Genomic DNA, 144,179 nt, shown 5'->3' with positions numbered 1-144,179 from the left:
ACACTGTTCGATATCATCAATCTGTGATGTTCAACGCATTCCAGGAAAGAAGGATTTACTTGTTTGGTGTCTCCACTTTCCCTCAACCTGCCTTGTTTACTTCTACTTCAGGTAGTGATTTCCCAGAATGCCTTTCACAAACCCCAGAGAGCACGCCTGGACTTGGTAATTGAAGAAATTGGTATCTCTTCCTCCTCTATGATGGATTTCTCCCTGTATGATTGTTGAACGCTGGTGCAAAATGGTGAGTCTGGAAAGAAGCCCTTTCTCTTTGATTCTGAGGGACTGACATTTACCGTTTACACTTTAGACAGCTGGAAATTTCTCTGCTATTAAACTCCACTGTAGCTGCACTGCAAATACCTTGACATGGCATCTTGTGATCTACATTTGGCTTGTTAATTACATTGGGAATAAGAAAAACTGCAAGGTACATCACCAATAGTTGTTTTTTTAGTGTGTTTTTCAGTGTTTAAGTGCTTTAGGGTGGAGAGCACTTGACTGTCCCAGTGAAGACTGTAGTTGCATCGGACAGATCCCTAGTGTTCGTATGTGTGTATCGATGTAACTTCTCCGCCCGGCAACTGCTTCCTCAGGCTGTCGTTGTAAAAAAACAAATGTGTTCTCAGTTAACTTGCCTGGAAAAAGGGTGGATTTGGAGAGCCGTCCTCAATAAATAAGAAGATGGGTTTGTCTCTCTGCTAACTGCGTTTCATATACCTTTTTATCTTTATGTATAGAATTAGTTGGCTGCGTCCTTTATCAGACAAAGAGGTATAGTCTTAAAATGGACATTTTGGGTTAGGGTTGCCATAGTATAATCCTTTCCTTCATTTCTTTTGATGCCAAGCCACAATGTACACAGAAGCAAAAAGATTAATAGATTTTCAATTTGGCTTAAGCAGTGGTTTGTATAATTGGATTTGAATTCCAATTGACCTCAGCCTTGATACAAATCTAACCCTAACCCTAACCTTAACAGAGGTTAGGGTTGATTAGGGATTGATTAGGAGTCCTATTGACTACCAAACGCACACGTTAACCTCTAACCCGTGTTTGCACAGCCTCATCCCTCTCTACCTTGGATTTCTTTGTTTCTATCCCTCATATATGTCTCTAGGTTTCTGTCTGTCTCGCTTTGTCTCCCTCTCAACACACTCTTTTTTCCTCCCTTTGCTTAAACTCGCTCTCTCATCTCTCCCCATCCCTCATCCATCATGTGACCCATCTTCTATTCTCTCCTCTCCTCCCCGCTCTCTCACCGTCCTTTTATCTCTCTCCCAACCTCGCTCTGTCTTTTCTATTTTCGTCTGTTTACTCACCCCATTCAGGCTGCCCAGGTCCTTGACTTTGTGTTCGTCGCTGCCGGCCTCGTAGTTGATGACTGCGTGCTGCTTATCCACGCTGCGGGACTGCAAACAAAAACACACACAAGCATGTAAGCTCAAAACCAGCAGTCACACTCGTTATTTCAATGTGATTATTGAGATTTCGTCATTAAGTTCAGATGCTGTCTGTCCACATCTACTCTAATAATGTCTGTTATGTGGCTGTGGCTACTTAAATCTGTTTTCATGTTAGTTTGTCATTTCTTCACACACTTATACTGCATCCAGACTATGTAGAATGTGAGCCTGACCGTGGACTGCAGAATAAACTGCTTCTTACACTAGATTACAAACCATTGGAGAGCAGTATGTGACATTGGAGTAAATTGCGGTATGTTAAACCTTTGTGGTGGAATGAATATCCAATGTCAAGAAAGCAATTGTAACAGTAAGATACAATGTCAGCGTACTATCTATGTGGATAAACATGATGCTATGTGATATCAATTTACAGCATACTGGCATTGCTCATTTCAATGTCTCTGTGAATCCATTTCAGTGACAAAGTGCACATAAAGTACAAGCACACCTTCGCATATATGCACATGTGGACACACACACACACACACACACACACACACAAACATATATTCTCTGCAGAGGTCTCTTCAATAGTCTAACTGACCTTGAGTTGCATTCTATGTAATCGTCTACAGGCAAATTTTGGATAATGCTTTGCTTCTTCTGTCTTATATTGTATAATGTAGCACCTCTCTCTCTCTCTCTCTCTCTCTCTCTCTCTCTCTCTCTCACACACACACACACACACACACACAAAGGAGAATGGTGGAGCAAAGAGGGACTGGGGGTGAAAGTATTGATTTTCTCTGGTCTCCAGATTTGAGCCCATCAGCTGTTTTGAGGATAAATTGCTTCCAACAAAGACCCTGTGACCTTCTTTGTGGTGGAAAAGTCAGCGGCGAAAGGGTAAGACAGAATATATTGGGGTTTTCTGGTAAATATCCTTTTCATGTTAAACTGTCACAGAGTTTTCATATATATCTAGAAGTATGAATTGCCTCACAGTTGAGCAATTTTGCTGCTTGTCAGCGCCTCGGTCTCCAAACGTCTGTCAGAATGTCCTCCAAATAAGACACATCAATAAAAAATGCATGGAACGGGGTGAGACCTTGTCCTAGAAATGCTTGTTTTTATTTTTTTATTTTTTTTATTTTGGTGAGTCAAGGGTCTGTTGAAGCTGTCTGCAGCTGCTTTCCTGATGTCAAATTTAAGGTGGATTATGTGAAAGGAATTCCTCAGCGATTAGTTCATCATTTGGATGGAATTAATGGTATTTCAATTTTCAGCCTTGATATGACCAATCCTGACCAATCACAGCGGTAATATTTGACACTATATTTGAATGCAAAAATGGTACTTGGCCCACAAACTGACAAACCCATTAACAGTGTTTGAGTGTTGTGAAATCGAACAGCCTTGTCAGAGTAAATCCCAGCCAGACTCATGAATCACACTTTTTTTAAAAAGTGGGAGTGATGAGCAATGAATTTGATGAAAACCAAAAAATGAACAAGTTGAAGGGCCGGATCCAGGCAAGATGAGACTATTGTGTTGCAGTCAGTCAAGGCTGATTCTCAATTTCTAGGAATCGAGTCTAGTAGTTGATTCTCAAATACACATATGAATCCTTACTATTACCCAGCCACTCCCCTTGTCTAAACAAAGAGCAAATACACCAGGAAGGAGGACTGCCCACTCTTGAAATTAAAAATACTATTTATACATAATGGCTGAAGTAAGACAGATGTTTGTTTTTTTTCCCAGTGCGGTTGGATAAAACCACAGGAAGCTACTCCAGGTCGGTGTTGAGAGCCAACCGTCCTCCAGATTATCTTAGAAAGATTAGGCTAGATCAAACAGGATAGAATCAGATTAGTCCAAGAACTGAGCGGTCTGTTGTACCTCACACCGCAGGACCGACCAGACACATACTGTCACACCACTGAACCTGTGCACAACCAACTTAACATACAAATGTGAAGTAGTTTTAAAAATCATTGCAGAAAAATTTGAAGCTTTACACTGCATAACTGCAAAGTGAGTGAGTTTAAGTATCAGGCAAGGTAAACACATTTGAATTGGAAACGAACTAAACTAACTTTTGCCAACATGAGTTTGTAGGATTTAACACCCATGGATCCTGTGTGAGGGGAGGGAGAAAAAGAAAGAGGAGAAAGAGGAAGAGATAAAGAGGGAGACAAACTTGATTCATCAACGGGACACACACACACTCACACACACACACACACACACACTGCAGAGGAGTTGAGCTGTGAGACAGCGGATATGATGCAGAGGCAGAAAGAGCTGCAACACCCTCTCTGACTTTTTTTTATCCAGTCACTCGCTATCCAGAGATGAGAAAGCCGAACTCTGATTCAGGCTGACAACATGGAATCATTCTGTATTCACTGCATTCCTTTCCAAAAATCTTGAGTTGTAGGTTTTAGTAACGGCTGCTTTTTTAAAATAAATAAATAAAAATCCATTCCGATCACGATGGCATAGTTTGTAAACAGCAGAATTGTCAAACCATTGATTGGTATGTAATGTAATGGAAAAAAACAATAAACTGGTGTACAAAGCACTCACTCAAGCCACTCATGTAACACTGTGATAATTCTCTGTCACACAATCTCTTTTCAGTTCGATATCCTCATCAATTTTGAGTGTGTGTCTGTGTGTCTGTGTGTGTGTGTGTGTTCAATTCAGTGCATGAAACAAGCAGCATCTCTAACAGCTAGCCATGTGATGAGGCCATGGCTTGTTAGAACCGTCACATGGTTGAAACTGTCAGCAGCTAAACAAAGTGTCCGCTCTAAGAACACACACACACACACACACACACACAGAGAGAGAGAGAGAGAGAGAGAGAGAGAGAGAGAGAGACAGCAAAATGTCCTCACTTTGGAGGATTTTCCTCATTTGTCTGTCCTTGCAAAGACATCACAAGGGTACAAGAATACACACACACACACACACACACACACACACACACACACACACACACACACACACACACAAGCAAGAGGTAGACCCTGAGGTCATCAGACACATTAGAGAAAGTGTTTGTAAAGTAAAACAGATCCTTCACAACTCTGCATACTTCAGTAAAGTGAGAGCCTTATTACTCCCCTTCTGAAGCTCCTTCCAAGCTACAATTCCTCGTCAAAGAAAAGGGTGTGTGAGGTTTTAGTTCAGTTGATGAAGTAATACAAAATTAGCATCAACAGACTGAAAAGCTAACTGTGAAGTGTTTTCATAAATAAGACTAGTATTTTTCAAGTTTCATTTACGCACACCCGAGGTTTATGTGACATTAGTATGGGTGTGCAAAGAAGCTGTCAGTGTCATGTCTATTTAGAGTGTTTAAGTCACAAAACAGACTTAACATAATTAGAAATAAACTTGGAAAAAAATCTAACTGAATATCATCCTGAAGATAGATCATTTTTCTCTTTCTAATGATAAAATCAAAACAATAGTTGTTGTTTTTTTTGTACAACAGAAAATCACATCACACTTTCCAACTACAAAGTAATAACAGCACTATGGCAGTGTGGGTTATGTATCTGTCCCAAGCAATATGCAGCCCTACACATAATACATCATAAAAATCTAGGTCTAGTTTTAGAGTCATGGATTAAGTATAGTCTTGAACTACATTTTTTGATCGAGCTCTCCAGTTGAAAATATTTTCAGCATAGCATCTCTGAAATTTCTTTAGCTCAAAATCCAGACATGCAGACAAAAACAGCAGTCTGCTCATTGCTACAGTACAATTTATAACACGTTATGCAGGCTTAACATCACTGAATGTCCTGAGTGTCTTCTTGCCAGTAAGATTATGAGACAGACACTGGTATCAATAATAGAATTACTCTATATGAGCTTTAGAGAACTGTCACTCAGCATGTATTGTTAAAACAGGGAACGCTGCAGCCACGCTCTTCCCACTGGAACCCAGCAAGTCAGATAGGATCTAACTCAAGAGGTATCTGCCCCACTTTCTATTAATAGTACAACGATCACTGGTACGCACGTGCATACACATTCACTTTGTGTATGTATGCACAGTTGCACACGTACACACAACACCTCAGTACACACACACAAACACAGACACACACACATATTTATATTTATATACACACAGGTTGCGTTACTGCAAGAGCTGTACTCAGTCGACAGTGATGCCCTGATTATAGTGCAAAATGGTAAGTCTAGGAAGAAGCACTTGCTCTTTGATTCTGAGGGACTGACACCAAAACCTGATATGTAATGTTAATGTTTTGGATCGTTGAAAGTATTTCTCCTATCAAACTCCAATGTAGCTGCGCTAGAAATATTTTGACATGACGTTTGGCCAGTTAAGAACAATACACTACCAAGTGTTGGACAAGCGATAATGAGTGGGTTACAGCCACCATCACGCAAAACAAGAAAAAAAACTCCAATATCAAACTCCTTCCTATGCCTTTGCTCCTGTGGTGTTTTCCTATGGATCATGTTAGCACACACACAGGTAAGAAAGCACCTTTAATACCTGTGTGATCTGTACCACTGTAGCTAACTCTTCCTCTTAAGCAAACAAAAGCACACAAGCAGAGACGGAATCTTTATGTTAATGAGATTACTGGGCATTAAATCCCGTTCTATCATCGCTAATCATGTGAGACTAATTCCGTTTATTACTGTCTCATTGTCTCACATGGGAACTGACTCATGAGAAAGTGTCATCATTACAACCAGATGATCCAGAGCAATGTCAGGCTGCGTACATGTGTTAAGACAGGTTGGTGTGTGTGTTTGCATTTGTGTGTGTACTATAAACACTGTGCATATGTCTTGTTACATTTGTATGAGTACACCTGTTGCCTGTGTATGTTTTCATCAGTCTTAAGCATCCTCACCTGTAGCATGAGCTCACAGTCGTCCCGGCCGACAAAGATCATTTCCCGGGGGAGTCGGTGGCGAGTTCCCCCGCTGCTCACCAGGAACCAAGAGGTCACACTCATCTCTGCTCCCTGCTGCTGCCTCCAGTACACACCTACTGGGGAAAATAGTAGTAACTACTAAGCAACTATTAAGCAGTTCAAGTAAATACTGTGTTTATGTTCATTTAGCTGCGGTGGATCCCACAGCTGGGAAATTGCTGCCACAGCTAGAAAAAATGTAATTCATCATCCGGCCCTAATGTTAAGCTCTCCCCTCAAAAAGTTACAATGGCAATTACAGCACATTTGTCCACATATCATGATATAAATATCCAAATAAGAGCCATTCTTCAACTGCAGCACCAACTGGAACAAATCAAAATGGAACGGACCCAGGAGGGAACTGGGTCTCAGAAGTAAAATTACTCTCAATACCACATCTATAAAAAAACACTTCTACAGAAACGCTGAAATAGTTAGAAGTATTTTGAACAGTGTCCATGCACACAGTGTCAATAGCCAATTAAATAAAGGCATTTTAATGATTCAGCAGAGAGATTTGCCTTGTTGTGACACAGAATAGCTGGATACAATTTCAATACTTGCAAACTTACTTAAAAAAAAAAGTTGAAGAGCACTTGGTTTATTTTATCTTACAGACAATGTAGCTAATTTTGAGGCTGTCTGAGTTTCCTGGCAAGACAATCCGACCTGAGGTCAGTTGTTTCCAATATTAGAAAATGAATTGCAGTATATTTTTACCCAGTTCTACTACACACCTCTGGTCCAGGTAGCTCACTGCTGATAGACCACTGACAGCACAGCACAGCTAGGCCATCCTGAGAGAGGAGAAGGAAGACAAGAAGGAGATTTTTAGTTTCTATCACATTTTTCATTTGCACTCAAGAAAGCGAGCTAAGACACTAAATGAGCGTTTCTTTACTTCATGATATAATGAGCACAGAGGAAAGACAAGGACAGAAATAAAGCAAGGGCATGTGAGGCAAAAGACAGAAGAAAGCAAGAGAAGAGAGAAAACAGAGACAGAGACAGAAAGTGTAAACAGAGAATGGGTAGAGAACGTAGAATCAAAACACTCCTCCTTGCCTCATTTTGTTTTTTGCTGGTAGCGAGAGAATGAGTGGGTGGGCAGTCTCGCAGTGTGATGTCTGACTCTGTCTAAGCCTGGGAATGAGCGGTAGGCTAGCCAGCGAGCTACATCCTCTCTTTCTCTCTTCCTCGCTCCGCCTGCCCTGATCATTGCCAGATGCTAGAGGAGGAAGTGATGTAGGAATGTTGGCTGGCCTCCCCAGTAGGACGTTTATTTTCCCTCCCCGCTCTCTCCTCCTTCAGATGATCGAGAAAGGAGGTCAAACTCAGCCACTCCAACTTTCTAACTGTCCTGGTCTGGAAGAACAGTATTAAGCAGAACTGACTGACAGGCAGGCTTTCTGGTTGGCTGACTGGCTATATAGCTGGCTGGCAGATTGGTTTGATGACTGGCAGTCTGACTGAGCAACTGGCTATAAAGTCCAAAGCTCTGTTTCCTAATTGAATATGTTTCACACAGAGTCACAAGACAGTAACAAAACAGTAGAGTGGAGCCTCTCCAAATTTACCATATCTGAGTGGGAAAGTACCCAAAATACAAGTTCTTTGTTTCTTATAGAATCGACTTTACAAGATTGTTGCATTTACTTACACCAAAGGGTTTTTACGTTTCTACTGAGGTTTATACAGTTTTAATACTCATGATCATTATATTTTTTTACGTTTTACACAGGTTTCAAAGTGGATCTTTTGATGCTAATTTCAGGAGGCCTTAAAATAACAGGAGCTCTGTGTCGTTTGTAGAAAGTGCCAAGTAAGGCCCATCAGAGAGGGAATTAAAGATTATTGAGCTAAGCTCTTACTCCCTTGACCTCATAAGTACTAAGTATACCAACTCAATAATCCCTTGGGTAAAATTTTAATCAACCGCACACCTCTGACGGTTGCTTGCACGACGCTGTAGAGAATGTGACTGCACCAAAAGCAACAGCTGTCTCTGATGCAAAAGGGATCAGCTTCTCATCCCTGTTTCGTTTCAGAATCTTCAAAGATTTCGTAGGTTGTGTGCGACAATATAAGAGGAAAAGTTTAGGCAGTAATAAAGTCAGAAATAGTTTGCTGCAAAACGCTGTCATAGGTGACAGCAATTTTACCAGTGTGAGCCGGTATGACTACACCACCTGTCACAGAAACTTTGACAACTCCATTAAGTAGCAGACGAACAGATCTTTTATATCCCTGTTGCTACAGATACTGTGTTTGGATGCTATGGAGCAGCACACTACCACACAGAGAGTAGAGCAGAGCTAACCTGCATAGAAGTGCAACAACAGCACTGCCATTACACTATAATTATCTGTGGTTTCTCCTCCCCTCTGTAACCAAGGCATCAGAAGGCTAACTGGCTCATTAACCGCTGCACACTCACCACAGAATGCACGGTTAAAGACAGTGTGGTTAGGAGCATACCAGCCTGTGTGGTGTCATTAAAGCCCTCTCACTATCACACACATTAAAGTCTTACATAAGCAGTAAGATATAGTCCTAATATCATATGACCATCCTTACTATCTCACTGTATCTCACTGTGATTTATTAAACAGGTTTTGCAACTGCTGACAACTTACAACGACAGACCTACAGCAATGAACGCTACACGTCAGAGTTTGTTTATTAGGGTCTCCTAGTGGGTGGGAGGTAAAGTAGAGGAGATCAAAAAGAAACGACATGAGGCACACAGACAGGCCTGCTAACCATGTAGCGGGGAATGAAAAGGTGGGTAAACTACAAACTCCAGTTAGGCAAACAACCACCAACACAAATAAAAGCCAATTCTACTTACAGAAAAGCATCAATTTATGTGTTTTTTCTTAAAAGACCCTATATCAGTTTCATACTATGTTGTACACTACAAATGTACCAGCCAGAAAAGGTGGATAAACTGAATTTAAGTGGGTTTACCCTTCACTACACCCCTGCACACAGCATTAGGTTGGGACATACCGTAAGTACATAATCAGAAACATAATTCTGTCGGATACATAAATTGCACAACACGGTACCAAAATCCTCTAACATCACATCCAACATAGCATTTCTGTCTGGCTAAAGTCCATGAGCAAGACAATGGCTGTATTCACATGCCCAGAGTAACCCGACTATAGAGGTTTTGCAGTTGCATCACAAATCTCCCAGCAACCACGTCTGGCGCCATCATGGAGGTCCAGTGGAGAACGGGCAAATAATATCGAAACATATAACAACCGGGCAAGAAAAAAGAGAGATATCGGAAAAAGACTGTGGTGGTGTGAGTGTAGGTCAGTTCATTTAATGTTATATGTCAAAGTGAACGATCTGATAAGGTAGATTTGTTTAGAAATATAGGTTACTGGGACACAGGACACTGTCTTTTCCCTACTCCAAAACACTGAGCTGTAGCTTGAGAAGAGTCAGCTTAGTTAACCTCAACAAATAGCTGGTTTTTGGTATTTTTAGTTAGCTAATTAGCCAGCAGGCTAATTTAGCAAAGCAATTGATGTTAATAAAGTAACAGTATGATGTTGACTGCACAGCTCCAAATCTGTGAGGTGCTGGTCAAATGCAGGAAAAAAACATCAACAAGAAACAAGAAATAAATGTTTGCAGCACAATCAGACCAACTTATTCAGATACTGAAATGTTTTTATTCAGATTTAATGCAACCAATGTTAATGTTAATGTGACTACAAGAGTGTGTGAATACCAGTGCTAACATTTCCCTCTACTAGATACGTTAGCTGGTGCACAAATAAGATGTTTCTTATTTGTGTTGTTAAGAGTTGCTGTTGCTAAGGCAAAATCGATCAGATGTTATCAGTGGGGAAATTATCTGTTCTACATCAAAAACAGCACAGAAATTAACCACGTCTTTTCACTTGAAGTTGTACATTTAGAAACACAACCAGTGGGGCGTCCTGGTGGCTCAGTGGTCTAGCCGTGCACCATGTGAAAGCAGCATCCTGGGTTTGAATCTAGCCCAGGATCTTTGTCACGTGTCATCCCCCTCTCTCTCCCACTCTTTCCTGTCTCTCTCAACTTTGAACTCAGTCATATAAAGGCGAAAATGCTGTTCTCAGCCCGCTATTGGCTATAGTCTTATTCGGGTTAAGATGTTAACATGCAACTTTGATGTAATGTGACTGAATATCCTTGTTGCCATGAAGAAACCAATTAACAGAATATTCCTGTCCCACCCACAGACAGAACAGTCTGCAAGCAAAAAGGTATGAAAAGGTGAGGCGGCCTTGTAGCATCTCCCTCTTTGACTGAGCAATAACAGGTTCATTCTAATACATGGGATATAAATAATGATCCCAATAGTAATCTGTACAATGTTTTTTGTTGACATCAAAATACAACCTGTCTGAATTTTTGCAGCAGAAGCAAAAACGAAAAGTGAAAGGAGTAAGATGTTTACATACCACAGGAACCCATTTACGGCAATAAGCCAGGCATCTTAACCGGGTTTCTCATAATCAGTTTACCGAGGTTATTCTGAGTTTACGTGCTTCAAATAGAGAATAGCAAGAATAGAGAATAACAAGAAAGTTGTCTATGAGTCAACTTATGTGCAAAAATAAGATGGAAAAGTAATACAAAATGCGTTTTTGCTGCTGAATATTTTATGTCATTGGTGATAGACAAAATTCATACTGACAACAGAGTATACTGACAGCAGCAATAGATCTACCTCATCTCCATTCCACTCTCCCAGCAACATCCTTGTTGGGGGTGACAGGAGGAATAATGACTTCATGGTTTTGGCAGGAATTCTCCCCACCCCCTTACACACTTACACACATACACACACACACACACACACACACACACACACACAGAATGAGTGAAAGAGCGGGATTATTCTAAAATGACTGTGAATGCTTTGTATGGAGGAGATGGCACGAGAGAGGCAGGAAGCATGCACAGCGCTTCCTGCGGCGGACAGAGCGCGCTCATCTTTGAATCCACTGGAAGTCTGTACAGCCGGTGTTGATTCACTGACTGTCTGATATGAATGGAAAACAGTGTGTCATCTACAGTAAGACACAGCCCAAAGGAATTGAATCACAGCCTAATGAGGAATATACCATTTAAGATTTGCTAATACTCAGTGATAAAACATTCTATCAGAGGGATAAATCTTTAGCAAATTAGTATTTCTAAATTTAAAGCTTTACAGTCAGTACAATAAGCTGTTCAGAAATTAAAAATAACTGGAATGAATTCAAGACAGTGCTGGATAATCAGAATTATCAGCTTTAATCCCTCTTACAGCTATAACGTTTCCATTCTCCATCAAAATGTTATGTAAGCAGTCTTCTCTCATTCCAGCGATTCAAATCTCTTCCCTCCACTCTGAACCGGCCAATCACAGACATCGCCTGAAAGGGCACGGGATGTGATGTCAGCGAGTGCCGGTTCACTTACTGGTGTAGGTCTAATCTGTTTCCCTGCTGGCTGCAACACATGGCTACCGCTCTCCACGTAGCACCGGTCTGGAGTGTGTACGTGTGTGTGTGTGAGTGTGTGTGTGTGTGTGTGTGTGTGTGTCCCTGGATGATGCAACAGCTGGGTAACGGTCCGCTCTGTTTCTCTTCCCTCTCTCTCTAACCTCTCTTACCGTCACATCACTGCCATCGTGACCCTAGATAGCCGACTCACACCACATCACACACTCTGACAGCTGCTGTGTGTAGCCGACACACACACACACACACACACACACACGGATGGACACAAACACACAGACATGCTAAGTAAACCCAAGCCAAGTGAGAAAGAAAGAGTGGGAGAGAGAGAGAGAGAGAGAGAGAGAGAGAGAGAGAGAGAGAGACAGGCACAGAGACACAACTCATACTCTCATCACACTCATTTCCACATGGTCCCATGATGCAGAGCCAAGCTTAGCCCTACTAAGGGTGTGGCTGTCTGCCTACATTGTAAAAATGCAGCTTAGTGTCAAACTAACCAACTGCAGTGGATGCTAGCTCCAAAAAACTCATAAAGTAAATGCCATGCTTTAGCTGAGTGACTCCCTCAGCTGTATGGGAAGTGGGAAGTTAATGAGAAAATACCTCAACACTGACACACCCTGTGTGGAGCTTAAAGGAATAACCAGCAGTATTTTCATATGTATATGAATGTCCATTTTGCTACACTCTATCGCTGATTGATATAACACAACAGTGATTCAACCTGTAGCCAGTTCATGAAAGCTTTTACATTTGCTGATGTTGAGTAAGTCTTTCTCAGGAAAAATCCTCTGGCGGACACAAAGCGATGCGCTTCCAACGTTTCCAGCAGGAGCAACAGCAGTTCGTTTGGAATAAATAGGAGAAGAACTGGATAGTTAGCATGGGCAGCAATAGCCACCATGACTGAACAGACAAGGAGGATGTAGGAGGGTAGACATTACTTTAGAGCTATGAGTAAAATCAACAAAAAGCACAGTAGAAAAGCACGTGGAATGAGACAAGACAAATAGCAAAGCAGTAGCCTATTCCGTTAAAAAATGCTGATGTAAGGTCAGCCAGGACATTTGGATCAAAGTCAATAAGTAATAGACAAGGGAGTCTGGATCGGTCTTGAAACTCTTTGAGAACAAAACAGGGTCCGAGCCCCGGGGGCTGCAAAGAACAAAAAACGGGTAGCAGATGCAAGACGAGACAGCCAGGCAACCTCTGGACAGACAGACAGACAGACAAAGGCTTTTTCTAGTCCCCAATGACTGAGTCTACTGTAGATTTAGAGGCATGAGAGTATACAGTAGAGGAGGTGAACAGGCTATTACTCCTCTCTCAAGCTCTCACAATGGACAAAAGGAGAGACTAGGCTTTAATGCAGATCATGAACTATCCTGCACTTGTAACAAGTTCAAAGAAGCCAAATTTTGTCAGTTACATGGGCCACATCTTGTTGCTCATTGAGCTGCGGACATTATCTTGTTTTAAAATCTGTCTTTCTATGTAAGTCACCCATTTCATGAGTCTACTTGTGCAACATCTATCACTTTCAACCATTAAACTAAACCGCTGAACAGTGCCGTCTGAACTTGTGAGGTTTCTGGTTTCATGGATTTCACAGGTTAGGTTGTATCTCACTAAGATTACACCGTGTAATGATGTTTTGAGTCTGTGTGTGTGTGATATCGTTCTTGCATGTGGCTCATGTGCGTGCAAGTGAGCATATGAGTGTGAACGCTAACTTCGCGGCACTTAGGCTCTTCACATGACAACTACAGGCAGTTGCTCTACATTTTAAAGGGACAGTCGACGAAAGAAGATATTTCATAGCAAATAAAACCAAAATAATACGGTATATTTGAGGTGTTGCTGGTCTAAAATAAAGCGTGCACACAGAGGAACAGGCTATGGCTGCACCGTGGATGTCATTCTGTAAGTGTATGATTCCATTTGACATTCAAATCAAGTTGGCCTACTTTACCTCTTCTCATAAATGAAGAATAGCCAGCAAAGAGCGCAGCGCTCATGATCCACAATAGAGTCTGTTTGAGGGATTTCCTTTGCCTTAGGAAAAGAAAACCCTGTCCAAAACCTTTCCTTGTCCAATCACCCAAACCCTACAAGTTAGCATAGTCATTTGTCCTGGAAAACCTCGACTACAGTTGGAGGTTGAAATCCATGATGAGCATGTCTGTTCTGTGGTTTGTCATTGTGAGGCTCATTAACTGACCTGAAGCTGAATGTAGTTTGACGTTGTGTATCCTCCAGCTTCCAAACACTACTTAGACGAATGAGCGGAGAGATCATTTTGATGGCAAGCCATCCACACACACACACACACACACGCACACACACACACACACACACACTTATCTGCATGCAAACTGGTGCACAATAGGGGTGCAATGATGGCTTAAATGATAATTGTGGATATTTGTGAAATAGTGTGATCATGAGTATTAGTCCTGATGATTTGAGGAAGATAATTATTTTACTGCACTTTTTGTATCTTATATCAACATCTTTACTCTTTTTAACTACAAAAAGTGTCCTAAATTAAATGAAACAAAACACAATGGATATATGCACATACATGCAGAAACAGACCAATGCAAATACACACATGTGAGCACACACACTCACTCTCAAACATACACACACACACACACACACACACAAATGGCTATGTCTTGTCCCTCCACATAGTCACACTAAGCCTAACCTAACTGACTTATAGCTTCGTTCTATCTAAATTTGTTTAACGTCTCTACTCCCTCATCATTATCATCCACAGTCAGATTATGGTCAACGCTGCGCCTCTGTCTTGATACTGTGTTTAAAATAGCAGGTCCTGCTACTAAATATGAACCCAGGATGACTTTAAATCTGGTCCGTATCCTAATCTGGTTAACATTATTATGAGGAGTCAGATAGAGTTCATTCAAGTGATCAACTATTATCTGGATCTCTCATTCATTTTTCTATTAAACAACAGTTAATGTTAAAATGCATCGAATGAGAAAGAAAGACAGGCTAGTGTTTCTTAAAACATGAGTCGGATAAAATGGGTCATGGATCCCCACAATAACACAAGTACCAGCGTGTCAGGGTCAGCAATCTGGGTCCTGGAAGTGTGAGAGCAAATGTCCTAAATCTGGGTCTTGGACTGAAAAAGTAAGAAAAAAATATATTTACGCTATTGAACTATACATTTTGAATAGTTTGCGTTTTAAGGAGCCTAATAAAGACAATAAACAGTGACATTCATCTCTTATGAAAGGATCATAGCACCATGCAGGGAGACAATAAATCATTAGGGTGTCATTATACTACATCAGGTCTGCAGAAAATTGAGCGCGTGTGCATGTGTGTGCGTGTGTGTGTGTGTGTGTGTGTATGGCTTTACATGTGTTAACGCGTCTGCGAGTGTATACACACACTTATACATGCAGCATGTGGAAAAGAAAACTGTCCGATGCAGCAGAAAAGACCATATGGTGCTGAGAGGCGGCCACATGCATCACATGAGCAGTTGGCGAGAGGAACAAACAAACAAACACCTCCATTTAGCCAGCATCCGTCCTGCCTGCTCCATTGTTAATACCATAACAACACAACACACCACTGGCCTTAAGAAATAAACCCACCACATGCTCAGTGACCCCCATGTTCCACATGACCTAGAGACCTACATTTGGAAAAACACTTGAGGGATGTCTACTGTTTAGTTTGCTGTTGAGAACTGAGGCGTTATATTAAAACAAATCGCTTGCCCTTCAGCTCTCTCTGAGAAAAAGAAGATATTATTTTTGTGAAGGCTGATAGGGGAAATCCAGCGCTATGTAGATGCTCTTGTGCAGATACAGAACAAAAAAACAGCTTATTAATAATCCTAAAGAATTAATGAAGCGTATGCCCTGAGGCGCTGTCTGTCTCAGCGCGTGTGGATAATTTTACACATCATGTGTATCTGAAAAATTATATTGAAACACAGTAATTTCAGGAGATATAGTTTCCCCAATGGGGCTTGGGACCAGAAGAATATAAGTGATAAGCTGATACAACGATCAGACTTCGATTAACCGTCAAAATGTAACACAAGAAGCATCCAATTAGTATTACTTGAGTAAGAAAAAATGTGTGTTTTAGCTCTCCTGTTAGTCAAATCCTAGTTACACCCTTTAGAGCCGTTGAAACATAAGCAGTGATGTAATGTCCAATTAAAACGAAACTATGACCTCCAGCTGGTGATCATCATCATAAGACATCACAACCACCTACAGTTTATAAACAAAAATCAATTATACTTTCAGAAAAACATGAATTTATGTTTATTTTCCACATAAGACTCTATCTTTATACACCTTACATCAGTTTGATAGTTACTATGATGTATACTATGAATTTAGGTACTAAAGTTAAATTTATGTCTGTCTACATGTCTATAAACGTGGGTCAACTCAGTTCCTGCAAATAAAAAGGTGGCTAAACTGGGTTAAGGTGAGTTTACCCTCCACTGCATCCTCAAATAAGGCTGTTTCATCCTTTAAATAATTATATAATCCACCTGCAGAAAGCCAAGGCGCACGTCAGCCTGTCAGATGTAAGTTTGAGCTCTGACGCCCCTGCTCGGCCCCTGCTGAGCAGATAATGACCGACTCGTGGCCCTTTAACAGTAACATTAGTATTTGGCCAACCCTGCCACGTTGATGATGGCACCAACATTTATGCTGCCCGCAGCAATAGACTCAGCAGCAGATAAAAATAGTGAACTCTCTCACACTGAAATCCACACTGGCACTTAGGAGGAGGGAAAAAAACAAAAACGTTAGCATAACAAGACAATCGGGGGGCCGGCAGTGAGAGATGGGAGTGGAAACGAAGCAAATATAAGATCAATATCCGCAGTGGAAACAAACCGAAAATACTGGAAACTCAAAGGGGGAATAAGTTACACCCCAAAACAGATGTGAAGGTCATTGTGTATGATTTTATATTTTGAGAAGTTATACATGGAAAAAAAAAACACAGATTTGTGGATAGACACACCCATGATGTTCCATAACAAGGGAGAGGCAGATGATGACGATGTTGACGGATTGCTTCAACTTTTTTTTTCTCGTTTTGTGCTCTTCCTCTCTCTCTTTTCCTACTGCAGCCTTTTTCTGTCAACCTCTCTGTCTCTCTCTCTCTCTCCCTCTTTCTCTCTCTCTCTGCTTTTTTGCTTCAAACAGGAGCTTTACCAGGCAAAGCCATATCTAACTCTCATAACCCTTTTAAATGTTTCTGCTCTGGCCGATTACAGAAGTGAGATTCGATCCTATTTTTAGCCACAGACGCCCTGGTACAACAACATAGGAACTTAGGAAAACATCTACCCTCAGCACAGACCAGAATAGAATAGAATAGAATAGAATAGAATAGAATAGAATAGAATAGAATAGAGTGAGTTTCAAACTAGGTTCTTCTCAGTCACAAACAACACTCTCTGATCACTGAAGTAAAGCTAACTCACTTCCTAAGCTTCCTACTATACACAATGGCCATGGGCAGGCCGCACAAAAAAAATCCCCAGGAGAAAATAGGTTATTATTATTGAAGGAAACCTCACTATATATAAACCTCGCTTGGTGGCTACTACTGTAAGGTTAGGGTCAGATTTATGATGCTAAACAGAGAGCGCTTGAAAGTCATTAAAGCCAAAGAGGATAGAAAAGTAAACTGATTCTACTTACAGTGTCGTTTCTTAAATATTGACTGATCAGCACTGATGACTGATGAGTTTGGACATTACTAGTAAACTATGACACGACATTGGGATTCCCTGTGTTCCCATCTGCACTGCAGCTGTGTTAGAGGACACATATGGAGGAAGGCTTGGGGTGGAGGTTAGTTAGGACATTTGCTGCTGCGCACTTTCCTCTCCAATAGTGCGGCAGCAACCGTCCTGTGACACTGACACAGTTTTTAAAAATGCAACCGCCTGTAGAGCCAGCCGGCCTGCCAGCGGCCACATTTGCAGCAGAGAGGAAAGGAAGCAGGGAGAGAGAGAAAAGGCGAGGAGAGGGGGAAAAGGGAGAGAGGGAGGGAGAAGGAAGGGAAGGGAAGGGAAGGGAAGGGAAGGGAAGGAAAGGACAGGAGAAAAGCTGGACTGGATGATATTATCCGCACATTCTATGGCTCAAACCCAAAAAACTTTGAATTCTTACAGCTGAAGGAGGAGGCGGAGACAAACAAAACTGATGTGTAGCCTATGGCGATCCAGCTTTCCAAGAACACATCAGTCCCACACCATACTAGAGCAACCCACTGTGGTATAAACCTAGACCAGAAATGTGTCTGAGTCTAGTTTTTACTGGTATCTGACACGTTTACACTTCAATAAGGGACATAAATGAGATTAATAAACACATTTAGGTCACTGCTGCTAGAATGGGAATCTCCAATCCAAATGTTTTCAACACAGATGTGTAACTTGGATGGCCATTTCCCCATCTGCATCTGATTCTAACATGTGGACTAAGTTTATAACAATTCATTACTTGATAATTGCACAAATGTGAATTTTGCATAGACCACAATCTCGCCTAAGGGCTTCATTCATTTATTCAAATAAAGGCATCTTAACTGAAATCTTTGTTCATGCACGGCGAGATAAACCGATGTTAAAACTAAGACATCGCGATGCATTTAAAGCTTTAGCTTTACTCCCCAAAGTTACACATCTTATGTGATGATGACAGCAAAAATCCAACTCAACACAAAGAAGAACGGATGCGATGTAGGCCAGCTACATCTGCCGTCCGAAAACAAAGCCTCCACACAGAAGAAGAGGGGGGGTCTAGCATCGGGGAAACACACTGCAACCACAATACAGCGAAATATTACTCACATAACCTTCAGACAATATAAATAGACTCAAGCAATCAAACAGGACCCCGAAGCAAGTGGGTTTCAAATGAGATAAACACAAAGCATTCAATGTGACCGGCTTGACTGATGTGCATCCTGTCTGGATAGCCTCGGTGTGGCTACATGAGGATGCAACTAATAAAAAAAAACGCAGATCGGTAACAGAAAAGACAACAGTAACCTTCAGTAAGTGGGCAGCCGGTGTTGGAACAGAGGTAACAAAGTGGCGAGGCTGTGTCGCTTTACAAATAAAGGCGGAGTGGGCTAGTCATGCTGCTGCTGACAATAGTGTGCAGCTCGGTCTGTCTACAGCCATTTAGCCAACGGGGTGGCGGTCCAGGCTGTTTATCCTTTAAAAGCAGTAGGCGTTTACAAACCGTGGCAAGTCTATTAAATTTGTATACATCCATTTCAATCCATAGTTTATGTCGTTAATGTGAGAAGCTCCAAAAACTGTCGAGTCACCTCTTTATCGGGCTTTAATCGCATGTCTTGTATCAGCAGCATAACCCCCTACCCAAAGTGAAATTAATAGATGGGGAGCAGAAAAGCAGAAAACAGACCCTATCCCTTTTCCCCCTTGCCTTGGCTGTAAACTTAGAGTGGGTGTGTAACGCCCCAACTCTATATTTTACTGTTTACTAAAAAAAAATGTAGTCAACATGTATTCCTCACTTACCCTTTTCTTTGCTGTGTGTTGTTATTGAAGCGGTGTGGAGCCCAGCCCTGCCGCTGCAGCTCTGTCGGCCCTCGCTCCCTCGGTTGCTCAGCAATAACGCTATTCCTTCCAAATAGCGGAGAGTGGACTCACATCCTGAAAGAGCTGTCAAGTTAGCTGGAATAAATCCCACGACTTCCTGTCAGGACTTTCAAAATAACCGCCCCCACCCCCTTTTTTGGGTGAACAGGCTGCAACGTGAGCAATAGCAAGTAGGAGGTAGTTCATGGAAGTATTATATGAAGTATTATATTTTTGAGCCCATAGAATTTGAACTGAAGTTCTGTGATTGAGCCTGTTGGTAGGAATAGCCACCTCTTGTATCTAGGCAACCATATACAAAATGAATCATGTGATGATAGATTTAGGAAGAATAATTAATTTCCCTGAATCTGTGAGAGAGGAGAGCACATGGAGATAGTGGTAATAAGAGAGCCTGGTCAAAAAAAAAAATGATTTTTGCTATTTTAAGTGATTTCATCAAAGGTGTCATGATTCATGTATCTCAAGTAGGCTTCATTATAATTTAAGGCTTTCTAAGTACAATATGAGATTGCAAATTTAGCATAACTGTGGGCCTGAGTTGCTGAATGAAGCAGTTTTGCCAAATAAATTTTTAATGTGTTGTAGCCTACTTTTAAAACTGCATTAGCTACAGAAACCATTTTAATTTCCATGGATGCCAAACAGCCTTAAGGGTATTGTTTGAAATAAATACACATTTATTTTGGAATAGTAGCACAAAATGAAACTAAATGAAAATAAATAATATTAAAGTGGAATCTGTAATAAATAGAATTTTTCCCAGTGTCCTTTTCACTGTGCACATTTATACCTGCACAAGATGTCATGAACACAGGGCTGCCAAAAATACACAAAAAAGACCTTAGAAGGATGTCTGCTATCTTTTCCCTTTTAATCCATATTACTGGCACAACTGAATGGGGCCTCCAGGTCCTGGTGTCAAGTCAACCAGAATAAGCCACCACTGAAATGTGTGCATATATAATAGGCTGCCAAAAATATGCACCACTCAAATAGCCTACAGATCACACACCAGGTAACTTGGAAGGACATCAACTACCTGAAAAGTAGGATTCAACCGCAGTGGCAGAATTGTTTCTAAACAGTTGATTAGTAGGCTACACACAGTTACATGTTTTTGTTATGGAGATGTGACTCAAAAATCAGGCAGAGTCGAAACAGCAGGTCGAGGTGAGTTTAATTCAGTCAAGGCACATGCGGATCTCCACTGAATTAAAAGGGATAGAGAGAAGAACAAAGCGAGCTGAACATGGTTTGCTGTCTACTAACATGGTCATGATGAATGATGACTGAACTGTTCTAAATATGTCTAAGGTATAGAGTGTGACAGCTTAATCTGGGCAGTTCATGGTAAAGAGACTAGCCTATGCTTGGAATGATGGAAATATAGAAATAGAAATAGATTTTTTGGACAAGATTATGGCATGACAGATACACAGAGCTGAGTGTCCTACAGATAACAAAGTAGCTCACAGCTGCAGCAGCCTACACATACTGACTCACACAATTTCTCATACATTTTTTACCCCCAAATTTTTATATTTTCATTTTGAAGGCAGAGCCCTGATTTCCAGTGTTTTTGCGGCCTGTCTCTGTCCAGCTTGACGCAGTTCATCCTCGGCGCCTGCGTCTACACTTCCAACTCGACCAGAAGCCCAGTCAGCCGGGACCGGGTGGGCGGGTTTCCTGGACTCACTGCTGGTCACGTTTCAGGGGCTTTTTCATTATCAGCGGGGCTGCGCAGCTTTTAGTAGATGACAATAGTATATGTGAAGGACTATAACACAGTCACTGAAAATGAACACCCTGTGGAATTCTGGTGACTGAGGCGCAGCTCAGATGAAAGATGCTCGGGAACCAGACAACCGCAGAAACGTTCAAATGGGGACGTTTGTAAAAAAAAAAAAAAAACATGCATCATTTAATTACATTGTTATAGCTGAAGACGTTTTTACCTGGACCTTCAAATTTACAGTTTAGAGGTTTTAGACACCTGTATTCAGAGTATGCTACTGTCATTATGCATTCAACTTAAGCCATAGTAAAGAAAAAATAAATAAATTCAAGATAATCTCTGATAACGAACGGCACAATTAAACTACATCCGAGTTTTATGTACAGCGTCTGGGAGCAATTTGGTCCAACAGTGCATCCCGTTTGCAGCATTCACAACAGACGACTGGGCGAGACTAGTTTGGTGAGAGAAAACCACACCATGTTTTACACAAAGCGAGATTTAAACGGTATTTCATGAGTTGCCCATATTTCAGTGTCTGACTGTGGGTGTTTTCAAATACAGCCCATTATATTCCCACCCCTAAAATAAGAAAAAAAACACTCTAGATTATTTTTTAACACCCAAAACATTTTCAAATTTCAAAATGGTTCAGTCCTGTTTTGTCTGGCAGGATGACGCGCCCTGTCAGCGGGGACGCACTCGGTTTAAATCTGCGGAAGTACCGGAAAGGCGGAGCGTTAGTTTATTTATTTTTGAACATCCTCGAGTGTGCAGGGTTATAATATTTTTGGTGGTTTGCATTAGTTTTTCATTTTGATTGTATTTGCAAATCGAAGTCCATTTTAGTTTTAGTTTAATTTTGTTTTCAGACGATTGTTTGCTGGTTTTTAAAAAGGTTATATTTTTCAGAAAGGTTTAGTTGTAACTTTTATTTGTATTTGAGTTAAGCTTGAGTGTACTGACTGTTATGGATAAGAAGATATGCCCTGAATCTGTAGGAGTCCAGAGTTACAAAAGGAAGGCACAAGTAGGCATAGTTGGAGAATTACCTAAAGTGTTTCATATTTTGTATCAATTAGTAGATGTGGCTTTCACTCATCCCTAGTTGTCTTCTCCTACTCTATACTTTGTGTAGGTTTTTTTTTACGTGTGTATGATTGTGTTATTTTATGATGGCTTTTATGGGCTTGTCTTGTCAAAGTTGTTATGTCTTTCATGTCTTTTCTTTTTTCCCCTTGTTGTGAAGCACTTTGTAAACTCTGTGCTTTACAAAGTCGCTATATAAATAAAGCTTTACTTACTTACTTATTCCTCTCTTAATATGTCTTTAACCAAAGAAAGACTTAACCTGAAAGTAATAGGCTATTTGAATATTTTCGATTTTATTTCAGTTTATTTTGGAGGCAGCAATATTTTGCGAGTTGAGTTTAATTTTGTAAAGGCCTACAGTTAATTTTTATTCTTATTTCAAGCCATTTTTACTCTTATTTCAGGTGTTTTTGTCTTAGTTTCAGTGATAACCTCGCTTCTGAGTTAGAAGCTCCGCCTCCGGCAGACCACATGAACCAAATCGAGCAGCCCTGGCAGCGCGAGAGGCGTTGTAGCTGGAATGTGAAGCTCCGTGATCCGCTGCTGCTGCTGGCGAATGGACAGAAACATGGACGATCCGCGGGATGTTCAAACTTTCAGGCGAAACGCGAGCTCCAGATCCTCGCTGTCGTCCGGGTCCGCGCTGGCGATGGAGATCAAGAGGAAGAAAATACGGCAGAGTACCGTCTTCCTGCAAACCGAGGTAAAGCCAGAGAGTAACAGGTGTTTAAATTCTCCACACTGGTTGACTGACAGTTATGCGGGGGGCGGGGAGTGCAAAGTGCAATCATAATATTTGGTTTTTAGTTCTAGCAATAACAAACTGTATACTGCATTGTTTGCTGCCGTTAAAGTCGTTAATAAAAGCATAATTTAGGCTATAATCTCAGATAATTAGTAAATAATGAATTGGATTTCCTAATTCTCTCTCTCTTTCTCTCTTTCTCTCTCTCTTTCACACACACACACACACACACACCCTTTCAGTTCCCTGGGACAATGCTAATGGGCCAACAATCTGATAGGGGAGTTGCCCCTCTATTCAGTTCCTGAAACCAGAACCATGTTTCCCTCTGCACTTGTTTGAATGTTGCTGTGTTGCTCTGCGTGTCCAAATAATGTCGCTCTCTTTGCTCTAACCCCACTCAAACTAATGTCCTTGCAGGCCAAAAGCATGAGAAGATGCCCAAGTCTTCTGAATGACACGCTTCAGATAGTAGAGGATATGAATTTGTTGTACATACGACAGATTTCTAAGAAACTACAGGTAGTCACAGCGGAGAGTTTAATGTGGAGAATGATGATGTCTGTATCCTCAAAATAAATATGAACGTACCTCTAATCAATAACCCACTGAGACCTTCTGAATTCAACAGTTGGTACTTTGCATTTAGTATGTTATGACTTTAGTCTGATTCAGTAATTTATCAACAGAGATCACTATTTATTATATTTATCGGCTGTCTTTAGTCCAGCTCATATCAGACATCATCAGACTCCCTTTAGGCCACAAATGTCTTAGCTAGAATTACCATTTTACAGCTTTGTCCACAGTTATGTTCCCTAGTTCTTCACAGCATCCATATTGCATTTCATCATATTGCATCACCACCATCCAAATTGCATGTGGTTTATATAAGATCATGCGCTCACTGTCAGTCATTGTACTCCTCTTCTCCCATCTAGCTCATGTTAATCCTTATGAAACCACCTGATCAGTGTGTTTTCCTCAGTCATGGTTTGTCTAATAATAATAATAATCAGTGTTTCACTTCATTCCCTCGCTGCAGGGATCATCAGACACGTCACCTCACCCTCTACCTCAAAAAGTTGCTCTTGAGTGTTGACAAGAAATTGGCTTCACTGCTCCAAGCCTAACCTTAAAGGTGCTGTGTGTAACATTTTTAAACATCAGTATCATAATCAAATTAATTGCAGTACCTTGGTATAATAACTGTAAACAAATGAGACTGTGGTTGAGACGATTGGTAGCCTCGTTCTCATGCCAGTGGAATAATTTACTGCTAGTGTTTCTCAAATCTAAGACAACATTTCCCGTAAACCCTGTTAAACTCTCATAAACCCAATAATCTTCTTGCATCATATTTCCCATAAAATCCAACTCCCATAAAATCCAACGGGTAGAGGTTGTCAGTCTTCTCAGCAGTGGTCATGTTTGTTTACTGTAATTACACTAATGTTTCAAAAATGAATGTGGTAATGACTTATTGATGTTAAAATGCTATATGCAGCACCTTTAAAAGTGGAAGGGAATTTTTGTGGCTATGAACAACATTCAAGGGCAACTTCACTCTAATTCTCTAATTAGTTTTTCTAGCTTTTTGAGATGGATCCAGTCGGTCATTGTGTGTGTGTGTGTGTCTGTTATGTCGTGTCTCACCAAAAAAAAGGACACCAACATCCAGGAGAAGCTGGACTTTGAGATGCGAATGCGTGACGGGGCCTACAAGCTGCTGCTAGCCTGCACCAAGAGAGAACAGGTCCTCAACGCCTCCAAGAACCTGCTGACCTGCAACACCAGGATCAAGGCTTACCTCACGCAGCTCCAGAAGAAGAAGGAGGAGCAGGATATGATGATGGGAGCAGCCAGGAGGTAAGAGGGAGGACGGTTACACTCGACTCAATTTGGTCATTTCCACGTCTTGAAAAAGTTCTGAAATTGCACAAAATGTCTGAAAAGATATTGAGAACAAAAATACTGACATAATACTACACTTTATATATAAATGTCATTTCACGTTTTCACAGTTTGCTGTTTTTGTTATTGTGATTTGTCTAGAAAACACTGGAATTTTGAAATGGAAGATATATAGGAACTCTGTGGTTAAATGGACGGAGTGAGCATGATTGGGAGAGAGGGACAGTTTGAGTCTCTGAAGTGTTGTTTTGGTTGCAATGAAGTGGATCTATTGATACAGAATTTACAGTACATTGTGAGGGTAAATTCCAAATTTTATTCCAGATTTTCAGATCCAGATTCAGATGAGCGTGTGCCCTGTAGTGGGAAAGTTGCAATTTGCGGTAAGCTTGTTCTCACTTTGTCCAAAATCATTCAGTACTTGACACCTACTCTTACAAAATGATATATAACACAAAGTTAAGACAAATTCTGATACTTTTTAAACATGATTGTTTTTTTTAAATCAAAATGGATATGTAGCATTTTGGAAATGAATTGTTCATTAATTGTTACTTAATAGTGTTGTTATTGAAATAGTTTTCTCCTCCTCTCTTCTGCTGATGTAGGGCTGCGTATTCCTTTGATGTGGAAGGATTCAGACCACTTTAACAACCGAGGGAGTGAGTTTATCCTTTCATCCTAACTCTGTTTTGCCTCACTTCATGTTATATTGTGGATGCTTGCTGTATTGCCCCGTAGATGTACTACCAGATACATTCACTGTGTGTGTGTGTTAGGCTCTCGTCGGGTGGCGGTCTTCTGTCTGATGCGGATCGGCTCGGAGGTGTTTGACACTGAGATGGTGGTGGTGGACAGATCAGTCACTGACATCTGCTTTGAGGGAGTCACCATCTTGTAAGTAATAATTGTATGTACAATAAATAGAGTTTTGTCGAGAACTTTTGCTGGAGTAAGATTTCTCTGTACTTCATTTGTACTGTGAACAGCAGAATTAGTATTTGAATGAAGGTTTTGCCTCCCAGCACTGACTCATCTATTTCTGCTGTGTGTTACTGGCCATAATTGGTGTGCAATGAAAGGTTAATGTATGATTCATGAATTTTTTGTCTTTTCTTTTGGCCCTTTGTTCCTTGATGAATAATGGTTTATGGATACTTTTTGTTTTTATGAGTCCCAATTTAAATGTCTGTGTCCCCACTCACAGCAATGAGGCAGTTCCTCAGTTTGAGCTGAAGGTGGAGCTGTGGAGCTGTGCTCTGGAGGAAGAGATCACGCTGGTGAACACGCCAAAGAAACTGGCCAAGAAGCTGCGCAGCTCCTTCGGCAAAGCCAGCGGGAAGAAGCTCTGCCCTCTGCTGGACACTCCAGACCCCGACACCTTCCTGCAGTGCAACCCAATACCCTCGTATGTAGTGTGTTGCCCTGTAAAACCTTTTACAGACTCTTGGCTCCCTGTTTGATATTTTCACAGTTGGGAACTAACTTGATTATGACTTATTACTGGAACAACAGCTGTAGCCGGGGGATCACAAAACAGGTTTTCAAACAAATCACATCAACAGAGTATAGAAATAAGGGTTCGACTAATATGGATTTTGAAGGCCGATACTGATGTTTTTGGACTGGGGGTCGCCAATAGCCGATATTTTGTGCTAAAATTTTGTGCCAATATTCAATATCTTTAAAGTTAACCATTTTCATGCTAAAAAATACAAGTATTCAGTGTTTCCCACATTCTTGTCAGGGTGAAAAACCCTCTGAAACAGCAGTTAGACCATCATGAAACTCTAAAATGTTCCATTGAAATCCAGACTAATGACATTTTTGGTGATCCACCCCGCCTTCTCAATGGAAGGAGAAACTCAGGGATACATCAGGCCTTTGAATCAAGAATTAATTTAACAATGACATTAATAAAATGTGCAAAGAAACTAAAAATTAATTGCAGGTTTTGTAGGCTGTTTTATGTAGCTGTGGTCAAGGAGGAACCGATATATTGGCTCGATATATCGGTCTAACCCTAATGGAAATGCCTTAGTACATTGGCACAACTTATTGTGTGTGTGTGTGTGTGTGTGTGTCCCCACCTGTCCCAGTGGAGCCAAGTACAGCTTGCTGGCCTACACCACACTGTGTCTGCCCCAGGCTGAAGGCAGCTTCCAGTCTCACTCCCTCGTTGTCCTCCAAGACGGTAAGAGCTGGAAAAGCACAGAAGTGTAATATCTAGGGATGTAAAGGGATTGTGCTTAGCTCCTGGTTTGATTCAGTACCAGGTTAACAATACACTATTTTCACAGCGTTAGAATTAGAAGTAAAAAATGAAACAAAGGTACCTATGATAGAAGTTCAGCCTAGACTACTCTTCTTCCTTTGTGTGAAAGATTAAATGGAGAAGGTGTTCAGTGGGTTTTTGTTATCCAGCTCTGATTTTTCAGATCAAATTTTGGTTTTAGTTTTAGTTCCTATCGCAATACATTGTTTTGTTCCACAGTGCATATTGTGAGATTTTGTATTACAATTACATAATACATTACCAAGGAAGCTATATGACAGAAACTTATATCTGTTCTATGTATTTGTCTGTGAATGTTGTTTAACGCTGTACCTTTATACCTGAAAAAGATGCTTTATTGTTTAGTTTTACCCTTTTCACACAAACCTTACAGTGTGGTTTATGGTGTGTTTTGACCTTCACAGCTGACTGGTCCTCCTGGCTGCCACTTTATGGCAACCTCTGCTGCCGGTTGGTGGCCCAGCCCGCCTGTATGACACAGACCATGATGACCGGCTACCTGAGCCAGAAGGTAGAGTGACTGCTGTTAGCATTAGCATTAGCAAGCCCCAAAGCTGGTTCCTAGTCTAATTCACAAGTAATTTACATAAAACAAATGTATGAAAAACATACATTTACACATACCATCCTTAAACGAGTCATTAAAAGTATTAAGTCATTAAAAAGTATAAAAATGACTTAAATACAGTTACTAGAGTTAAATAAATACAGTTAATACAGTTAGTTACTACTTATCATTTGCACCATGCAGTGACAGGTTGCTTTGTGCTGCATGTCTACTCTTAAATTAATAGATAACAGGGTTAGCAGTACAATCTGTAAAACATTTTTTTTATTGTATCTGCTTTACTAAACACAGCAGTAATTTGCTGTTCTTTTTTACACTCCCAATTTATGGTAGTGTTCCATCAGAAATAGGCTGATTTTTGCCAGCTTTGTTTCCTTATATTTATTTTTTTATTTTTTTAAACTTAACTTCTATTCCAGATAGGATTAAAAATAACTTTCTGACAACTGCATTTATTACCCTGGTAATAAATAAATGTCGTCTGGTATTTGCATTTTCAGCAGTGTGTGGAGGGAGTGTACCGCTGCTGTAGTCTGTACTGTGTGCTGAGTGCCGGCTCTTTGTCCTGTTACTTCACACCTGAAGAAATTGATGCTAAAGTGGAGCCCACCATGAACATACCCATCAACAAGGTAAGACAGAACAGTAAACATTTTGTCACAGCTATAGAACTGCTAATTTAAAAGAAGATTCAAAACTCAATGCTGCACGCATTCACATTTTCATTGTGTCATGCTCGGATTATTCTGTTGAGCTTGTGGATGATATATTACATATTTGAAAATGTCAAACCACATCAGCAACAAAATAAAACCCACCACATATTACAGAATCATAACCTGTGTTGGGGAAAGTTACTTTTAATGGTAATTAGCTACTCTACTTTTGTTACTCACCTTAAAAAGTAACTAGTTATTGTTCTGTTTTAAAACAATAAGCCAATCTCATTAATATCAAGCATACTTGCATTGCGTTTTTTCAATCTCTAGCATTTTGTCTGCTTGTTTTTATACTTTTAAAAAAAAAAATGTGCTAACAAAAATTTTACTGTGAAAAAAACAAAAGCAGTGACATTAGAACTAAACAAAATTAATTGACAGATTACAAAAATTGGAAAACTAACTCATTAAGTTACTAGTTATCTCAAAAAAGTAATCTGAGTACTCATTACCCCAACACTGATCATTACAGCAATCATAAAAAACAAATTATATCACATTATTTATTGTTCATTAAAATTGTTACTTTTCTCATTGAGGTCTTGTTTAAATCTGACATTTTGCTGCCTAATTCGGTTTTTGCTACAATTTCAGCGATGTGCCTTTAGTACAAGATCTCATGTAGAGCTTCAGTTGGTATACTGTCAACCTTGTTTTCAGGTTATGTCAAGTTATCTGTGCTATTTCTGCAGGAGACGCGGATCCGTGTGATGGAGAAGGAGTCAGCAGGCCGGAGGAGCAGCAGTCTGTCCATCATCAACCCTTCATCAGGAGGAACGCAGACCATCGTCTTCACCACAGACACCAGGGAGGAGCTGGAGGACTGGCTGGACGCCTTCTACCAACACTTATATGACCAGAGTGAGCGTGTGTGTGTGTGTGTGTAAACATATGGCACAAGGGTGTGTATATATTTAAAAAAAGGGAACATAGGGTATGTGGGTGTACAGAGCAGGTATGTGTTTGTATGTGTATCTTACTGTACAGACAAAGTGTGTGTGTGTGTGTGTGTGTGTGTGTGTGTGTGTGAGCATGTGTGTGTGTGTGTGTGTGAAGAAAAGTGTCTGGACATCTTTTTTGCTAAACTCCCATTAGCAAAAACAGATAGCAGACCCTTTATCTGTATCTCTCATGCCTGTCTTTGTGTGTGTGACCAGGCCAGTGGCTGCACTGCTGTGACCAGCTAATGAAGATGGAGCTTGCATCGCCACGGAAACCACCACTCTTCCTCGCCAAGCAGGCCGACTCTGTTTACAACGACCTCAGTGAGTACAGTATTTGGAGTGAGTGGCTGAAGTGAGTCAGAAAGAGCGTGATAATTTGCTAACTGACTGTTTGATGTCTGATATGAAAGGTTGCATTCCACAGCGCTATATATTTATTTACTACTACTACTTGAAATTCATCAGGCAATATTTGAAAAACAGAAATGATTCTGTCCTCAAAAAATGAACTATTTTATAGGCAAATGTCTTCAGAACTTCAATACTAACTCATAATGTGCTTAACTTTCATGCCAGCAGTCAATATGGGAGAGTGGGTGTCATTTAAAAAAAATGGTGGATATCTCATTTTGGAACAAAACTCTTCATATTTTACAGGATTTGTATTTATTATGTATCTATTTATGGAAGTTATTATTCCAAAGCGCAAAAATCCAAATGAGCCGCTTGAATGAAACACTGAGATAACAAATATATTCTATTAACTGTGCACAATAGTTCCAATTTCAGTGTTGACTGAAATCCTTTTACGGGCAAATTAGACTGTTGGAATGTGTGTGAATGTGTATTATTGTGATAGTTCGAATACATTTTCAGATGAGTAATTCACTGTATTTTAATAATACATCTCACAAATCCATGCTACCTCCATACCTGAGGTGTACAGATTATTCTACTGTATACAAACAACCAAAAAGAAAACTTTTGAAATTGAAATATGATTTGACTTTTACCTAATCTTGGATGTTGCTTATCACATTTGTTTTAATGGTTTATATTTAAATGGCTGGCCACATAATGATTATCTCACCTTTATTTCAATGTGAATTTCTTTATTTTGTTTTACTCTCAGGTATAAATTCTCCTGGCAAGTTTGAGGGCATCACAGACATTATTCACAGCAAGATTGAGGAGACGGACGGCCGCTTTCTCATTGGTCAGGAGGAGGAGAGGGAGGCGCCTAACTGGTCCACTCTGTTTGACGGGTCCCATTCAATGGTAGTGCAGAAAAATATTCTGTCACCGAGTAAATGCTCCACCCCATGTTCAAGCCCCAACGCCAACACAAGCTGTGTGTCCAACAGCAACAAGAAGCGGCGTGCCCCTCCCCCTCCCTCTGACAGACAGCCTTATGCCCCTCCCCCTCTCTCTGACAGACAGCCTTATGCCCCTCCCCCTCCCTCTGATAGACAGCCTTATGCCCCTCCCTCTCACTCTGATAGACAGCCTTATGCCCCTCCCCCTCTCTCTGACAGACAGCCTTATGCCCCTCCCCCTCCCTCTGATAGACAGCCTTATGCCCCTCCCTCTCACTCTGATAGACAGCCTTATGCCCCTCCCACCCGCCCAGCCAGACCTCCCCTCCCCGCTTCTCTCCATCCTCCTCCTCCTCTCTCATACCAGGAGAAGGAGAACACCGGCACTTCGCGCCCGGCCGCAAAGTCCAAAACCGGCAGGCCATCTTTGGATGCCAAATTCTCTGCTATTATCCAGCAGCTTCAGAGGAACAACGCCGGAGGAGCGGGCGCCCTCAGCCGAAAAAACGCTCCACTGGGGCACCTCGACGTGCAACCGGCCTACAGTCAGCCTCAGCCCCCTTTCCAGGAGCTGGAGTACCAGAACCACCACACCCAGACCCCCGAGGCCTCGGCCCGACACGGGTACTTCAGACCCGGTCTTGGTCTTGGTCCAGTTCCTGCCCCCAGGAGCAAACTGAGGAAGTCCTTCAGAGAGAAGATCAACCCCAAAGCCTGGTGACCTAGAGCCAGATTTAACCCTCTAACCCCGCCTGACCACTAATGCAAATAATTACGCCGACAGTTAGACCTCATTTCAAGGTTCTCGACTGGCTGGTTGTCTTCATTAATAAAACTTCTTCACGAGCAGCTAATCCATACATGATCTGAGCGCTATATGTTCGCTTTGAGCTCTGCCACCATCAATCCCACTAAAATGGAAAGGCTTATTTCTCAGCTCTGCCACTGGAACATGGACCTAAGTAAGAGCCTTTGCAAAAGCACTCAAATTGGAATTGATCTGCAGGCCGACTATAGACGAGTCATTCCTTTTGGAACTATTGACTTACTCCACTTACTGTGACTACTTCATGACCACTAGAGTTGATTTTTCGGGAACAGGATTTTCGGAGCAATACAGAGCACTAATGTGACTTGTCCATTTCCCAGAGGTCTTAATAATGGAGTGACCTTGGGTTTTCAGTGGCTACACAGTATGTCCAACATAATTTAACACTGCAGTCCATAAATGCTATTAACATGATTGTATGAATGAATATGGAGTCTTTTGAGTAGCTCAAATAATGAATGTCCTTGTGTGTGTTTCGGAAATATAATACCGCTCACCATTAGATATTTCAACCACTTACTGTCACTTGCTGAAGAGTGGTCTTCATAATTACACTGAGTGTACAAAACATTAGGTCCAGCTGCTTTCTGTATGAAATAGACTGACCAGGTAAACTATAATGGACGCTAAAATCCGATGTTTTTTTTTTTATTTCTCTAAATCCTGTTCAATCATGACGGGTAGATGTAGATGGGGAAGAGACGGATTAAAGATGGATTTTGTTTAAGCCTTGACAGAACTGAGACATGGATTGTACAAAGGGGGGTGCAGCTCAATATTGGCAGTGTGTTGTATGCTCAGTGTATATTACTGTATGTCACCATGTTCAGATCAGTCACTCTGAATTGGGGTGATAGTAGAATATTATTAATGGGAGGTTGTCGGGTCAAAACTGTCTCAGCAGCTGCAACCTTTACTGATGCTGATATGGCTGATTATGGCTAAAATGATCATCCTACACCAATATGTTTTTTTGAGGCTGATACCGATATCCAATACCTTCCCACCCACATTGGCTGATACGGATACCGATATGCATTATCGGTATCTGTATCTGTATTATCTTAAGATAATTGTTTTTTAAACAAAAGACCATGATAGATTTATTCTGTTGCCAATTCCACAATCAGCCAAATATTGACAGTAAAAAATAATATTGGATTTTGCTTTTTAAAGCTGATATTGACTGATACCAATATTGCCAATATAATATATCAGTGCACCCTATTCCTAAATATTTTGATAGATCTTGTGATGACAGTTACTTAATTATACTAATTAGTCATAATGATTTGGGGATCACATTTATTGTATTGCACTTTCTGCATCTCATATCAACATAATGACTATTTTCAATTACAGCGGGCATTCTTAAGAAAATGAAAAGAAAGTATGTTTCAATATTGCGATATTAAACAATTATTGTGAAAGATAAAATCTCTATATACGATTATACAATTGTGCAGCCCTGGGTAAAACTGTTGAAATGTAGCCACTATTGAATAGATTGTGTCTGTGGATGTTATATTGTGCAGCTCATCTCTGAATGTAGCACAAGAGGAAGAAAATGTGATCCAATGAAACCTAATGAGTAAAAAAAATGTACAACTGCCTGATGTTTGATAAGGACTGAACGCTCTCACTTTGATCAGAGCAGAACTAATGCACAATACTGTGTAGTTTGAGCCAATTTTATATCAATTTACTACATCTCACTTTTAAAAAATATTTTGTATGTCTTCATTTTAGAATACGCACAACTGTAATAACAGTTTTTATGGAAATATTTTCAGTTGTAGTTTGTTGTACTGTCTTTAATTAAAACGTAAATGTAATTCCTTTCTAGCTTAATACTGCCATAATGTCATCTTAATGATGTCATTTTTACAACATATCGATTATTTAGACTTTTAATGCCAGTAAGTTTATGTTCTAGTAAGTTGTTGTACATTAATCCTGACCAGGTACAGTATAATTTCTGTACAGTATAATATACAAAAATACTGTAGTTAGTTTTGTTTCCCAACAAGTGCAATTTTCTTCTCCGTTCACTTTTGTCTTGGAAGCTAACTGTTTTTTTTTTTTTATTATTGCTGATCTGCAATAAAACGCCCTACATTCTACCCTGGTGAGCCTGCTTTATTTTTGCTGATCTTGGAAGTATTACTGAATATTTTTCATGGTAAAGGTTTACCAGGGGGTGGCAATAAAAGTCAAAGCATAGCTTTTATTGCAGCCCAACACACCCCATAGAGATACATGCACTGGCAGATTTTCTACTGCAGCAAACGCTGGTGAGAGGCTTCTCTGGCTTTCAGCCCAGAAGTAGCCTGTTGTGAAGATTAGGGCAGGGTGGAATCTCATAGCCAGATAATGGTGTTACAATAAAAAAAAAAATCCCATTCACACTGCATTTCCTCACAAAAAAACATTACATTCACTGTGATGTGAGGTTTTTTTAAGCTAATGTTATAGTTAAACAATAGATTTTTTCCCTCTATAAACAGCATCAGCCCAAATCAAATTAACACTCAATAGATGAAATAGCAATGTTTAATATTTTACTTAATCCAAGCCTAGACACTCAACAAAAGAATAACACAGCAAAGGAAACGTGTAGATAGTAAAATATTTTAATTAAATATACAGGAGGTCGTATCATACAAAATGTCTTCTTTATTTTTTTTTCTTGCTCGCCAGCTGGGTGATTGGTAAACAGATGGCTATTGTATCAAAAACACTTTCAGGATGCACATTATGGAAACGACATGGAAAAATAAAGTGAAACGACAACAAATAAAAAGATAGAGAATCCTAATCCTTAAATCGTAGTGTTTGTTTTAAATCTAAGATGATCACGCTGACCTTGAAACAGAGCAAAACAAGGACACAGCTAGATTGTGTAACCGACTTTTTATACTATTTTTATACTATTTACAGATTATAACACAGTTTATATGATAACAACCACACGGTACTATCTACAGTGCTATTTACACAGAAAATAAGACAAGAGAGAGGGGGGGTTGCCATGAAATTGATCCCGAATGAATGTTCTGTACAGGAAGGCTCGGCAGCACCAACGCTGCTGCAGCCGCTTTTACCTACACACAGTAATGTACAGTACTTAATCAGAAATGAATGTTTTTATCTTAAAAGTATCTTGTAAAACTTTACACATAGACGTTTACAGCCTTATTTCTTTTTTTCTTTTTTCTTGAAACACCAGACATGTTCACTGTGTATTTCGACTGTCCCGGATTGCCATTAACAGCGGTTATAGTGGTTGTAAAAGCCGGAGCAGGTGTTGTCTTCCCACCTCGGGCTATGGAGCATGGTAGGCATACTTTATGGAGCCTGGTACCTTTTGATCACTGCTAGAAAACACATACAACACACCCTCCTGGGGATGAGACACCAGACCCGGGTCAGCGTCAAGTGTCTGTAAATCTTTTCAAGTATTCTGTCATCGACTGCCTCACACAACTAAGCTAAGTGAATAGTTTTACTTGAGCACAAACACTGACCCGTAGGTCAAAGCAAAACTGCTTAAAAGAATTGAAAAGACTTAAAATACCCATCAAGTCTGGTGTCTGATAGCCAAGTGTGCTATACAGTTTTGTGTGTGTGCGTGTGTGTGTGTCTGTGTGCTGCGCTACAGACGAGAGTGACAGTAATATTGATATTCCTACCCTGCTACAGAAGATAAACCTTAACAATTGTAGTGCTAACTCTAATCCAAGACTGCGAAAGGCACAGATATTTGCAAAGCAATAAAAACCTAACTGTCAACATTCCTATCAAATCATACAGTGAGTCTTTTCAGATTGTTGAATAAAGGAGTCTGTTCACAAAAAAAAGAGCTTTTCAAGTCAAGAACAAAAAGAAGAAATGCTGATTTCATGTGGTGAGCATTCCACAGCATAAGGCTGCTTCATTATGCTGGTCAGAGAGACACAAACAAGCTGCTACAGGCTACTAATCACAGGGGGTTGGGGTCAATTTACTTTCAATTCAGAAAGTAAAATTAAAACGGCGTTTCATTAACAATAACAAAAAAAACGAAACATTCATTTGTGATTTGTCAACAGATTGAACATGGTAACTAACTGAACTGAAATAAATCCTGAATAAAACCTGAATTGAGTTGAAGGTGAGTCTACAGTACATCCGTCAACACAGCACCTCAGAATGTTATGATTAAGCTAGTATTTATGTTATGCAGCACCGCAGCGTGTGTGAATGTCCATTACAAGGAATCCAGGTGGATTTACTGCAGCAAAAACAGGCAACAGCTTTCAGCGTGGAGACATGTAAACAGATACAACCACCACTGGCTGAATGAAGTGTAATAATGCGCTAAACAGCTGTTGGACTCCGTTTGCGATGGTGAACGCACCCCTAGTTTAAAGGATTTCATTTATGTCATCGTGTTACTTTTAGTGTTTTTTCAGCAACAACGTTTAGCCCTCAGATGCAGTAAACAAATGGCTTTTCTCTGTTGCCCTCCACTTTTCACATGTTCAGAGCAACAACCTGACTCGTGGTGACTGAGAGCACCAAACTGATTTGTGAGCACATACACATCAGCATTGTGCAAATAAGGGTACAACAACAAAAAAAAGATACAGTAAGTGGTGATAAAAACAGAACAGTGCAAAGTATATAAACAAATAGATAAACAAAAAAACAAAAAAAAAAGTTATGGAATTTTTAGTCTGCCTGACTGATGGGTTCATCAGTCTGTAATCTGCCAAAGTTTTATCATCAGTGTTATCTTTCTGAGTGAGCCACAATCCCAGAGCGAGAGAGAGAGAAAGACGAGAGACGAGAGAGAGAGAAGCTGAGAAAGTGTCCGAGGCAGAGGGAGAGGGCTAGAGTGTCTCCTCCCTCTCTCTCTTACAGTCTGGTGCTGGGGTGTACCGAGGACAGCTGAGGCGGTGGGAGGGTGGAGAGGGGATACAGGTGGTGGAGCAGGTCCCCGTACAGCGCCGCCCCGCCCGGGTGCCTGTAGAAGTGGTGCGGGCTGGGACCGGTGGCCATCAGCTGCCTGTGGAGCATCATGGAGTGGAAGGCTAACGGGGGAACAAGGGGAGACACTGCGGTTTGGCTCTTCAGGTACTGCAGACCCGGATGCTGCTGGAGCCCGTCCTGGTGCCTCGGCGAGACCAGGCTGCCGGGAGGGTACATGCCCGCGTAGAGGGGCGCGGCGTGGGGCGGGGGGTACGTGGTTGCGGGGTGGCCCTCGGGGAGATGGTTGTTGAGGTGAACGGCGTGGGCTGGCTCGGCCGGTTTGAGTTCTTCTGGGTCGCCGCGTCGGATCGCGGCGGCGGGGTGCATCGGCGTCACCACGCGGATTTTCCTATCCGGGACCCCCTCGTTCTCGGGTTCCGCTAGGCTCCGCTTGCTGGGTCGAATGGAGCTGGTGAGGGATGTGTCGGGGGAAGTTTTGGGGCTGGGGAACGGCTGGGAGGGTTCTACTGGGCTCTGTTTGGGGGCTGAGATGGTCATAGGAGGGACTCTGCACGCCTTGGGGTGGGAATCCAAACCCTGGTGCATGATGGGGTACGGGAGACTGCAGAAGGAGGGCTTGGAGAAGGAGGATATCCTCTGAGAGAGAGGTTTAGAAATAGTGAAGTCTCTGGGCTCATCTTCTGCCTCTCTACTGTCTCCATGTGTTTGAGTCCTGTCACTGTAGTGCGATCTGTAGGCCAAGCCCTCTCGCTCCAAGCTGCTACAAATGAAGGCCTGGCTGCTTTCACTGTCCCTGGTGTAATGCCCTCTCCTCTCTCCGTTGGGGAAGCCAGCCATCCTCTCCTGGCTCAGGCAGTTCTCAGTTTGCCTGTACAGACTGTGTAGGTGAGGGGAAGAGTAGCAGTCGCCTGCGTAGCTCTGGGGCTGGGCAGAGGGGACTTGGAGGAGTTTCTCCCCAGCGTTCTCCACTCCATCCTGAGCATGGGTTCGGGGGAGGTAGGGCTGCCATGGAGGATTGACTTGGGGCTGGAGGTGGTGGCTTGTCCGGCAGCCGTACGTTTCTGAAAGCTCCCCAAGAGGGCTCCTCTCTGCTGGGCCACCGCTGGCTTGCTGGGGAGGCTTGCTGCTCTGAGCATGCTGGATGACCGATGGCCTGAACACAGGCGCTACCTCCTGGCTGCTGTCTGTCACACACCCCGGCCTCTGTCCCGCCGCCTCCTCCTCACCCTTCCTCCTTTCCCTCTCCCTTTCAACCACTGATATGGCGGGGAGAGAGGGAGGAACCAGGGGAGGTGGAGGAGGAGGTTGAAGGGACGGTGAGGTAAAGGAGAAAGGGTTGGTCTCACACACTTGAGAGAGGAGCTTCTTCTTGGCCAAAGGAGACATGACACCTTGGCTGGCTTTGCAGTAGGCAGCCGTCTGTGTGGGACCCTGCGCCGACTCCTTCTTAATGATACCATAGTCTTCTTTCTCTGGGAAGGAATCTGTGCTGGAGTCCACAGACGGCTTGCACATAGGCAACACCTTCCCGACTCTCCCCCCATGACTTTCTATGGAGTCTTTGACCCTGGATGTGGGCTCAGGCAGGGCAACATGTCCAGCAGGTTTGTTCTGGTCCCAGCGGTGAGGCAGGTAGGGGTTTCTGGGAATGAAGTGCCCCTCAATTTGCTGTTCAGAGGTGAGTTTCTCTTGGAGGGCCTCGCTGATCTGCCTCCATTCAGGCTGGGGACTAGGCTCTCTGTGGAGGGGGAGACCTGCATGAGGGGCTCTGCAGTCTGGCTCTTTAGGACAGAGCGACGAAGGCTGCTCCACTGCTAAGGACTCCTCCTTCTTCAGGGTAAGATGTAACTCCTCCTCCTCTATTACAATTGGTTCATCTCTCAAAGAGGCCTCCTGCTTTATGGCTGTGGAAAGCTCACGATTCTCCTCTTTCACCTTGGAGTCCTGGATACGGGGAAAAAAATGATAGTTATTACAGTTGTTTATCACAGGATAAGAAATAAAACACCCCTTTATATTTTCATATTATTCAGCGATTCGTAAGACAATAAGAATTCAAGACAGAGAGGGTGAAGCAATGATGAGAAAGCAAAAGGAGATTAAAAGGAGATTGAAATAGAGAGAGAGGGAGTGACGTAAATCCCAATGAGACAGCAGGAACGCCAGTCGGGACGGGTTTGTGACTGACCTGTGATTCCTCTTGGCCTTTCACTGTCTCCCCTCTTTCCTTTTTGATCCCCTGTTTGGGATTGTTGGGGCTTTTCGATTTCTTGACCCCCACTCCTTTGGCTTTGATGGTAGCCTTCTCCTGGCTGCCATCCGGCTTCCTGGGTTTGGCCAAGGGGAGGGGCTTGTCCTTCTCTCCCTTGACGTGCCTCTCGTAAGGAAGGAGGAGCCTGAGAAGGAATGCAGGCAAGGGGAATGTAGATGAGTTTGTTTTATGATCATGTTATGTCATGTTATGTCATGTCGTGGATGCCAAATGAACATCTTTCTTTGGCAAAACAGCAATTTTAGATTAAAAAACTAGATTTCTGAACCCCCTACGGTGGGGAAGGTGAAGCGTTTCTTACAGCACAAACTGGCTCTTTTTAGTGTCAATACCAAACGAGTGAACGATATAAAGTACAAAGAGTACATGAGCACTTTGTTTGGTTAAACCAGAAATAGAATGAGCTGCAGCTATGCCACAGGCATGCACTGTATCAAATACACTGCCTCTAAACATTCTTGTAATACCTGGCATGCATTAACAATCCTATTCTAATTAAACTAGACTCGGGGAAATCCACGTTCAGGTGGGTGCCAGTGTGTGTGTGTGTGTGTGTGTGTGTGTGTGTGTGTGTGAATACGAGCGGCTGGTTATCCCCTACTAGGGAAGATCACATTTGGTATTTGCTTCACCTTAAGAGAATGTATGTTTGGTTGTGCATGTGCATGTGTTTGTGTGTGTGTGTACGAGTCTGTGTGCATGTGTGTGTGTTAAGTTTGCTCTGACACAGGTCAGGTATGTGCTGTATGCAACAACTAAAGCCAACTGGTTAGAGGTGAAGAGGAGGAAAAGCAAAGGCCTGGAAGACTTCAAATCCCATTTGTCAATGGAACTCCTCAGATCCTCACTGCATATAAATTCTAATCTAATATTCTAATATGATTAATCACTGAAAGAGTTACAGTAATAAAATATTTCAGCTGGCAACTGTACGTTCCAGTTTTTAACACACTGTCCGGCTGAGTTGATTCATTACAGGATAGCTGCGCTCCGACTTAATCAAATCCATGCTAAATGACAAGGGCCATTTTGTAGAAAACGATTCAACTATTTTTGACTTCTGTTCTTTCTCTGAATACTTCTCAGTCAATTTTCCATATCTGATGTCATAACTAATGAGAACATTAAGATCTGAGTAGCATAATGATGCCCATGTGTAAAATAATAACATGAAGAAACGAGTTTGGAAAACTTTTAGACTTTTATTGCTCAGAAAAGAAAATGGAAATTGGCATTAGACCAGAAACAAGAAACGTTGAGGAAGAGGAAACCAAGACAGCTGAAAAACTATAACATTCCAAAGTTCAATAAGCTCCTCTGAAAATCTCTCCAGCTCCTCTGTCAGGTCTTTTACAATAACAATCCATAAAAGCCAGACAGAAACATGACTTTCTCAGTCATGAGAAAAAATAAGATCTTCTCGTGTAACGACAAGAGACGGTTGCACTATTCCTTTTAAGGGACATGGCGGTAAAATAAACAATGAATCAAGAGCTGTTTCGCCTCCTCTTCAAAAGGAAGAAAAAAGCCTCAGAGAGTTCAAGAGGCTCTGTGGGATTTTTTGTTATTTTTCCTCTGAACAAAAGTGCTGGCAGGGAAAGCGGTGAAACTACATTTCATACAGCTGGTCTGGCACCAGGCCCCAGGCCAAGAAAGGAAATGTACTATTAAATGTGACTTATTGGAAAGAGGGAGAGCGGAGGGGTTGTGAAAGAGAACGGAGGGAGGGAGGGAGGGAGGGAGGCAAAGAGAATGAGAGAAAAAGAAATAGAAGGAGGAGAGAGAATGAAAGAGGGAGTATAATGACATGTTAATGAAGAGCAAAAATGATTTGGCAAAAAGGAATGAAGTGCGCAATAGAGAGGAAAAAACAACATTCAATCTGATTAACCTTAAAATAGCAGCAGTTGTTTCTAAGACATAAAGGGCAGCAGTTCTCAGACTTTTCTATGCCGAGGATCTCAGAATAGTTAGGCAGATGAGACATAGACAGACAGATAAATAGATAGACAGATGGATAGATAGATAGATAGATAAGAAGAGAGAGAGAGAGAGGGAGAGAGATAGCTTTTCTAAACATGTTACATTGTCTATATATATATGAGATTATATAATATAGTAGAAAAACAACCTGGTATCGACTGTTACAGGACACAGAGATTCACTTTGAACTCCCTGCTGCTATTTCTATGCATTCTATAAGTCCAGCGCTCCGCCTGTCTCACAAAGCTGTGGGGTTTGATTTCTCCCGGCCAGGAAATGTGCATTCAACATGTGTGTAATCGCTGTCCAGCCGTGCCATTAGCCGATCAAAGGGCCAGAAAAGTGGCATATATATACCGTGGCACACCGCTCACTATCACTATGATCTGTGGGAAAGAGATGGCTGCCTTGCCCTGGGTCAACTTTATGGAATGTCAATATGGGGTGGGGGGTGGGGAGTCGCGGAGCCAGATAATGTAAGAGCTGAGCCGGGGAAATCACTGGAGTCTCAAATAGTTCCAAATGGAAAGGCTACATACGCTGGCCCGAAAAACAAAACATAAAAAATCAGCCCCGGGAAGTGGCTTACATTGTCAGAATTATTTGCTTCATTATGCTTAATAAATCCAAGAAATCTTACCAAACTGCAGGCTATTAAGTAAGTGGTATGATTCTACAAGTGGGGCTTTCAATTCCAGGATTTACACCTTTTACAGTTCTATGTAAATTTCCACGAACGGCTGAATAAGCAAAGAAATTGGAGGCTACAGGGTGCTCACCCCTTTTTTCCATTTCTCTTTAACTGTAGGGTACAAAAGAAAATCAAACTGTAAAATCATGATAGCACCCTCGCTGTGAAAGATAGGAGTAATTTCACTACTGTATATAGAACTTATTCACAATCACGTAATATAGCAATCATAATACAATACCACTTATATAAGTAGCAATTTCCTTAAAGGAAGGGGAAGGGTTGAGTTTGGCAGCCACTGTGTTAGTGGAGTGACAGCCAGATGTAGTTCATGCTTTGAGCCACTAGAGGGCGTGGGCTGCACCAAGAGAGATACAAGGAAAGAATTTCATTAAGGCTGGAGAGGTTACATTTTTATGAGGTCAATAAATACTTAACTTCCCCTCATGCCAATTTATCACTTGGCTTTTGTTTAAGCAGCCGTTTTCCATGTTGATAACACATTCAAGCGAGTAAAATATGCAGGAGAGAGATAAAATGTTGAATAGGCAAAAGAGATAGGGAGATAGATCTCACCATGTGGTAAATCTAATTAACCTAAAAAGATATTTCTTCATATATAATGCATATCTGACGCCGATCCTTCTTAAAATCAATACCATCAATAACAATCTAATTCATCAAACCACATATTGTCAACTAAGCATGTCTGTGCCTTTGAAATAATGGATTGCACACAAAGCACCTCCCCCCTCAAAAAATACAACTTGGCAAAAACAAGGTGACTTTACCAGCAATGTGCTGGTCTCATCTGAGTTTTGTGTTACAGGAACGAGCCGTGTGTTGGAATCCAAGAAATGCCTAAGTCACCAAATCAGTGGAAAAAGCCTGCGGGCTGTTCCATTTCAACAATTTCCCTCCCATCCGTGCTGAAATTAATTTTAGCTGGTGTTGTGTTAAGATCACAAGAGCTGCTTCATGCGTAAAAAAACGGAAAAGAAACTATTTAAAGAGCTGGTGGACATGCCCCGGAGGCTGCAGAACAATCTGCAGGAAAGAAAAGCACTTTTATTACAAGCCTGCGCGGGAAAGAGAACAAAATAAAAAAGATAAAATCAAATCTTTTACAAAACCAAGTGCCACGATTAAGCGTCATCACAGCAGTAACAAACCAATAACTGCTGCTGAGGAATAGAAAGAGAGAGAGAGAGAGAGAGAGAGAGAGACAAGATGCCAGCAGAGGGATAAACAGACATTGTAGCTGGTTCCTCTGCTTTGGATTCATGCCTCAAAGCCCCTCTTTTGTCTAGAAGCCAAACCACTTGAGGTGACCCTCATTCATGCAGTTAAAACAGGAGGGCAGCGCAGGAATGTATGAAAAACTTAAGTCCTTTGTCAAGTCTGGAAATACCAGATTTAAAATGACCTCTACCGTTCCCCCAGGGTTCGCTCTCATTAGCTGCCGCTGCTGCAGCTCGCAGTAAACGTTCGCCATAGCAGGTGTGAGCCAAGAGACGCGGCGCTAAGTGTTTAAAATAAATGTGTGCTATTCAGCATGAAGAAACATTCAGGTCTTTGATTCTGTTTCTCCAAAGCACTCATACCCAAAAATAGTTTATACATGTTCTCTCTCGCCGCCCTACAGTGGACTCAGATCTCGCAGAAAATGTCACTAATTTAATTTGCTACACTGAACTAGTTATTAATCTCAGTAGACTTGAATAGATACCCATTCAGTCGATTGCCTGTCACACGTCAGCGCTGTAATTTGTGATTTCTCATTGCCATTGGGGAAAGAAACACTGGACCCTTTGATTAAATTCCACGCATAAAGAAATCGCCCAATATTGTGATTAGTGAGATCGCTGCAGAAAAGCGGTTTTTATCATCGAATGTTCAATGAACCATTTTGTCTTGGGGAAACCATCTAGCTTTGAGTGGTTAAAATAGCTGCCTGCTATTTTAGTGTTAAGAACATGCAGCTCTTTGGCTGCGTTCCCACTTGAGCTGAAATCCAGATTCAGTGGAAGAGTCATACAGTAGAAACACAAAGAGTTTGGCCATGTTTTTGACGCAGACAACATGTTGAGACTTTGTTTATAGTGTTAAGGAGTGCTGACTGCCAATATGTAACAATGCTCTCATATCGAAACCACAGCTTGTCTCTCTCCCTTGTCTTTCTCCCCTTCCTTTCTCTACCACTTCATTTCTTTACATTGAATCATTTCTGCCTGTTAATTAAAACCGGTTATTGTCTCTCTCTCTCTCTCTCTCTCTCTCTCTCTCTCTCTCTCTCTCTCTCTCTCTCTCTCTCCTCTCAGGAATAAAACGCAGAGGACATGGAGGTGATATTCCCTCTCCACCTCCTCTCACAGTAATCCATTGATATCCTCTGATTTAGGACAAGACACCACAATAATTGAAACCTGTGTTTGAGGTGCAGTATTAGACAAGGCTAAACTAAAGTGTAACGCGCCATATTTGATGTACCTGTAATACAGCAAGGACAATGCAGTGAGATGCTGACTAGTGCGAGATGCTGAACAGAATAAAATTTAAAAAAACAACCTCTTCTCCCCTCTGTTCTGCTCTCCTCTACTATAATTCTCAGTGTGATGACTCGCTCAAGGTTTCCTAATATGTATGAACAGTCAAATATATTTTCTGTCTGGAGAGCAGCTCCGGTGGATGCAGAGGAACATTGATACCACGAGGAATGAATAAAGGCTGAATCAATAAAACATCTAGTCGACTAAAATTGGAACTGGCGTGCATCTGTCTTAAAAGAAACACATATCTCCATGATCTGAGCCAGAGAATATTTCACAGGCCTCAGACTCTGTACTATGTACAGTACATCTGGCAAACATCTAATACTTTTAAGATGAAATGATTTAATCCAAAACTCCTCATCTGCTCTCTCTCTCTCTCTCTCTCTCTTGCCCAAAACCTCAGAGTTTTTAAATAGCAAATTATTCTAAATTGCTTCTCTGTTGCCATGGATACCCCCCCCCCCCCCCCCCCCACACACACACACACACACACACACACCCCAACCCGGTTGTGCAATTACATTAGAGTGCCAAGGCATGGTGAGGTATTAAAAATCTGTAACAGGCAGGAATGAACAGAGATAGCGAAATGTGATGTTTCTGTAACAAGAGATCACGTAGGAAACCAGGAAGATTAAATATGTAGGAGCTGTTAAAAGGCGCTGACCTGTATAATGAAAGAAACAGCATGAAGTGCAAGGCAGGGAGCAAGGGGAAGGGAGGAGGGGGGGGGGGGGGGGGGGGAGAAAGAGAGAGAGAGCAGAGAAAGGGAGCAAAAGAGAGGGAGAGAGAGGGAGAGCAGAGAGAAAATGGCACAGCACAGAAGCAAAAGGCAGTCTATTTCAAGGTTATTGATGCCATCTTTTTCATGACCTCATTTTTAATTCAGAGCGCTGGGCCCTGACAGCTAATCTCGGGAAACGGTTTAAATAAATATCATTAAAGCTTCCCCATAGCTGGAGCGGCAGACCTTGGCTTGGACATTTCCACATCGATTTTTCCCTGTGCGCTAATGAACGGGGCCTTGCGACTAAAAACCAGTAACTTTGAAAATGACAATTAGCTGAGGTTATCTCCTGTTCAATTCAAGCTATGCAACTCCATTACTACGAGTGGTTACTGCCCGCTCCTGGACAGCATAAATATAGTGATTATGCTCCTGGCTCTGTCTTTCACAATAACATCTCCTAGGCAACCATTTCATATGATTTTACCATTAGGCCGGTAAAGGGATAATGTGTATAATTTAAAATGAGAGCTGAATGCTCGTGGATATCCAGGCTCTTTAACCCAAATACAACCAAGACAGCCAAGAACGTCCACTTAATCTGAAGCAATTATGTCCTAAAATATTGTTTCCTTTCTTACTGCTAGCTTGAGAGTTTCTTTCTCCTTCTCTACTCTACTTTAGCCGGCTGAGGCAAATCAGAAGTGATCCTTCTGAGAGAAGAGGAAAACATAAGTGTTGTTCCAGTTTGTACACTGTACATTCTTCTGTGTGAATTATATTTTTGTAGCGCATTGACTAATGATTAAAGGGGGAAACAAAGACACCTCTAGGGAACAAACACACACTTCAGCGAGCCCACAAACAGCCTCATTCATCATGCGGAGAGAATGGCCGTGTTTGCTGAGTTAATACAATGAAGCTAATTGCCCTCCGAGCAGCCCAAACACCAAGGCTCAGCTAAAATTATTCCCCTGAATGGAAACTTGCTCAGCTTCAGCTGAGCTGAACCCCCCCCCCGCTCCATGTCCCTCTCTCACTCTCTCTGTCCCTCTCTCTCTCTGTCCCTCTCTCTCCCTCCCTCTCTCACACATGCCCCATCACCCCCTCCCCCCCCACCCTCCCCGCCACCCTCTCTCTTACACCCTCTCCCTCTGTCAGCCTGATATTCACTGCAGTGTGTGGATATTATTGCTTTGTATTGATTCAGCATTATTTTCTCTCAGCTGCTTCTCGGTGGCTGGAGAGGGAAAGGCCAGCGCAGCAGCAGTCACACCTCAGCGCTTCCTACACGGCTCCGTCCTACCCTGCCTGCCTTCCTGAGAGCCTATTTAAAGCGCTGAACAATATAGCTTTTCACATCTGGCTTCGAAGTGATTTCTAGCCAAAGATAGATTGCATTTGTAGTGCAAAACGGGAGAATCTGACTTCAAATGTGGCTTGAGCTTGCTGCCTCTAGACTCGTACAACAAGAATCAAAGGGGAATTCTGACTTGTGCAATAAAATTATATCTTAGCCAGAGCCATATTTGAAGCCAGGTGTTAAAAGCCATATTTATTACTAGTGTAAATAAGGACCAAGCCCTAATCTGAACTCCACTGAGCAGCAGCTCCTTCACACACCACCTTGTTTCCAGGCAGTGAGGAAGAACTAGGAATGCAGCTCAAACACTAAAAGCACATTGAGAGGCACAATGTCAACTTGTCTCCTATAAGACACTGTACAATACATTCTCGCTCATATACTTTCACAAATTTCCTGGCAAAAAGAGATAAACGCAGAAGTGAGCAAAGCTGCTCCGACTCTGACTGTCTGCGGCTGCAATTTTGCTTACAGCATGCGATCTCCACGCAATATAAAGCTGCCCGGCTCCCTCATATGGTATTGCCGGCATATTGCTCTCTTACTGACAGGTGAGTCTGTGTCTGAGCTGTGCTGATGCATGAACACACAGCAGCCTGAGGGCTTTGGAGAGGGTCAGCGGCCTGGAGGAACGACCTGCTTTATGAGCGACTGGTTATCTCTTGCTAGGGAAGATCGTATTTGGCATTTGTTTAACCTTGGGAGAGTGTTTGTGTGTGTGTGTGTGTGTGTGTGTGTGTGTGTGTGTGTGTGTGCATGTGCGCGTGTGTGTGTGTGTGTGCGAGCGCTTGCGTGTATATATGCATGTGTCCCTGCATAATACCCTCACTGCTCCCTCAGGATCATATCCATATGCTTGCTTTGGTTTAGTAATTCCATCTGAGTGATTATAATGCGGAGGTTCAAAATGCTGCAGTGTCTGACTGACTGATTAGATGAATACATTAAGATGGAATTTTCGGAACATTTTATCTTGGAGCGCTGTGTGTGCATGCAATGGACACAGATGGAAAAAATCGAGTCACTGTTAGGCATGTATGTATGTATATCCCATGTAGGTCACTTAATAATTCAGAACTTTGCTATTACTCTGGGTATTTGCTTAAGTCTCCTTGGAGAGTGAGATGGGCGGGGTTTACACATTTGTAATTGGTTCCATTGTGCCAGACAAGACTAATCAATTAATCCTAGAAAAATAACTTGAATCCCCTTTGATCTTGAATTGATTTAGCTCTGTTTAGAATGCATTTCATAACACAATTATAACCGCACACCATAACAATGACTTCATCACTTCATCACTTCACTTCAGTGAGGGCTGATTTGCTAAATCCCAATGTTGCTAGCAAGTCAATATTCCTCATGCATGTGGAAGCGCATTGACTTCCTCAGTATGAGATCAATATGTGTCTCAATGCAGGTCTTGGGCAGATTGGGCTGAAGTTATGAATAAAGCATTGTGAAATCATATTTAATGCAGCTGTTGGGAGGGTCATTCACTACAGGCGGTGTGAACTGTGTCATGTGTGCATGCATTAGGATATTGCGTCATATATAACCGGCGGCCATGATAACTCACCTCTCGTAGTGTCTGCGTGTACACGTGGCCGCACTGGTGCTGCTGGGATTCCCGCCTAATTCATCATATACATGCTTCCACTGTCTGCGGACTGTGATCTGGAGGGACGGGGGGGGGGGGGGGGGGGGGGGGGACAGGGAAAGAGGAACAAAGAAGGCAACAGTGAGATGCATATGTATAGAGCAAGAGAGGAAAAAAAGATGAAAAGAAGACAGAAAGAAAGAAAAAACAATGAAAAAAAAGAAGTGATTGACATTATTTCTAGGTCTTGGGGGGTTACTGAGTCATGATGTCCCATTTCCCGAATCTCCAACACTCAGTTCTCTAACATAATCAGCCCTGTTAACATCTGTCAGTTGTTCCTGCTACAGTCTGTAACAGTGGTAAGAGCTAGGTGGATGATGGGCTACATCATTGAATACAGACTCAAACCGCAGGGCTTCCACTGGGCTAACAAAGCCTCGGCATGAAACGTGAGATAATCAGCAGCAGAGACGAGGGTTTTAAAAAGGATACGAGCCCCAATTACATGAGCTGTATCCTGTTTATGGCTTGGTCTGGCTGTCTGTTTGCATGACATTGTACCAGCCAGCTAATGAAGGAACAGGCGTGAGCAATACGTTTGACTGCACAACATCAAACATTGACTTCACATTGGAAACACATCGCAGATGAATAGTGAGTGAACAAATAGCAGGTAGGCTGCCAAGTTAAATGCCTCTCTCTCTCTCTCTCTCTCTCTCTCTCGCTCTCTCTCTCACTCTCTTCATCTCTCATACACACACTTTTTCTCTCTCGCTTTGCCTGTGTGTCCGCCTGTGTGCGCATGCATGTACACGCTTGTGGGTACACATGTGCATTTCACTCCATTTTTACAGACTCAAACATGGGAAAAAATGACCGATTTGACCAATTTCCTTCTGACCAGCGGAGAGCAGAAGAACATGTGTTTTCCACTCCAAGGGGGTTTTGAAACAACGGCATCATTTTGCTAAATGTGGCTCTGACCAAGACTTTCTTCTTGGGAAAATAGTGACTGAACTCAGGGGGGGAGGAGGGAGGGACAGGGGGAAAGAGAGGGAGGTAGGTAGAGAGAGAATGAGAAAGGGAGAGACAGAGAGAGAGAAGGAGAGGGCAGACATCGGGAGGAGGGAAAAAGAAAGACGGGGAAGGAGCGGGAGGGAGGGAGGGACCTTGACGAAAGCGAAGGAATATAATGCCACATATGTGAATACTTACCAACTCATATCCTCCGAGTTTCTGAGCAGCTTGAAACATAGTCCAAAGGTTGACTGTGGGAGAGAGGACAAACAAGTCAGTCAGGATCTATGGGAAACAACTACAGCCGAGCACAGATAGATAGATAGATGTACACACTAGCAGTGGTAATCATGTTTTATTAGAAAATCTCAAAGCAATATAGTAATTACATATTCCAGGACTGGCAGCATAAAAACAGCTTTTCATTATTTTCACACAAAGCGATGTTGCACCTCAGTTGAGATGCAAATGAATATTCAATACTTGTACAATCACCAGTATGTGATAAAATACAGCATATGCTTTATCCTGACAAAGAGATTTGTTAACCTTCAGCTGCAGCCTGCAGGTATGAATGAAAAACATTACAAGCATCAAAAGCTTGGTGATGTGCTCGAATTTACGTTTGAACTAATGCAAATTTCATTTGCATCGATTTCTCCATGCAAATGCCCTGTGACAGGCAATATCAAAACACAAGTCTTGTGTAACAGTTTCCTAAAAATAACCAAAGAAGCTGTACGAAAAGCTTCAAATAGCTGTCCATCTTTGAAAAAATTATTTCCCACAAACAATGGACCGCAAGTTTATTGGGAGACGTTTTGTGCCAATGACATTTGTATTTGCTTTCTGTAACATCATTGTTTAACATTTTTATATGAAGGCCTATAAATAAGAAAAGGAGGCCTCGCCTGGGGAGAAATCCATCAAAATTCAATCTGTGCGTACACAAAGCCTTGCATTTGTCAAAATGACATTTTCCTATCTCCGCATTTGACAGCATTGATTTTTTCCTTCCCTCCTCTCTGCGACCGTTGTCAATGCACGGGTGGAATAACAAAGGGAGCTGGGTAGGTTTTTCTGTTTGAACTGAGCACTCTGGCGTATTGTGCTTTCTGACTGTAGAAACAGAAAGATGGTCTATTTAACTAGCTTGTTATGCATCGACCATAATTACCACAATAGCACACGGCACTGGGAGGAACAGCGCAGATAAAGAAAATGAGAGAATATGCCTTTTCTTAGATGTCTTGTCATTTGCAATTTCTTTTCTTAATTCCCCTCTATTCGGCAGGGGCAATTATCGCTGAGATAAGGATGACAAAACAGAAACACAATGCAGCCTCACTGACACACGGATGGCATGGCAATTAGACAACAAGGCTGAAAGAGGGAGACAAATTGGAACTGATGTTCACAATCACATGCTCATGCCCAAGCACTCAAGCACACATGCGTCTGTAATAGTCACTGACACACACACATTAACACACACACACACACACACACACACACACACACAGACACACGCTTACCATTCCTCACATATCTTTTATTTTAAATCAAGGGCATTCAGAATGTACAATGTAAGCTCTACTATCCCCCTTTTAGTTCTCTTCATTTTCCTCCTTTACCGCTCAATCCACTTTGCTCACTCTCTATCTCACATCTCTTTCAACGCGTCTACTGCACCCGTACAATTTCAATGGGAGCAGCTGTAGAGCAAAGTCAGTATTAACCAAGTGATAAGAATGGCAGGACAGCAACTCGTATGAATAAACTGCAACCACTGGTTTTCCTCTCCGCTGTATTGCTCGCCATTGTAGCGCTCTACTTTCTATGACTTCCTATGATTCAGGTGCCAGTGTGCATTCAGCCTCTATGAATGGATTTACTGATGAAGGCTTGAGTATGTCAGCCATTTTCCATTATTTTTTCAGAGTAGTTAGCTGAGCAGTGGTGAATGAAAGCCACCTTGCGCTATTTCCACAGATGAAAAAACAAAGAGCGCCGCGCTTATTCTGTCACTACTGCTCAGCGAGTTATTTTGAAAAGTAAGAGAGCCATTGTAAAATACTGCAAAAATGGGTGTCACCTAGCTTTAAGGATCACATGAGTATTATATCGGACTTAAGTGTGAGTTAAGAGGCCAATTGGTCTCAGATCAGTACCTCTGTTCTAAGATGTTTAATGCATACAGGCCCGGGAGTGAAACATAAATTCAACATGAGTGTGAGGCGAGCGAGCGAGCGAGTGTGCGCTGTGTTAAACCAGCAAAATGAATAATACTAGATTTAAAACGCATTGTGAGCCATTCAAATGAGGGGCAGATTGACTGACTGAACGATCGAAGTTCACATATCTCTCTCCGCTGGGCCATAAAGACCCACAATTGCGGTCCATAAAAAAAAGAAAAAAAGAAGAGTTTTTCAGGGAAGATTTCACAGCTAAGAGATGAGGTGGAATATACATAAATAGTCCATGTTAGGATTCAGATAGGGCTTTTTGGAGGGGAATCAAACGGAGAGTGAAACAGGGCTCAGCCAACAAAGCACGGGTAAGTCTGGTAAGTCATTCAACCATCTGTTGCTTTGTAAAACTCCAGAGAACTTCATAAAAAGATTATTACTCAAACGCAACTGAAATAACATAATTTCAATTTCCATTACAGGAAAACGTGTTCTTTGATCTTTTAATGCATTTGTAGCGAGTTTAAAAGGAAGAATATGAAAAAGGCGCCTGATTACATCTGAGGGTTTGTTGTATTAATTATGATGTGTTTTTCTTTTTTTTTGCCTCCTCTTTACATGTGCTGATGTGTGCTTGCTGCCAAGGACGAAGTTTAAACAGCATGATTTCACCACTTAATGAGGCCTTGCTTATGATGTTTCTGGGTTTGAGATTCAAAGCATGTACTGTATGTAAAACAGTTGGCGCGTGGACCTCGCCTTTACTCTGCGCTCAAACCGAGAGATGCCAACTAAAAGTAAAGCATATTGGGTGTGTTATTCTCTCTTTCTCTCTCTCTCTCCCTCCACCACAATGACCTACTTAAGCAACAACATGTCGGCAGTCAAGATGACAGGATTGTCAAAATATCTCGGTGAGGTTAGCGGAGTCGGGCGACCACAGCTTACATTCATGTAATAGTTTAAAGTAATGAGTTTTACTGCGCTATAAACTGTTATACTTACAGTAAACACAATAGACATTTCTCTCTCGGGCTTTCTGTCTCTTTCTCTCTCTCACTTCTGTTCATTTCCTGATGTTGCCATGTGCGATATTTTGATGCAGTTAGTTTGTGTAGGGACTGTGAGTGACTAAAGCTCTCTTGGCTCACTTGAAATGAGTCGAGATGAATCTAAATGTAATTTTCCTTGGCTGAGTAAAGAGTGAGAAAGAAGTCAGCTCAAAAAGCAAATTCAAATCATCACATCACAGTTTGATTGAGATGAGAAGCAAAACAAACACACACTTTGTAGATTTAAGAGAGTGTATGATGTCCTGTATAAGACGTTCATGTACATACTTTCCCTCAGCCAGAGTGTTCTGTGTAAGCTAAGCATCCGACCTATATTATAAATCTTTTATCTCAAACAGACGTGTTTCCCATACATGTGATGTTCTTTTAACAGTGTTAGAGGACGTTCTTGGCCTCCACAGAAAATCCTTCTGACAAGTGTGAGAAGATATTCTCTCTTTTTACAAAAGCCAACCAAATGTGCTCTGACAGGGGGCCTCAAGAGTCTTTTACAAACCCCTAGATGGGATTTATCTGAACGCAGACAATTATTCCTATAGTTTATTATTGCTACAGATTGTATGTTTTTTCTGCAGTTTATAACAGGAGTGTAACTCGGGGATTTTGGGCACGCTGCCTGCAGTCGTTGGCTGCCATCTCCATTTCTTCTCCTCGAGCCCTCATTCAAATTCTGGCTGGTGAGGACAAAATCTGCCCTTGACTGGTGTGAAAAGTAGCTACTGGTTACTCATTTGATCATAACAGGGGGGCACTATAGATAACATATGCTGAGAGGTGTTGTTGAAAATCCACACAAGGTTTTCCCCTGCATGCTTGACTCTCAGGTAGCTCACATAGCGTTTTTTTTTTAGTTCTCATCACCAAAATGTAATGTGAAATATACACTATTTCTGTTTATTTTTTAAAGAACAAGGCATCTCACTGAGTTTAAATAATTATTTCCTTTGCATGGGACTTCTGAATGGGGTTTTTCAATCCCCCTTCACCCTGATAACTTTCCCCACCGGTGATGTTACAACCTAAATCTCTCAAAAAAGCCAAGGAAGAAAAACCTCTCCGCATAATACAAAGCAAACTTTACTATTTAATGAAGAATTTGAGTGTAAAATAGTGTACCCCATAGTTTAAATGTTGCCAGAAAGGGAATAAGAGAATAAGTTGTTGTACTCACTCTGTTTGAAGCCGAGGAAGGGGATCCTCTCTATGGGCGTGTCTCTTTCTTTCATGTACTTGTAGAGCGCTACCAAGAATGCCTGCTCCTCCGCTCTGCTCTCCTCTGATGTTTCCTCCTCTTTCCTCTCCTCCTTCTCGTTCCTCTCCTCCTTTTCCCTTTCTTTCTCCCTCCCTTTCTCCCTGTCCTCGGCTGGGGATTTCTTGCTGAGGCCGTTGGCTTTGGGTTTGGCCGCCGGGGTTATTTTACCGTTTGGTAGCGTCACTTTACAGTTGTGTTTGACCTGCAAGAAAAAGAGCTTCAAGAGTCAATAAATGTAATTTAAGATGAAAATTCAACCCTACCCTAATGATCTCAGACGGTTTTGATTTTCTGAGATGAAGCACATTGGGGTACAAGCACATACAAATATTCTTACAGCCCCCAAAGGCAGCCTCCCATTGATTATCAATGGAGCAGCTCTTGTTGTCATCACAGATTAGACATAGATTACCTTGACTCTAGCTTCGAGAGAGAATTGTTGATATTGATTGAACTGCCCAAGGTTAGAGGAATAAAACATGTGAAAAGGGATTTAGGGTGAATATTCCCTGTACTTTAAATATCATTAATGATGGCTGGATAAAGGTTGCACTGCAAAATAACATATCATCTTAACAAGTCATTTAATCTAGAACATCTAGAAAAAAATCATACAAACAATCAATGAACAACAACAATCAATCAATGGTGTGTGATAATTTCTTTTTTCCAATACAAAGCAAACTTGCATTTTCTTGATCAAATAACATTATCTTGATGCTTGTGCAGCGATCTGTCTTGTTTCATGATACTGTCACTTGTTCAGGGGAAATCTACTGGAAACAAGTGAAATCATCTCACTCCATTGTGCAATTTTGTTTTACTTGTTTAAATGACTAAATGACTTGTTGAGATTTGCAGCGTTAGATAACTGAAAGCTTACACCTTCCACGTTTGAATTATGTTTTTATCTTATTTGGTCTAGGGAAGAGAAAAGACATACAGATAGACAACGAGAACACTGCTCAGTAATGCTATCACGATTGAATCTATGATTGAATCAATCAGATAAAAACTGCTTAATTAATTATTATTAATTTGAACTATTAAAATGAACCGGTGTACCACAGAAAATATAATTATTAGCTTGAATACAGTCTAAGAAAAGAAAGGTTTATATTGTGCAAAAAGCAGAGGAATCTTTTGTCATTTTGAATAATATTTTGTCATTATGAAGAATGGTTTTATTAAAAATATTCTATGTAGTGCCAAAATTATATTCCCATCTCTTAGGAACACTTTTCATATTATCTCTTTTCATTTCACAATATAAGATGTAGCCATCATAGACACATTTTTTACCGCATGTACTGTATGTAACACTACACTGCTGCCACACTGCTGTTCTGTCTCTCACAGTGAATTATTTGGAAAACTCAAATGTTGTTTTCTTGTTTTCTGCCAGAAGATACAAGGGACAGTGTGGCAAGCCACTGTTTGAGAAACACCAGTTTAGGTGTCACAAAATGCCAATTCAGTTCTACTTGAAGAAGAGGCTGCCGTCACCGCTGCACTCCTACTGCAGGACAGATGTATGATGGGAGAAATTATACAAGTTCTATAAGACGTTTAACTTCATATGCTTTAGTTCTCTGGTAAACATCTGGCATCAATGTGAGCGCTACCTTGTTAGGAGTTTTGATGTCTAGGCTGCAGGGGTCCTGAGCTGCTGCTGACCCCTGGTTTGACCCTGATGACCCTTGACCTTGACCCTGAGCCTGACCCTGGGAGTCCCTCCTCTGGGAGATGGACAGCTTCTTCTTCCGCGGTCGCCCCTTCAGGTTGGGAGCTGAAGGACAGAAGATGGAACGATTAGAACAACTGGGGGACGATTGATTGATTGATTTACACTGAAATGCATGTGTTGATACTTTTTTTTGGCAATTTTGTGATCCATTGTGTGATTAAATAATTGCATATTTTCACCTCAGTGTTGCCAACATTTGGTTTAGTCTAAAGCTGTGCATGTTCTCACCTCAGAAAAATCATAATAGACCATGCATTTCATTTCTGAATGCAGTGTCATGTAATACAACAACATGCAATTTCTGAGAGGAAGAAGACAGAAGATATGATGCATTTCATTTCTGACCACATGGAATTTAAATGATGAAGAGGACAGGGGGACATGACAGGAACATTTACAACCAGATATGGGATTTCACAAACCTGCTAGCCTGTGGCTAATAGTTTTAAACCAGATAAGTGTAACATTGTGCTGAATGGGGTAGCTGACTGCCAAACAGCTCCGATGTGCTAGTAAACAAAGTCCTCAAGTTTCCTCCCGCTTAAAATAGAAACTACATTTAAATTCAGACAGATGCATTTTGCAGATGGGGATGAGGACATAATGTGATGGTCAAACAGTTCGCAGTATACTGACAATTACAGATTCTGGTTAACCCACAAACCTACAAAAAGGAAGGAAATCTAAACGAATGGTTACCGCTCAGAATAATATTTGATATGGACACTATGGAGGCTCAGGTCTTGTGTGTATTTCTCACTATGATAACAAATGTAACTGTGCTTTGTTTTGTTTTGTTTTTCACAACTGGAATACCAAAGCTGTCATCTCATCAATAGCATCAGCATTGGGGAGCATTACATCTTATTATGGCACCTCAGATGCACTGATATCATCGCTCCATTCCTGGTTCCCCTCTAGTTAGCCTGCTCATGTCTTAGAGCCTAATGTTGTTAATTAAAAACACATGAACCTGCCTGATAGGAGCTCTTTGTTTGAAAGGCTGGCAGATATAATTGCTCAGTTCACATTACACACACAATAAAGTATTTAAACCATCCAAGTCCTTTGTACACCCACGTTTATGTCAACCCGTGACTGTAATGTAACTTCTTGGCAGAGTGCCTTGCCTCCACGCAGCAACACAAACAGAGATAAGCTCAAAGGAGAGAGAGAGAGAGAGAGAGAGAGAGAGAGAGACAGAGGGAAAAGACAGAGAAACTTCAAATAAGCCAAGTTCAGTCACGTATTTCACAGCATCAACATTCTTTCTTTCCATCTGCAATGACAATTAAATCACATCCAAGGTTGTTCCCTGCCAAAGGGACTCTGTGATTATTTTTGTCGGATCTAATTCCCATCAAGAAAATGTTAGAATAACACCGGAGCTGAATAAAACTAAGAGGCAGTCATTAAAAAGGGTAAAAGTGATTGCAACTCAGCAACCTATCACTTCATGTTGTTATTTTCACAACAGCTACGCTGGGGAGAAACGGCACAGGGAAAATTACAAGGCCATTTGTCATGCATTTGTCATCCCTTTGGCATTAGAAAAAACAAGTTTTCAACATTGTAATCTTTACTTATACAGCGTGGGGTGTGTTTTCTTCCTCTTCTCTGTTTTCTCTCTCATTCTCTCGCTCTCTCACTTTCTCATTAACACTAAGAAATTACATCAACCCTTTATGTGACAGATGACTCATCATAGTTAATACTTGCGAGTCTGACATAGAGTGGATTTATTTTTCAGCATGTGGCATCAGTTTAAACAGGCACCGTCTGCATCCACACCAAAACTTCACGCAGGCCTGAGTGAGTTCGCACACTCACTGAGGTTCTGTTTTTAGTCCTATCTCTAACCCCCTGACACCCTACACCGCCTTAACAGACAGAGGTAGTTACATAACTACCCTGTCTGTTTACATATTTCATCAGGTCAAATACTGCTGTGTAAGAAAATGCGGCATTCACAGCAAAATATTGCTGCATAACGCAAGATAACGCAACAGTGAGCAAGTTTAAATTCACTGACCTATTGATAAAGGCAACTTGGATGCAGCTAGGCAGAAAGCTGGGGTCAAATGGGGCGTGTGTCCGCACACACACACTCGTGTTCAAACATGTACCACACACACACACAGACATATGTTTATATATATTTGGTACATCATATATATTTATATATATACACGCAGGCACACAAGGTCAAGTGAGGCATTGCAGACAATCTTCCTATGCTGGTGCATGGTTAAGTCGTGGAGAACTGCTGATCTGGTCTCCTTGTGGCAGAGTTACATAAGGGAGGAGTCATCCTCTTTAGAATAACACAAAGAAAATGAAACGTGGCCAGGCTCTGCACAGATTGATTTTTCTAGGATGGAAGCAGACACAGCCATTTTCTTTTGTAAAAAAAAAAAACCCAAAACAAACATCAGAAGATAATAATTTGACGGCAGCCTGAGAGATGTGATATTTTTAACAACCTGTGGGCCAAGTGGAAAGAACAGCCAACGTTTTTGTCCATGGTACTACAAAAGAAAAATATAATTAAAATATACATGATACTTTCCTTCATCATGCCAAAATGGGCGCTACAGTCACACACCAAAAATGGCTGTTGATTGAAGCCGCTCAGTTTCTATTTGCTTCCCACTGAGTTCTATTTATTTCTAGGTCTGTGGCTCTGTGCTGTGCGCTTATCTGGGTCACTGACACAACTTGAAGTGACCAGAGGATTCTTGCTTCTTTCCTGGTCTTTCACAAGCCCCTGAGGGCATACTGTACACACACACACACACACACACACACTGTAAACAAATACACCATACATTCTTTCTCACACACAGTCTCACAAATCTGCAGTTGAACAGTAGTGAACAGCATTCTGAATCATGGCTTGTTTGGTAGAGATGAGGTTAGGTCAAACGCACACACACACACACACACACACACGCACACACACATACACACAGGTGAGGGGTATTCCCCGGGGCGTGAATCCATCATGTCTTGTCACAGAGCAGAACCCCGGAGCCATGGAAGTCGCGATGACTTCACCGGCGAGAAGCGCAGACTGACAACTTGATCTCGGGATGCAGCCGAACGCTCTCAGCTCTTAACAGCTTTGCGACGGCAGCTTTTGTCTAATAAATTTTCTTCTCAGATTCAATTAAATACAGCCCCACTACCTCTATTTCATTACCATTCAGTTGATGTCAATGATAATGAAAAACTCATTAGGGACGGCTCAGGAAGGGTTCTGACGGTTCTGTGCCTCAGCAGAGTGGAGCCACAGGGAACCACAACAAAATGGACTGATTGATTGAGTGGCTGCTGGGAACGGAGCGACACATCAAGCCGGCTGGAGAATTCAACTGATGGATGCCTCTGCTGATAACACTCACAAAATTGACTGAAGAAAAAAAAAAAAAAAAACCTCGATATCTACATGTGCTCGCATAATGATTGTCTCTGTTAAGGAAATGTTATTTCAAAATCCTCTTTTATAAGTAGATGGGTATATGATAGCTTTCGTGTTAAGTATTTGATGCTATGTATTGTTTCTGTTGTTTCATTTGTGAATAAAAATTAAAAGCCCAGGGATGTAACAACTAAATTGACATGCTTTTGTATATTAGTGGCCATTTAAAACCTGTCTTTTGGGTGATTTGGACCTAGAGAGTGAATCCAAAGTCAGGCTTTTTTTGGACTGAAAACTATATTGGCTGCGAGGACTTTTATTTTGCAATCTTCTTTGTAATGACATTATACAAATGTGCAATGACGCAGTTACGAATGTTGATTGTTCATTTGAAGGGAGATCAAAAAGGTCACACCCTGAAATAAATCACTTAAAACAGAGTGGCTGAGAAATACTGCCAGAAAACGACTAATAATGACAGCCAGCTCAACTCTGGTCCAACATCAGGTTACAAAAGCTGCTGAGCTCACTGCATAACAATTTCGCAACCGTAGTACAAATTAGCTGTTGACCTCTTTACGGGAGGAACGCGGACGCAAGGACTGTTTTGACTCCGCGGCTCAGGAATAGCAACTTCTCAGGGTTTTCATCCCTCAGAGAGATTGTGTAACCGGATGAGCCGAGGGAGACTCTCCCTGTCTTTGATCGTATTTTAAGTCTACCTGTGCTTTCATGAAGCAAACTCCTACTCAAATGGACGTCTTTACTCGAAGAATTCTAATTCTGTGGTTTAACTTCAGCTTCCTCACACCATAATGAGGTCAAAGTTCAGACAGACAGGAGGAGGAGGAGGAGGAGGAGGAGGAGGAGGAGGAGGAGTAAGGCATGACTGGAACAACCAGCGGTAGGAGAAAAACATGTTTTGTCCCCTCACTTGGGAGCAAAATCACCACAGAACTGACACCCAGTCGGCAATTATCAGCAAAGATTATGTCTACATTGCAAACCGTGGCCTCATCTGCAAAAGCATGTTCCTCAAGATAGAATAGAATAGAATAGAATAGAATAGAACAGAATAGAACAGAATAGGAGACTCATTAGGAAGTTGACAATATTAGGATCTATTAGAATGCAAAAAGATAGACCAAAGTGAATAAAACCTATCAAAACATGATGCCAAACCCCCACCTCCTACAACTCATGAGACACAGACTTTAATCTGCAGAGCAGTGGAGCATTAAATGTGTGATCATTGAAGTGATATTTCACTTTGGTGGAACATTTTAACTCCATTGGAGGCATAGGGATGTGACAAGGGGGGCTCCAAAACAGCAAGGCAACTGTACCAGAGAGAATACGCAAAGCGAGAGATGACTGATTCCTCAACCGGCAATGACAGGCGATGGCGTCTTCACTATACGTCAAAGATCTCACAGGTTGGAGAGTGACTAAGTATTTTTGCTCCGGTACTATACTTTCGCGAGCTTAGTTTTTTTTTTTTTTGGCATTTGTACTTCCATATTTCCGTTGCATAGAGAAAGGTATTTGCCTGAATGTTTTTACTCCACTAAGTAAATACCTTACCTTGCTTTTTTTTACTAGGCTACATTTATCAAAGACATGCAGTTACAAGTTAGGCTGATGGAAAGGGTTTAGTACATAAAATGTGATCAAAGTGTAACACTTTTTAACTTCAAACCAACTTCAAACCCTCTAAACTTACGAGAAAGAATGATGACGGTGGATTGTTTCTTTAATTTTGAAACTTAAGTACATAAGATATACAGTATATATACACACTGCCAGTCAAAAGTTTGGACATACCTGATTGAATTTCCTATGTTTTTCATCATCTTAAAGGCTTTCATTATCCTAAAGGCTTATGCTTAAATGCTTGAAATTAGTTTCTTAGACAAATAGAAATAGTGAAGTTGATGCCTATGCATGAATTTCTTTCTAAAGCCTTTGCCTTTCCATCAGGGCAAAAGGTGGCTACCTTAATATCTAAAATATAAGATAGTTTTGATTTGTTTAACACTTTTTTGGTCACTGCATAATTCCATTTGTGTTATTTCATAGTTCTGATGTCTTTACTAAAATGTGAAAAATCGTAAAAAGAAAGAAAAATGCATGTGTCCAAACTTTTGACTGGTAGTGTATATATACAGTATATACAGATAGATATACTAGAATTCTGACTGGAGGACTTTTACCACACTTACTAACAAAGATCTATTACATCAGGGTGTTTCTGCTTTCACACAGTTAAAGTATTTAGTGCCACCGTCGCGTTTCAAGCACTCCGGCAAATCCCTGAGTATAACTTTAACTTGTGAACGGCTAATATCAGGCTTTTCTGACGCGCTCGTAATTCTCACTTTGTCACATCTGACAGGAGAGTTATTCCTCTGCTCCTGCGCTCGAGGCACGTTTCCGCGCCGAGTCATTTGAGACACACTGACAGCGAAGAATTTAATGAACGATAATACCTCAAGTATCTCTATCACTGAAATCATCAAAAATTACACGAGACACCCACAGAGCGTGTGGGTGGACAGGGTACATGGTTTTATTAATCATCAAAACCTCGGTGGGTTGATAGATGATTCACTGTTAATTAATTTCTTATAATTATACAGAGGCAGATTATAAATTGCACAACATTTCACAGCAGAGTACAACAGCGCAGCGTTTCATATTAGGTCAATATTGTAACCTCATTAGGATAGTACATTGATATTATTGACGGATTGTCATCGCTGGTGTTATTATTGGTTGTTTTCCCCCATGAATGCGGCTGTAAAAGTAGAAGATATTTTTACAGCGCTGCATGGCTGAGAGCTATTCTGAATTTAATGAGGAATGCGGTTGGCTTGTTCTTAGGCATGGCAATGGATACTACTTACTGTTATTACACAAACGCATCCAAGTTCGTTCAACAACATATACTCAGGAAAAGAAAGAGAAAAAAAATCGGGAGCGAGAAAGAGAGAGATAGAGAGAGAGAGAGGGAGAGAGGGAGAGCGGTGACAGAATGACACAGAGAGAGAGAGAGAGAGAGAGAGAGAGAGGGAGAGAGGGAGAGCGGTGACAGAATGACACAGAGAGAGAGAGAGAGAGAGAGAGAGAGAGAGAGAGGGAGAGCGGTAACAGAATGACACAGAGAGAGATAGAGAGAGAGAGAGAGAGAGAGAGAGAGAGGGAGAGCGGTAACAGAATGACACAGAGAGAGATAGAGAGAGAGAGAGAGAGAGAGAGAGAGGGAGAGCGGTAACAGAATGACACAGAGAGAGATAGAGAGAGAGAGAGAGAGAGAGCAGTTGGAGAGAAAAAGCAGAAAGCAGAAAGCCGAGAGAGCAGAGAGAGAGCGACAATTTAAATTTTCCACTGGCGTTCACAGTCAATGAGCAGTGCTGTGTTTGGAGAGCACCTGTATCAGAAACTCCTGACTCCTGACACACTGAAACCACTGTAGTACAAGGCTATTAGAGCGAGCGCCGGGGTAAAAAGGGGAGGATTAGACGGGCTTTTTTACTAAATGAGCTCTAACAGCAGCCCCCCTAGGTGCAGCCGACTCATCTGCAGGTCCTCAACAGTTTGGTTTAAATAGGTCTCTCTCTCCCTCTAGCCACGCTGCATGTCTCTTTACTGACGTCTCAACCTCTCTTTTATCAAACTCACTCTCTAATGGACGGACGTGCCTGAGTCTGTATGTATGAATGCCTATATATTCACACTACAAAGGCGGACAGTCATGTGCGATTGGCTGATCTGGGGGAGATTTTCAACAGATCTCCTCTCCCTGTTGTAAAAGCTCTGGCATCCCGCTCCACTCGATTTCCCAAACCCATCATTTCCTATACAAATAGTGCATTATCTGCTGCAGTCTGTTTTTATTTTCCTCAAAGACCATTCCCTCAGCTGGCATGACTGACAGCTGTGTGTGCATGCATCATTATCTCCCTCACAGAGCCTGTCTGTTGCCGTAGCCTGTGGCAGACCTCAATCAAACAGTATTAGAAACCACTTCGGATTCCACGGAGCATCGCGCTTTTGCCTGCTGCAGGTGCGCCGAACGTTGATATGAACCAATGGGACGTAGGGAAACTATTCGTCCTGCCCATCTGGAACTCCAGGCATATAATATCTAATGTTCCAGGTACTTGGAGCTAATGAGTTTGTCTGATCTCGATCTCAGAAGCCAGGACTTAAGAGGAAGGAGAGGAGAAATACAGTAGAACCTCGCTGATGCTGTCCCGTCCCTGGGAGCGGAGGTCACCCAAAACAATGGGCTGTCGATAAGTGAAACACAAGCGAAATACCAAAAACATACTGAACAAAACATGAATGCAGACATATTCTAAAACAACCTGCACAGTCTAAAGTGCAGGTCAAATGCTGCATGTATTGAGGAGGACATCCCAAATACATGCATACACATACAGGAATAGAATAGAATAGAATAGAATTATTATCTCCTCTTTGTCATATAAAATGTATTCTAATTCCACATTTATCTCATCTAAAATGTCCATATGATGTTGTGTTTACAGATGCAGATCAGTCAATCTCAGAGGGGAATACCAATGAATTTCAACCTTTATTCATATTTTAGTTTGCGTGCTTGATATGCTGGTCAGTTTTGAAGCTTGAGGTTGAGGTTCTGGTGTACAGTCGGATAATGAGATCCACAGCAGAGGGGCTATGCAAATGCCTTAGTGCATAGGGCGCAGTAGATAAATCATGTTTATAGATTGATGCCTCCTCTATGGCCTGTGCGAATATAACAAGATTGCTTCCAATTGCCTCTAAATATGAGCTTTTATGCATGCAAACACACAGCATAATATAATACTGCTCACACAGATATGGAATGAAGAGTCTCGCTTGCCATTTTAAACTACAGCCCACCACATCAGCCATTATCTGGAGCTTAAATTTGAATATGTGACTGCACTGCAAAAAGTGCTGATTGTCTTTGTTTTTCCTGTCAATTTGTCAAATTTAAATCCACCTGTATTGGGAGGGGACACATCAATTCAATGTGAAATCCATTCCATCCCCTCTCTCTCCCTCTCTCCCTCTCTCCTGCTTTTCCTATCTATTTCTCTTTCCTTTCTGTAAAAACTGTGTGAGCGGCAGCAAATGTAATTACAAAAGGGGGGGGGGGTGATTGCTATGCATGCGCAACAAAACGCAACATTAAAAAGCTATTATCAGAAAAGGGAACATTTTGGCAGATATATGGCGGAGGGCAGCTCCCGCCATATGTTTGTGGAGACGGGGACAACAAGTCAGGTAGTAATTATCAATCATCATCAGGAGAACCTGTCAAAACGCTAGGCCGGGCACGCTCCGACTAGCGTTGCCATGGAGACAAGCCCACATCCTAGCAAGTGTGTGTTTACCAGGACATTAAAAATACTCTCCCATATTTTTGTCTTGCACTTCTAAAAGTCTGTAAATCAGCTTCTTTTAGAGATGGGCACTATCAACCTGTCAGCGTGTGAAGTTATTTAAGTATTATGGTAGTGTGTGTGTGTGTATGCGTGTGTGTGTGTGTGAGGATTTTCTGCCAAGCCTACTAGGGAAAGTGTGGTTAGAGTTGGGGTTAATTTAGGTTAAGGATTTGGTTTTACACCGATTTCCTTGGTTTCAGGATTAGGCTTAGGCATGTTATTGTTGGGGTTACAATTAGCAAATGGATAAGCAAATGGAATATCCTCACCATAGTAACATAAAATGTGTGTGTGCGTGTGTTTGTCTGTGCGCACGTGGATGTGCACATGCATGCATGCATGTGCCAATAATGAGCTCATTTCCGTGACCGTACTATTGGTGTACACAAGCTCTCCATTCAAACTGCCACTGTTAATATTCCTCTGCTGGAGAGAGGACATTCTCCCGAACCATCATGACTTTGTCAGTTTCAATTTTACATATTTCTTTTCCATAGCCTACTTCTATTTCCCTTTTACATACACCAGATGCCTTCCAGTCGAATTTCAATGCATGCCATTCAGGTTATTCAAAGCACTAGCGAACCCAGCACAGTGTACAGTAAGTGCAACTTATCACTGATCGCGTACTGTACAAGAAATGTTTCTGGAACATTTCCAAATGGTCACAATAACAACGGTGCTTTATGATGACAATCAATCTCTGCTTCCGCCTGACCCCAATCCATCACCCTTCCAGGAATCAGGATTATTTTCACTTAAAAACAAGCTTGGAGAATTAAATGTGATTAGCAAGTAAACATGAAAGCAGTTCGGGGGCCCTGAAATTGGCATAAGTGCAGTATGAATTTTCCTAGTTTATTATGGCAGTCATTTGAAAAAAACGGGTAGTGTTCTTAATTCATTATTTGTGCGCCGTTGTGCATGCTCCCCCTGGGGAGAAGCAACATTAGTCTTTCATCAGATCAAATGAAGCGAGGCCGTGCCGTTCCAGGAAGAGCCAATTAAACTGTTCAAAGAAGTTTATTATTGCGACGGATTATGAAATCATTCTCATCGGATTCATTGGGGTGTGTGTTTCGACAGGGGTGTGAATGTGTGTACTTTACCACTGTGCAAACTCATAAAGGCTGTAGACTCAAGCTTTCCATTTGCAAACTAAATAGGAAATTACGGTGTGAACGCACAGTGTTACATGTTTTACAAGACAAATGTTACAAACTTTTTATTTTGTCTCATAGTCAAAATAAGGTATAATTACATCGCCTCAATATTCTTTCTTTTTTTCTTTCTTTGTCTTTCTTTCTGTCTCATTCTGTCCACCTCATGTGATAGCCTCATGATGGTAGCGTCGCACCATAAGTACTTATTAGCACACATCACACTCGAGACATGGCTGGCTTTAATCTCAGGCCAGACCCACTGATTGACACACACACTGAGGAATGCGATGACCTCTGACCCTGGGAGAAGTTGATAATATCACCCTGTATTTAGCGCAAGACACTGTAATTACAACAGACAAAACTCTTTGGTGTTGGCCCATTTCCAGCAACATGCAATATCTCTCTATGTTGTATCTCATCTGTAGGAACTCGCAGTACAGCTTTGCTGTCAAAAGGAACATACACTGATAAGAGCAGCAGCCTAAAAATACAAGCTGTAAATATGTGACAAGTGAACATATCGCTTAAGCTTTTGCCTCTGCCTAAGTGTTGGCAAGTAGCTCTTAATGGCTATTGTTCCAAGAGAGGAAATTAAAAAAAAATCCCATTTAGCAATGAAAAGAAATGTAAGGGCACTCGGAGGGACTGTCCCAAATACACACACACCCTGCTGTTCCATGAGTGCCAAATGTAAAACAGTCAAAGTTACATAATGTGGAGGATTTGCTAAAACGGGCTAACCTTCAAACGCTTCCACATCATTGATATTGACAGACTGCAGCAACAACTCAATGGGACCGGGGCTTTAAAAAATACAGTATTTCAATCTGGCTTTTGGAGAGGGATAGGGTGAGGGAGAGAGAGAGGGAGAGAGAGAGGGAGGGAGAGACAGACAGACAGACAGACAGAGAGTGAGTTGAAAGGGAGCAGTGGATAAGCTTCAAGGCTTATCCTATTCATTACTCGGGGAAAAAAAAAAAAATCACAGCATCGACCTATAAATAAATGAATGCCAGGATAAACACGAAGCCCATACATCAATAAAACATATGTATTCTAATAGATCACGCTCTAGTTACACTTGATGGGATTGAGTCGGCCAATGAACCCAATCATAGCGACTTTGTCATTCCCAAAAGCTACACAGCATTAAACCACGGTGATTATAAATAATAATCATTCCCTTAAAAAAAAATAGGCCAGTGGATACTTTCCTCCCTCTGTCTTTTCCTTGTTTACAGGCCGGTGTATTTTTAGGGATCTCAGAAGGGTTTCATTCCAAAAGGCTGTGAATCCCTTTTGAAATACACAAACAAAACAACAAAAACTGTCTCCTGATCTTCATTATTTCTGTGTTTCATTAACTGTAAAGTGACTGCATATTCAAAACAGTAACTCCTTTGTGAACAAATGTTTAAAAAAAAATAGCATAAAACTTCAATAATGTTTCATGAGTTTTAGTTTCGTTAGTGTGGGTGTTCTTTTTTTCACACGGCCGCTACCTCATTTTGGAAAAATTCTTGGGAAACATCACACACAGTCATCATACACAATCCTCCCTTTTCCATTGTCCTGCATCACTCAGCGGTGTGGCAATGTGATTTCTGACTTCACTTAAAGTTACACATAAGCCCTTTTCAGAAACAAGAACCCACTACAAGCCTCTACCTGCAGACATAAGTAAGATGCTAGTCACTTAAAGCAGCAGCCTGACCCAAGGGTTGCATTCAAGAGCGCTCTCTCTGTACATTTGCTTCACTGGCGGAGACAGACTTCGAGATTGGTAAACAACATCTACAGTTACACTGTAGATGAGTCAGAGGTGTTAACTGGTTCCAGCATGTCTCTGTGTGTAGTTTATTAGGGACATTCAGGAGGATCCAAAACACATCTGGGATTTCATGTCTGGTAATCAGTTAAATGTAATCCTGTTTATTGTAAACCATGCTCCACAACCCTGGGGTTTCAAACACTACAAAAAAATCTCCATCTTGACAAGTCATTTAGGCAATTATTGAGTCATAAAATTGTAATTTTCTTAAAAAAAGTGAACAAATCTGCCAATGGGGTTAGATGATTTAACTTGTTTCCAATGTAAATCAACTTGTTTCAAGAATTTTGTAGAATCAAGCGTCATTTTCTTGATAGTAGTGCACTAATCTGCCTTATTTGGACTTGTTTCAACATACTGACAGTCATTTCCAGGAAATTCCTGACACATTAGAAACAAGTGGAATTACCTCACCACATTGGCAGAATATGCCTCTCGGTTTAACAAAAGTAAGAGTTGAAGGCTGAATATGAGACTAGATGGACTGAGATTTTTTGCAGTGTATTTGTCGAGTGTAATGACGGAGTAATGATCCAGGTTATAATGAATGAGCGGGTCAAGGCGGCTGAGGTGGAAAGTAGGAATCAGGATTTTGACTGTTATGAACAAATAACTGTACTTTTCTTCCATCTTTAACCATCTCCTTGGGCTGATGATGACCTGCAAAATTATTTGTAATAACCATGCCAAAATGCTTAATCAATTATCTTTGCGGGGACAATTTTAGGACACACAGAAATACTTAATGTGCCTTTTAGTGAGCTACACTTTAACTTGAGTAATCTTCTCTTAATCCAACTAGAGCAAACTTTAACTGAAGTAACAGAGCGTCTGCCTGGGTAAAACATTATAGTGCTCGTTTCTACCTCTGCTAGTCAATTATCCTAGATCAGCACTACTCCTCTGAGAAAACTTTGTACTGTAAATAACAGGTCCAGACCTCTGAAAAAGCTTCTTGCCTATGGCCAGATGCTTATTTATCTCTCTGTGCTGTTTGCTAAAAATAGATAAGCAGCAATGCAATATCTGTAGTGCTTGTGTGCTGCTGATGACATAATAGGGATAATAAGGGAGATCATGCCTCATTCAGCCCAGAAGTCATGCTAATGCTGTTGATACCAAGGGACTAAAATGCTTTTAGTAAAAATACAGTAGCACTGTGACATGGATTCTACACTACTTGTGCATACAAAGCACATTAGAGAAATAAATAAAACAGATCCTGCTCTGCGTATATCAAGGCTAGTCACATATTGCCAAGTGATATGTCATGAGCAATATGCTGTGTGCTTCTCCTCCAAAAAGGAGAGACTCTTGCTCATAGGGTAAAAATAGGTATCTTTCATTTCTCATAAAAACATGATTTTACAGATATCAAAGGACATGACGACATATACGCTGTAGCCTTCCAGTACATGTTCATTTAATTTTTTATGTAATAACCCAACTGGTACCTGACCTGATTATGAAATCTGATTCTATGGCTACAACATGTTCTCTTTTTCCCCTGTAAATTCCTCCTCTACGGCCGCTCTATACCATGACATATGGACAATAAAAAATGCATGGACTGATGCTTAACACAAATCTGCAGCGGAGACGGGAGAACGTGAGCTTAGCGAGCAATCTGCCTATTACATTAACAGACGGGCCCGTCCTGGGACAATATTGGCCTATGCATATTTCATATAATCTGATTTTATGTTTGAAGAGAGAGAGAGAGAGAGAAAGCGACTCAAGTTTTGGAAACAATGACATCATACGTTCATCTGGCGATCCAACCCGCTACTACACTGGGTGATTTCAAAGATATAAGCTATACCTTTCAAGGAACAGCTTAGCAAGATTTTGACAGATTTCTTTCTCTTTTCCATTTTCTCCCTCCTGTTTCTCATCTCTCTCTCTCTCTCGCTCTCTCTCGCTCTCTCTCGCTCTCTCTCTCTCTCTCTCTCTCTCTCTCTCTCTCTCAGTATCAGCCTCAGTGAGAAGAGGAGTGACAGATGAACACAAAGGAAATCTTTCCTCTACCACTGTTTATATTCTGCTCTAATCCTGGCCTCACTAGGGCAGCCCTCCCAACTTTAACCCTGTTTAGCTTCAAATACACACATAAACACACACACACAAGCAGATGCAACACACACACACACACAGACACACACACACACACACACAGACGTGCAGAAACACACTCACACACACATAGACAGCACAAACAAATTCAGCCACAGACACGCACAAAAGCAGCACACACACAACATTATAAAAATAGACTGTAAAATGCTGTTTATGATCCGTGCATCTGGACAACGTTAATATATTGAAGCAATAAATCTTTTTTTTTTCTCCCCTCCACCCTAGGGGATTACAAAAAAAGGATTCCAAAGGATTCCACTGAAAATGTTTCTTTTTAATAAAAATCAAACCAGCTCTGAGCGAGAGATATTTCAAACAAAACACGCTGAGCTGAACATGAAATATATGGTTTCTGTGCCAAGGAATGAGACCTGGGGAATATAGGACGAATGAGAAAGAGCAAGAAGAGAGAGAGAGAGAGAGAGAGAGAGAGAGAGAGAGAGAGAGAGAGAGAGACAGGGCAGCTCTCAACTGCTTCACCTCAAACATGATTGCCTCACTAACTTTCAAAATACTGTTGATTTAAGCAATGTGCACACAAGGGGTGTTAGGTTTCTGAAGGGGGTGGAGGAAGGCAGGGGAGTGGAAGGTCAGCAGTTTGTGAGTATTGCTTCAGAAACGGAGAAAATGAGAAGAATTTCGGTCATAATATTTTCCCTAACGCACGCCCGAACGAATAGCTGTCAAGCAGGAATAAGCCCTAGCGCTGTACATCTTGCTCAAATATATCACATACAGCGCCTTCTAAATCTAGCTTACAAATGTTTACGTTATTGCTTTGCGCCGCATATCCCTGCCAAATGAATGTGAGTAATATTCAACAGTATCATGACAACTAATAACAAAGCCCTGTCATCTGTCACTCAGCGTCTCGGAGGCCTTGCCCACACAAACTATTTCTGTCGTTCTCTCGGCGGAGCAGCTTAGGAAACGCCAATAATATTACAGTACGGTATGTAAACCCTTCCTCTAGTCTCCGGCTAACTTATGTAAGAACTCATTTTGGATTCTGTGCATCAGTGTGGACGTATGCAATAGAATATGTGTATCAGTATTTCCCACACAATAAGCAAACACCGTCGGGGACATCTGGACCAACAAGGTCCGACTTGGCCAGAACTTCTGTTTCCTCCGCTTTCGATCACTGTCACAGCCGCTGCCGCTCTGCCGCGGTAATTTTGCGTCCCTCCTGGTAAAGAATCGAATTCCACACAATCGGGGACACAAAATAGCGCGGGTGTAATCAATCCACATTGGCAGAGACTGCGCTGATAATAACAATAAACAAAAACAGTGTCGTTCCCCGTGAGCAAAGCAGCGGCGGGGATGACAGGCGACGCTGAACATGAATATGGATCACAGGACTGGAGATATGGTAACCGACGCAAACACTGTTTTGTTCGGGGCCGATTAAAAAGCAGGGACACGGATGACGTCGGCGAAAAACATGAATATGGATCGGGTTAGATAAAGCACTGTGTCATTCTCTGCAGCCATCGCATTCGGAATGACCTTACATCAAGTAGTAAAGTCTGTACAGATATTGAAAAATCTGAAAGTCATTATTCAGGATGCGCTCCCCTTATTGCGATCCCTACTTTGAAAATCAGAATTCACACAGAAGCACAGGCTTTAGTCAGCCAAAGCATATTGATTTTGATCAAAAAGAGACAGAAAAAACAGTATGATAGCATGCTGGACATGCTGAGATCAAAAACATTTATCTGTGTTTTTCTGTAGATAAATCTGTACATCAATATACATACAGCTTGCACGGCCCAACCCGGTGCCGTGCTGAAACCAAAACAAGGCTAGCAGGCTTTCATCTGATGGCTACGTTTCACACAATACTGTACGAGCAGGCTTGCTGAAATTCTGCAATAGCACTTTTTTTTTTCCCTCTTCTTTCCTAGCCCTCTCCTCTCCTCTACCCCCTGAGGTAGCCTGACACACTTTCATGAATTAGCCCAGACAAGAGGACGGCTATTAGAGCTGCCACAGCAGATTTGGCTGAATCCAAAGGTCAGAATTAGCATTGAGGGAAGCATAGAAAAAGCCCTAAAATTGGTCCCCAGGTCAATTTCTAACTTCTTTTATTTCACAGCTGCTTATTATTCCTTTTTACTCATCCACAGCGCCAGTATTTATCCTAATAAAGGTGGATTTAATATGTGGTTTATAGTTGCTTTTAAAGGAGCCTGTCGATGGAAAGAGAAACTTTAGTCAGCAGCTGTGTATCAACGGAAGTGTATATGCACACACACTTACATGTGTGTTTGTGTGTGTGAATAAGAAGCCCTTGAGCCTTTAGTTGTTACTTTGCAGAGTGATGGCAATTACTTACCTCTGTTGTTTTGAAACAAATCGGTCACTAAGCAGTAATTCATGCAGAAATAAAGGTATGATTCTAACCGGGTAAACTTTGATGTGAATAACATTAGAAAACTGGTTGCCTTAGTAAAACCTAGAACTCCCTTAGGCTCTGAAAATAAACCTTTAGCTTAAATGTGGCTCACAAAGGAATGACATTATTGAGCCAAGTGAATGAGCAACAGCAGCCACAGGATGTTAGCGTTACTATTCATAACTTATTTTCCTACGCCTAAAACCGTTTTCCCTTCTGGTCTCACCTCTGCTGCTCTCTTAAAAATGCAATTACCTACTGGCAAATTTACAGGAAAAGAAAAACAATGACTTTTGACCAGAGGAGCCATTACTGTGAATGTCAAATTGGTGCTGCACAAAACCCCCCACTGAGCTACACTGAGCTGCTGAGGAAAGGAAATATAAAGAGAGATGAATCACATTATTCCTTTGTTTTGCCCCAGCTCAGGGTTAATAAAATGTGCGGATTCATGTGCTACAGGGAAAGTATTGTGAATGGCAGATAGACATGTTCCAGCACTTCAAAATTCCTCACTTGAACCACAGAATGCTTTCCTTAGGTGTGACTGGCTGAGGTGTTTGAATGGTGGTCACTCGCGCTCATAAACAGAACGACCCCTTTGGGGCAAACTAACTGAGGTAAAATGAAATTCACACAGCATATTGAAAAGTCTTACTAGCGAATGATAGCCGATTATTAAGTATTGTATTGAATTCCCATTTCAGCCTCAATTAACTAGACTAAAGGAGCATTGATTGAAAGCCTATTCTGTTTAGAGAGCCAATTCATTTGGACTATCAAGTGTGAGAACGTGCAGATTGGAGGGTTAGAACAGAAACGAAGCTTTGACTTGGAATAGGAACTCCTCATATTTAGTAATAGAGTAAATACACCAAATATAAAACATCACACATGAACCATATTTCTAAAATATGTGCACTTCTGCACAAATATCCACTTCAAATACCAATCCTTTCATCACAAACAGTATTCATACACTGTCAAGGTAGCGCAGCCAGGAATCCTACGTCCATTAAAAGACACGCCACTGGGCTGTGTAAGTTTAGTTTTCTCTGCCATATGATGGCCTTCTGTATGATAGGCATGCAGCCTTTCAACAAATTACAATTTTAAATGGATTCAACTACTTTTCTGGGATTTGACACAATGGAACCAAATGGCCTGGCCCAAAAGTGCAAACACTGCCCATTTTCCACTAAAAGCAGACTAAAACAAATGGTCAGAGTAACCAAAAGGACATAATTGAATCTTTCAGATGAGGAACCATTCAGTATAAATGAAAAGTGTGCGCTTACATTACAGTACAGGTTGTGTTTTTTGACATCATGTGTAATACTCCAAATGCTTTGGATTGACTACAAACCTGCCAATATTTTGTCTGTTGGAATTCCAAATGAGCTGACATGGTTACTAATCTGAAGGTTTCGATCAACACGGCGGTAGCTGCCACACTCACCGAACTCGTCACAGACGCTCTCGTTCTGCAGCAGGGCGGGGTGTTCGAAGGTGTCCCGGCAGTACAGGATCCTCGTGTTCCCGCCCAGCGCGGCGATACCGCCCAGCGCCAGCACCGTGTGGTCCGTGAGCAGAGAGGACGGCTGCTCCCTGAGCCGGGCCAGGACCGAGCGGTAGCGGCAGTACTGGGGGTAGCTCAGTACCAGAACCCTCCGCCCATCCTCCTCCTGGCCTGCAAACAAGAGGAAACACAGACCCACTGTTAGGAGGTCCATGGAGATGATACGGTTTTCCAAGTCTAAATCGCAACAGGATTTAAACAGAAAACATAACTAACAAAGACATGTTTTGTTTTTGAATGGTATGGAAGGATGCAAGCGGTGTTGGTTTTACATGACAGGCCAAGAGAGTTTTTGATTTCTATGAGAGGAGGAGAAGAGAAGAGAAGAGAAGAGAAGAGAAGAGAAGAGAAGAACACTTCATATCCATCCAATGCTGAAAATGTCCAAATAAAGAAATATAAAAAAATATTTCTGTGATAGGCATGCATTTTGATGTACTGCACAGTTTGCTATTTCAAAAATACTGAGTGATGTAGACTGATTCATTTGGTAGATACTGTGGCTAACATCAGGTTTCATGATAACTTCTGTTGGTGGACTGAAGAAATAGTGAAAAGAAAACCCAAGTCTTCCCTTTCTCCTTCAGCTGTTTATCACACAAGATCATTCTCAGACCATGGGAATATTTTGGTACATCTACTGCCAGGGCGCTGTGGCTCTGACCCTTGTACTCATTACTATTGGCTGCCAGTACTGTTGGTTATCTTGGAGTTTAACTTTGTTCTACTGCTTACTACTCATTGTAAGTCAGCCTGGGTAAAGTGTCAGCTAAATGCCTAAAATGTAAATGTGATTAAAAACAAAACAAAACAACACTTACAGGCGCTCATTCCTTTTCCAATGACGGCTTAAATACTTTCTGAGTCAGTTTCACACCCTCCCCCGCAGTAATAATACATCTCACCGAACTGAATGAGCACCCATTAATGCCCACTGAGCAAATAAATAATGCTGTTGGGCTGCATGTTTGGAATGGATAACATGCATCGCTGTTGTGGTAAGAGAAATAAAATGTGAAGGAAAACTCTAGATGCTCACCATTTAGATTGACATGGTTTAACAAGCGAGATCGAGGTGAGGTGAAAGAAATCCTTGGAGCAATTTCTCCATCGGATGCATTGCTTTCGAAAAATAAGTGTGAAAGGGTTTCTCCCCACAGGCAGAGTTTGTGTGTGTGTGTGTGTGTGTGTGTGTGTGTGTGTGTGGCCATTCACAGCCTGGTCATGTGGGATTGCTAGCTGACCTTGTTACAGTACACTCTATAATCCATCAAAACCTATGGATCTGTTCATACCTGCTAGACAAATCAGTTACCAAATCATTTATGAGAAAAAACTATACAACACAAACTGAATTTTGAACAAGCGGAATGCAGTTTTCCTTCTTGCTTTACAGTCCATATCGTACTCTTTATAAAGATGTGAAAACACAATCTAAATGTACACAGAACAGAAGTAATAGTATGTATGTAATATAACTTGTAATATGACTTAATATGATATATAATACAATATGATACAGTATGATATGATAAATCCCTGGTCCTTTCTCCTGAGAATTCAATCATAAAATATTTTTAATTTTCTACTTATATTTAATAGTTTTAGAGGTCACTTTAATAAGATAAACCCGACTAAAAGTCCAACAGGATCATTTTGGACCGTAACTGTAGACTGTAGCTCTAGACTGCCCTTTGAATTAACAATGCTAATATTTTTCTAAACGCTTAAAACAATACCTACATGGTTCAGCAGTTTGATGAAGCAGAGCCACGTGGTTTCAAATATGATTTTTAGATTAATTATTTACTTTTACATAGCCCAGACCTAGCTTTGATGTTAATATCTGCTAGCATGGCTAACACTAATGAATCAGTTGTGGCTAACTAACTGGCCTTTCACCTTGCCTCCTACAGGCAGCACAGACAGTGTAACAGGTCTATATAAAGACATTTCTACCTTTTGGTGTCACGTTATTGCTAGCACCAGATAACATTAATGAAATGTGCAGAACAAACAGGACAGGAAGGTCAACATTCATAACATATTTACAGCAGCTGTATTCAGCACAATCAGCGTAATTAGCTCCACTATACTCCAATGACTGCCACTTCAAAAGAGGAAGATTAAAACCATTCAGCTGATCCAACTTACAGCACACACACACACACACACACACACACACACACACACACAGTCTTACAGACACATATAGCCTATGTAGGCACACATGCCACAAAGGCACACAGACGTATGCACACATACACACACACACACATACTTTTTTCACACATGCACAAGCACATCCACTGTGAGAGTACACACACACACACACACAAACGCACACTTTCGCCACACATTCATCAAAGATTGCGGCAGTTGTCGTATGCAATTACAGCTCAGAGGTAGAGGGGGGCTTTGTTTCCAAATGTCAGGGATTTTATTGTAAGCGGTCACCGTCAGACCTGCTCTTTCTCCCAAGGACCCTCACAGCATTTCACTTGATTAGATTCAATTTGGAGAGAGAGCCGCAGGGCATTAATAACTGTACAAAGGCGCTGTAAAGTGTGTAAGTGTGTGTGCGAGCGAGCGTGTGTGTGTGCGTGTGATGTACATTGAGTGTACGTACACTTTAAATTCCTTTTGTTCATAAAGCCCGACCTTTCCAAATAAAGGACGTCCTTATCTTTACGTAAGCATTCTAATTGGTTGAGGCCCTGAGAGAACATTATGCAATTTGTTTCTCTCTCTGTCTCTCTCTCTCTCTCTCTTTCTCAGGAGCTTTTTCTATTGCTTTTCTATTTCCTCCCCCCCCCCCCCCCCCCTTGCAGTCCTCTAGGGGCAGCAGTATAGTGTGTTGATCAAACAGCTGTGGTGCGGCAGATTATTTTGAGAACGCGTTGTAAAGCTCCTGACCTCATAAACTACAATGGTGTCAGGGCCATAAATGCTCTACAGGACAGCTGACGGTACAGCCGCTCACTCAATGCAGCACTCAATATATTGTAACACACTACATAACGCAATAATATAGTATACTTAAAAAAAAAAAAGAGTATATATTAGATCACTATGTGACTTGGAATCCATTCAAAATGACATCAATCATAGCAGTTACACAAGACATTTCTCAGCCTCTTCTTTCTTTATTCATAGGAAAATATTACTTATATAGATAATATACTTCAGATATTGTTTTGACCAAAGTTGGCTTTAAATAACTGTACACTGTGGTTTGTTAGGATTGTGCTGTTTTTACGAAACCCAAGGGACAAATAAAAAAAAACGGCTGAAATGGAGTTGAACTCGACAAGAACTACATCTGCTGATTGTCTGAACATAAAAACATACAAACCTCCTTCACCCAAGTGCAGCAATATTATTCTTCCTCCAGCACCTCTTTAATCAAATTTTTTTTTTACAAGTGCGGATAGAGAACAAAATAGCGAACAGGATAAGTTACAGCAGAGCTTCCTGGCTCGCTCCCATAGTATTCTGTAACACCACGCAGCAGAGTAAAGCATTGTATACTTATCAAGTCAAACAAGTGAAAAACAAAAACACCAGTACAGCAGAAAAAAAAATCAAAAGCTCCTTTTGCCTGAGTGCAGTATTTACTTCTTGGACTCATACTCACAAATGCATGAAATGGGAGACTAGCATAGCACACTGTAGCCTACAGTATACAGTCATTAGCTAGCTGTCACGAGAAACACCCGCGACAGTAAAAATGTAGTTCTCAATCTATTCCAATACAGTAAATGCAACATAATACACAATATTTGATTCATGACCATGACAAAATCCTAGTGCAGACACATTTATTTTATTCAACCACACAGGATGGATCTGATATTGGTGGGGGAAATATTTCAGTGACCTCGCTCTTTCCTTATGAGGAAAAAGATATGGAAGAGCGGAGTGTGAAGCCTGTATGGGGGAAACAGGAGTGGGAATTGGTACGATGAGGACAAGCACTTGCTGACATTGTATTATACCGGGAAAAAATGAAAGATTTTGTGTAATTATACCAAGGGAATAATGTCTCTGTTACAGTTTCGTCCATAACAAGTATGATGAATTGCGAGTCATAATAGAAGTCTCAGAAATGCCGCATGCGACATGAAACTCATTAGCTGCGGTTCAAGCAGCTGCTCTGCTGGATGAATAGCTATAGCAATGTTAGGTGAAATATCATCGATAGCGCTGAATTTCCAACAAGGCCCCTCCAGGAAAAGGTTGATCTCCTGCTGTATTTCTGAGATCCGCTGCTTTTATTGGAGAATTTCTGTAAAAGTTTCACAAGCCGAGAATAAATCCAGCTGTAGTGTGAGGGCCGTGTGAGGGAGTTAAAAGCAGAGCTGCAAAAAAAAAAAACGTAACCAAATCTGACCCGTGTAAACTGTGTCGTTCACATTCAACCGAGCTTAAAAATATTCCAACTGGCCACAAGCTCTGACAAGATCTTTCGGGTAAGTGTGCTCATCGCGAGCTCTGTGTCACAGACAGGCGGGAAAAAGCTGAAAACCATTAGTCTCACGCTATCTGTCACCCGCTGTAGTCCTTAAATCACTCACTCGGCTCAAATTTGCTGTTGTCAACATTTCCACATTATCTGCCCGGCCAAGGAATTTACTGGATCCCCCCGCTGCTTTTGTGGGGTTGGCGAGAAAATGGCAAAGCATGTAACCCCGAGCCAATAATGTCACTTTCATATTTGAGTTTTTTGTTTTTTTTTACTAGAGTGGTCACACCAAAACAAGTCCCTTAAATAGGCAGAGAATAATATACTGGGGAAGGAGAAGAGAGGAAAGAAAGAGAGAGCAGGAGAGGAGGGAAGGAGAGAAAAGAGAGGAAGGAGGGAGAGAGAGAGAGAAGGAGAAAGAGAGGCAGGAAAGAGAAAGAGAGGGTGAGCGAGAGAGGAGAAGGTTCTCGTTTGATATTCTCTCTCCATCCTCCAGGCTTTCTGCTCCTGTGCTCTGTATTGATCTCAGAGGTTGCCCTGTTTCCATTTAGCCTCTTCTCATAATATATAACACATCTCTGATTCACCCCCCCTCCCTCCCTCCCTCTCTCTCTCTCTCTCTCTCTCTCTCTCCCTCTCTCTCTCTCCCTCCCTTTCTGGCGCACTCCTGCTGCATCCACACTTCTCAATGAGGGGACATGACACTGAGAGGGGGCTATATAAGCAGCAGCAGGCGCCCGATCTGGCTATTGGTTTCATGTTATTGAAACCTGACCAAATATAAAGGGAACAGCATCTGTCAATGACACCAAATGGAAATGGTGCGTAGGGGGGGAAAACGGAATCGCATTTTCACTAACGGCGACCTTGTGTTTCCTCTGAAGAGAAAATGAAATGAAACAATGAAACAAATTCATTTCATTTGCATGATTCATAGCTTGATAAATCTGTGAATGACTACACTGTCTGGATATAAGAAAAAATGTGCTATAACATTTCACTAATTGCAAGCTAGTGTGTGCTGTAATCAAAAAAATAAATAAATCCCATTAATCATGCATAAGATGCTCCATCAATAAATCACTATATTGAAATAACACAAAAGCAAAGTGATCACACAGTATGTCACCAACACTGAGCTTATTTTGTTCAAAGGGAGTCAGAATCTGAATCATTTTTCATATTCATTTAATGGAGTCGCATAACATAACATACTGTGTTTGCAAATGACTCAGTGGCCGTCAGTCATCAACCTCGCATCACTCACAGGCACTGACTCGCCTTTCCTCTGCTCATGATATCAGCTGCAAGCTGCGCTCACACACACACACACACACACACACACACGCACAGCCAGAAACTCACGCACAGCCCTTTAAGAGATATCGGGCTTTTACATTCACAAGGCATGTCTGTGTACTAACTCTTCAAAGGGAATCATATTCTCACAAAAGGGCACTAACACCCAGAGGAAATGTTCTATTGAAACTGTACAGAGAGCAGAGAGAGAGAGAGAGAGAGGGAGAGAGAGGGAGAGAGAGAGTAATACAGAAAGAGAGAGAGAAAGAGAGCCCTCCATGCATGTTGGCTCCTGTTCTTAATTATAGTAAAGCACTAAAGTGCCTCATTCATTTCAGCGGGGTGGGGCAGTGGCCTGTGACAAAACAGAAAAAAAGAAACGTTTATATAATTTTCACCTCAATTTATTCAAGTGTGCAGCACAAGGATTGAGGACACACAGCTATGCATACAAAAACAAGCGCACACGCATAAGCGCACTGGCGTGCACACACACTGATATGCATACACTTGTACACACACACACACACACACATGCACACACACAAAATTCAACTAGCCTCGGCTTAATTCCATCCCAGATGTTCTTGCGGTTGACAGAGGAGGAAAAAAAATGGCCACACCACATTTTGAAAAACACACACCCATATTAAATGCTTTCAGTTGAAGAGAAGAGAAGAGAAGAGAAGAGAAGAGAAGAGAAGAGAAGAGAAGAGAAGAGAAGAGAAGAGAAAAGAAAAGAAAAGATGGGGGAAAAAAACAACACAAGCACTTTCCTTCAGTTGATTTATGTGATTCTATTACATTAAACATTCTTTCCCCGGAGCAGGCTCAGCTCCCTAGCAACCATCACTAGCAGCCCTAATGCGTCTGGCACGGGGCCAGGGTAAGCTGCCTGCCTTATTGATTGCCAGATTGAAAAGTTTGCATTTAATAGGTCCTGTAATACATGACGGAATTATTCAGAGGGGCTCCTTGACAAAAACCCAAATTGGTTCTTTTGACTATCAAAAAACAACGGGGGCCTCGTAACAAACGAGCTATCAGAATGCTCCGAAGGGCCCCTTTCATGCCCGAGATGAAATTATAGCTTTGACTCCGCAGAATTATCACAATCGTGGCGAAGGAGAGTTGAAACCTTGATTACTACGGGGCTACAGGCCAACAGCCGCCATTACTGATAAGGGCAAACTGCAGCTACAGATGAGAAAGACAGGTTTGTGAGGAGCGGGACTGACAGTCAACATGTTGATCTCCTATTGTGTTGTGATGGATTGGCCCTAAACACTGTTCGCTGTCTGCTCCCCAGCTCCATCCTGACTAATGAAAGACTACTGCTGGGTTTGGGGGTCAATCCACTTTTGGCGCAGTCAATTCCGAGAGTAAAAACAAGCTGCTCTGCAAGAACTGAAATGTGCAAATACCACTGGGAGCAAATTTAATCAAGTATCACAGCTTTGGTTGCAGAAATTCAGCCGCCGTTTGACTACACAAATGAGTGAAAAGAGAGGAAGAGAAACCCTCTCCATGTCTCTTTCCCTCTCCACCACCGAGTCTAAAAGCTTTTACACCCAGGTGATGATACTCTATCTGCTATGACGGCCACTCTCATTTGTCACGCAGCCCTGTCCGACACAAACTCAATTGAGCAGCTGTGATCAGGGATCTCAGAGGTTGTCACAGAGAGAGAGAGAGGGGGGGGGGGGAGAGAGAGAGAGAGAGAGAGAGGCATACATAGAGTGTTTCCTCAGCTTAGCCTCTAGTAGACAGTATTTTCCCCCTAACATATCCTCCTGCAGAATGAAATGGATGACATGTTTGGCTTTAAATGTATCTTTAATGGGACAGCGAGTTCCCATTTGAGTGAATTCTGCGGGAAGGTTACAGTGAAAGAGAGAGAGGGAGAGGGAAAAAAAACATCTTATCAGGAGATAGGGAATTGGGTCAGGCGAGGAATTACATGTCATTCCAGATCAAAGTTGCTGTGTGTATTTCCTCAAAGACGGGCCCCATTATCAACCTAGACTTATTTCTCAGGGCGTATACTTATACTGTGTAAAAGGAAACATGATTTAATATGTTTTCAGTAGAAGAATGGAGCAAAAAAAAAAAAAATAATAAGAGAGGAGGAGGGGAGGGGGTAAAAAGAGGAAAGAATAACACTAGGGGCTATTGGGACAGGCATGTTTCCCAATGGTAAAACTGTAATGAGAGAGAAAGGGGAGGGGGGGTGAGGATTGGGGGGTGTGGGGTGGGGGGGGGGGGGGGGTGGCTGTCATTCAGCGCGACTCCATTGTGAATTCCTGTCATTATATAAGAACCTCTCTTTCTCTCTCTCTCTCTCTCTATCATCAGATCTGTACGGAGGAGGAAGGCTTTAAATAAACAGCCCGTAGAGTTAAGCCAACTGGAACCCTTTTCAATAATTACATCCAGCACAATACTCAATTTACATCGGATTTATTTAGCTGGAGGACTTGACAATGTGGCAAAGAAAAGAGTGACATTAGCGGCGTATGATAACAACGCGCTCCCCAAGGGGAGATGTTTTAGTCTGTGGCTTAGAGGGAGAGTTAACAGATAGCAATATGTCATTAAAAACCAGTGCCATCTGTTCAGATTTCTTGTTTATGTGCTGTCATGGATATAAAGCGTATTGAAGATGCAACAGTAAACCCCAGAAATGCTAACTGTAGGATTTTCTCATGCATACATCGCTGTGAAATTAGCTTTGATCACACATTCTAATGGCACCCAAAAAAACAAACCCTCACGATTGTTGCCTTTACAAGCCGTAATGATCTGCTTTGGAAGTTCTCCAGCTCGGTCCCTAACAAATCCCTCTAAGAAGACGGGCATGTTGCGCATCAAACAAATGGTCATTCATCTGATATCTGTCTATAGTATTTATCTTAATAAAGTCATCCACTGGTCAGTCATGAACTCATACCAAAAAAAAAAAAGTATTTAATTTCTGTCAGCTTTATCTGTGTTCTGACTTTCACACATCAAATAATCACTCAGCAAGATAAATGAAAGTCACATCAAGCATACAGAGAGTGATTCTGTGACTAGGCTGTTGTTAACTTTGAATGTTGCCCTTTGATACATCAAATGAATCGACAGCTTTCCGTAAGTTATGACTGAGAGGAAAATCAGGGGAAATAACAACACTGGGTGAATGACTCTCATTTTGCCAAGCGCTCCTCAGGCCGGGACATAACAAGGAAATGGACTGACAGGTTGGGAAAGAGGACAGAGAGTCATCAATGATCTATTGTCTTCAGCCTTGCCGCTCCCTCCAACTGCTCTGGCACTTAATAAATCAAAGAAACCACAATATATTGCACCTGAACCAAAATATTTAACACGTACAAATTATGTCATTTCTATTTTTTCTTCTTTTTGTTTGGTTAATAAAAGTATTATGAGCAGTTATGTGCGTAGGCAAGTATGTGCGAGCAGGCACACACACACACACACACACAAACACACACACACACACACACTGCGCGCACTGCTCCCACAAAGGTCTGGAATCTATCAAAGCCCCGTTGCAATTACCTTTCACTGCGGGAAAAATGCATTACCTCTGTGCTGTGAAATGAACACTATGTTATTTCTACAAGGCTGGAAGTCTATCTTCCACACTATGTATATCCTACAGTCTGGCTCAGCCACACTCTGGCATCAGTTGTGCCTTACAGATTAAGACAGATATTAAGTGGATGTTGAAAAACTGATCTGTGATCACCAGTGGGAATTGTTTTTTGCCTTGGTGCAGGTCTGACTGAACGTTTTCCTCCAACACACTGTATTCTTAAGGTAGACTTAAGTGGTTATTTAATGTAATATTTCATTTATTCCAATTTACTACTGCATGAAAATTGACCCAAAGAAAGAATTCATGTTATTCTTATTATCTTGGACAGTTCAGTCATGAAAAAAATCCAAAGCTAGAAAACGCATCTGTGATTTTATTTAGAGAGAGAGATTTAAGAGACCCAACTGGATCTGCTACAATGACATTAAATGGGAAACTCATACAATGCCTGTTTGAGTTTGTACATCAAAATGAAAATATTTGATAGTAATGCCAACAGTTATGAGCCAGAAACTTTGCCAATACTCCTGGAAAATCACCCTGGGTATTGTCACAAAGTAAAGTAAATCTATTTATTGTCAACGAAGCAACTTCAGCTCACTTCAACTGAGATTTGCTTATGCCCACAAATCTAGATTCGGCTGTCCAAGATAATAGAAATAACGCAATAATGTCAATTCTGCTCTTGTACCCTTGTCAAGAATAGTCAAACCCATGACAATCATATTCCCCCGACCATGCCATTTCCCCCTGTGTGTGTGTGTGTGTTTTTCTCAACATCGATTTGATTGAATTTTGACATGCAAGTCAGCGGTACAGCTCTTTCTGATCCGCCCAACAAGACCTCCAGAAGAGGACAGCTTTACATGCATTCATAAAGCAGATGGACTGGTGTGCTCATAAAATATGCAGAGTTATTAAATGTACAATCTGCAATGCCTAATATGCCTACTGAGCAGCACAGCAACACTTGTTATCTATCCGTATCTATCTATCTGAACGCAGGATGTGAATCTGTGGAGCTGTGTGTGTCTCTCCTGCAGAAAGCAACACCAGTCGAAATATATATCAGATGCGGGGAAGAGACGTACGAAAAAACCAATTCTGCATTGAAATATTTATGTTGCCGTAATACTCGAAATGAGCATCATTTTGACAAAGATGAATACAGAAATCTCTCCTGAAAGGCTGGTGGTTGGGTAACACTTAAGTATGAGTCATAGTATAACTGGAACTGGCAGGCAATTTGTTTAACAAAAGACACAGTGAATGTTCTCAAATCAACACACTTCTCTCAGATAAGACCTCATGATCCGTATGATTTCAAGGCTTTTCATTAAAAAAAAAACCCAGAAATCTTTGAATACAGAATAAATAGATCAGGAAAGCTAAAGACACACAAGCTATCACAAAAGAACATCTCTCTCTCTGTCTCTCTCTCTCTTTCTCTCTGTTTAAGATGTCTAGCAGAGGTCACATCAATAGCATCTCTGTTGTTCCAGACCTGACTAATGGAGAGAAGAGAGACAGAACTGTTGTTTCAGAGCCCGCTAATGGAGAGACGGAGCTCTTCATTTCCTCTGAGGCCATTCTCATTGTTTAACCGTCCACCAGTTCCCTCCACCACTCAACCCCTCCCACACGCTGTCGAAAAACACATTATGTGGCATTCCAGAAATAAAATAACACAAATTATTAATGAATATAGCTATCCGAAGAAGCCGAATTTGATTACAATATGAGCCATAACAGGATATGGCTTGATTGTTGGGTGGTCTCTCTTACTCTCTCTCTCTCCCTCTCTCCCTCTCTCTCTCTCTATCTCTCGCCCCCATTCAAATTCGAGGCATGCTCAAACATCTAATAGATTTTTCCACCCCGCCACACAATTTACTGCTTACAGATTTAGAATTCTCTGGCTTCCGGCCAGGCCCCAGTCAGAAGGGAATTAATGATATGAGCAGATCAGTGAGGAAAAACAGCTTGTGATTCTCTCTCCTACAGGTCTGAGCATAATGAAGAAGATACTACCATAAACTCCTCCCCACAAAAAAAAAACAAAAAAAAAACACACACACCAGAGAGGGAGAGGTGGAGGGAGCAGAGAGGCACATAATCAATACAAACACTCCATTAAATTACTTCAAAAGGGATTTTGGACAGTTTCTAGAATTAGTTCTGTGGAAATCGCAGACGGGGAGGCAAATATGTCTGAGGGGCGGAAAGCAAACAAGTGCAAACGATACAATCTGCCACATATTTGAATAGAGTACAGCGCAGTGTGTTTTACAAAAGCTTGGGATCCTTTCTCTTTCAGAGTCACAACACTACATTATTCTCGTAACACCACGACGCGTTCTCTTTATCCTTTCCAAGAAACCGCCTATTCCTTCCCACGTTGTAGTCGAAACATAAAACATTTCAGCGTGTGATAGCGGCTGAAAGTCCCGAATATCGTTTTGTATTGTCACCAAGACAAATCAACCGTGAGAAGACAGCATCTGTCTGTTTCCTTATCACAAGTCTCTGCCCGCATAAACATTCTGTAACGCTCTGAAGAGACTCTGAAAAGGGACAGAATCTACCCTCTACATCAAATTGAAATGTTCCGACTGAAATATTGTCGGGATATCAACTCGGGTATATGTGCCAAGGCTGGCATACAGATCAGACGTTGCATCAGAGGGAAATACAGTGCTTCCATCCCCGAGCGGACCAGGCTCTAAAGAATCTTGAAATGCAGTGATATAACTGAGTGCCTCACTGGCCTGCTGCATCTCCAAGCCAAATCAATGTAATTTTAGCTCTGATCACGTACAGTGTAGTATTAGGTAACTATAACGCAACAGTGCTGTATATGTGTCGGCTTTGTTATGAAAAGTATACAAGGAGTAGATCTGTATTATGGGGTTATTTGTTGTGTTTGGGTGTTGACTGTTTGCCCCACAGAGAGCGATGTGATCCTTCAAATGCCCTGGGATGAACCAGCTCCGGGTGACAGGTGAGGGCAGGAGTCGGACACACCACCTCTGTTCTTTGAATGCAGGAGTCCCAAGCGATGACCTTGGATAATCCTCCGCATCGTCTCACCTCAGACTCAGAATCTGCTCGCTGGCTCCCTGACTGAGGGCTCGGATTGAACAAAGACAAGACAGAAACCCTATTGAGCTATTTTGTGAGCAAGGACCATCCTTTGTGTTTCTTTATTTATTTTTCTTTTTTTTCTCCTACAGCTCTCTCTGTTTCTCCCGGCACAAACCAACAAACTGTATCAGCAGATACAGCTCTCCAACGCCCGGCCTCGTAGTATACGAGCAGAAACCAATTTCGTCAGGCAGCAACGAAAAAAAATCAGGCCAGTCCTCTAGGGAGAGATAGAGGGACAGAATGTAAACTTCCCTGGCAAGCCATCCCCGGTGGATTGCACTGTAAAAAGAAGCCCTAATGCTCACTCCAATATAAAACAAATTGAGTGAACAGTTTGCATCACCTGATTAAGTGAATCATATTATAAATTAAGTAAGGACTGTGGAAAATACAAAATATCATGCCGCATGCGTACATAAAACACTGATGCAGGTTATTGCTCAAATTTTATGGATTAAATTTGCCATTTATGCTGATGTCAGGTTGTTTTTTTTCATTTTGGTTTTACAGGACTAACAGCCCATGAAGACAGTTGCATAATTCTGAAGCCCCTCACATGCCAGGTCAGCCAGCCTCTGAAACGCTGCATCACTTCTCCCAAGACGGCATTTGAATTATGATACCAATCGCCTCTCTGCCTCGCAGTTTTAAGAGAACCACAGCGGCCGATGCAGCAGGATAGCAGGGAAGGTCACTTGTTTCTCAAATTAATTACTTTACTTTGGGCAAGCACCTTTGGTTTGGCCCTCATGCTTTTCTGAGGGGGAAAAAAAGGGCTTTGCTCACTTGCCAACTATGACGTCCTGCGTAACATCAAGAACAACACCGCTATGATTCTGCTATTCAAGACAAATTTGTCCTCCAGCATTTTTCATATGTTGCCTGTGAGACAAATGCATAACAGCGCACTTAATTCACATTGGCTGCATGCCAGGAAAAGTTAGGATACGCACTTGGAAAAAAAAAAAAAAGTTTCCCTCGATAACAATGGCACACTTTATTGCTCTTTAGCTCACAATGGTTTTCTGTGCAGCCTGTGGTATTGCTGCAGTATCCTGTTATGGGGAACAATCCAATTCCTCTGACATAGTTACAGATCAGCCTGGGAATAACAATCGGCAAATACATCATTCAGGTAATACCGCAGGCAGGCATTTCAGGCTCTTCAGTGTACAAATACAATCCAGAAAGAAACAAGGAATTGTATCGTAATAAATCAAAAACTCAGTCTGTCTAATCAATGACCAAACACACGCGACAGAATTACGGACATGGAACGCTTAAAGGGCACTTTTATATTGGCTATATTAATATTAATATTTCCTTTCAACACTCAGCAGCATTGCAGTGGAATATTTCATATTTCTATGCAAGCCCTTGCTCAGAGTAACATGCATTCCCTTGATGAATAAGTGATCTCTCTCTCTCTTTCTCTCCCTCTCTCTCTCTCTCTCTCTCTCTCTCTCTCTCATATTGTTAGATTATCAACAACTGACACACGCCAAAGAGGTAGTGAACAAACAAACAAATGCATAAGTGAATGCACACCACTGATTGTCGGTGTGTAGTGTGCACTTGTGCATGCGTCCCTGCGTGTGTGTGTGTGTGTGTGTGTGTGTGTGTGTGTGTGTGTGTGCGCGTGTGTGTGTGTGTGTGTATCTGGTGCCCTGCCAGAGCTTGAGCTGGTTCTGCTGAGTGGGCAGATTCTCTGGCGGAGTGTCCCATCGGAGTGACAAGTGCATTTAGAAACAGCCTGATGGAGTCATTAACGGCAGCTCCGCTCATTAGCAACACACACACACACACACACACACACACACACACACACACAGACACCCACCAACGCCTCAGAAACAACAACGTCATTGCCAGGTCATTACACTGTCAACAGATAAATCTATATGCTCTCTAGTATACAGCACATTTATAGATAGCCATGATATGGAACATAATATCATTTAAGAAGCAAGCTGACACATCCATTTATGAAGGCAAGCAATCACACACATACACACACACACGAGCACAAGCACAATCAAACTGTATTGATTCCTGGAATAGTAGAACGACAAAGCATCCATTATTGATCCTCTTGTCCTCTTTGCGTATGAGATTCTAACAATGTCCAGGGTGTATTCAAGGGCAATACAGCATCCAGCGACAGAAACACACAACAGCTCCTCTTCCTGGAAGATCCAAGCAGCGAACAATACCAGAGTCATCAATAAACTCCCCCATTCTACAGAGAACAGGCTGTTCATTTTTTAAGCCTATTGCATTTTCACTTCCACATAGGCTTTAGACTTCTAATGATTAATAAAAATGAATTATGGAGGATCATTTGAGGGGATAAGGCTAAAATTTTTTGGCTAAAGGAACCAGGATACAGACTCATAACCCGACAAGACGCATTGTAATTGCGGCTGTATTTTTAGGATGAGATGCTTGCTAAGCTACATTATACCATTATAATCAGCATTAGGCATTACATCACAGCCATGTGAAAGGGAGGCAAATAACTGGAAAACAGCTTCAAAGGGAACATTATGTTCTTTCTGATTCTTCGGCTCAAATACCAGAGTTTCCTATTGGCTTTGGATGAGTCATCCAGAGAGACATCGAGCTTTATGTTGGAGCTGATTCACGGTTAATGCAGTAGTGAAACCCCAGCCCAGCGCAGGAATCAAACATCTCACTGACACTTAATGGTACCATGCATTATGATGAATACACCAGACAACTGAGGAAGCCATTCAGATACACATAATAATGATCCTTTAAGTCACTGAGATATACAGCCAGTTATGATCTGAACAGAAGGATATGAAGGTGTTAGAGGTGCGAGACGCAGCCGATTGCAGTTTGATGTGACGCCATTATTTAAATGCAACAAGACATTACCAGCTGAATTATGAGATTTTCGCTGTGTTGTCTTGGTCTTATCATACACTAAGAAAACAGAGTTGTAATACTGTATTATGGTAATGTGTTGGCAAACAAGCTGCCATTACCTCTAGCCTGCTTCTATTAGTGTTATTCTCAGCTCATTATAATGGGAAGAAACCCAACCACAAACTGATGAATTACTCCAGTCAAGACAATGCTTGTTAAACCAACCAAAGGACAATAAACATGAGCTGAGCTTTGCTAGAGAAAGTACATGAATACATAATCAAATCAGCAGCCAAAAAAATGGAAACGTTGCAGTGTCCTCGTGCCTTTTTATACTCCCTAGTAAAGCAGAAATGCCTTAAAAATAGAAAAAACAGAAAAAAGTGGAAGTGTTGCTGGTGCTCACCCAATTGTGCCCTCTCCCTCTGGATGTCCCTGAAGTTGAGTCCGCTGGTCAGGGTGCTCTCTCGGTAGCGGTGGAGGGCTTCCCGCCTCCCGTTGGTCCCCAGCTCCCGGAGCACGGAGGGTTTGAGGGGTTCGGCCCTCAGCCCGTGGGCCCATCCTGAGAAGTCCGGTACCGTCCACTTCACCAGGTCCTCCAGCCGCACGATCACCTTCTCTGACACCGCAATGACCTCGTGCTGCAAGGAGGCAGAGCAGAGTCACAACTACAATCAGAGGCAAATAAAGGGAGTCAGATAAATGCGGCAATACGCCAACGCCTGAGCCCGTCTACGTCAAAGTCATGGATTATTTCTTTGTGCAACAGTTTCTCAGTGGCTCTGTTTTGAAAAGATGGCTTGGACATTTTATCGGACAGACACACAGAGAAACGTAAATATGACAAACACAGTACATCTGCACATATGAGTAACCAGGATCAAGGTTAGGGTCAGAGTAAGAAACAGGAACCACGACCAACATCACAATGTCCTTATTTATTTTCAGCTAAATTGGTTTGTGCGTCAAACAGCAACACAACATGCTGTACATTAATGTAAATACATTAACAGGGCCGTGAATACGGATGATATGGATGATTACTGAACTGAATTTATGCCAGCAGTTACTAAATCATGTGTCAATGAGGATGTAGATGTTTGAGCCGTTTTGATTAACTCAACAGTGGTAAAACAGCTACGCTATCATTCACTAAGGCAGTCATCTAATATTCACCATGGATGTTGAGATTTTACACTTTCATATCGGACGTCAGGCTCAGTGACTACCATTTCACCTTGATTCTGGTCTCAAAGTGTAGAGGGAACTACATGAAATGCAATTTGTTATAGTGAGGGTTTAATGAATGGACAGGACAGAGAAGGCTCCCAGGCCAGAGAAATACATTATAAAAATACAATAAAACTAATGTGACACTAGAGGAAAAATACAAATGCATGTCAATAGTTCATGGTTGAATTTAGCTGTATGTACATTCTGTTCAGTTGGCTCTCTCTCCAGCACCAGCTTCAACTTTTTTTTTCCAAGGTTGATTCAGCCCTTTCAAGCATGACATGGAAATAACTTTCACATTTGAAGAACTACAAGCCCAATGCAGGGAGGACGAGGTAGAGATGTTTAAATGTGTTTCCATTTGAGGGACTAATGGCTGAAGTGCTTGTTACCAGCGGAGTGGAGAGGTGTGCTGGGAGATGGCTGTTACAGAACCGGGGAAATCTGGAGGACAGATGTGTGTGTGAGGAGAAATGCGAACACTCAGAGGGGCTCGCTGCTGTTTACCTTGGTTCTCTACCGTTTACCGGGCATCTGTCTGCCTGTATGTATATCTGTCTCTCACCTCAAAGAGCCTATATATCACATGCATTACAATCTCGCTCTAATTCTCCATCCATTTTTCTTATTGTTTCATTCTTTCTCTTTCCCTCTCACACATACAAACACACACACACACACACACAATATATATATATCTATATGTTCTCAAACAAACATCAACTTTTCAGATTCTTTCTGAGTGTACTGTCTATTCATTTACCCAAATTCAGTTCTCTCATCATCTGCAACTACAGGCATATCAAATCCCAACCAGTTGGAGACAGTATTTCCTTATAAAGGAAAAGCCTGCGAGGGATAGCTTGATATAGCTGTGCCTCCCTCACTAAGTAGAAACATCAAACATGGGTTTTCGGTCTTCTTATAATGAGCTGTCTTCAGCTGTCAAGTGGTGGCGGGTGGTTGTAACCGGCTTTCCATGCAATGAAAAACTGACTGCTGTTTCTCCCTTCAGAAAAGGAGGCCATTTGAATAATGTAGAGCAACAGTAAATAGCATTCACCCTGCAGCCAAAAACCACATTGTATCTCCTCTGAATTAGCTACTGTACTTTGATGCAATCTACTGGCGGCACATACATAGATAAACAAAATCAAAATTTTGTCATGGAGCATTCCAGTTCAGTCCAATCTTCACAAAAATGCATGGAATATTCTGATATTGAATGCATGAAGCAGCAGTGAAGTACTTCAATAGCACACTGGGACATTTCCGAACGATTGGAAAAACCTTAAAAACCATATTTCTGGAACAGCTACACAACTATTTCCTCTATATCAATCACTTGAATGGCACGGCGCATTGTGTGAGTGTCAACAGATCCTGTTTGGGGACTTGTTCAGCTTGAGAGCAACACACAACAGGTGAGAGCAATTCAGCAGCTGTCAACACAGTCCAGAAAATAATCAGTCTATGAACAGAGCCACAGATCTAAAAACAGCCTATATCCATTAGCTTTGCCATAAACTGTTTTGAGTTTACCAGCCAACTGGCACTGGCTGAATGGCAAAGTAAAGTCTGCAGCACATACAGGCAGGCGGTTAAGAAGAGGGGTTTGTGGTTTGCAGGTTGCATAAGTCACCATTCAGGATTGAGAAATCTTTAACCAAATAAGTTTAAGAGATGTACAGTGTATCCATGTAAGCCTTTCTGAAAACCATACAGAGGGCTGCTGAGAAAAGAGTCATCACCTTTGAGCACCTCTGAGGTTTGACTGCACCGGCCCAATTTGCCAGTGCACAAGAATACAAAAGTGTTTCTACCAAACACGAGCATAAACAAGTACAAGAGAGAAAAAAATTTACTCGGATGAAGCAATGCTGGGATATCATTATCCGGCAACACGACACAGCAGGGGTCTTCCAATCATATTCAGTAGTATGACTTTCAGTTTGGTAGATGTGGTTTGGAAACCTTGGTCTTGTGTAAACGCAGCCCGTCCACACTGTGCTGTCACTCTGAGTTAGGCTGCTGATAGTTTAGCAAACAGGCAGACACAGCCAGCAGGCCACTTGATAATATAAGTCAGAGGACTGCAAGCCCAGAGCCAAGAGGTGACACTCCACATCAGCAACATCACAAATAGTCTGGTGTCATTTTAGCAACACTTCCTCTACCACGATGCATTATAAGAGCATTAATGTATTCATAATGCTACTGTACATAGAGTGTCTTATTGCGTTACCATCATTTTGCCTCGGATATGTCATTTTATGATTAGAAGTTGAATTAAAATGCGAGGTAACACATTAATATTACATTCAAATTTCATTCCTCTATCAATAATTCATGTTTTTATTGCAGCGGCATAATAACTCCGAAAACATTACTGAGTAAATTTATTGTTATGACTGCACATAATGGACCGAAATTGGAAAAAAACAGACTTCTGCTGTGAACTGTAGATAACTGTGTTCCAGCAACCCATGACTCCAGCAATCTCATTGAAATTAAACTCGCTGAAATCCGTATCATTCAATTTATATGGATACAGCGGTGTATTGGTGGCAAACAGGGAGAGGGACATTCCCACTTCTACATTCGGTGATCCCATTAGAAACAATGCACCCTGAAATATTCCATAACGCTCTGAACAATTCCCTGTGAGAATCCACACTGCGGCGCGTCCTGATTGAACAGTAAGGGAGACATTCCTGAATGTCACCGTTCTACAGCAAAGCGTCGCATCGCTCGGACAGGACTTTCAGCTTGGGAGTCAAAGGGAGCACTCCCAATGGGTGGGTGTCTTTCTATACTGTGGACACACACACATACTCACACACACATATACACACACACACACACACAGTGCTCCTGTCATGCTGGGAAGGTTTCAGCCTGCTGCCTCAGAGAGGTCAGCACTGGAATTCCTGGGGCCAAAGGAGATTAGTAATTGAGTAATGGACATGGTGACATGGACAATGAGGAGACAGAGAGAGAGAGAGAGAGAGAGAGAGAGAGAGAGAGAGAGAAAGAGAGAGAGAGAGAGAGAGAGAGAGAGAGAGAGAATGAGAGAATGAAACACAATATGAGTTCATTATCTATCTCCCCTCCCCATGACTGACCTTGGCTTCAGTGTCCCAAAACAAACTTATCTGGGAATTAAAAAGGAGCTCTGGGGAGGAAGCCAGGGACAATTGAATTACAATATGTTTTTTTTGAGACCGCCTTAAGACCAGATAGAGTTCAAGGTGCGATATTTAAAAGGTGAAAATGATTGTACATAATGTTCTGACACTTAATATAGGCAGTTTATTCATATGCAGAAAGTCGCTTTAATATCTGCAGGGTGCTGAACTCATCTTTTATTCACTGATTCCATTAAGAGATTACTTTTACATGAGCAATGGTGATATATGAACTTAGCATTCGTTTACAGATATAATGACAGAGAAAAATAGCTTGATAACAGGCATTCTCAAAGCCTTTCTTAAAGTGGGCAAGGCATCCATCATGTAAGATGACACCACAAAAAAGCTGCGTCAGCTCCTTTGAATCGCTGCTGTTTTGTACCAATGAATTTCAGCAAATGTGCAAGAAAGACTTAGTGCATAATCATTTCATGTGCTCCATCTAAGAAACCACAGCAAAGAATGAAAAATATTGGCTGGAGCGTTCAGCAAAAGCTGCTCATCTGTGGCTCCATTCTCCTCAAAGGTTATAATAACGATCCACTGTAGCTGGGGGCACTGGAGTCATGCATCAAGGCAAATGTTTGCCTGTTCAAGTGGTTTGTCAATGACAAAGTGGAAAAACCAATCTAAAGAGCACCAAAAGTCTCTCATGTGTTGACAAACCAGGCGCTGCTGTAACGTATCATTACTTAGTCTGCAAAGTCACAAAATAGTTTGGTCGAAAGAATCAAAAGATTGCGAAGGATAGGAATGACAACTCCTAAACCAATGGGAAATGTTACTGGGGTTTTTTATAGCCTTTGAAGTCCAGGGTATTCCATTTAAAAGGTTTTAAATTACACTATCCTAAAAAGCTGGTAATAATTTACATGCTATTTCAGCAATGGTGAGGAATTCACTGGAGGGCAGTGTTCAGAGTTAATGACTTGTTCTGCGGCAGGAGGAGGCACACATGCGCGCACACCACACATGCACACTAACCCCCCCCCACCTCTCAAATTCCTGCCATTGTTGTATGAATGGGGAGATTTGGTATAATGCACACACTGGCCAAGACAAGGGAGCAGTATGGATGTCTAAAAAGGCCACTGTAAAAATGTGCCATATCACATTTACATTGAAGTCATTCAGCAGAACGACCTTATCCATCAAAATGCTGGTCGCATATCTGGGCCACTTAGACTTAACTCAACTAGCATCCCAGATGCCTGAATTACCCATTCAGGGTTTTTCCCTTAGGAAAAATCAAAGAAGCAGCAAATGAATACAATCTAATTTCCCTACAAGCTGGCTTTCCAAGCACTGGAACACATGCATGGACTACTGCCATGTACTGAAGAGATGGCTCTGGATGCATGCCAAAGTGTTTTCCACAGCAATCAATACTGGCCTACTGCTGCAGTCCCCAGCCTGTCAGTGTGTGTGTGTGCATATGTGTGTGTGTGTATGTGCATGTGTGCCAAAGCCTTGTCAGCTAGGGGGACAGAATGGAGGAGAGGAGAGGTCAGATGAAATCAGAGGTGATGATAATAGCACATTAATATAACATGATCCAGAAATATTCTCTGCGGTTGTGAATTTCCATTAAGAGCGCCTTGCTGTATTTGCAGTAAAGTGGGATATATATAAGATAAGCATAGGCAATTAACTGCCTGAAGCACAGTATACAATAAGTGGGTGTTGTGCAGTGAGCGGTTATCTACAACAGCTCTCTCCTGGAATGGGCGTACAAAAACAGAAAGCATTATAGCCAGCAAGCAGTACCAGGAGGAGAGTCAGGCCATTTGGGGTGAGACGACATAATGTGTCACTCAATAACGAGTTTTAAACACATGTGACTGTTTAGTTGGTGGCAGTTTGCAGGCAGACAAATAGAGTGGAGGCCCCAATAGAGGGTTTGTCATAATGGGTGAGCAGCCCAACACAAAGCCTGTTTAAAGAGCAAGCAGAGCTCAACTGGTGGGGGTAAACACTGCTTGTCAGATGGAGATACAATGAAAAATAGAGCTTCACCCACACATATGGACTTAATAATTAACTCCGAATAAATAGATTCTTATATTTTCTTTCATGTGCGCTGTGTTTTGTCTATCCATCCATCAACACATAACTGAGAATTTGTTTTATTCACTGAATTTCTATTTCTGTCCAAAGCTGGCTGCATTTAAAGCTGGCTGCATTTAAAAGGAATTGACCTCCAACCCGGTGACAGAGGAAAAACAAGCACAGTAGGTCATGGGTTGGTTCCTCTTGTCACTGCCTGCCTTACACACAGCACAGCACCGCACAGCAAAACACAGCGCAGGAGGGGTGGAGAGCAAACAAATACCTGAGAAATAACCAGGAAATTACATCATACCACAGCGTTGAGAACACAAGTGAATCAGTAATCCAATTCTGGTGAGCCGGGTCAATAAAGGTTGTTTTGATGTGTACGTCTTGAAAAAGTTGTGCCTTTGGTATTTTGAGGATATTGGCTTCAGGCTTAAGATAATTGCTATCTTGAGATACAAGATATGAGCCGTAGCCATCATACCCACATGTAGTCTTTAATCTCATGGGGAGAGGGAGCGAAATAGCAAGAGCTGTTTATATGTCAAATGTCAGACACTGTTGCAGTCATATGATGTGTGAAAATATGCAAAAGTGAGTGTGAGAACGTGATCCAGGAAATGACAGGAAACCTGAATAACACTGAGGTTGTGAAAAATGTCTTCACCTAATGCTGCTCTGCTCTTTTTGGTGCTTACACCCTGTAAAAACTGCACACTTCCTGATAGCCATAAGTCATCATGTCCATATCTGCATGAGTCTATAACTATCACCAGGCTAATCTAACATCCTGATTTTGAGTCAATCAATTACAGATCTGTAAATCTGTTTAATTCTACAGTCATTAATCTGTCATTATATAATACCAGAGCCCAGAAGATAATATATTCATAATCTTCACTTCCCTGTGTAACTGAATTGTTTTTTCTATCTTAATGTTTACAACCAATTAAAGAACTAATAATCTTTTCACACATACAATATGTTTAAGATTGCCTGTCACAAACTATGGTTTCAACAGTGACGTAGTTAATAAGTCCTATATCACCGCTTTGTGAGGCAGGTTTACTCTTCCTGCTTGTTTTTGGATTATGGGTTGCATCTTTAAACGCTCCTAGCTGACTCATGCAGTGCAGATTAGTGTTATGGGGCAAAGTCAGCGAGAATCTGAATGGGCTCAGTGAAGGTCATAAACTGACTTGGACTTGTCGGGGTAATTTCCACTGTGTAATATAAGTAGGCCGATTTGCTGAGAGCATGAGGTTTGACAAGCCCTTTAATTGAGGTCAGCCTGCAGGCATCTACATTGCACTTAAACATATCATCTTCAAATGATATTATTTTATAGTCTGGCCTGTGCTATAATCACAGTGCAACTTCAAAGCAATTGTACTTGACAACACTACTTGCATGTACAAGGATTGTATCCTGTGATGCAATTTGATGCATAATTCATGCGGTTAAATTGCCTCAGTTTCCCATAAGATTTTAAACACTATTATCAAACACACATAGGCTACTACAGCAGAGACTACTGTTGTTGTATCATTCTCTGTGCTATACTTATTTCCCAAATTCTTTGAGATTTGATTTGCATTGGCTATGTAGCCCTTTTGATAGTTAATATAATCTTTTCCAGATACCCAATGGACTGGAATGTAAGCACTTTGCAATGCAAATAAGTCTTTGGGAAAGGGGCGGAGCTGACATGTCGTTGCGCAAGCATGGCCTCTGAATCGACGATGCATGCACTCAAAGTAATTACTAAATAATTGCAGCGTGTTAAAGGCTAAAGCGAGAGGGCTTCAGGAGATGATACCCGTTCATAGAGGAATTCTGCCATCATAGATGATAGCTTGTCTAAGCAGCAGGCCATAAATAGGCACCTTTCTCATGAAAAGGAAATGTGATAGCCACTCTATTACTCAAGAGGAAAGAATGTAAGTAAACCATCAGCGGAAGAGTCAAGTACAAACCCGGCTTTGTCCTTCCCTATAAACAATAATAGCAGCAGAGAATAATTTCCATCTAACCACAAGTGATCAAAAGAAGAGGGCGGTAATTAAAGTATTGTTGTCGGTCGACAAGGAATATCAGTGAAGAATAATGACGGCATGAGAACACATAATTTGTTTTATGGCCAGTGAGAAAAACTATTCCCACCAACTAATCAAAGTAATGTCATTCAGTGGAGCGACGTAACCGGATCACAAGCGCCACATATGGCTACAGTCAATCATAACTATTGCTTATGCCAACAACGGCGTAATGTAACAGAGAGGCGTTTTAAGTGGTGTAGCAAATGTGAGCTGACAATATCACATTATCGAGGATGAAAATTTCCACATGGAAAATTATGCAAATTACGGAGAGTAGTTAAGACGTGTCAGCACTGGCTTTGCTTTGCTGTGCTTTGAGGACGGATAGCTCTGCTCTTTCAATATCAGCAGGCAGGCGGCATTACAAAATATCCAATAACTATCGTAGCGTCCAATCTGAGACAGTTTGATCTCATGCATTCATTACCGTTTCGCAATTTCCGCCCGTATGTCAGTATTTGACACGCATTATGAAGAAATGAAATGACAGTGCCTAGGCGCTGGATTCTTGCGGATTTTCCCCTCTATAATACAATTAACCCCATAGAGCGCAGCGGCAGCCTTATTGAGCGCAGCTGGACAAGTGCACATTCAGCAGTTGACACCACAATGAACAAATAGGCTAAAGTAAAACTAGAGAACAAACACCGCTGTAGGTCAATCCTGCTCAAATACATCAATGTCAGTACATCAATGCATGCGTTTATGAATGCCTGTGTCACACATTGACAGAGGGGAGGGAGGGGGGGGGGGGGGGGGGGTAAACAGGGATTGCCAACACTTAATGCAATAAAGATGCTATACGATAAAATGCGTATGAACATGAGAGAACATGAAGGAAATCTCCAGCGTGAGAAAACAATAATCATGACAAGTTAATTATTCATTATTATTATTATTCCTACCTCTCCATGACTGACTGTCCGTCCCTGGGGAGTATCCTCGGGTAGGAAATAAAGTTTGGAGCTTGATAAAAGTTGCTTGCTCGTTCTTTCTTCCCAGAGCAGCTGAAGCTCCGCTATGCAAATAGGATCCTCCGGTTTACATCTGACGAAGAAAAAGTCTCCGAGAGACAGAATCCTCGGTTTGCCGTCCCGGTTAAATTTAAAGGCTTTGTAGAATATATATGGTCCATGTAAACCGCAAGATGAGCCCACCCACTGTTGAGGAAAAACACCAATAGAGAAATTAATGAATGGTTTATAGCCACATTTGGTAAACAAATCGCAGCCAAGTGGACATAAACATTAAAAACATCCATGCGTAGCCTAATTACGCAGCGTTTGCAAACATTACGCTGGGAAATCTCAGTTTTCTGCACACATTCAGTATCATAGAACTATTTTTAGATGTTCAAAATATGACATAGATGTGGTCATACAAAATGAAATATGTCAAAGTTTTGTGGATCAGGTTCAAAAGTACAATTTCCGATGCGTAACGATTAGCGTAATGTGAAAATTAAATAAATCGACGGTTGATAACAAACGTTACCTTCAGTGAGTTCGGCTCCATCTCGACGTTATGAATTGATTAAACTCAACACGCTCTCCAAACTTGCTGGCTTGAATGGATTGCCGAAGGTCCTGTAAGGCACATATCTTCTGTGGAGTTTAAAACATTGTCTGTAACCGAGAAAGAGTCGTAAAAAAAATATTGCGGTGGTGAAATGCATTGCGAGAAGAAATATTTAAGTCTACGTCTTAATTTAACGAAGTGAATGTGTGCTAATGAATTTCTGTGCCTGTCCTTTAAACGTCACCAATCAATTCCGACAAAATATTAAGATATAGCTATCATCATATCACGAATTACTCGTCATCGATTAACAGAATTTATATATAAAACAATCCTTACCCGTGGCGTAAAATCCACTGCCTATAATCTCTTTATATTTCCCTGTAACTTGTGTTTTCTGGCTTTCTAAAAATATGTATCTTCCAGGACTTCTGTAAAAGACGTTCAGTATGAAAGCACATTTCTCACAGTAATGACACTGGGGCGCTTGCTGTGGATGCCTTCAAGAAACAATGTTACATGAAAGTTAATAGGGCTATCAAATGATTCCTCAAAAGGCAATGTGGGACCCATGAGGTACCGGCTTTGCTTTGAGCACAACTTAGTATGCGCCGTGGCTCGGGCGCGCAGGTTAGCTCCACTGAAAATAATGGCCTTTATATTTTGAGGCAAGCGTAAAAGACAAATTTGGACGAGTTAAGAAAGCGGGCGTCACGAGACAGACTTCATGAGGCGGTCCATTATCCCGAGATAAATCATGTTAAAAAGCCATGCTGACCTTGTCGATGCAGTGGGATAAATATTTGACACGATGAAATACGATTTGCACTATCAAATCCTCTTAGTGTTATCATTCTGATTTTAGATGAGGATGAATTAGAAACGCCGATGGATTATAAATATATAAAAACTGTTAATTTATGAATCATAAGTTAGATTGTATTTATACTCGTTTACACCGACTTAAAAGCTTTACAGAAGTAGTCTGTTTGTCGGTTCAGTCTCATCTGGCTATAAGCCTATGTAACATGTATTCTTTATTAAGAATAGGGTTATTCATCTATCGGAAAGTACCGCAGCGGTCCACATCGCTGTGCTGTTCTCCGCTGTCATCCACCTTTTGCCCTGCTTTTATCCGCCACACAGATTACAATTACAATTTACAATTTACAATTTAGCTCAAACAATTTTTTTCCCCGTTTTTTTTGTACAGTAATTTATCTGGGGGGTTTTTTGTGTTTTTTTTTTGTATTTGTAGATCACAGAGCATGCAACAGCGACATACTTCTGACACCGGCTATTTCAAGTAGGCTACAGTATTACGCAATACGCTTTTTCTGAAATGACGGGCAGAGAATACAGGCGCATTGATTCACATCCAGCCGACTGTTTTCCTCATATTTTCTGCCTCTGCTGCTGCGACTGGCTGCCTGCAATGTCTGGAAGACTACTGGTGATGAGGAATCAATGGCATCAAGGCTGATGTAGTTAATGCTCCACCCATGATGCCCAGATGTTGCATGGACATATGATAGAACAGAATAGAAAAGAATAGAGCTTTGCAGGTTTAACTGCAAAACAGTTTGAAGGCAGAAAATCATAGCAGCTTAATTGAGGACATTCAAGACCAAATTTAAAGTATTTTTCTTCTTCTTCTTCTTCTTCTTCTTCTTCTTCTTCTTCTTCTTCTTCTTCTTATTGTTCTTCAGTAACAGTTCAAGATATATTATGAAACAGTACAGCATAAGATATTAATACTAAAATAGCCCAGTATATGTTTTGGTGACACTTGAAGATGAACATATTTGTCATGCAGATGTTTTGGCTGACTATTGTTTGTGGATTGCTTTAGTGGAAAAGATGGATTACAAAGAGCTGCATTGTCTTAGCTGGGTGGCTGCAGCAGTGTGTGTTCCCTGCAGTGAATCCAATACAGACCGTGGGTCTTAGTATTATCTTTTCCTGATTTCTCCCAAAGCCATTTCAATGACTGAATCAATGGGGTTGCATTGTTAATGGCAGCCAACATAATGAAGTCCCTGGTCAATCAATGGCACTACTCGAACTCTTATCTGGTAATTGAAAGTGCTTGCTTGTCAATAGTCAGAGCCCAGCAGTGATCGCAACATTCTGATGCAAATACACAGTTCGATGAGAACTCGCATGAATTGAGTCACATGTTGAGAAATCTTTATTCAAAGCGGTCATAATAACGATGTGGTGGGGGAGAGAGGTATTGGAAAGGCAGGGCGCTGCTGTTTAGTGATGGAACTCGAAAGCTGGACAGTCAATAGCAATGAAATGATATGACATGATATAGCCACACACACAGAGACATACACTGAATGCACAAAACATGAGGGACATCTTCCTGATAATGAGCTGCAGCCTCTTTTGCTCAATCCCAATTGTCTCAAAGCTTCAAAAATCCTTTTCTAACCCGTCTGCTTCTCTTATCTACATCTTAACATTTCTGATTGGTATAGATTTAATCAAGGAAATGAATGAGGCATAATAGCTTTTACCTGGATTCACCTCATCAGTGTGCTTCATAAAAAGAGGAAGTGTCCTTAATATCAGTGTATAGATATATCTTTGGCTTTAGGAAAATACAGTAGGCATATTTAACTCTCAAACAGCCATTAAATGGACACTGTTAGGAGTTAAAAATGTCATACCCATACTGAAATGTAGTAGCACAAATCCCCTTTAGTGAATGTGAAAGTAACAGCATCTGAGTCCAGCCTAACGTGGGTTGTGCTTCTTACAAGTTTTTGCATTTCAGTTTCAGTTTACATACTCTAGCACTTTTTCCTTTTTGCAATCAGTACACTGCTAGTCAGTTTGTTTACCACGGCGTTTTACTTGGCTGACTGAAATAAGCTCACTTATGAATAGGTGGTATTTCTTGTTTCTGTTTCAAGGCTCTGACACAGAACTATTCTTTCCAATACTAATATCCTTTTACTGCATGGGTGAGGAAAGAAAAAAATAAATCTTAGTTTTTTTTTCACGAGCAAAGGGACTAAAGGGGCCTAATTAAGGGAAATAAAGGGAAAAACAGAATAAATATTTTTCAAGTGGATGCATGCTTATTTGTTGCCTATAGCAGGAACGCGCAGTGACAGGATGTGTGGTAAAGGCTTACTGTTTCTCAGCACAGGTGTTCCACATTCCTCTTAATGAGGCAGCCTCAGCAGGGAGCAACAAATGTGGTTGGAAAGCCACCTCAAAATGGAGAGCTGAGGTTAGGGTTACAGCCACAGCAAAGCAATAGAAAAACCAGTAAAACAACATATTACTCAATTTTGACCATATGTTGACTTGCCTGAATGATGGAAATCAATTGTAGTTAGAATAGTTTAAAGTAATGTTAACTATTCAACCACCGCAGACCCAGATGGGCAGCTGTAGGGAGGAATTCAGATTAACTTAAACACACCTAAAGCCCTCTCATTCACAAAATTAGTCATCTAATACATTTTGAAAAATAGCCCCACAGGGAAAATTGTCAGAGTTGTAATCATTGCCATACAGCAGCATCAGGCAGTAAAGGGATACACATGGTAAAACTGATAATTTTCACTTACATAATATAAGCCCTTGATTTGATATTAGAATATCCGACACAGATATATCCATGTTCAACATTTCTAATAGCACTGCCAGGCATTATATCTACAGAGGATTTAAGCAAGAAAGCTTCAGAGAAATTAGGGCAACACAGTTACACTCTGTCTTCTACTCATTCCACATGCACAAATGCATTACCCAGTGGATATCCATCTATCATCAATGGAAAGCCCCGGGCCATTAAAAATCCATCAAGTAAATTTGTTCATGGGCACACGTTTCAATAGTAACTTTACACCTGCGTCTTTGTGCTGGCATAATCACATGACAATGGCCCCGTCTGCAGGATGACTTTAGGAAAGGTAACAGGAGATCTGAGTAATGTTACTGGGCTAATTTTAGCCTCTCAGACTCATTATAACATGGGCTTACATTTCCCCCATTCAATCACACGTGAGTCCACCTACAGTGGACAGCATATGCACAGTAAAAAAATCCAATTAGTTTATTAAAAGGACCACTTTTAATTAGGACTTATGTTAGTTCGTCTAAAGGGAGTTTGAGGAGATTCTTCCCATGAATATTAGAAGGTGTCGTCCGGAGGCGGCTGAATATTAACTGACGCAGCTCATAGATGTCAGCTGCTGTGATATCTTCTAAATATCAAAGTAGCTACTGCATGCAGTTAACCGTTTCTTTGCTGAATTGTTACTACAACTGTTTGCAGTAGAACAGAAAGCCTCTTGAAACAAGATTGCAATTTCCTTTTTTGTTCTTATCTTTTCCTTACTTAGCATACACATTTTTTCTCATTCAACATCATATTTCATGCATAATTTATGGTTTCTGGAATCCACCTTTTCAATTACAATATTCAACAACTGAGCACCCTCATTCTCCAACAGAACCATTATTTTATCCATTCTTAGCCGTGGCCATTGAGCATGCCTAATATCATATATTTATATGCGTGTAAGTCATCATAATTCATAAGGAAAACATTGGTTGGCCTAGTCTGAATGACTGCCATAACAATGAACTAATTGCCTGCAAAACGCAATTTCACATTCATGGGCCACTATTACAGCTGAATTGTTTGATAATGTCAAGTGAGTCATTTTATTAAGTGTCACACAAATGTAATCATGTAGCAGGGCAACGTGAATTCAAGTGTATACAAGTGTTAACATCACTATGGGTTTTAGGTTATTACTGCCGCAGCAAATGTAAATTTGCCTCATTGATGGAGAGTGCTCAGCTGAATCAGAAATGTGCAAACCACAAACAAAATAGGCTGCTTCATTCCCCTGCCATCTGCATACACATCAGGACACACACACACACGCACACACACACACACACACACACACACACACACACACAAACACACGCACAGTCACACACTTTATATCTCCCCATCTGAAACTAGGATTAGAACCATGAATAATGTATTTATGTAAATGTCTGATGGGTATAACTATAAAAGATGAGGGTGATTGAAAAGGCATTTTGTTAGATTGAGTTACAGCTGCCTGTGAGTTATGGATGTTTTCAGTGCAGGGAGTGCGGCGAACACCACTGAATCTAAAAAGACTGTATTTTTTGAAGCAAAGAGGTCACAGCATCTCCGCCAACATCTGAGGAACGCATCAATAAAAAGAACCTGTCCTCAGCATTTACGGTTTGTACAGCGCATTTCAAACATCAGCGAGGTTATTACACCCAATGGCCAAACTATCACCGACTATGAAGTCACAGAGGACAGCGACCTCAACATTTACCATCTGTATAATGCATCACCACCGCATTTTCCATCAAACGCTGAATTGTTATAAAACAGGCATAAATGTCAGCAGCCATCTATGATCAGATTATTCACTGATCCTTGTCAACGTCCCCATCTGGGTTTAGACTGCTGCATTATGTATATGTCAAATACCTATATATGTATGAGAAAGTCTAATGCAGACATTTTAGACTGGCAGTTTTCAAGATTTGTCACCGACTGTTCTATTTGTGTGAAGGGTTAGGTTGTATTTCTGTCGTGTTTTCAGCAGCGTTATAATCTGTATAATCCCTGTGATCTATCTACAAATCAGGGCAAAGCAATAGGCCTATTCACTGGGAATGGAGACAAAGGATAAGTTTTGAAACATGACTGACAAGCGCTGAATTGTTCCATCACAGCAGCGGAAGAGAGAGACTGAGAGAGAGAGAGAGGGAAACACTGTATTTTGTTCAGAGCTCAGTGCCTCTGCACACATATTAAAAAAACCCTCTCAGCATTAATAATTTATCTCATTTTATAAGGCAATTTAGGAGTCACTTGAAGTTGCTATGGTGACAGGGGGGTATTTTGAGACAGCTAATGACCTATGCAAAACCCACTCACTGTAAACTTCACTCAAGCTAAATGAGATTGCTGTCTGTGCTGTGTGTGATACATGGCTGAGAACTTAATCCCTGCGCTATGCTTGGCCTTTTTCTACATAGGGCAAATTAAGGTTGTTAATATCAATGTAAAACATCTGTGGGCTGTTTACTGTACGGGGAATATGAGCCAAGTAGCAACCGGGGCCCAGCCCTCTGCTGCATAATAGTCTTTTGTTTTGATTGCTAACGCAGAATTCACAACAGTTGTCAAGTTAAGGTCAGAAAACATCCAGCGAGTGAAAGGAAAATGAATACTCATGATATGGTTTAAATGTAACCCAATATGTTTCACACTAAATCCCTTTCAATATCTCTTTATTTTGCAGCTTACGTCAAAAATTCCACATTGGAAAGGCTTTGAAGACTTTCTCTGCTCTGAGGCGAATCATATTTGTCCAATAACTGCTTGGCCTTTTGCAGCTGTTGGGCTGAGACAGAATGAGTCATGTGTTACCCATTTAAGTCCAATTCCTCCCATGCAAATGCCTGACATGTGTGACTCTGCGGGACCTAAAGTTGAAACAGTGTTTTGAAACAGAACGAGAGAATCAAGGCCAGAGCTATTTGACCATTTTACCACCTGCTTTACCCGTGACCTGTGCTGTTTCAAGAAAGTTAATATTTGGAAAATAAATCACTCCTGTTGTCTTTTTAGATGGTTTTCATGCAGGGTCATCTGCCATGAAACAAAATGAATCAACAAAGGAGAGATGGAATCAGTGGTTTCTCCTTAAAAGGATAGTCAGGGCAATTTGTGCCGGAAATAGAAAACACTCCTTTGGAAAATGTGAGTTATAGTCACTGAATTGTGGAAATGGTATACTGTTGAAAAAACTGATTTTTCACCTCTAAAAATAAATTGGCACAGGCATGATGCAACGGCTGCTAATTCTTAACAGACCTCAACAGTCTTTTCCTCCTCCTCTTTCCGATTGTGCTGAGCCTTTTGGGCATTAGCATAAATGTCAGGCTGACTCAGGTGTAACATTCATCAGCCCAATCACCTTTGTATAATACTGTATGTTGTTGCTATTGAGTTCTGGACCTGGATGGTGTGGTATTGAGTGCCACCTGTTGGACCATAGCAGTAACGACATGGAGCTGATGAAAGTCCTGTTACACAGGGTTATTGAGGGTAATTCCCAGTATTACATAATATTCCAGTTATTACTTAGCCAGTTATGAGAAATATATTTGTAGCTGTTAGTCACAAACCACTGACAAGTCTGCAGTTTGGCCTTAAAAAGGCAAAGGAAGAAAGTGTAAAATTCTTCTACATTAAAAGATGCATTTTGAAATGAAAGCTGCTGGGTTGAAAACATTTTTTGTGACAAAATTAGGGTTTGACCATATGGATTTTTAAAGGTTTGTTCCAATTTTGACCATTTCATGCCAAAAACCGACAAGTATTCAGTGTTTCTCGTTTTTTTATTTATTTTATTCTTGTCAGGGTGCAAAAACCTTTGAAACAGCTTTTAGTCCATGGGACACTAAAGCTCTGCATTGAAACCCAGACTAACGAAATTGTTTTAGGTGGGTTAGCAGTTCTTAAAGGCAGAGTGACCCATTCCACTTATTCACTGGTAAGGAAAACCAATATTTAATAAAAGGCCAATGTCAGACGTTATACAGGCAACCTGAAATATCGGTCTAATTCTAAACAAAACAGCAAAAACAGCACAAAACTAACAATGATCTTCCTTGGTAGAATACAAGTGATTATAACCAAAGACATTTCAACCATTAGATTCTCAACTCATGTGGATTACTGCTCTACTCTGGTCTGTGCTTCTCTTTTATTTTATTCAATTTGATATTAAGAGTAGACTAATACTTATTTCTATTCTATTCTATTCTATTCTATTCTATTACCCTACAGTACAAAGGAGTTCATGAGTCCATTATTTTTTCTTTTTTTTTTTTTGCTGACGCAGCAAACAGCAGCACTCTGCTTAAGCTTTGTAGTAGAACTGATTGAAGCAGAAATATAGAGGGAATCGCTGTTCTCTGATCAGTGACCAGCCCCCCTCGGCCATCTCTTTCATTGTAAGCTGCACACAGCCAAGAGCTGATGCTTGAACAGCACTCTTACACAGAATCAGTGGGTAAAATCAGACCATGGTCATGTTGTTACATGGCCCTCCTATCTCAGTGCATGGAGTTTCCCTCTATCACGCTCTGTCTTTCTCTCTGCCTCTCTTTCTTAGAAGGAGAAGTCTGCGGTCAGGAAGGAGCACTGATACTAAAATTGGTTTGACGTTGGTTTTAGAGCCACTTCTTTGTTTATAGTTTATAGCAGAGTTCAAATTACTTGGAATCCAGGAAACAGGACAAATACCAGGGAGAGATACACCGGTGTTTTCATACAAACACAACCCAGGTTTTCTGATGCAGAATGTAACAAAACTCTCTCTCTCTCTGCGTGCAGCTGGATACTCTCTCCCCTACTTTTGTCAATGTCTGACATTATCGTTGTGATTTCACATGATGCAAACTGCGGTGTGATGATAGACAATTTGGAACAAAGACAGGAAAAGTCTGTCTCCTTTCCAAGGTCACGGACCTTTTCTACTGTTTCCTTTCTCCTGCACTGCTGGCTGGCTGGCTAACACAGGGACTGATTTGAATAGAAATCAGCCCAGCATGCAGCCAACTAGGGCAGAAACACACTCCACTGCTCTACTCTGTGTGTGTGTGTGTGTGTGTGTGTGTGCACGTGAGCCCATGTGCATGCCAGTGTGTTTTAGACTTAGCAAGCCAGGGTGGAGTTGGATATGATGTATAATTTCCTTGCATGGCGAGATAATGAGATACATGAAATACAATATATGCTTCATTTGAATATGATTAGACAAAAATGCAACTATAGTGGTTTTATATTGTAACGTTTGACTCAAAGCCTGATGCCGGAGAAGGGTTGACTTACATATTTTATTGTTACATAGACCTGCAAATGGCCTATGTTCATTTTTTAATATTCTTCAACCGTCAATAATAAATACAAAATGTGTAATAGTTTACATGTTATTGCAAAGTCAATATTATTATACATACATAATCCAGACCCACAATACACAAAACGTTATGCATCGAGAAATATATTTGTGCCTATTTTATCTGCCATGTTTACCAAAAATTTTGCTGCATTGAAAAGCCTAGGATTGTTAGGCTTGTAAGACAAAACTGGCAATACTAATACTAATCATATAGATATTATGATATGCCAGTCTTTATATAAGTCCACACGCCCTCACAGTTAATTTACCACTTTAGGTAGTTTGAAGACCCGTCCCAGAGCCATATCAGCTTCATGAGTGAACAAACAACACTCCTTTCAACACTTGTCAGCTCCAAATAATTGTCACTGAATAATTAACACTTAGGCTATTAACACTGGATGATTTACTGTGTAACATTCTACTTTACTCCACAGTACAAAGGAGTTCATTCTTTTTTATTTATTTATTTATTTAGACACAGCAAGCAGCAGCAGTCCACATAAGAAATGCATTAGTAGTGACTGAAGCAGCAAATTAGAGGGAATCACTGCTCTCTGATCACTGACCAGGTGCCCGTCTCTTTCATTATAACCCAAACACAGCCAAGAGCATTGACTTGTTATGCTTGTAAGACATAATTGGCAATAGGCTACTGATGCTGCGTTCCAGCAGTCGGAAAACACAGCTTCCTACAAGAAAAACTGCAATGGAACGGCCCTTCAAGACGGAATACCAAGTAGGAAACTCAAGCAAGATTTCCCGAGTTCTCTGAGATGCAGATATCTGACACCACATCAACATGGTGGCACACACTGTAAAGCTTCACAGCATTACTGCACTTAAGTTCGATTTTCAGCATAAAAATGTCAAAACATTTGAAATGTAAAGTTGGACTCACTTCATTCTATACTACCAAGCACCTAATGTTACCAAATATTAAAGTAATAGCCTAATGTGTGACATTTTCATACAAATAAATGTCAATTTTGCTACTGTTTATCACTGACTGATATAACACAACAGTGATTCAACCAATACCCAGTCCATGAAAGCTTTTGCATTTGCTGTTCTAAACACCCGGTGTCTGGTAGCCCTTTGCTGGGAAAAATCCTCTCGTGTACAGGAAGTGATGCATTTGACTTTTCTGGTTTGTGTGGAATAAATAGAAGAAGAACTGGGTAGTTAGTATGAACAACAACAGCTAAATAGCAGACAAAGAAGACAGTGCTTCCTGCCGAACCTCAAACTTCATCAACAGAAAATCCAAGGTCACAATAGCCTACAGGACATACTGTTTGACTGACAGGTGATCTCTGGGAAGTGTAGTGCAAAAACACTACAACAATGACCGCTTACCACTTAACATTAGCTGTTGCTTTGGGAACAGCTAGTCTACTTTACGTGGGGCAAATTAAATCCCGCGGGCGTCCATGTAGGCTATCTATCTTTTTTTTTTTTTCGAGCTACACCTCTGAAACTCACGGAAGTCCTAATTACAACCTATCAACTCGAAATTTCCGATTTCCGAGGTTCGATTTGAACGCAGCATAATACCAAACTTGATGATGTAATACTGCCCTCTCCTGTGCGTCTAAGGTAAAGGGTCCGTGATGGACTCATGATGTCATCCATAATAAATTAGTGAATAATGCTAAATGAGCTCTTTGAGACAGCTTGCTATTGTCATGTGTTTAACAGTAGGCCGTCCGGAGTTATTCAGCATCGCCAACAATAAGGTTCACTGTCGTCTGAACTCTGCCAAGCAAACTGGTCGAGTCCCTCTTCCTAGGCGGGGCCTAAACTTTGGGGACTTTGTTCGAAAACTACATGATAGTTTTTATTCTCCAATTGAAGCGCTGTAGCCGCCGGCCGGCTGGGATCTGGACCTTCAGGAACAACGAATGCACAATAGCAAAGATCTGCAACCATCATGGTTTTCCTGGTGAAGTTTATATGTGCGGTCATCACCAGAGCGCTGTTCATCCTCATCTCTCTGATAGGAGTCTGGAGAGTGACATTGGTGAAGCATGACAACACCTACTGGTTTCTGACCTTCCTGTTTCTGCCTCTTGTCGTTGAAATGATCATTACCTTGAAGAGGAGAAAAGGAAAAGACTATAAATGGTAAGGTGACGTGCATGAATGTAAGTGTTAGTAATTGCGTTGTCATTTATATTTCTATGCTGGTAGATGCATCAAAAAACTTCAAGATATCGTCATTGTTTTTTGTCCTGTATGAATTTTTGACAGCCTAGTTTCGACTAATTTTCTTTGCAAAAGAAACGTAAGTTTGTTTTTCTTTTCTTCTTATTTACTGTACCCCTGCTGCCTTAATCCCATCCCCCACCTCCCTAGATAGCATCCTGCTTGTCCCATTGTTAAACTAAACGTCCCGGGACAGTGAGGATGGGGTGGTACCCCTTTCTCTTATCCCAAGAAACCATCTGCCCCGACCGCATTCCTCTGTGCCTAAAATTAAACTACGTTTGGTGTATTGAAACAGCATTCTCTTGTGTATTTTGCTGACACTTGTGATAATTTGTTAAAAAATTAATTCCAACTGATTTTGCATGTGGAGCATGTGGCTTCTGTTGCTCGGTCATGCCGATTTGCCCTGTACAACATCAGGAAGATCAGACCCTACCTGTCTGAACATGCAGCACAACTCCTAGTACAGGCGCTTGTACTATCACGCCTTGACTACTGCAACTCCTTACTGGCAGGGCTCCTGGCACGTACGCTCAAACCTCTGCAGATGATCCAGAACGCGGCGGCACGTCTCATCTTCAACCAGCCCAAAAGAGCACATGTCACTGCGCTGTTCATATCCCTTCACTGGCTCCCAGCTGCTGCCCGCATCAAGTTTAAGTCATTGATGCTCGCCTACAAAGCAGCAACCAAAACGGCTCCTACCTACCTGAACTCCCTCATTCAGGTCTACGCTCCCTCCCGCCCACTACGCTCTGCCAAGGAGCGGCACCTGGTGCTGCCACCACAACAAGGCCCTAAGTCTCTATCCAGACTCTTCTTCTGTGGTTCCTCGGTGGTGGAACGAGTTCCATTCGAACCGCAGAGTCCCTCTCAATCTTTAAGAAAAGGCTAAAGACCCAGCTCTTTAGTGAACACCTTCTCACCTGATGGACTGTGTAATCAAAAAAAACAAAAAAAAACAACTATCTGCCTCTATGCACTCTATGCACTGCCTCGTAGCACCTATGTCCTGTCGGACCAGAACTTAGCTTTATGGCACTTACTCTCGTTCTTCTCTCGTTCTCGTTCTCTCAAGACTAGATCCTTGCTTGTATTAAAATCTCATATGTATGTAGCTTTGGATAAAAGTGTCTGCCAAATGGGAAATTGTAATTGTAATGGTAATTTTGTTGTTTAACATGTAATGAAAATCAATGTGATATGACAGAGGAAAGATTGTAAATATGCAGTGAAGAGTAGCACCCACCCACTCACCCCTTTGTATACTCTGTCTTATTTTAGACTGTGATGATTAGCTATATGCATTAGTGCATTGCTGTGCTCTAATGTTTGGACATGAAAATTTAATGCAAAATGATAATGACAACTCAATTTGAATGTTTATTATCCAGCCTGTCAAGTGTCATATGCACTTCATCTATGAAGTCATATTTTAGCCTCTGTGTCTTTTTTTAATGCAAACCTCAATTTCACATCATTCTTTTTCTGGCTTCTTTATGAAGTTGTCTTGATCAAGTGCGACCGACTGTCTTCCAGGTTTTCTCCAGCTATCCTCCTGTTTCTCATCAGTATCATTCCCTCCATCTGGATCCTGGAGCTCCACCACCAGCAGAACAAAGCCAGCAACCCTCAGGTATTTCAGACAAGAAACAAAAAGACTTGGTCAGTGCAGAACTGCTGAAACATTTCTCATGCTTTCAAAACAAGTGATTGAACGATAACAGATGAGGGTGGGTGGGGCGTTGCAAAACTGTAGCTCTTTGTACTTCGTAGCTATATTATTCATTCATTCATTCATTCATTCATTCATTCATTCATCCATCAAATATTTGCCCCACTTTAAATGTCACTTGAAGTTTTTTAAGGTTTAAGCAGGGTCAAAAGCACAGGCAATCTATGAAATCCATGAAGCCGTGCTGACATCACACATCGTTTCCTCATTTCAGTGCAAGAAACTCGACTCTTGGGAGAACGTGCGCGGAGTGTTAACGCTGAACGAGACCCTGGGAAACCTCACCCACCACCACTACCTGAAGGTAAGACTGACAGACTGAAAACTTGAGAGAGAGATTAAGAGAAGCACCTCATAATACAATGATAACTCCTAAATGAGTCATTATAAAAACGTGGTTCCAAAGCAACACCTCCGTAATCAAAAAGAAACAAAATCCCATCTTACTTCTTCTTTTTTTATATGAAGAACCAAAATGAACAAGAACAAGAAAAAATAACTATGAGCCAGGAGATTATTAATGGTCTAATTTCTTGGAAGCCACTTCCATGGCATCAGATTAAGATAGACTCAGGCTGGGTAGTGAAACTAGTCACAGCGTCATCAAGTCATATGAATGTTCATGATGAAACATCTCAGTTTTTAATCTGCAAAAATGCAGCCAGTATGTGTCACTTTCATTAATTGTGAGTTTAAGTTTAAGTTGTCGTTTACACTGTGGAGGAAATTACACTATTATACTATTCTATATGTCTTTAATATCTGTACTGTACTCTCTTTGTATTATTATGAGAGCTCATCTCTGTGTGGAAATGTACAAACTGCTGTTCAGCACATCTCTCATGCCTTTGACCTGACCTGAGACAGATAAGACAGTGGCTAGTTGAATTGGTCCTTGTTTGCACTGGAAATCTTTTATTTCCAGAGCATGGCCATTCTATTCATCATGTTTGAAGCATGATACCATTTCTCAGTTGAATGCTGTCTCTGTCTTCAGTAATTTTTCCACCAGTTTGAGATAAACAAAGTTTTCTGACCAGAGAAGGCCTTGAGTGTCCGGTTGGAACTGGATTTTGTCTTGCACAGATGCTCCCTAATCGTAAAATGTTTCAAGTATAAGAATGTGCCGGACTTCTCATGACTCAGCTGTTTCTACTACATGATTATAAGAAGGGTGGACAAAGCTCATTGTTTCGCTCTTTGTCTCACACACTCGTTGGGTGGGCATTGCGCCTTGCTTGCAAGCAATAAAGACGACAGAAAGACAACTTCTCATCTCCAAGTCTCTTTTATTACAGAAAACTTCCACCACATACACAATTACTTTATGGTTCCCTTCAGAGATGAGATCCTGCTTTACAAGTTTTCTAAATCAAAATCAAGTATAAATATAGCCGCAAGCGGCGATTGTGGGGTCCAAGCACACTTTGAAAAGAAAGACAGATAGACAAAACATTACGGAAGGTACACTGACACACACAGAGACAAGCTGTATGACGATTGCTCACGCAGACGATTAGTTATGGCTAATTTTGTGTTGGCCTGTGACTTCTGTCAAGTTTATCATTTCATTGCAACCACATTGTTGAAGTTATTCACAATGGCCAAATTTTCTATGGGAAAATATTCCCCTTGTTTTTGACTTCAGAAAGGACAAGCCTTGTAGTTGTCAAGTAGTTGTTTTACCTACTGAACCAAACTCCTGTTTTAGTTTTCCTCAGGAGAAGCTAACTAAAGGGAGAAGAATTATGATACTGCAGCCTATGAATGACAGTGCTAATCACTTTATAGAACTTTGTGGCGCTCTCCATGAATGAATAAATCAATACTAAATCACATGGACCAGATAACTGCTGATGCATTGCTCTCTATGGGTTGAAGCTTCTGGCCACACCAAATCAGGCCAGATGCCAAATCAGGTATTTAGCCATTAGGCTCGTTTGACTTCCTGCATGCCTGGAAAATAGACAAGAATAGCCGAGTGCAGCCAGGCGAGGAATGAACAAGCCGAACACTCCCGACAGCACACTCACTGCTCTTCTTCTTCTTCTTCAGTTTTGCTTAATGACGATTGATAAACAACTTAGAAGGTGCATTACCGCCACCCACACTCACTGCTCAAACGACCCAGACCTTCACATGTTACTTATTTTTATTTTGATGTAGGCATTACAGGGAAAATATTATATGTCTGTAGTGTTCTAATAAAATGGTATAAGGAGTGCTCATGGAGTGACATCAAAACGTAAATTTGTGTGCTCTAGCGCCACCATCTGGCCAATATGTGTGGGTTGCACTGTCTGAGTAGTGGGCGGCCATAGGAACCCACCTGCCAAATATGGCTGCTGCAGGACTTACGGTTTCTGAGCTGCAGACATTTTTAGTGAAAGAAAGAAAGAAAGAAAGAAAGAAAGAAAGAAAGAAAGAAAGAAGGAAAGAAAGAAAGAAAGAAAGAAAGAAAGAAAAAGAATCCCAGCAAATCCAATAGGGTTCCAGCACTATGTGCTTGGACCCCTAACAATCAATTTTACATAGATTTGACAAGTGTCTCTCTGCTGCCTGTCCCATGAATGGGGACCACGCCATACCATACCATACTGTACCAAACCATACCATACCATACCATACTGTACCAAACCATACCATACCATACCATACTGTACCAAACCATATCATACCATATCATACCATCTGTTTTCAAACAGCCCTTTAACTAACAAGCATTTTCTAACTGAATCTTTTCTAACTCATCTCACCTCTTTATCCAGATACCTGGGTTTTTATTTGTCTGTGCCACATATGATACCGTGTGCTGTCAGCTGTCGAGTGTGACTCCTAACAGTTGCACCTTGGCACTCCGTACTTTATGCCTTACCATTATTATGAAGCAGGGGTTCTTTTTTCAGCCCACAACCCAAATTTAGCAATTTTTGTCTCCTCCAGTGCTCATTACAGCATACTAGCGCTTCTCACACGAGACACATCAAAATGCCACCAGAGTCCCAAACTGTTGTTGTCTAGCTGTTCATTAGCCAACAGTTCAAGGCGGTGGTTGTCCTGGACAGCTCCTACACGTGTCAGTGTGCGTACAGATGTTGCAAGCCCACTCCCTTCCTGGGTAAAGAAGGGTTAAAACAGGCCTTTCTCACATCTTATATTGTGATGCATATTTTAACAAACACTGTTTAATTTAAACCTACGAAATGCAAAATAGCTGTTTCATCTCTTCTTCCTCCAGAATCTTGACCAGCTGTTGTCGACGGTCTGTCCCAACGACTGGATCCTGGCTCTCCATCAGATCCTGCTCATCCTCCTCATCGTGGGGAAGTGGCTCCTCCCCTTAGGAGGCGGGGTCACCCGGGACGAGCTGTCTCAGCTCCTCCTCATTTTCGTCGGCACGGCAGCGGACATCCTGGAATTTACTAGCGAGACGCTGTCGGATGTCAAGTGGGTGACTGATGATGTTGCTTAATTTCATAATTTCGCTACTACAGCTATAGTGTATTAGTATGCTTTTAGTTACAGGTGCATTTAGACTTAGACAATTACATGCATGCAGAGTACACACACACACACACACACACACACACACACACACACACAGGTTTTAAGGTCATTTTGCTTGCGTCATCTAACTCCCCAAATCATATAGTATTGCTAATGATGTGTTGACATGATATCATCTCTGAATATTACTATATTTTCCATGTGTCTTTTCCAGAGAGAACAGTCCTCAGCTGGTCTACATCATCTTAGCCGTATGGACCTGGAGCATGTTACAGTTCCCCCTACATCTGGCCGGTCAGTGTGTGTGTATGTGTACAGTATGTGTGTGTGTGTGTGTGTGCTCTGTCATTATTCCACTAAACCAATAACTTTGGTCCTCCAGCAGTTACAGCCATGTGTTGTTGTACATAACCTTTACCCAATCTGGGACAATCCAAACAGTCTGTTTAGAAATTGGCAAAAACATTAGAAAAGTCTGCAGCGTCCCAGCCAATGCTTTAAGTAAACAATGGAAAGCAGTTGAGCTGATATCACTTGCTCTTCCATCTCCACCTTTGTCAAATTATTAACCCAAAGAATCTGCTTTCGCTTCCTGAGGCACAAAGAAACCACAACGATTTTACCAAAGACAACAGAGCGTCCTTTATTCAGTCCAATAGTTTGAAGCACAGATGTATCGCAACAAATAAGAGGGCATAAGGAGCTACTCAAACGCTGACACAGTGTTTTAGACAGAAATCCAGTGTCATCCATTAGCTACATAAACAGTTTACGGCCGACAACCTCTCCAGTTCTTGCCTTGGCCGTTAAGAGAAGCCATTATCAGGCAAGGCCCAGCTAACAGAAGACCTTCTGAAAGTTATTGCACAGAGGACGGGAAACAACGCACAGAGTCCTGCTGAAGTTATTGAAACAAACAGAGGATAGGATTTCAGATGATTTAATTCACCCCTTACTCTGTTTACACTTGTGAATTAAAAGAAGAATAACAGTGACAAGAGGAGAAAGAAAGAAAGAAAGAAAGAAAGAAAGAAGTACTGGTGATTATTAGAATTTGATTTGGAGCAGCATCACTTTGTTCTCAGAAAAGACACACCTCACTAATTCTATCAATTATTCAAACCAAATCCATACACAATTTATAAATGGACATTTAAAATCTTTATTGATATTTGTGTGTGTGTGTGTGTGTGTGTGTGTGTGTGTGTGTGTGTGTGTGTGTGTGAGCATGCGATCATGTCCAGTATGTGACTCAATATACTGGACAAACTGGACTGACTCAACATACAGTATATACTGTACTTTAGGTGTATGTGGTCATGTGTGTTTTTTTGTGTGAGTGCATGTGCATTTGCCTGCATGAGTATACTGCTGTCTAATATTTAGTATCTCAAAAGAATCTAAATGTTTTAGGAGTTCAAAAAGAAGACATTTTCACGACGTTTTCAGATAGTAAGTTATAGACATAATGTGTTTTGAATGGGTTTCATGGTTTCTAGGGTCATGAAATTTACTCATATTCCACTTAGTTTTAACATGGGGGTTATTCGGCACTTGACCGCCATGAAAACCAGAATATAAACTACTCACCAAGATCATGAAGATGCAGCTGGACGAGTTTGTAGCGTTTGTAATGTTTGAATGAGCCATGAAAAAAGCCTGAAAACCGACATTTAACACGTTTGTGAACAGATTCAACAACAGATCCCGCTTTTAAGACAATAAAGCAGTAATTGGTCCGTCCTCATTTTGCATTTCTATTCTTGGTTTATACTAGAATTTGTATTTTAAGATAGAAGTAGATCCGGTCTCCCAAACAGGAACTATCTCTCCTAAATGGTATCCCTCCGCTATGTTCGCTTCTATCAATAAAAATGCTATTTGGCAAAATGATGTTCCAAAACATTGAAAATCACAGTAGTGGGATCTGTTGCTGAATCTGTTCACGAACGTCAGTTTTCAGGCTATTTTCGTGGCCTCATTCAAATGAATGGGAAATAAAAGTCTGAACGCTACAAACTCGTCCAGCTGCATCCAATCTTGGTGAGTAGTTTATATTCTGGTTTTCATATATTCTGACGATACAGCCTTATTTAGCCTCCTAACTAATGAGGAAGACCAACATGGCCCCGTGCTGGACGAGTTTTTCAAATGGTGTAAAGACTCACACCTGATCCTCAACACAAACAAAACAAAAGAAATGCACATCGATTTCAGGAGTAAAAGCCCACCATCACAACCCACAGTCATCAATGGTGAATTAATCCAAGTTGTTGAGGAATGCAAATATTTAGGTGTCTTCATTGACAACAAATTGAAACGGGACCAGCACACAGCGTACATCCACAAGAAAAGCCAACAGTGCCTATACTTTTTAAGAAAGTTGGCTTCATTTGATACGGACCGGTCCATTTTAACACTTTTTTACAAATCTTTCATTGAGAGCATTTTAACGTTCTGTTTGATCTGTTGGTTTGGAAATACTACTGTAGCCCAGAAAAACATGCTGTATAAAACTGTGATCATTGTCAGTAAAATTCTGGGTGTCAAACAGGCATGCCCGGGCCCCTCTCTAAAATTGATAAACTCCTATCATGGTCACCACACCCCGTTTATTACAAACTGCAGTTTCTCCCCTCAGGACGACGCCTCCAGGGCCCCCCGCTCTAAAAACAACCGGTCAGGAAACTATTTATAATGCACACTCATGAATTACACACAGCACACATGCACTTACTCAACCAACTGGACAATACTAGAAGACCAGCTGACTGGTGCTGGGCCCTGCACTTTACAATGAAATAGATTATCCATGGTATTTCCTGCCTACTGAATATCTTGTGTGGTACTGAATTATTTTGTGTGGTATCGTTGTTGGTGATGTATTTATTGTGTATTGTGTTACTGTGTACCTCTGGTGATGTGTCTGTATGTTGTATGCACTCTACCGCAAAGGTAATTTCCCCCTGGGGATAATAAAGTTAATCTAATCATGGTGGTTAAGTGCCAAATAACCCCCATATTAAAACTAAGTGGAATATTGCTTTAAATTGGAGTTAGAAGGATTCCACGCAAAAAGGTTTCATACAATGGATTTTTCTGCCACCAAAGTCTCCTCTCTCGTCTCGTCTCTTCCTATCCAATAGTGGTGAACTCCAAAACAGACAGCGAGGGTGAGGGGAGAGTCCAGACGGTCTCCTTAATGACTCGTTACAGTACGGACATGTGGGCCATTGCCGAGGCCCTCTTCATCCACGACGGCCCTTTCCTGGTGGTCCGGCTCACCGTCATGACCTACTTTGATGTCTTCCACCAGATGCTGGTCTTCTTCGCCATCAAGAACTTCCTGGTGGTCATACTGAACTTGTACAGGCTGGTGGTTATATGCCAGGACTTCAGGTCGGCCAGTAGTAGCGCTGGTGAAGGTGTGGCCCTGCCATGAACAGGACGAGTCGGCTAAGAGGGTAGAGGGGGATGGGCGAGATGGGCTGAACGAGAAAGGAGAGGTGCTACACACAGCCAAAGTCTTGTTTCAGTAGACGGGTAAAAACGGCAATCACAGTAGGAAAAGAAGGAAATGTTTGCTTTGTTTTCTGCTCCCAGCGATGTAGTTAAGTCTGTGAATAAGTGTAATCAAATTCATTGTGAACAATTAACACCGCTGAAAGCAGAAAACGGTGAGCAAATATTTTCTTATACTACTAAGGGGATGAAGTTGCCACGTTCACATTCCACACTTGACTGCCTAGCATCCAAACCGTTTTCATGCTCCACCTCACTGCCATTTTGTCTTTGGTCCGTCTGGAGCTCACCTCGGTCAGCTAAGTAAAAACATTACACACATTTATTCAGTCCTTCAAAGTGACGTGCATGAATAATGCCGGGCTAAAACCTGGTTTTAGTAATTTCTAAAGTGGCCTTACTGTCCGTCTTACTGAATGTGGTTGATTTGACTCAATAACTGATGTGACATTATAATGAAGGATAGCAGGCAGAGAAGGGATGTAGAGACAGAGAAGGAAATAGAGTAGAACAGGAAAAAGGTGTGGAAGTCCAAGTGAAAAATATCCTGATTCGATGGCACGGAAACAGAAATCGGATATTGACTGAACTTGTCTGGCACAATGAGACAAATGAAAACACACCCAAAGCACAACCACTGCTCTTCGATACGGCATCTAACTCAAGCCAGGCTCATGCTCAGGAGAGGATTGGAAGGGTCTCTGATGGTGTTTTGCCCTGAGTGTTGCTGGGAGGAAGAGAGGGCAGGGAGAGCAGGAAGAGGGGAAGACAGGATGTTAAAACACACTGAAAATATCCTAATGTTGGTTGAGTGTTTGATAAAAGCACTATATCAACACTGGATAAGGACTTTGTTATGGTGAAGGCTATATTTATGATTCTTTTTGACATTTGAATAGGCAAAAACAGGGAAGGCAAGTGGGAAAATCAGTAACTTTCCCAACTTTGACGTATGTTATTTTGTACCGCTTGAATTATATCCCTTTAAAAGGATAAACCTATGCTACCCACAGAACAAAAAGATTATTGTATTTGTTACCTCAAGGTGATGATGTTGGACATTAGTATCTTCAGCCTCCTGACTGTTACTGTTAGCCACTGGTGGAAAGAGTACTAGAATGTCCTAGTCAAGTAGAAGTAGTGTTACTTCGCTGATATTTTACTTAAGTAGAGGTAAAATTACTGGTGTAAAAATCTACTTAAGTGAAAGTAAAATGTAGCTAATTTAAAATGTACTTAAAGTTACTGAGTTACTTTTTAGAAAAGAGAACATTGTTACATGTGATATCTTATATGCAAATCTAACAGTACATAGTTCAAACTTGATTCTTTTCATTGGAAAAAATTGAAATTACAAAATAAAGTGGAAAAACAAAGTAAAACCAGATTAAAAGTAAATTATCTTTACTGCTGACTGACAGTTCACTGTGAATGGCTTCACAATTGGCACATTTACAATGATCCAGTTTCTGATGCTTATGGAGAGCCACCAAATTTGTACTCTGTACTGGATTTGATTTAAAATGTAGCAAAGTACAAGGCTTGAGTAAAACTTAAGCAAAAGTAAAATTACAGACTTTAAAAAATACTCAAAAAGTACAAGTACATAAAAAAAAGCTACTCAGTTAACAGTAACTGTAATAGTAAATGTAATTAGTTACTTCCACTCTTGGTTGTAGCTCTGTGACATGCTAAATGTTTGTCTCTGTGCAATATCTTCATTAGCTTTCTGAAAAATAAGGAGGCTGAAGACACAACTGCTCAACTCAATTAGTTTTTTGTGGGGGGCATATATTTTAAAGTATCTACTAAAACTGTTATAACTGTTATAGGATATATAATGCCAAAAAATCAGTATTATGACTCCCTGCAGCATGTGAAATTATTCAACGAATCTTTACTTCTCAGAGGACAAACTCAGCACAGATAACTCATCAAACTGCACATTTCAACTGTTTATTATCTTAGAGACAAAAAGAAGTCAGATGTAACTGGAAGAATTGTTAATTAGCTACATGTATGTGTTACTGTTTTTGTCACATATGTTATCTTTTTTTATCCCAAATTTCTTCCCAATGTCATACAATGCACTAATGTCTTTATTCTGTTTTTCCATATTGATATAATCATTGTGATATTATGTTAATGTGGCAAAACTTTATTGAATGACACAGCCTGAATAAAACTGAATGAATGTCTGTGAGAAATGTATCCTGATATTCATTGCTCAGTATTTCAAAATGATGTCTTTCATTTCAAATCTACTCCCTGAAAACATCTTGACATTTTGATGTTAAAACCTTCAACAGAATGGTGAAGCTGAAGCCTTCTGGTGAAGGTTTTAACACCAAAATGTCAATAAATGTTTGCAAAGAATGCAACAGCGCAGTGTGTAGGAGTTTATTTGAATTTTTGTCTCCCATTGGCATCAGCACAAAGATAAGAATAGGTGTGCAAAGGACTTGTCTCACAGAAATATGTCCTTAAAAATATTACCATTAGGTGTACTTCTATGTCAGCATTGATTTTGAAAAATAAGTGTCACTTCTTGAGCAGTATATGCCATTTTGGAAGAAATTTCTATCGCAGGATTAGCTTTATTTATTTATCCAATGCCTTTGCTAATGTGCACTCACGCATGCACACATACACACACACACACACACACACACACACACACACACACACACACACATACACACACACAGGCTACAAATTTGTAATTATTTTCTGTAGAGGTCCATTGTTTCTGATTTTGTTTATCGCATTCCTTTGCGCCACTGTAGGCCTATTTGTCTTACACTGAATAAATGGAACACGTTTGGACTGATATGAAAGATGGGCTGCTCACCTGAGACAGTAGTAGAGTGATTACAGTACCTGCTACTATACTGTAGTCCTCTTGGCTGTTGTGCCAGCCTGGTCTGCCACCTTGTGGCAATAAGATGTACTGAAGATCTCTCTCTCTCTCTCTCTCTCTCTCTCTCTCTCTCTCTCTCTCTCTCTCTCTCTCTCTCTCTCCCTCTCTCTCTCTCCTCATTGTCCATGTCACCATGTCCATTACTCAATTACTAATCCTCTTTTGGCCCCAGGAATTCCAGTGCTGACCTCTCTGAGGTAGCAGGCTGAAACCTTCCCAGCATGACAGGAGCGTACAACAGTGTGAGTGTGTGTGTGTGTGTGTGTGTGTGTGTGTGTGTGTCCATAGTAGACAAAGACACCCACCCTTGTCCCTGTCTCTCTGTTTCTGTCTCTCTCGCTCTGTCTGAGTGTCTCTTTCCTCTCTTTCTTGTCCACACACATACACACACACGCACACACACACACACACACACACACACACACACACACACACACACACAGAGATACACAGCTCACACCTGTTGCAATACCCAGACAGAAGGAAAAATTTATCAATAATCCAGATAACTACATAACTTTTAGGATTGATCATTTCTTGGTAATGGTGAAAGTGACGTATGAAAACAGGCCCTGCCGGTCGAGGAGGCACCTAAACAGTTACAGTGTAATATGAAACAGTCACTGGGTTGGGCCTGATTCTGCTTGTCAGACTCAGCCGTCGGCGGGCCAGCCTCATCCGCCCGACAAGCCCAGCCCTACAGGTCCCCAAACAGGTTTCTGTTGAATCGACTGCATCACACACTCGGGCGGGGCGCTTCTCTCTATATTCGGCTGAAAGGTGCCACACGCCACACCTAGAACACTATCGCTTTGCGCAAATACGCACAGACTGTGACCGGACAGACGGACTTACACCGCTCGGCCGCCGCTTCTCTCCGTCTCTCTCTCTCTCTCTTCCCAGCTCCAGACACCTCCTCGTCGGTCATGTTCCGCTGTGGGATCGCCTACCCCCGCTGCAGGTGGATCCTGCCCCTGCTGTTGCTCTTCGCCATTATTTTTGACATTATTGCCATCGCCGCCACTTCGGGATGGGTTGAGGACGAAGACGCCAAGTCGCACTACGCCAGTATGTGGGAGCAGTGCCGAGGCAGGAATGACAACTGGGACTGCAGGTCGCTAATGGAGAACTGTAAGTAGACCGCTCATGAATAGTGTCGGTAGACTCAACGTGTCTATAGGGGCAAATTCTGCTGTAGTTGTTCCTAGAGCCTATACTAGACTACAACAGGCTGTTCAAAATAATACCGCCAGAGCGCCGAGACATTTGCTCGATGATAAACCATAACATGACTTGATGCAGTAAGCGCTTTGCTGCGGTGTAAAATTCAACATTTACATGCCATTATAACTTGAAGGAGGAATCTACCTCTGACCTAACATGGACTCGTCTACCCAGTGCTGCAGGTTTAGGGAAGAGGTGGGCCTACAGTCAGACAGACTGAACTTTGGTCTTCACTTTGATAAACTCTCTTTTATTATTTTTGCAACCTGGGCAGAAGCCTAGACAAAGAGACAGAGTTTAATACCGGCGCCGTGTAAATATTCTAACAGCCTCTTCTTCAAGTTAACCTTCATTATTTCATGCCCGGAGAAATATTTCTTGAACCTATTTTTGATCAGATCCTCGTCCAAAAACTAGAACAGGCTCTACTGTGAAGCAGAGACCGTGTAACCTGTGGCCTCTTCTAAAAAACACTCAAATCCCATCATAGGAAAGTGAAATCAAATCAAATGCGGTGTTATTATTGCCAGGAGATACAGCTCCATGTGATTTGGCCAGATAATGATTTGATATGAGCTGTGGGCCGATCTCATATCAGAACGATTTAGTAATACACTTAATAAAATGATATGAAACAGCCACTGTATTCCTGGCCAGGATAGCTGCATTTACAGCATGGCTTCCTTTTGTCGTTGCTATTGTATGTTTTATCTCTTTTAACACGGTGTTTTATTGAATTTTTAGTTATTTTCCATTGAGAACACTTTTTTCTCCACTAGGCTACTACCTCTACTAATACTAATATTACTGTTAGGCTACTACTGCTAGGCCTACTATTACTACTAGGCTAGTACTACCTCTACTACTAGTACTACTAATACTATTACTGTTACTACTACTACTATTACTATTACTATTACTACTAGTACTGCTAGTATTACTACTAGGCTACTACCTGTACTACTACTTATAATAATAATAATAAACCATATGAGCTCTGTGAATCTCTGTAGGACAGTCATTAGACAGCTAGTATTCAAGCCTTAAAGTTTCCAAAAACAAATGATTGGATAATTCCATTCCAACCTTTGCAGACAGTGGCTTGTTCCTTATTTTGGGTGAAGCACTCTGTTGGGTGCAAATATTCAGGAAGTTTGAAAACTTTCCTCGTCAAATAAGCCTCAGGCAGATTTTGAATATAAATGCTTGTTGTGAGTGCACAACAAAAGGGACGAGGAGCTGATTTCAAGATGGCTGCCTATCTGTCAGACATGTTAACACTGATATGGCTATTTATAGACAAACTGTTAATGAGTTTTCCTCCACTGTGGAGGTCCTACCAAAGACAGACAGACACACACACACACATACGCACACACAGATATAGTAGGCTACAATGACACTGAACAGAGACGTGTCTTCCTCTGTTCTCTGAGTCTCTCTCTCTCTCTCTCTCTCTCTCTCTCTCTCTCTCTCTGTGTATTAAGTTTGCCAGGTAGTGCTTCTAAAGGGGGGGGCATTGTGTTCAGTGCTCAGTGCTCAGTCATCAACAAAGACAGTATTGTTGCTGTTATCAGGATGTAGTGAAGTCATCTATACTAGCAAATGGCAAATAGCTCCATATTGAGGTCTGAAAGCCTTACATGTGTGCTACGACACACGGGCAGCACTTGGGAACATGCTGCAGATGGGTAATTTTATCAGCAGTTATCATGTATCAATGGCTACTTTTCAAATAGAGGCCGCACTGCTGTTTAATGGTATGAACGCTATTGATCAAGTCCTTGTTCAGACCCATAATAGCCATTCCCAATAGTAGTGAAGCTTTTATATACACTACAGACTATGCGCTGTATACGCAACTGTTTTAAGTCATTACTACCTAATAAACTGAGTGCTATCTTGTATCTGTCCTTTTCTTTTTTTTTTTCTTTATTTATACAACAGTCCTCATGGGCTGCTGATGAAAATAAGCCTTTGTTATCCTCTGGCGAGCTCCGGTACATTTATAGAAATGTGTAGCCAACTTAGATGCACTGCCCATGTAGATAAAAATAATATAGTAAATTGTCCTTGGCTACATAAAATTGTTGCCAATGTCATTCTGATATTGAAATGACTGTCATCTTCTATCGATCTAATCCTCTAAAAGTATTCCTTTTGCTATTTGTGTGTTTTATTGTTTGCGTGTGTTCCTGCACACGTGTGTGTTTGTTATTAGTCATATGATATTATAATGGGAAGTTACATAAAATGAAGTCTATGACGTAGTTGTTATGGTATTTTTGCATGTCCAGACCTCTCCACACCTCGTTTCACTTCACTTCAGCACTGGAACAGCAGCAGTAGAAAGGTCTGATAGGCCATTTGTCAGAGGTAAAACACAAAGAGAGATGTTTGAAGGCAGTGCCATTGATCAGGTCTTTAAGTATTGAAAACACCATTAGAAGTTGTCTTCATTGATAAAGTTATGGGCTGTTATATGTTTTTCTCGAAGTGTTTTCCTGGTATTTTGCATTTGCGATGAGTATCTGGTTTGATGTTTTCCATCGAGTGGTTTCGTTCTTTGTAAGTAGCTGTTGTCTTTTTGGTCACATCTTATTTAGAAAATGTTTTATCTCAGCAGGACTTCAGTGTTTAAATAAAACACAAACACAGCAATCACAGAACTGCAACATCCTGTGTGTCTGCCAACACCAAAGCCCTTCTAGGTCTGGGTCATGGATTAATTTTCGTCCTGCGGCCCCACTGAGCATTGTTGTTCCATGGCTCTACCCTAAATAATTGTGGGGATATCTTGGTGGACAGAAGACTTGGAAAAATAAGCAAACAACATGACTAGTACAGTACATGTGTGTGAATGTGGGATGTGATGAATAATGGCATCGGACCAAACAAAGTCCCTGCCACAGCCCTAAGGCTGCTCCCTAATTTATAGATAGGACGGCAAGATCCACCTTATTTCCAAGAAGAGCAACTCACCTTGGAACTATGTGAATGGAAATAAAGAAGAAATTAGCCCACACACTCCATACACTCCAACACAACTTTGATGTTTTGAGCCTACTGGCCCTTCGTCAGGTCAAAGTATCAAAGTATGAGAATTAACACACTTTTGAGTCTTAGCATGAGCATGTCAGTGGAGAAAAGTATAAAAAGTACATACAAGGTTTATTATGTGAGTTGCAGTACAAACTGAATAAATTACATAAACAATATGAATGAATAAACTGTCAACAATCACTTCTGCAATTAAATTCCAGTTGACTGGTAGGAAACTGTGAAGGGAACCATGCAGCGAAGATGAGAAGTTTTTCACTAAGCTAGAAAAGTGTATTTTCCAAAGTACGAGTTACAACCCTGACATCTGTGTTCGCAGTGCCGGGAGCTGCTTGCTGGACAGGTGTTCCATTAAAATCTATTCATGCCAAGCGCAGGGCAGAGGGCTGATCCCTGCTGATTGTATGAAAGCCTTATTCTGAGAGGTTTGATGAATATTATCCTTGACTTCAGGACCAGGCCTGTTCTGAAACCAACAAGCTTTCAAAATGCCTCCCGCAGTCGCAGAACAAACACTCTTGTCATGACCAAGGGTTTATTAGGATATTAGGTTTATGCTGCGTTCTCTTTTTAATGTACAGTATGTGTGCGTGTGTATGTGGGCAAAACAAGATTAAGATGAGAGCGAGAGTATAGTTTAATGTCTTTAGTTGTGATCAGAAGAGGAAAACAGATGGTAAACAGCTGGATGCCATTAACTGAGAGTGACAAGGACAGGCAGTTCTAGCATTCAGCTATCTTGCACACACCCACACACAGGCACACACACACACTCACACACACACACACACACACACACACACACACACACACACATACACATACACAGACAGGCATGTTCCCAAGGCATATTCAGTACATTCCCCCACCTCAAATTGAAAGACACATAGACACACATGTGCAAACACACAGGCATTAGGGGAAACACATACAGCCATGCTAAGCTGTAGTACGCGAGCTAATAAAAGGCCCTGTGCTTATCGGTAAATTGTGTTGGAGCAATTCACATGTCGATTGATTTGATGGAGTTCAAACCACTGCCTCTTATTTATCAACACAAACATCCCTTAGTGTTGCCAGAGTGACATACAGGCCTTAAACAGGCATAATCCTAATGGACCTGTAGTATGGTTGCATATTTAAAGTCACAATGAAATGAAAAACCCTAACCCTAACCCTAACCCTGAGTTTTTCAGCTTGTTAGCTAATTCCCCATATCATAATGTACACCTATTTAACAATAAATGCCACATTTTCTCACATTCTACCACCAAAATCCCATTACTTTCACTTTATAGAAAACAGTGTATTTTTAGTGATACAGGGCACACCAGTAGACGTACAAATTGCAACCAATAATACCATCACAGATTTTTGAATAATTTTTTAGACACAAATTGAACCTGCAAGACAAACGATAAACAAACATGGAGGCTTGTTTAGAAACAGGAGTACCTTATTATTTGAGTGTGTTTCCAAATTGCATTTGTTACTCTTGTTTGCATTTTAAGTGTTTCTTAAGCTATTGATCAAATCCTGTTTCTCCTGGGTCTCCACATGAATACTGCGAAAATGTAGTAATATGTTAATCAAGCTTGAAGCCCAGGATGATTAATTATTTGGGTCCTGATTTGAAAAATTTAAGAATCCTTTGTATAAAGAGCGGTGGAGGTTTTGTATTTTAGTGAGTTTTAATGCTACTGCTATTAACAGGATATTGAGCCAGTTGAACCAGTCAGGTGTGTGTCTGTGTGTTTGTGTGTGTCTCTATGTAGTGTATGGCATGTGGGAGCATGATGTGACAAATGCCTGAGGCTTGGGTGGGTATAGGACAACACCTGAACGCTACCTGATCACACAAACACACACGCACACACATACACAGATGTGAATAATTTAAGGTGTGGGCTGATCTCTGTGTAAAAGGTGCTCCAGTAACAGTAAATTATGTGTAACAGTGAGTGTTGAAAATCCACACAGTGAGCTTACCATGCTTGCATCTGTTGATTTACCTTATAGAAAAAAATTAGGATTACTCATTTACAGCACGTATTCAGCATTTTGAAGAGATGCATATTGCATGTTTGAAATTTGACCCGCATGTTCCTATGGCCCTTCATGCTGAGGGTTCAGGTTGGTTTTATGACCCTAGAGGGCCCATGAAACCCATTCAAAACACATTATATAGTTTAGAAATTGTGTTTTTATAGATATGAGGTGTTCCCCCAACAGCAGCAGAAGATTTTGACCTATTATACACGGTGAAAGTTTCCCTTCAAACAGCAGCAACTTTTGTTTGTATGCGTCTTTCATATCATGAGTATGGTAGATCTGAAATTAAAGTTCTCTGTCAGAACATTCCCGGCAGTTTTCGGGCCAAACATCCAAAACCACACATGATGGGAGCTGTCTATTCTAGACTTTGGAGGTGAAATGATATATCGGTGCTAAAGGCTCCTTGTAATTACAGTATGAATGCAGCTTTACCCGACGAGAGATAGAGAGAGAGAGAGAATGTGTTGTTAAGGGTGTGGTGGGTATGTGTAGCAAGTACCACCCCAGCCTCTCTCTCTCTCTCTCTCTCTCTCTCTCTCTCTCTCTCTATCAGCATTCAACTCCCTAATCTTTTGGAATGTGCTGTCATGTATTTGCGTTTCCTCTGAACGCTGCTGGAAGTGACCGGAAAGTCGCCGTCGGGGCTGCAACAATGACTAAAGACCATCTAGAAAGACTCCATAATAGATGACTCATTTATTTTCAGAAACAGAGTTATTTTTATTGCAAAATGGTGTCAAAAAACAAGACAGATTTACAGATTTGCTAATAAACATATAGTACTAATCAAACAAAACTGAATAAGGCTTCACAGATATTAAAAGTACATCTTGCTTTGTCATTTGTCCATGTGTAATAACCAATTTTTGCTTTAAATGCTGCAGTTGTAGGAAACTACTGCCATAGGTAGAACAGTGTTAAAGGCCTTGTTTGTTTGAAACTGATAGAAGTGAATGGAGATCTGAGGGTGTGTTGTGAGTATGTATGTTAGTTAGCATGTAACTAATGTGTGTTTGTGTGTGTGTGACTGCAGCTTGGGCCCCGGCAGTTGCTGGTCTGATGATCACCGGCCTCCTCCTCCTCATCATCGCCTTCATCATCTCCTGTGTGGCTCTGTGCTGCACGCTCAACATTTCCCTCCTGCCGCTGATAGGAATACTGCTGTTCGTTGTTGGTAAGACACACACACACACACACACACACACACACACACACACTGTACGCACTCATACTGCTGCTCATCCTTGATAAGTCACACACTTGCGCACACACACCTAAACACACAAATATGACGACTCACTTGAAAGTTAATGACAAATCTTTAAAGTAGAGTAGGGAGGCGTTGACAATAAGAGAAAATGAAGCACGAGCTCCCACGAGCCTGAAAATCCTTGACAGTTTGTACATTTGAGAAGAATGATATGAGACCATAAAAATGTTTGGAGTGCAGTATGACATCCAAAATCACTCTGTTGCAGCTGTATTAAATTAGATGATGAAACCAGTGGCTCTAAATTACAGAAACTGGCTTTTCTAGGAGTCCCAGATAAAAAGAAAAAAAAAGCCCTAACACTCAACCATAAGATTAAGCCCAACCCATAGAGAACAACCCCTCTGGTCTTCACTGCAACAATATTTCACAATATTATATCCACAGAGAACATGTTTATGCTTGCATTGTATATGCTTTGCAGAGTTGATTGAGGGATTTAACGGCTTCGCAAATAATCTTAGGACAGTCTTAGGAAACAGGCTTATATTTACTGACTTTATAGGATCATGTGGAAGGTAGTTGTTTTATCATGTCTGGTGTTGATCATAGTTGTTACGGCTCAAGGTTGGGGCCAAAAAGAAAAAGGTTAAGTGTGGCAGGTCAGCTGTAAAACATGCCGATTTTGATTGAATTTGACAAAAGAAGACTTAAAAAGTCATTGGAAGGTCCTGAAGTGTGTGAGTTTTTTTGGACGTAGGGCGGGGGGCTGACAGACTGCGAGGGAGTGCGAGGGTTCAGGGACGGGGGAGAGAGAGACGAAGGCTGACAGTATCCGCAAATCTGGAGAGGAGTGAACGTGGGATTGGAGGAAGAGGGGGGGGGGGGGGGGGAATGTAAGACCCGGCCGGTTTTTCAGAAGGGTTGGATCTTAAGCGGGAGTGAGAGACGGAGGGAGAGAGCGAGAGGAAGTTTATGTAAGAATCCCGAGGAAAAAGAAAAAGAGAGAATAAGATCCTGCGTGTGAGTGTGAAGAAGAGAGGGTAAGGAAGGAGGGGGAGTAAGAGAGGGAGGGAGTGGAGATAGGGAGTGCTGAGAAGTGAGAGTGAGTTGGATGTTTGCGAGGGGGAGGGGAGGGGAGGGGAGGGGAGGGCGGGGTCATGGTATGACGTTACCATGGGAACAGCCGAACGTTCAGTCTGCCTATCTGACTGACTCACCCCTCTGTGAGTGTGAGATCATAGGACAGAGCCCGACATAGACACACAGACACACACACACACACACACACACACAATATCCCTCCCACATCTTTTGCCTGCCAAGTTAACAGGTAAAAGGCCTGGTCGTAATTCAAAGGCATTGTTAACATGTCTGCTTCAAATGTGGATTAAATTTAGGTTGCAGTTGCTTCACACTGCTGTAGCTACAGAGAAACCTGGCACTCGGCTCCCCAAATGCGGGACAAGGTGACTCATGTGTCAGTTAGGATCTGGGAAGAATAAGTGAAAATGAAGAAAGATTAGGAAAAATTATTAGATTATCACTGCAAGCTGCCCTCTGTAATGCTGCTGAGCCCAGTCTAGCCCAGCTTACCAGCACAGCAGTCATTCAAAATAATACCAGTGGTTTTGACCTGTGGGTTATATCATTCATCTGAGATCATTGTTCTGCACCTTTTTCCAATATTGAGGTAATCTGGTGGCTACTTTGTGCTGATTTATCACTTATAAATATCTGAAAATGTATTTTAGACACAGGAAAACACACTAAAATCCTCACATTTGTTGAAATAGCAACACTATCCTGTGAGGTATTCCTTTTTCCTAAAAGTGGTGCCATAACACAGTCCCTGGTGAAGAGCGTCCTCTTACTCCTCTTCGGATTATTTATTAAGGCACAATAAAATAACTTTTCAGAGAGGAAAATCAGCACTTCACAAGTAAGCTTGGTTTTCTTGTGTCTTTCAGATATTTAAAGTCACAAGGAAACAGGAAAAACATTTCAATGGTGTCTTGCCTCTATAATTCAAAGTATTTCCACTTGAATGGGACTCTTCAAAAGTTGTCGGGCTGGACCAGAATAAACATGGAAACTGACTCAGTGTTTTGTGCGTACCTTTGAGCTGTCACAAACTTGGGATTCTCCAAAATGCATAAATTCCAATGCAACCTTGTTGCCTACGGAAAAGGAAACATTGTCTCTGGGGGTGAACAAGAAAAATGCACCGCTGTACCATGTTTTGCCATTATGTGATGTTCAAAACTCTGTGATGATATTATTGGCCTACTGGTACACCATGAAGCAACCACTAAAAATACGTTGTTTACCAGAAAGTAAATATAATGGGATTTTCATGTAAAAATTCAGCAAAATATTTTTGTAACTTTTTAGGCATTCATTGGTAAATAGGAGTATGTTATGATATGGAGAATTATCCAACAAAGTAAGAAGTCATTTTTCATTTCATTGTGATTTTAAAGTACATTTTCAGATGTGCTGACAGCCTGACTCTACACACATCGGCTACCAAAAATATCTCAGTAATTGTGTGAGGTATTAACATGGTGTGAAGTATTAACTCCTACTAAGTGGAGAGTGACATACAGTCGGTGTCGTCCCGTTTTTGATGAGGTAAAATACGGATTAACGTCAGTGAACTCTCTAGTTGTTTGTGTTGGGATAAAGGAGCACACCTTAAACCCTGCTTGCCCTTAGGGGGAAAGGGCGTAGCATGTTACCTGTCTGTCACTAACACAGAAATGTGAATCATAGGATAGTCAGGAAACACGACATATTACTTTTTCTCAACAGTTGTCTGGAAATGCTTACAATATAATTATTACTAACACTGTTGCGTTTCAGTGGGGGATCTGATCTCTGTCAGCGAATCCTGACTCACGTAGATCTCACAGATGTTCACATGCTGAGGAAACTATCACAGCCTCATGTGAAAGTATTTACCACACCCTCCTGTTAGCGTCATTGTTGTCTATCTGTCCGACCGGCTGCATGTCTGACAGTACGGCTGTTATTCCGGCTCTCTGTTTTGTCAAATTGTCAGTCTAGTTGACTGACTTTCTGCCTGTCTGCATATCTCAGTTCATTTCTCTTCACTTGGAATAGTTTATGACTTCAGTAATATTTAAAAGTGAGTTTTACTTTCATGGCAAAAATCAATTTGCCAGAGTAGGCATCAAATTTTTCAAATGGTTGATACCTTATTTGGGAATGAAACTGTTCAATTATGCAGCAGTTCAACATTCAGTAATGTAGTATCTGACTCATCTGTCTGTTGCACCGTCTGCCTGTCATTTTGACTCTGCCTGTCGTTTTGACTCTGTCTGTTGTTTTGACTCTGTCTGTCGTTTTGACTCTCTGCTTTTCTCACTTCTGTGTCAGCCTCTTCTGACCTCTGACACAAGCAACCCCTCTAACTCCTTAGAGAGGTCCTTAAAAAGTATAAGGTCTTAAATCCAGTTACTAGAGGTCTTCTTTTTCCCTAGCCGATGACAGGTTTCTTTGTGCTCCATGTTCACTCTTAGATTAAGCCAAAACAGGGTTAGTAGTACAACAGGCATCCTATCTGATTCACTAAACACAGTTGGGCTTTGTATCCCTTAACAATTAATTTCCTTTTTCTTTTACTGCCCATTTGTAGTTTCAGAACTTTCACTAGCCATGTTCAATCAGAAACAGGCTGTTTTTGCCAGTTTATCTACCCATAAAGTGTATTATTACTAGTGTTCAGGACAGATACAGAGACAACACAGCAAACACCCACAGTTATACCCTTCAGTAGTGAGCAAATAGGAATATTCTGAAACTAGAATGATTAAAAAACACTTAAAAAGTCTTAAATTTGGCTTTCTGAAAACTGCAGACACCCCGTAGAATATTTTGTAAATGTGTGTGCTTCCAACTCTCTCATTCTGCTGTATAGGTTTGTGTCTCACCTTTTTCCTCTTCCTCTCTCTCCATCCAGTGGTTCTCCAGTTCATCGCTCTGATCATCTACCCGGTCAAGTTCAACGAGCTGATCTTCGAGGGGAACTACGACTACACCTGGGCCTACGGCTTCGGCTGGGGCGCCACCATCCTCACCATCGGCTGTGCCATCCTCTTCTGCTGCCTGCCGCGCTACGAGGACGAGCTGACCGGCCTGGCCAAGACCAAATACATCTACTCCTCCGCCTAGAGACAAAACCCACCCACCTGGTCAATTACAGTCTCTTCCACTTCCACTTTGAGCTGGATCTGTGCTGTGCTGGCCACTGAACATTCCTATTCACATTGTCCCATTTCACCAAAGATCCAGCAGGTATGGTGGCTCAGTTCAGTTTAATTTGGTTCGGCAGTGGAAAAGTCAATGCCATTCAAGAGTGGAGGTAGAAGTAAGGGATGATGCTTATTGGAACTGGACTGCGATTGGACATTGTTATGTCAGTTTAACGTAAAGACCTCCATGTTTTTAAGTCAGCCCCATAAATTATGGTTTCTACCATAGTATTTTTTCACATTCTATATTTGAATTAAACATATTCCACATTTTACCTGCAAGTTTTACCGGTAATTGTCAATGCAAGATCACCCAAGTGCACTTAACATAAGGGATGTCATTCTGTAAAGCATAGCTTTAAGCTTGTTTCTGTTTTTCTTGGAAGACCTTGGTTCCAATATGTTAGAGCTGTATTTGATTTTGTCCCATGTGTTATAAGTAGCTTTTCTCATATGTATCCTAAATGCATCTTATATTCTGTATGTTGCTGTACATAAGGTAAGAAGGAAAGAAAGACATGGATTTAGAAGCTGAATGTAAAAAAGGAAATGTACATGTACTTTAATCGTTGCATTTGGACATTTTTGCCCCTTTTTAAGCATTTTTTAAGCATTTAATCTGCTGTTTCAGAATATTGTATTCTTATTTGAATATTGTATTCTTATTTGCTCACTACTGAAGGGTTTAACTGTGGTTGTTTGCTGTGCTGTCTCTGTATCTGTTCTGAACACTAGTAATAATACACTTAATGGGTAGGTAAAGTGGTGTGAATTTTATGAAATGCCTATAAACTTCCACCCCAGTTCATTCTGTCTCATCCAAATTTAGATAACTGGGGTGAAAATCTCACACCATAGTTTTTCTCAGAGGTTTTCTCAGGTTTCCAAAGTTTTTTCTCATTAAAGACCCATAAATAGATTCGTCCACGGCCCTCCATTTGGTAACATTTTGTCCCAGAGACCCCTTTTTGAGAAGATTTTCATAATCACCCGTAGGTTGGGAGATAACAGTGGAGAGTGTGAAACCTATTATCAGAATAGTCATTCTTGTATATTGTGTCATTGTGCTAGATTTTTGTGAATTAAGCCCTTCCTTGTTTTGCTTGGGACCTCCTGAAATCCCGTCAAGGGCCTCTGGGTGTCCTGGGAGCCACTGGTCTAGAATATTTGGCCTGGATAGCAAAAATATCAGTTCAGGAAATCCTCAAAAATCTTGTATTGATCATGCACCCTTACTAGCATAAGCTTGCAGTTTTTAGACAATCCAAACTGACCCGTTTTGCCTGGCTTAATAATGATGTCACATGTCTAAGTTTTGGTTTAAGGGGAACAATGCAAAGAGAGAAGCAAAATCCTGTGTATTCCAAATGCTGGAGGTTGGTTGCCCCAAAATAGGAAGAGATAATTCACCTTAGAGAATGCACTCTATACCAGGTCTGTGTTCACATTGACTAGAATAGTTATTTCCTTTTATTGTTTCTTTTACACCTTAAACAATAGATGTCAAATGACAAGGAAGGAAAATTTTGTAGATTTTTCCAGACTATTGGAACACTGTTGATACAGGTGTGAAAATGCTTTTGCAGCCTCTCTCATGGACACAAATTTGGCGTAATTTTAGAATAAACCATTTTCCAGATATGAGTATTTTCTAAAGCCTCCATGGGTTTTAATAACCCTCACATGGCTTAACATCTGCTGGCTTGATGAGACACTGAAACTTAGGTGTACAATCTTATGATATACTGTGTGTAAAACATGTGCCTTAACTTCTTTTTGATGTTGTATTGTTGAATTCTTGAATGCCCTATCAGAGAACTGTAACGCCGTTGGACTGGTTTGACAGACACATACTGAATCCTAGAAGATGTCATCAATCATTTCAGTTAATGTCAAAATTGAATTAATTATCAAGAACAAGGTTTTTATTCACATATGGAAGAGTGCTAATGAAAGATCATTTGTGACTTCTACATTGCAATGAAAAAACAGTGTTTAAGGGAACATGAGCAATGATCTTTGATTAGTAGACAAAGTCCGTGTGTGGCTTTTCCCATCTGACTTGAAGGATAGCTTTATCTGAAGAGATGTTTTTTGTAGTGTAAGCAGGCAGAATCTGGATTCATGTCTTTTGTCAGAGAATCAAGCGTGGAAACTGGCTTTTGTACACTGTTACCCAAGGTGGCAGGTCAGAGCCAGATTGTTTACACTTCAAGAAACTCTTTTCCTCTTTGCTGTCTTTAAGGTTAGATGTTAAAAAACACGCATTTTACCAGTGTAAACAGGGCTTTGGGCGAGGATGAAGCTGTGTCTGCAAAATCAGCATTCTCAATCTTCATTAGTGACTGTATGGGTATATAGTAGATCATGTCTTATTCATCCACTTCTGGAGATCACTCAACTGTTTTTCTGCTGTAGTATGAATTGATTATTTTTGGCAGTTTGTGTATTTTTTATGCAATAAAGACTTTCTTTTTTGAAGATGTTCGATTTTCAGACTGATTTGTGCAATATCCCGACAACTTTTAAGTTGCGTTGGCTGGAAAATCCAGTTGCAGCCTGCACATAAACGTAGTTCCTGTCACAGTTTTTGGTGCAATACTTAGGCGTTGTCACCAAACTCACACACACACACACACACACACACACACACGCACATACATAGAGGAGTAGAGTTGATAAACATCACACAAACAAAGTCACCGATGTGAGTCATGCATTATTACGACGTGCACACACCCAGTGAGCCGCACCCTGGGATAGGCCTGTGTGAGAATTAGACTTTGCTCAGCATGCCTTGACAGCTCTAGTTTCAGCTCCCGGAAAGGGTGGAGACAGAGAGAGAGAGAGAGAGAGAGGGAAAGGGAAAGAGAGAGAGAGAGAGAGAGGGAAAGGGAAAGAGACAGCAGGGTTCAAGATAACAGTGTGAGATAGAGAGAGAGGGAAACTAGAAGAGAGGGAGGGAGAGAACAAGAGAGAGGGAAAGAGAATGAAAATTGGGATAGTGTTGCAAGAGGGAAATAAAACAGAGACAGTGGAGCAGATAAGGAGTAAGAAGGAGAGGGGAAGGGAAAGAGACAAAGACAGGGATCAGCCTTATTGTTTAACGACTTAAAGCAGTTCAACAGAGAGAGAAAGAGTCTTGTCCTCATATCAACCAAACTGACAGATCTGTTTACTCCAATATACATTTTCAAGACACATATTAAAGTAAAGGAACTCCACGACCAGCCATGCATTCAATAAAATTTACTGATTTAATGTGTGATACGTTCACAGGACAGTTGTAGATTGTGGATATTTGCAGACTGTGTCACACCGACCCCTCAGCTGGCTAAGTTTGTCTGCTGTGCTGAAGGTGAATAAAGTCCATATAAAGGAAAGATATCCACACACTCAATGCCATTCTGAATGATTACAGTTGAGCTTTTGGCGACTCAGTGACACATGTTGAAAATAGCATTGATCTAAGTGTGAAGACATTTTCCCTTCATAGCCGCTTATTGTGAAAATGTGATAAATGTCCATCAATCCCACAACCAATCACTTGTGTAGCAGTGGACATCCTGATCCTGGTTCACATCAGTATTACAGTTTGATCACAACAGGATAAACTATTCCACACTTAGGTTAGTGTTAGAGACTGGTTCTTCCTGTATCTGTGTGTTTCGAAATATAAGCCACTAGAGGTCAGGCTTGATCAGTAAATGATCCTCTGTGGCTCTTGCATCACATACACAACCCACTGTGCTTTTTCTCCAAAGCAACTTGAGCTTTTAGAAAGTATTTGCCCAATATTAGCCCCAAAAACGATATATGAGAATTAGTGAAGAAACGATGTGAAGGTAATGTCATCCCGTACCCCTACACAAAGCTGTGCAAAGTGATTTCAGTGGGAGTTGGTTTCGATCCACCTCCGAGGTGCTTTCCACCGAGGAGGAGAGCCAGCAGAACGTTGAGATGTTCCCCTCCACAGTTCTCCCCAGGGTTCTCCCCGCTGTTCTGCCACCTCATACCAGGACGGGGCCCAAGGGTGTCAGAGGGAACGATCTGGGTTTAGAAGTCAATCCGAGGGACTGGCCGGACTGTCAGAACACAACAGACGAATGACTCTGGAGGACAGAAATGTATGTAGGTACGTATTCTGAGGTTTATGGATTAATGTACCTGGATAATCAATATAATATACGATCATATGACTAATGGAAATGATTTCACTGTCCTTATGTAATGTATGCTGAAGTTGCATCAACCAATTTGTGTTATGCCTTTTTTGGATAGAGTCAGGAAGTTTTCTGTGCTGTTATATAGCTCCATGAGATGCTGAATCAATTTTTTTGCATGTTTGCCTTTATTTAGTAGTACACCGTAGAGAGAGACAGGAAAGACATAGTATACACCTTAACTAACTGAGCCACCAGGATGCAGCAGCTTTTTTAATAAAGTATATCTGTTATGTAAATTAAAGCGCAGCTGCTGGTGAAGAAAGGGCAACTGGTGTCTCTTGGTGTGACTGATAGCTGCTGGTTGATTTCACCTTCTGATGGTTATGCTCAGTTAAAGTCTCCGTGGTTTGGCCTCCACTTTCAGCATCTTCTTAAACTTCTTCCCGGTAGCATTTGCTTTAACTTGGGAACTGAGTCATCATAGGGGACCTGCATATTTCGAGAATACCTTCTCTGCTGACTCTGTAGATCAGGATCAGATGTTCTGTGAGGCCAGCCCAGACAGGTGATGCATGTTCCAAGACATGCCTGATGGTATGATATTTTATGGTATGGTATGTAGATCTGGGTTAGGGCGTTTGAGGAGAGATAAGATAAACGTTTTTTTTTTATAGTTGGGGGGAAATTGGGTGAGTCCTTGAGAGATTCCTGCACACTTAAAAACATTCCAGTATGGAAACATTCCAGTAGTGAATTCTTCAGTGAAGTCTTCTCAAGCACGTAACACAGCAAAATTGTGTTAATTTAACTCTGAAAGTATTAATATCATCACTGCCAGTATTTATATAAGTCCAATCAACTCCATTATTTGATTTTACATGTGCATCCCATGTAATGTCATAAGAGAGTTGGACAAAGAGGGGCTTAAAAAATTTCACATTTTCCACCACATGGTGATTTGGAACAACAGAACGAGTCTATTTCCTTAGTCTATTCTGGAGTTTCCTCATGCTGATAACCATGTGTTTTGTTTTCGGTGCTTCAGCAGCCAGGCAGTATTGATCAATCCACAGCAGCCTGCATCTGGCCTGGTAAGAAGCCTGTAGGACGTTTGGAGAGATCATCAGCATATTTAATAGTGTCAACACTGGTTGTCAACAGAGTTCATGCAGAACACAAAAAAAGAGAGGTGACAATACCCCACCCTGAGGAACTCCTGCCTGCACTGGCTGTGGTTTGACTGGATGTTTGTAGTGTAGTTTGCAGTGTTTTGCAGGGTTTGGGTACTGCACACACCAAGGAGTCCTTCTGTAGGGAGGAGAAAAGACCTGTGTGAAAATATACATTGAGCAGCTTAGTCAGCACAGGGGTTAGTCCATTGTTGGTTGTTAATAATACAAACTGTTCCATCGCGATGGCAGTACATTTGGATATTAAGCAACCCATGCAACCCAGATTTACCAAACAAGTTGACTAAGAACACATTTGCATTACCAGGACGTTGCAGCTGCATGTTATGTTACCTTTAACCTACAATAAGATTATGTAAAGCTATTAAAGCTGATGTGGTCTGTCTAAGAGTTGAATAAATTACAAAATGCATCACTGTAGACGCACACAAACATAGTAGAAGCACTTATAGAGCTTATAAAGCTGTCTCTCTCTCTCTCTCTCTCTCTTTCTCTGTCTTTCTCTCTCTCACACACACACACACACATTCAAACACACACACACACACACACATGCATTCTTTATCTGGTATTTTCATGCCTAGTGTCTAACTTTATCACGCCTTTTGCGTTTTCTCAACTATCACACTCACACACACATCATCAGCAGGTTAAATGTAACAGTTGGAAGAAAGTCAATCCAGAGATGTGGCTGTTTTTCTTTGGTAGCCTACAACGTCACACCACATTAGAACCGTTGGCGTACTTTGGCACAGTGGTGGCCCTGCTGGCACTGAAGCGTTCAACAGATGGAAACCACAAGAGCGCACAAGTATTCCTGATCTGACACAGGTACAGCGCTCCAAAGTTTCAACCTCTCTGTCAGTCATTTGGTCTGTCTGCACCTACACTGGTTCCTCAGGTTTGTAGACAAGCACACACACAAACAAGAGAGGAAGAGGGAGAGAGAGACAGACAGAAACAGATTAAAAGATAAAAGCATCTACATCCATCTTTCCATTTGGGGGCAGCACAGTTGCCAAGTGGTTAGAGAGATTGCCCTTCTGTGTTCTAGCCCTGGGTGAGCAGATATCTATCCTTCTGAAGTGTCCTTGAGCAAAACACTGAATCCCTACCAGCTGCAGCAGGGACTCTGTCCTGCAGCTGACCATGCACTGACCTCCCCAAAGACAATTTCCTTAAGGGGCATAAATACAGTATCAAATTATCCATTCATACATAGATACACAAATAATACATACGTGCATACATGCAGCCAGCAAGCCAGACAAAGTCTACTTGTGACCAACTGATCAGTTCATCTTTCGTTTTCCTGACTCATTTGCTTAGGCTAGTCTGCAATAGGCGGCGACCAGGCTCATTCCGAGCGAATGATTTATTTCTAAGGCTGTATCATGAAATAGAATATGACGCGACCTGTCTGTCTCCCTCAGAGACGCTCCTTTGTGCACAGTAGGTGGGATATGCTTTTCAGTATTGAGTCAGACAGATAGAGACCCCCCCTGGCGGCAGGGAGCTGTAACTACCAGGTTGTGACTGAGACAGAGAGGGAAATGGGTGGGTGGAAAGTCCCTCTGTGGAAATCCCCTTCACCCGGGCTTTTCCTTTTTTACAACATTTAACTAGCTTGGAGGACGTAAATGTACTCTTTTGACAGGATCGGCGAACTGCGAAGGCACAAAAATAGATCTGATACGGAGGGAAAGAAAAGGTTGAATGGCGCCGAGGACCGCTGCGGTGAGGCTGAGTGAAGTGGCTGAGAGAGGACTAGCCTGAGCATCCGGGAGGGCTTTGTTATTACCCCGACATATTACACAGGTAAGACCCCTGTCCTCCTTTCCCGTGCCTTCCCATGTGGACGGCGTTTCTAATTAGGGGACGAGACTTGGTAGGTACATCACGTTCAGGCCTTGAGTAATGTATTGTCGTGTTTCTGGGGACATGGAGGAAGCTGGAAGCCTGCTCACGACAGTGGCTTTGACAGCCATTGTTTACAAAGACGTCACCCTCAAGCGGATAACAGTGCATTTAAACAGCGAAATGTATCGTCGGAGGCGCTACACTGTATCGATATCCGCGGTAGAAGACGCGTTTAAAGGTTACATTGTTTCAAAGGTAGTTGTCATTGGAATTACGTAAGCCTTGAACGTCAGCAAAGTCTCCTGTTATTGTGTTTTTGTGTAGCCAGCCATCCCAAACCGCAGCGTTCACCATTGTGCCACTGTCTGTCTGCCCAAAGTCTGCCAGCGGTGCCAGCACATTAAACCGCGATTACTGGCTCCTATCAACATGGTCACTGACATCCAAACGTCTGTTGCCTGTTGTGTACGCACAAGTCCCAGTGACTGACTGACTAGCCCTTTAGCATGGCCTAGTCTGTTGTTGCACCTGCTGCTGTTGGGATAGTGAACACAGCTACAGAGGCCACTATAAGCGAAGTATTACGGTTTTGTTTTGTGACCTAAAACAATTTACACTGACAGCTGCAGAAAGGCTAATGTCAGGATATTGCTTAAGTTGAAAAGTCAGCAAAACTCTAGGCCTATTTGCTGACCATCACTTTCTACTTCCTGTGGACTCTTTCCTGAGAAGGTGCTGACACTGTCTGAGTTTTGGGTGAAATGTTCCTTTAAAACTCCCCGGGTTTGCCAACTGAACCTTATAGTAAAGCAAAAAAAAAAAACTTCTAATAGTAGTGTTAGACCAAGGCTTAGTGCAGGCCTACTGTTTTACCCTCTGGAGACAGGTGTGGGTGAGCAGGCAGTGTGACCTTCCCACAAGCCTCTGCTCTGGTTGGCCTTTAGTTCTGGTCTGGAAACCACCAGTTAATTGTTGGAGGGCTTTGAGCTCAGTGGGACACTGGAACGCCCTGCCAGGGGAAACTCTTACAAGCATCAAGAGGGGAAAAAACAAGCATACAAAAGATGTCTTGTTGCTTACGTTAGGCCCACCGAAATCACCAGTGAAAAAGCACAAACCAGCCTCCAGATTGGGTTAATTCTGTGTGCGGGGTGGTTTCCCGGGCATGCTGTAGATTAAGCCATGTTTGGACGTTGAGTCTCTGTCAATAGGGAAGGGGAATCTCCATTGAAATTTTCCCACCAGTAAAAAAAAAAAAGGTACAGTCTGGTCAAGAACCTCTAGTCTATTTTAGCCTATTCTATTCTGCTGTCAAATCCAACACTAACATCTCCACTTCCTTTCTACCCATCCAGTTCCACATTGTTCGGTCATCGGCGGTCGGTGCCTCCTCCTCCTCTCCTCCTCCTCGTCCCTCTTCCTCCCCACCTTCCATCCGTCTGGCCAGCCGTCCGCCATGTCGCAGGGCCAGAACTTCCTCCCCAAGTTCCTGTTCGTCTCCAACCTGCTGAAGGCGGTGAAGATCCGCCAGCGCGTGCCCAACGACGTGGTGAAGCCGGCGGCCAGCGGCGGCCTGATGCACCACCTGCGCGGAATGCACCGATACACGCTGGAGATGATCGCCATGAACCACTTCCCGCAGGCCTTCAGGGAGGTGGTGCAGGCCGCCATCCTGGACCGCGCCATGCAGGCCTCCTTGGAGCAGGAGAAGAAGCTCAACTGGTGCCGCGAGGTGAAGAAGATGGTGCCCTTACGCACCAACGGTAAGAGGGCTTGTGCTGATGTGAAGATACAGATTTTTGTTTTGTCTTATTGTGGTGAAAAGGGCTCTGAAACTGTTTGATAGACTCTGTGAAACCAGCACACATGATGTTCTTTTAGGTGGGTGCAACTCCATGAGGAGGGAGAGGTTTTGGGATGTTGTCCCACAGGGAATGTATTCCGATAGATTTGTGGATCAATAGCTGTGCATTTCTAAACCAATAGTAATATGTGCTGTTGGGGAGATGGGATTCTGGACAAATTAAATATGAAGTTAGATATCCGGAACAACTTAGTAGATTGGTCACAGTACCACAGAAGAATAGAGATATTTGTTCATTGATTTTGGGGCCAGTACCTTCTGCTTTGCCAGGGGGGTGGATGTCTTTTTCTACTGTTTCAGTTCTTGTGATAGAGAGGAGTTGTTTGTGAGTCAGGGCCATTTGAAATGTAAATTGTGAGACATTACTCACAGCCCAGATTACTGTAAATGACAACAAACAGGGGACATGGGTTCCGCTTTCACAAACACTCATTTAGCAGCCCCCTTGGTTTTATTGTGACAAGCCAAGAAGTTGAGTTCAGTCAGCCCGTTGCTAAGTCATGTTTTCTGTTGCGTGGATGTCGTAACGTGGGAACATCCCATGGTAGACAAACATTAAGCCAAGGGACCTTCGACTTCTGATCAATCACTGTACTGGGAAATTCTCTGGCGTCACTCGCAGGACTGCTGTTTACTGTTGATGATGTTTCAGACTCTTTTTCCATAGGGTTTCATTTACAACCTAATGGTCGGGGTATGTCCCCTCTGCTTGTGTGTGTAAAATGGAGAGAGAATGTCAGTGGATCTTCATACATCTCCCCACTGACTATAGGTTTAGGTTCTTGTAGTTGCCACTATCATCATTTATCCTAAATCTTAGCTCACCGAAGATTAGGGCCTAGTTCAATCAAATGTAACCAAATCCAAGCGTGTCTTACTCTCACTGCTGATTTTAACTTACTGTATTTTAACTATTTGAACAGATCTGTACATCTGACATAGGTCTATTTTTAGATTGGGGGGAAAACATACTGTGAAGGGAAACATCAGCCATAGCATTAACCGCAGGAGTAGGAAGCTGAAATCAAATCATACGAGTTTCCAGAGGAAATAGTTTCTTTCGCATAGGAACCAATAACACTTGCCAGTGAGAAATTCTTAAATAGGTCTAATCTCAGAATTTATTTTGAACGGTTACGGGATGGATGAGGTGCTTGCTGGATGTTGTGTGGTACATCCTCATGTTCGTTTGGTAAATATGAAACTCTTTGTCAGGATGAAGTAATGACTATGGGGGAGTTACTGTAACACACACATACACACGCACCTGGTTCCTCTTCAGAAAGACCCCTGTTGATGACAAACTCCTGGCTTCTGCTACCAGTAACCTGGATGGAATTTCCTGGCTTGCAGTGATGACGTCATAAAGATGAGACAGAATTTAGAGCGGAGTGTCTAGAACTCCGAAGGACCCAGACATGACTTTGAGCAGAGGACGGACAACACACACACACACACACATGCGCACACACACACACACACACACACACACACACACACACAGAGGACTGACTGACTGCTGCTGAGTCACTGGAGCTCACACAGACACACACACACTGAGAGAGAAAAAGAGCGAGAGAGCAGAAGTCTGTAGATGACACCAATCTCCAGTCAGAACAGCCCATACTAATCAAGCTTCTCAGAGTAGAAACACTGATGTAAGATCGCTGCCCAAGACCCTTTGAGCAGGGATTTTCACACTC

At 41.5% G+C, this 144,179-nt stretch overlaps 6 protein-coding genes across 7 annotated transcripts in view; 4 read left to right on the top strand and 2 right to left on the bottom strand.

Moving 5' to 3' along the window:
• cep170aa (centrosomal protein 170Aa) overlaps nucleotides 1–7,186 on the bottom strand; it is a 38,667-nt gene extending 31,481 nt beyond the window's left edge. Inside the window, exons 1-3 of the mRNA XM_078288749.1 lie at nucleotides 7,126–7,186; nucleotides 6,323–6,462; nucleotides 1,323–1,412 (exon numbers count right to left, since the gene is read on the bottom strand). Of these exons, the coding sequence (XP_078144875.1) occupies nucleotides 1,323–1,412; nucleotides 6,323–6,427 (195 nt within the window). The 5' untranslated portion in view covers nucleotides 6,428–6,462; nucleotides 7,126–7,186. The remainder of the gene's footprint in view (nucleotides 1–1,322; nucleotides 1,413–6,322; nucleotides 6,463–7,125) is intronic.
• Nucleotides 7,187–22,968: 15,782 nt separating this feature from the next.
• rtkn2 (rhotekin 2) lies at nucleotides 22,969–32,859 on the top strand. Of its 2 annotated transcripts, XM_078288750.1 has the most exons (14): nucleotides 22,969–23,103; nucleotides 23,566–23,667; nucleotides 24,812–25,014; nucleotides 25,384–25,442; nucleotides 25,668–25,721; nucleotides 25,839–25,956; nucleotides 26,267–26,467; nucleotides 27,159–27,253; nucleotides 27,760–27,866; nucleotides 28,424–28,555; nucleotides 29,335–29,503; nucleotides 29,800–29,907; nucleotides 30,719–31,021; nucleotides 31,265–32,859. In XM_078288750.1, the coding sequence occupies exons 1-14, from the start codon at nucleotides 22,969–22,971 to the stop codon at nucleotides 31,621–31,623; spliced, it is 2,145 nt and encodes a 714-aa protein (XP_078144876.1). In that variant the 3' UTR covers nucleotides 31,624–32,859. The 2 variants fall into 2 exon arrangements, with proteins under 2 accessions (XP_078144876.1, XP_078144877.1); XM_078288751.1 differs by lacking the exon at nucleotides 23,566–23,667.
• Nucleotides 32,860–34,348: 1,489 nt separating this feature from the next.
• On the bottom strand, nucleotides 34,349–98,713 carry LOC139911863 (AT-rich interactive domain-containing protein 5B-like). Its single transcript, XM_071899464.2, has 10 exons — nucleotides 98,650–98,713; nucleotides 98,061–98,315; nucleotides 88,984–89,218; nucleotides 73,051–73,281; nucleotides 55,053–55,216; nucleotides 53,347–53,629; nucleotides 49,112–49,164; nucleotides 47,873–47,970; nucleotides 38,894–39,101; nucleotides 34,349–38,649 (listed from the first exon to the last, which is right to left on the bottom strand). Exons 1-10 carry the CDS (start codon nucleotides 98,668–98,670, stop codon nucleotides 36,631–36,633), a joined length of 3,567 nt encoding a protein of 1,188 aa, XP_071755565.2. The 5' UTR covers nucleotides 98,671–98,713; the 3' UTR covers nucleotides 34,349–36,630.
• A 10,805-nt stretch (nucleotides 98,714–109,518) lies between these two features.
• On the top strand, nucleotides 109,519–120,800 carry LOC139911869 (transmembrane protein 26-like). Its single transcript, XM_071899472.2, has 6 exons — nucleotides 109,519–109,802; nucleotides 111,426–111,522; nucleotides 111,836–111,925; nucleotides 114,860–115,068; nucleotides 115,343–115,422; nucleotides 118,275–120,800. The coding sequence occupies exons 1-6, from the start codon at nucleotides 109,609–109,611 to the stop codon at nucleotides 118,568–118,570; spliced, it is 966 nt and encodes a 321-aa protein (XP_071755573.1). The 5' UTR covers nucleotides 109,519–109,608; the 3' UTR covers nucleotides 118,571–120,800.
• Nucleotides 120,801–122,294: 1,494 nt separating this feature from the next.
• perp (p53 apoptosis effector related to pmp22) lies at nucleotides 122,295–135,877 on the top strand. The gene is made up of 3 exons (XM_071899467.2): nucleotides 122,295–122,701; nucleotides 128,943–129,083; nucleotides 133,105–135,877. Exons 1-3 carry the CDS (start codon nucleotides 122,497–122,499, stop codon nucleotides 133,314–133,316), a joined length of 558 nt encoding a protein of 185 aa, XP_071755568.2. The 5' UTR covers nucleotides 122,295–122,496; the 3' UTR covers nucleotides 133,317–135,877.
• A 4,415-nt stretch (nucleotides 135,878–140,292) lies between these two features.
• Nucleotides 140,293–144,179, top strand: part of tnfaip3 (tumor necrosis factor, alpha-induced protein 3) — a 13,706-nt gene continuing 9,819 nt past the window's right edge. Inside the window, exons 1-2 of the mRNA XM_071899466.2 lie at nucleotides 140,293–140,570; nucleotides 141,968–142,375. Of these exons, the coding sequence (XP_071755567.1) occupies nucleotides 142,069–142,375 (307 nt within the window). The 5' untranslated portion in view covers nucleotides 140,293–140,570; nucleotides 141,968–142,068. The remainder of the gene's footprint in view (nucleotides 140,571–141,967; nucleotides 142,376–144,179) is intronic.

This window comes from Centroberyx gerrardi, chromosome 15, assembly GCF_048128805.1.
Source record: "Centroberyx gerrardi isolate f3 chromosome 15, fCenGer3.hap1.cur.20231027, whole genome shotgun sequence".
Lineage (NCBI taxonomy): Eukaryota > Metazoa > Chordata > Actinopteri > Beryciformes > Berycidae > Centroberyx > Centroberyx gerrardi.
The sequence above is the reverse complement of the archived record's forward strand: the minus strand, read 5'-3'. Positions and strand labels throughout refer to the sequence as shown.

Coding starts and splice junctions, on each gene's coding strand:
- LOC139911863 (XM_071899464.2), bottom strand. CDS start 98,670: ATGGAGCCGAACTCACTGAAG. Junction 53,630..55,052: donor ACATCAAAACTCCTAACAAG/GTAGCGCTCACA, acceptor TTTTTCTTGCAG/GTCAAACACAACTGTAAAGT. Junction 38,650..38,893: donor AAGGCCAAGAGGAATCACAG/GTCAGTCACAAA, acceptor CCCCGTATCCAG/GACTCCAAGGTGAAAGAGGA.
- perp (XM_071899467.2), top strand. CDS start 122,497: ATGTTCCGCTGTGGGATCGCCTACCCCCGCTGCAGGTGGATCCTGCCC. Junction 122,702..128,942: donor CAGGTCGCTAATGGAGAACT/GTAAGTAGACCG, acceptor GTGTGACTGCAG/CTTGGGCCCCGGCAGTTGCT. Junction 129,084..133,104: donor AATACTGCTGTTCGTTGTTG/GTAAGACACACA, acceptor CTCTCCATCCAG/TGGTTCTCCAGTTCATCGCT.
- LOC139911869 (XM_071899472.2), top strand. CDS start 109,609: ATGGTTTTCCTGGTGAAGTTTATATGTGCGGTCATCACCAGAGCGCTG. Junction 115,069..115,342: donor GAGACGCTGTCGGATGTCAA/GTGGGTGACTGA, acceptor TGTCTTTTCCAG/AGAGAACAGTCCTCAGCTGG. Junction 115,423..118,274: donor GTTCCCCCTACATCTGGCCG/GTCAGTGTGTGT, acceptor CCTATCCAATAG/TGGTGAACTCCAAAACAGAC.
- rtkn2 (XM_078288750.1), top strand. CDS start 22,969: ATGGACGATCCGCGGGATGTTCAAACTTTCAGGCGAAACGCGAGCTCC. Junction 25,015..25,383: donor ATGATGGGAGCAGCCAGGAG/GTAAGAGGGAGG, acceptor ATTTTATTCCAG/ATTTTCAGATCCAGATTCAG. Junction 29,908..30,718: donor CTCTGTTTACAACGACCTCA/GTGAGTACAGTA, acceptor TTTTACTCTCAG/GTATAAATTCTCCTGGCAAG.